At 36.4% G+C, this 144,179-nt stretch overlaps 12 protein-coding genes across 13 annotated transcripts in view; 5 read left to right on the top strand and 7 right to left on the bottom strand.

Moving 5' to 3' along the window:
* LOC114357493 (nuclear RNA export factor 1) overlaps positions 1-3,116 on the bottom strand; it is a 4,194-nt gene extending 1,078 nt beyond the window's left edge. The window contains exons 1-7 of the mRNA XM_028311109.1: positions 2,773-3,116; positions 2,237-2,567; positions 2,009-2,126; positions 1,809-1,881; positions 1,565-1,705; positions 887-1,085; positions 351-541 (exon numbers count right to left, since the gene is read on the bottom strand). Of these exons, the coding sequence (XP_028166910.1) occupies positions 351-541; positions 887-1,085; positions 1,565-1,705; positions 1,809-1,881; positions 2,009-2,126; positions 2,237-2,567; positions 2,773-2,916 (1,197 nt within the window). The 5' untranslated portion in view covers positions 2,917-3,116. The remainder of the gene's footprint in view (positions 1-350; positions 542-886; positions 1,086-1,564; positions 1,706-1,808; positions 1,882-2,008; positions 2,127-2,236; positions 2,568-2,772) is intronic.
* Positions 3,117-3,267: 151 nt separating this feature from the next.
* On the top strand, positions 3,268-4,084 carry LOC114357486 (peptidyl-prolyl cis-trans isomerase FKBP2). Its single transcript, XM_028311102.1, has 2 exons — positions 3,268-3,569; positions 3,809-4,084. Exons 1-2 carry the CDS (start codon positions 3,387-3,389, stop codon positions 4,064-4,066), a joined length of 441 nt encoding a protein of 146 aa, XP_028166903.1. The 5' UTR covers positions 3,268-3,386; the 3' UTR covers positions 4,067-4,084.
* A 510-nt stretch (positions 4,085-4,594) lies between these two features.
* Positions 4,595-7,933, top strand: Alg2 (alpha-1,3/1,6-mannosyltransferase Alg2). The gene is made up of 2 exons (XM_028311103.1): positions 4,595-6,451; positions 7,710-7,933. Exon 1 carries the CDS (start codon positions 4,782-4,784, stop codon positions 6,045-6,047), a length of 1,266 nt encoding a protein of 421 aa, XP_028166904.1. The 5' UTR covers positions 4,595-4,781; the 3' UTR covers positions 6,048-6,451; positions 7,710-7,933.
* obe (activating signal cointegrator 1 complex subunit obelus) lies at positions 5,163-52,521 on the bottom strand. The gene is made up of 39 exons (XM_028311105.1): positions 52,351-52,521; positions 52,028-52,189; positions 47,793-48,051; positions 46,760-47,032; positions 45,869-46,112; positions 45,046-45,226; positions 44,190-44,341; positions 43,630-43,775; positions 42,900-43,100; positions 41,811-42,003; positions 39,790-39,976; positions 35,119-35,245; positions 34,329-34,612; positions 33,997-34,102; positions 33,521-33,745; positions 33,126-33,215; positions 32,758-32,902; positions 31,131-31,267; positions 30,606-30,782; positions 29,124-29,349; positions 28,029-28,170; positions 27,579-27,690; positions 27,082-27,250; positions 26,101-26,321; positions 24,652-24,754; positions 24,046-24,235; positions 23,354-23,507; positions 22,268-22,404; positions 20,389-20,605; positions 19,567-19,725; positions 18,854-18,995; positions 18,124-18,314; positions 12,344-12,534; positions 11,663-11,831; positions 10,811-11,098; positions 10,214-10,348; positions 8,741-8,936; positions 7,710-8,194; positions 5,163-6,451 (listed from the first exon to the last, which is right to left on the bottom strand). The coding sequence occupies exons 2-38, from the start codon at positions 52,147-52,149 to the stop codon at positions 8,046-8,048; spliced, it is 6,540 nt and encodes a 2,179-aa protein (XP_028166906.1). The 5' UTR covers positions 52,150-52,189; positions 52,351-52,521; the 3' UTR covers positions 5,163-6,451; positions 7,710-8,045.
* A 2,347-nt stretch (positions 52,522-54,868) lies between these two features.
* LOC114357488 (vesicle-associated membrane protein 2) lies at positions 54,869-71,531 on the bottom strand. 2 transcript variants are annotated; one of them, XR_003656303.1, is made up of 8 exons: positions 71,168-71,531; positions 62,471-62,591; positions 60,380-60,458; positions 60,188-60,267; positions 59,881-59,932; positions 59,328-59,442; positions 58,038-58,073; positions 54,869-57,874 (listed from the first exon to the last, which is right to left on the bottom strand). XR_003656303.1 is itself a non-coding variant. In XM_028311104.1 (7 exons), coding segments are annotated over exons 1-6 (342 nt in total). In that variant the 5' UTR covers positions 71,170-71,531; the 3' UTR covers positions 54,869-57,874; positions 58,038-58,065. The 2 variants fall into 2 exon arrangements, 1 of the variants encoding a protein (XP_028166905.1); XM_028311104.1 differs by lacking the exon at positions 59,328-59,442.
* Positions 71,532-87,227: 15,696 nt separating this feature from the next.
* On the top strand, positions 87,228-88,247 carry LOC114357483 (salivary glue protein Sgs-3). Its single transcript, XM_028311099.1, has 2 exons — positions 87,228-87,607; positions 87,779-88,247. Exons 1-2 carry the CDS (start codon positions 87,228-87,230, stop codon positions 88,245-88,247), a joined length of 849 nt encoding a protein of 282 aa, XP_028166900.1.
* Positions 88,248-96,188: 7,941 nt separating this feature from the next.
* LOC114357491 (uncharacterized) lies at positions 96,189-99,348 on the top strand. Its single transcript, XM_028311106.1, has 2 exons — positions 96,189-96,233; positions 98,633-99,348. Exon 2 carries the CDS (start codon positions 98,641-98,643, stop codon positions 98,989-98,991), a length of 351 nt encoding a protein of 116 aa, XP_028166907.1. The 5' UTR covers positions 96,189-96,233; positions 98,633-98,640; the 3' UTR covers positions 98,992-99,348.
* Positions 99,349-100,185: 837 nt separating this feature from the next.
* Positions 100,186-102,847, bottom strand: LOC114357494 (uncharacterized). Its single transcript, XM_028311110.1, has 3 exons — positions 102,679-102,847; positions 102,106-102,241; positions 100,186-100,521 (listed from the first exon to the last, which is right to left on the bottom strand). The coding sequence occupies exons 1-3, from the start codon at positions 102,757-102,759 to the stop codon at positions 100,415-100,417; spliced, it is 324 nt and encodes a 107-aa protein (XP_028166911.1). The 5' UTR covers positions 102,760-102,847; the 3' UTR covers positions 100,186-100,414.
* Positions 102,848-103,483: 636 nt separating this feature from the next.
* Positions 103,484-104,838, bottom strand: LOC114357482 (uncharacterized). The gene is made up of 3 exons (XM_028311098.1): positions 104,755-104,838; positions 104,193-104,328; positions 103,484-103,602 (listed from the first exon to the last, which is right to left on the bottom strand). Exons 1-3 carry the CDS (start codon positions 104,836-104,838, stop codon positions 103,484-103,486), a joined length of 339 nt encoding a protein of 112 aa, XP_028166899.1.
* Positions 104,839-108,089: 3,251 nt separating this feature from the next.
* LOC114357481 (uncharacterized) lies at positions 108,090-109,920 on the top strand. Its single transcript, XM_028311096.1, has 5 exons — positions 108,090-108,108; positions 108,373-108,464; positions 108,552-108,917; positions 109,504-109,696; positions 109,837-109,920. Exons 1-5 carry the CDS (start codon positions 108,090-108,092, stop codon positions 109,872-109,874), a joined length of 708 nt encoding a protein of 235 aa, XP_028166897.1. The 3' UTR covers positions 109,875-109,920.
* Positions 109,921-114,507: 4,587 nt separating this feature from the next.
* LOC114357480 (uncharacterized) lies at positions 114,508-121,894 on the bottom strand. Its single transcript, XM_028311095.1, has 4 exons — positions 121,882-121,894; positions 116,377-116,468; positions 115,779-115,917; positions 114,508-114,660 (listed from the first exon to the last, which is right to left on the bottom strand). The coding sequence occupies exons 1-4, from the start codon at positions 121,892-121,894 to the stop codon at positions 114,578-114,580; spliced, it is 327 nt and encodes a 108-aa protein (XP_028166896.1). The 3' UTR covers positions 114,508-114,577.
* A 12,286-nt stretch (positions 121,895-134,180) lies between these two features.
* Positions 134,181-144,179, bottom strand: part of LOC114357492 (uncharacterized) — a 12,245-nt gene continuing 2,246 nt past the window's right edge. The window contains exons 2-7 of the mRNA XM_028311108.1: positions 143,506-143,612; positions 137,686-137,836; positions 137,032-137,213; positions 136,510-136,639; positions 135,098-135,243; positions 134,181-134,789 (exon numbers count right to left, since the gene is read on the bottom strand). Of these exons, the coding sequence (XP_028166909.1) occupies positions 134,605-134,789; positions 135,098-135,243; positions 136,510-136,639; positions 137,032-137,213; positions 137,686-137,836; positions 143,506-143,612 (901 nt within the window). The 3' untranslated portion in view covers positions 134,181-134,604. The remainder of the gene's footprint in view (positions 134,790-135,097; positions 135,244-136,509; positions 136,640-137,031; positions 137,214-137,685; positions 137,837-143,505; positions 143,613-144,179) is intronic.

Here is a 144,179-nt window from a genome sequence, read left to right as displayed (position 1 = left end):
AAAAAATCTGTGAGACTTAACAATTAAATGCACTCAAAAGGTAATTAAAATTTAAGATTTTATATTTTTTTAGTCATATTTTCGATCAATTTTGCACTATATTGATTATTGTTTCTTTTTGACTCAACTAAACATTGCACTATATTGAAATATGCACTATATTGCCAATATTTTGAAATATAGTGCATTTTTCTTATCGTAGGGATAGGGAGGCCTATGCTGACACTGCTGGAAGTAGAATTCTAGATAATAAACTTGTTGTCGTATCAACAATTATTTTTTATTCGAAAACATAACTTATTACAGCCACATAAGATGCTAGAGTCAACCTTGGCGTCCGTGTTACGTACATTATGTAAAGTGACGTCAATAGTGAAGCTAGTAGGGTCATGCTGACACGGCGGCAGGTTGGCGAGCTGGTTCACGACCGCTTGCCGACCGCGGTATATCTTTTGGTTGTATAATGTAAACCGTCGCTTCTGCGGGTTTAGTATATTGCGCGTGCATTGACCATATTGCGGGATTTCTTGCTCTTCGTCCTCTGGAATGAAGAAAAAATGAATTCATTTTTTTTCTTATCTCTGAAATTAAATTCTTCATCAGTTGATATTTTTTTATTCAAGGAGTATCTCGCAGTTTAACCAAGTGATGATATTTTATTATTTTTACTGTTCACAGGCAGGCTTTTTGAGACAACTGATAGTTTTTAAAATAACTTGAAAAAATTGAACTGCCTAAGGTGGAAATCGAACGCATGACCTTTCGCTTGCAAGGGGACTGGTCTTCTGTTGAATTGCTTTTGGATTTTTGGGATTTTGAAACCTTTTTCACTTCTTCTTTAACTTGTTTAAATAAAAATTATGTTTGAGATGTGGATAATAAATACCTGTGAAATTTGACATCATAGTCAGAGCAGCTGCAATATCATAGAAGGAATCAATTTTCCTGTTGGATTTGTCATCGTAATAAGTGAAGTAAAGGGCCAGAAACTTTTCCACCACCATTTTGGTTTTCTTGTCTGGTGTAGACAAGTAGTTCCTGAAGAAAGGAAAACTCCATCCGTGTTGATTCACTTTAATGCCATCCTGAAAAATGTTTTTTTTTTACGAAGAAATCAAATATTGTTCATACCATTTTACTTTGAGACTTAAACTCATAGCAGACTTATCAACTCGAAAAGGGATCAACACCGTATCGCCTTTCGCGCACCGCACCGACCGTGCTATCGACCAATGAAATTCATCATTCAGATTTCTGACGCGCCATGCCTGTTTCAATTTTTTGTAAACTTCGCACCCAGATTGCGGGCTCTGTGGCACGCGTTCCAGAAATCTCTCGCACTCCGCATGCGGATCCTATCGACGAATGAAAACGGTTCCCTGAATGCGGGCTCTGTGGCATTGCGTTCCAGAAATCTCCCGCACGCCGCATGCGGACCCTATCGACTAGTGAAATTGCGCCATAATTTTTAGTGATGAAATATGAAATGAGAAGTAAAATACTTGAAATCTTGAAATTATTTTCTAGGAAATAGTTTCAGTCACTGTAGTATACAGATACTTACTAATTCTGACAATCTTGGGAATTTTATTGCAATATTTTTGATATATTCAATTGAATCTATGTCTTCACAGAGCGGATTCCCTTCCAGCCATAACTTTTCGATTTTGCTACTTATCCTGAACAACTCTTGCAGTGACGGTATCTAGAACAAAAATAAAGTTTTTTTTAAGTTTTATTTTTAATTTACATAATTATTACATTTTTTTTTTTACAGAAAAGTACTGTCTAAAAATGTTTCTACTCACATTATTATTACTTAAATTGATGGAAGTGAGGTCACCTTTGATGAAGAAGTTTAAAATATCCAATGGTACTTGACTGTAAAAATAAAAAAATAGATTACAATACACTTATGGGACATGGCAGCCTCTACTGGGAAGGTAAATGATTTATTATTTCTTGTTTCTGAGTTAATTGGTCCAAGCCAGTAGTCTAAACTTCATACCTTAAATTATTCTCACTCAAAATCAGTGACTTTGTGTCCCTTCCCATTCTTAACATTAATATTTTGAAATGTGACAGCAGTGTTATTTTGTAGAAACTTATTTTCTTTTCCACAAATTCTGAAAGAAATAAAATGAGTAGTCAGTGCATAATTCATTCAGGTTTTGATTAAGTACCTAATTAATAAAAAAAATATTGAAACAACAAATCACCTATGTTTTTGACTTACCAGGGTCATTACAGAAGTTAGAAAGATCTAACTCGCATTTTTCACTAAATCTACGACTGACCACACCACAGACAATATCCTCTATAGTCACAGTGTTCTGAAAGCAGTCTACAGAGTTTTTATCGTTAAACAATATATCTACGTTAAACATGTTCCGTTGGAACGGAAACATAAAATCAACTTTAATCAGCCTCAGTATAAGACCAAGACTGCTTGTATAAAAGGAGGTGATTTCACTCTGTGATGAGAACATGACTGGTATTATAGCGGTGTTACAATACTCGCTGAGCGTGTCAAATAGCTGTGCTTCTGTGCCACTCCAATTGTGTACCTGGAATTGGATATTTCGTATTTAATTACAATTATTGAAACTACTGTAAAATTTGTATAACATTTGAAGAAGTGATCAGTAGTAACAGTTCATTGTAGTTGAAAACGACATGAGCGATATTGGGGTATAGGGAAAGCAAGGGAACGTTTTAGGTGCTCTTTCTTATCATCAGTCAGTTCATGCAAAGGAAGGAAATAGTAATTACCATAACTTTATGAAAGGAATACTTTGCAGCTTCATCTTCTCTTGATAGACAGTTCTCGATATATTCGACGAATGATGCATTTGCTGTCACTCTATTTAACAAAGATCTTCTGTAATGTTCTAGTTGAGTTCTTTTTGTAGCCATTTTATGCGGATCTAACTTCTATATAGGTTTTTAGGTTATAATATCCCCATAAAACTAAAGTTTTATTTCAATGAATATGTGTACCAATAAATTCAGTCAGAGTAGCTTAAATGAAGTTAGGGACTTTATTTAAATTATTGAAAATTGTTTTGAAGGTGTAAATTACACAACAAACACCAAACAAATCAGACAAAACAAATCATTTTTTTTTATCTCGATTTGACATTTTTTTTTAATCACAGATTAGAAAAAAAAATTAAAGCATAGTTGACATAGGTGGAAAAGATATAAACCGGTAAGAACTAATCAAATCACAACACTAATTTTGACAGCAACCTAATCAAACGTTCAAATAATAAAATTTTACACTACGAATTGTGACGAATTGGAAGAGAATTTCAAGCAATTTTATAAAATTACTGCTAAGAAATAATTAACTTCGTAGTTTAATTAACTCTTTGATACCAAAAATGAAAACTGTTGTAGGAAAAATTTGTAAAATTTTACTATTTGTGTTAGTTTTTATGAGCGTCATATCACATGTTGTTCTTGGTCAATCTTCACCAAAGAAATTGCAAATTGGAGTGAAGAAACGTCCTACCGAATGCCCTATTAAGAGTAGAAAGGGAGATCTACTACATATGCATTACACGGTAAATAAATTAAATACATTATTTGCCATTTTCCATGAATATTTGCATTCAATAATTCTTAACTATTCAATACTTTATGAGTGACGTGTTCTGAACATTAAACTTATTTTACCTTCGGAAGTTGCTTCTGTAAAGCTTTCTTCTTTCTAATTTGTTTTTACTTTTGGAAACATCATCAACATTATAACTTATACCTACTATCAGAACTGTTCTAAATATCATTTATGTGCAAATTCCAGGGCACATTAGAGGATGGCACTGAGTTCGACAGTTCAATTCCTAGAGGAAACCCTCTTACATTCACATTAGGCTCCGGTCAAGTCATCAGAGGCTGGGACCAAGGCCTCATGGGAATGTGCGAAGGAGAGCAAAGAAAGCTGGTGATCCCTCCAGAACTGGCGTACGGAGAAGCTGGAGCGCCACCGAAAATACCAAAGTCTGCAACTCTCACTTTCCATGTAGACCTTGTGAAGATTGAAAGAAAAGATGAACTGTAAATAAAAAAAAAACCATTACACAATGGTAGCCATTGAATGAACAAATATAGGTATTAGGTACATCCATAAGTTATTGAATTTGTTCAATTTACATTGTTAAAGTATTTTAACTTATGAAAGATGCAGTCATCATGAGATTTCATGTAATAAGTTTTTTATTTGAATACATTCCAATGTGTGAAAGCATGATGTTTTATTGTATTACCTTACTAATCTTACTATGCACCGATACTGCACATACAAAGACCTATCATTAATGCTATAATAAAACTTGGTGAATCTCTGCTAGGTACTAGTAGATGCAAAATGGAATAAAAAACTGAGTGCCATAATTTAAAAAAACAGCACCTTCGTGGGGACAACGGGACCTTTCTAGCGATGAATAAAATTAAATCTTTATACAGGAGGTGGAGGAGGCTATACATTTTTGTTTTACAAATTCCCAGTTGCCCCCAAACCTGTGAGGGGGCGATGACCAAGGGGACAACTGGGAATAACAGGTTTTTAGTAATTTTAACAAAATTTATAATTTTTTGTCGCACTGGAACACGTTACAAAACCGGAAATATCTGTCAATGTCACCGCAATGTCAAAAAAAAATTTGATGTACAGCAGTGCGGAATAAAAACAATCCACGTAATTTTGAATTAACTCTTGAAACCGGACGTGAATGACTAATTTCGAAGATTTCTAAATATTCCAAAGTGGCACCATTATGGTGAAGATCATATTCCTCCACCCCGATTTGGGGATCGGCGGTGCAGAGCGCCTCGTGCTGGATGCTGCATTGGCTTTCAAGAAAAAGGGCCATGAAGTGGCTTTTTACACGAATCACCACGATCCTACGCATTGTTTTGCCGAAACTAGAGATGGGACGTTCCCAGTGAGCGTTATCGGCGACTGGATTCCGCGATCTATATTCGGGAGGTTCAAAGCGGCATGTGCTTACGCTCGTATGGTCTACGCGGCAATTTACATGGCGTGGTACGTGATACCGGTTGAAGAGCCGACTCTAATATTCTGTGATCTGATATCTCTGTGCATTCCATTTCTGAAGATGGCCCATGGACCTTTTCGAGTTGTATTCTATTGCCACCACCCTGATAAACTACTTACTTCTGATGGTGGAATTCTCAAGAAGATTTATAGAGCTCCTCTGAACTGGTTGGAAGAGTTCACAACGGCCCGAGCTGACAAAGTCCTGGTCAACAGCAAATATACAGCCAGGGTTTACCAAGATGCGTTTCAGAAGATCAAGGACATTCCTGACATTTGCTATCCATCTATAAACACTGAGTTTTTCAAAATGACTCAACCAATGCCTTTGAAAGAAGTGGTACCTGTAGGTACAGATAAGTTTATATTTTTGTCAATAAATAGGTATGAGAGGAAGAAGAATTTACAGCTTGCATTGAGAGCCTTGGAGTACTTGAAACATAACCTAAGTGAGGCTGACTGGAATCGTGTGCATTTGATAATGGCAGGAGGTTTTGACCCAATCAACCTGGAGAACATGGAACATTTCATTGAACTGACCGACCTTGCTGCTGAACTTGACATTGAAGATAAAGTGACGTTCATGAAGTCTCCAAAAGACGTAGAAAAGGTTTCTCTGCTTTACAACTGCAAAGCATTGGTCTACACACCGTCTAATGAACATTTTGGTATCGTACCGTTGGAAGCTATGTACTACAGTAAACCAGTCATTGCAGTCAACAGTGGAGGCCCAACTGAAACTATTGTGAATGACGTCACCGGTTTCTTATGTTCACCGAACAGCGAGTCATTTGCAAGTGCAATGAAGAGGTTAATACTGAATCCAGATCTGGTTGAGAGATTGGGTGAAGCTGGCCGTAAAAGATTCGAGACAAAGTTTTCCTTTGATGCATTCACTGAACAACTTGATGGTATTTTGACAAGGGAAAGGCAAATCATTTCTGAAGTGCGTGCGATTGAGTATGAGCAGAGAAAGCGTAAATAGCATAACGCCGACGCTCCAACAATATGTGATATTGTTTGAGTGTTTTACCAAAGAATGTTAATGTAACGGAAAATGTACAGGACGATAAGAGTGAAGTCACTAGAAATAATTTGACTGATTGGTTGGATAACTGTAATTCATTTCTCTTTGATCATTTATGCCTTATGCATTTGTATAGAATCTATTAGCATTTCAGTCTACTAAGCAATTTGTCAATGTAATTAATAGAGCTTAAGATTTCATAAATATTGCATTAATTACTAACAGAATAATTTAGAAACTTAGCTATAATAATATGTTTATGTATCTGGTTTTCTCTGTTCTCTTGCATTTGTGATAGCATTTTCTCTGAACTTGTAGTTTATAACTTATCTGTTTGGTGTAAATATTCTCAAATGTTGTAAGTACGAGGGCTGCACTAAAAGTATCGGGAATGGAATATTTCCACTGTTCCTGTCATATTAAAATCTATTTAATTGCAAACTCCAGGGTTTTTAAAATCGTATACCATTTATTTATTTAAAAAAAGATTCACGGTCGTATCACAAGGTCTTGTCAAACTTATTTAGTCGTTGAGAAAATGGAATTGACTCGAGAAAATTCAAGAGCGATGATTTATTATGACTTTTGAAGTGGTTTAACACAAAAACAGTGTGTTGACCGGATGATTTCTGCATTTGGTAATGAAGCCCCATCCAAAACCACAATTTATCGTTGGTTTCCTGAATTTCAACGTGGACGTGTCAAGTTCAGTGATGATCCCCGTCAAGGTCGTCCAAAAACTGCAGTCAACTAAGAAAACGTTGATGCTGTGCGTAAGCTGATTGAAGAAGATCGACATGTGATGTACCGCGAAATTCAGGCAACTTTAGACATTGGCATGAGTCAAATACAAATAATCTTGCATGAACAATTAGGTGTAAAAAAGTTGTTTTCCCGATGGATACCGCATTCGCTCTGTGAAGAGCAAAAAGCGGCTCGCGTTACTTGGTGCGTCAGAACTCTCGGGAGATTACATGCAGGATCCTCAAATGCTGTATACAACATCGTATCAGGTGACGAATCCTGGATATACGCGTACGAACCCGAAACAAAAAACCAGTCACGAGTTTGGGTGTTCGAAAATGAATTAAAGCCAACAAAAATTGTTCGTTCACGGAGTGTTGCAAAAAAAATGGTGGCCACGTTTGTCTCCAAAACCGGCCATGTTGCGACTATTCCTCTTGGGGGACAAAGAACGGTTAATGCAGATTAGTATGCTAGCATTTGTTTGCCACAGGTCGTTTCTGAACTCCGTAAAGAGAACTGCAACCGCCGCATCATCCTCCATCACGACAATGCGAGTTCTCACACCGCGCACTGAACAAAAGAGTTTTTAGAGCAAGAAAACATAGAATTATTAGTCCATCCGCCGTACAGCCCCGACCTAAGCCCTAATGATTTCTATACTTTCCCTAAAATAAAGAATAAATTGCGTGGTCAGAGATTTTCATCACCTGAAGAAGCTGTGGACGCCTACAAAACGGTCATTTAATGATTGGTTTCGTGTATGGAAAAAATGTGTCAAATTTCGCGGAGAATACTTTAAAAAGCAATAAATACATTTTTAAATAGTAATGTTGTTTCACTTCCTTGATTCCCGAAATTTTCAGTGCCGCCCTCGTAGTAGTGAATTGAAGTTTATTACACCAAAATGAATGTATCACTTTCATTTTGGTGAAACTTTAAGCAGAATACTTGTTAGACTAAAGGGTATAAGTACTTGTATGTTGTTAGTGTTTAAAGTAAGAAAATAAAAAAGCCCCATTGACTATTTTTGTTAAAAATGCTTTGAAAAATTGTTGTATTGTATTGACTACAAAAGTGTAGCTGTCTATGTATTTTTAATACATAAATAAAGATTTATTCGGAATAATGACTATTATTAAATAAATAGGATTACATATTTAATATAAAAGATTTTTTAATAACAATAATTTATTGCATAAAAATATGATATTACTCAAGTAAGGTCTTATCTATATTGTCATATACTTTCTCTATATTTTCCTGTGGTAAAGGATCCATGATTTCAAACTGCAGGTCATATTGTTGGTCAAGCCCCATGTAACTGTCGCTCAATATGTAGATTGTATAAATTATACGACCTGAAAAAAAAAGTGTGATTGATTAGTGAATTTATTTCGACATGGCTAATATTTTTTGTTAAATAGATCAAAAATCTGCAATTAAAAAAAGTCGGCTGGGCATTTTACTTTTATTTATTTTCTTTTATTGTTGTGTATCGCGAGTCGCCCAAGTACGATTTACGATTGAACAATGTTGTGTTGTCGAGGAATCGAATATGCTTTCCCCCCTCCTCCTCATCAGTAATGGATTTATAGATGTCACCGTAAAATTGTGAATTCCGTCAGATTATAATCTGACGTAGTTAAATTACAATCTAACCTAACCTAACCCACTGTTACTTTACAATCTAACGCGTTATATTATAAACTCACAGAGTTCACTATTTCACGTTGACATAGAGATATCAATATCGATTTAAATCGGCAATATTTTACATTTCTCTCAATAACTAATTAATCCACTGTGTAGACTATCCATAAATTGCATTGCCCCAAGAACACTATTGTTTAAAATCACTACACTACAGATTTTGTGTTAACACTACAACTAAAACTGATCCTTACCTCTCTGCGAAGGAGTGCAGAACGTGATCTGAGCGGTGCCCCTAGCCGGTAGTCGCTTCAAGGCGTGCAATTCACCATACTCCACGGTGCCGAGGGTAGCGAACCATCCTTCGTTCTTCCCGCGCGGGAACCGCGGGCAAATCACGTTGTTCGGGTTGCCGCCGCGGCGTTGCATTTCGAGGAGTAAGGTGTATTCCTGTAGGAGAAATAGTAAAATTTTAGAAAATAATACGTTGTACTTCTTTATAGCCGTTTTAGACAGTGAATGTCTTGTCTTTGTCGCTTACTGCTTCTGTCCAAATGTTGATTATAATATGATGAAAAGGAAGTGTTTTAATTGTTTTTTTTTTATGAATGAGTGGATTAAACTTATCTGAATTATTTTTGTTTTCAAATTCCTTTAGGACATAGGTAGTAAAGAAAGAATAACACAAATGGAAACATGGGCAAAAGGTAATGAAATCATACAGAGTTTATATTGCAAATAATGAAATAACACGGATGGGTAAAGGTTAATAATTTTAATTAGCATCCGGACATAGTTATGACTAATTAATGTTATGATAATAATAATGACTTCATGACTTCGAGAATAATAATCTAATCAATAAATATGATAATATCTCTCTATCTGGGGGCACGGCAGTGCCCCCACCAAGTCGAGCAAAAAAGCGGCACGGCCGTACCATCCTTTTCTCGAAGCAATTCAGGCCATTTTCGACCGCCTGTAACTTCGTTGTGGATAAAACTAGAAGGCTGAATTTTCATTAGCTATGCAGGCATTGTAAAGACACGGTATATTTAAAATTTCATTCAATTTGAACCAGTAGTTTAAGAATTATAACGGGTCAAAGTTACTTAATTTTGTCACTCACTGACTGACTCACCGATCATCAAAACTCTAAGGCACTTCTAGCAGACCTAGAAGCTTCAAATTTGGAATATAAGTAGTGTTTGGTGTATGAATCAAGGAAAAACTAAAATATTTGGGGGCACGGTAGTGCAACCGCCAAGTCGAGTAAAATTTTTCAATTTCGGTCCAGTTTTCTAGATACATAACTGCTGTCTACAAAATACAAAAAGAAATGAGATCCCATCAAAAACAATACTTGTCAAAAAAACCAAGTCTCGCAACTCAGTTGTTCTACGGTAAAAAGTTGTGAGATCCATGTAATACCAAGTCCAGGCCAGGAAATCTTTAACGTTTTACATAAATATATTGACTTGGCCATCGCATGAAAACACGTGTAAATTAAATTATTTAGTGCGATGGCCAAGTCAATATATTTATGTAAAACGTTAAAGATTTCCTGGCCTGGACTTGGTATTACCATGGATCTCACAACTTTTTACCGTAGAACAACTGAGTTGCGAGACTTGGTTTTTTTGACAAGTATTGTTTTTGATGGGATCACTTTATTTCCAAGATATTTTACATATTATTAGTAGTTTCATAATAATTAATGTATTTACCTGGTCAGCGTGTAAAGGGAGCCACATGTCTCTTGATGGGGGCTGCGCTATCCTCTTGTCTTGTTCTTGATCGCAGTCGAACCAAAGGCCGCGAACATACAGCATTATATCAAGCGTCGGTAGGTCGCATATTGCCTGGCAAACAAATTTTAATATGACTATGCAATAATTTTAGTTTCAAGCTGAACAAAGATCATCATAAATTCATAACTGTGACTGTTGAAATGTTATAATTCTGGTCTTAAAAACACAATTTCCTTACTCCACCTTATTTAAAAAAATCATCAACCATACAAATAGAGACCCAATATACTGAACTGTCCTACCCGTGACATTGACAGCGGGGCGCCAAAGTCAATACCGGATCGCTGGTTCCGATTTTTGCCATGTTGGAAACTATACAGTTGAACGATGGTAGCGCCCCCCTGTCAATGAGGTTGGTGGGACAGTTCAGTATATAATAGGACTAGGTCATCTTTAGTATTTAAAGATGACCAAATGGCATTAATTAATGCTTCTAAAAATGTCTACAAATAGTCAACTTCATTTAACAGTTCTGAGTTTGTCAAGCAATCCTGCGCAACAAATAACACTTACCCTATGTATCTGCTCAATCTGATTCTCCTCAAACTCCTTCCTCATATACCTCGCCAACAATTCATAGTTCTTCCCACAAGCCACCTTTAACCCATTCAGCATAGTGCACGGTTTGTTACTGTCTCTGGTCATTTGCGAGAACATGTATAAGTGTTGTGGTTCCACGTATGGGAGGGTAGTTAGAGGAGAGTCGTGAGGCCAGCGCGCTTGCACTATACTCTGCATGATCATCTGACAGGATAGACAGACGGACAGCCAGCCGTTTTCTGCTGAGGTGTCTATCATGGCCTGAAAGAAATATTGAATTTAGTGACATTTAAGTGTGGTCGTGTGTACCTAAACCAGTACATACATACATGATACACGCCCGTAAAAAGATTTCCCTACTACCATTTTGTGACAAAATAATATCAGCTGAGAAGTGGCGGAAGAAAACCAATTACCTTTGTGAACTGCTTGTGATTATTACAGAAGCCACGATTTTTAGTTATAAATATAAGGTGAAAACGGACCATTTACTGTCGGTAATGTTTTTTGTTCGATCCTATAATCAAGAGCTTATCCTGAGCCTAATGTTTGTAAGATCGGTCACTTTCCGATGTCAGATTCGGACTAATGCAAAGCTAATTTGTCATTTCACTGCCATTTTCTCTGTCTACTAGCTTGAGCCAAGCGCTTGCAGGCACAACTTTACAAGAACGGCCAACCACGTGAAGTGTTGTTGAACTCTAACAAATACAAATATCCAGAAACCTCTAGCAGTGATAGGGTTAATACTGGGACGTGTAAAAGTTCTTTTTAATTGCGATTTGCAAAAATATATGACTTTAATAGTTTTTTATGAGTTCTCACCTGTAATATCCTTATAGTCTGGTCCAGCACCGACTTGGTATCAGTCAAGTAGTCGGTGTTAGGCAGCGGCAGGCGCGTCATATGCGCTTGCAGTAATAAGAATGCCTTCACGTTGGACGAGTCTAGCGATAACGCGTCCACTGGCAGGCGGCATTGCTGAGATAGCTCGCTGGAGAAGAAATAGAGGTCAAATTATACTGGTTATTAAGGTTTTATAATCTTATCTTGCCATTAATAGATTCTTGGTAAACGCGGGACGTATCGTCATCATCAGATCGTCTAGTCTTTAATGCAGGAGTCTACCAGATTTACCAGAGGCAAATGGATTCTGGTCCTTCTGCGTCAGACAGTACCTTCGAAGTGAATCATCGTTAAAATGTCCTAACAGATTGTTTTTTTCGGGTGGTTTTAGCAGAGTAAAATAGGAACAACGTCATTTTTCCAGTGGATGGTCTACAATACTACTAAGGAACAAGCATCACGCGTCTCCAACTCTTCAGAACAGCGTATGGCGCGAGCGAATGCTAAATGTCCAGTTGCTTCTGGTAAATTTGAGGATCGTGCTCCTTTTGTATGATTTTATGCTTTTGAGAGATGGTCGTACTCCTATTATAGTGGTGACTAAATAACCTAATGATGACGATATAGTTTCATTAGACAAGCATTAACAAAAAATCATACCCATTAAGCAAATCCTCATTATGCCTCACAGGCAGCGTGGCGTATTCTTCCGCATCAGCTAAGACCCTCAACAAAGAGTCTCCATTGAGGTGGCCTTGCAAGTTCGCTGCGAAGTGCGCCATTGTTTTATGGGATAAGTAGTAGTAGGACGCTATGCGACCCATCCAAGTGCTATGGACTGTTCTTTGGTCCTGGAAGTTAAAAGAAGTATTAAAAGAGATCTTTGGGAAAAGATTTGTTGACGGTTTCTTTTTTATTGATGTAGTTCCCACCACTTAAATCTTACATTACTTGCAGTTTGATCTTTCATCATCATCCTTTCAGCCAGAGGACGTCCACTGCTGAACATAGGCAAAACAATGATTTCCATAATGACCTTTAATGAAATCTAATGAAGGTCATGATGGTCGAAGGTATAGCTATAGCTTATCAAGTCGCGAAATCACGATTTTAAAATACTTAATTCTTTTGGCTACATAATATCATTTCGCCAGATAAATCCCAAGAATAGACGTTTTCATAAATTGCCTCTAACCTGGGTAAGTTTCTCCACAAGGCTTTAGAGCATTGTCTCCCTAAAAGATACTTGAAAGTCTCTCACCTAACTCAGCAGGGCTATTCTGTAACGCTGTTTAAGGTAGTTTTGGGTTATCTGTCACTATCGCTCATGTTGGTGTCGCGCTTTGTATGAGAGGGATGAATGAAATAAATAAATAAATAAATCTTTGGACAATTTCACACAGCGCCAGCTAGCCCCAAAGTAAGCAACTTAATGCTTGTGTTATGGGTGCTAGCTTGACGGATACACCACTTATATACTTTTTTTTTTTAAATAGGTACATACATATTATACATAGTAACACCCAGACCCGTCACAGAAATTAAAATTCATCATTTCAATTTATGCCCGGCCGGGAATCGAACCCGGGACCTCTCGGAATAGTAGTCCGTTCTGAACCACTACACCAAACGGCCGACAAAATGTTCCGGAACTTCTAATTATGCTTTTGGGAGTTGGCGCAGTTGGCATTGCTCAGAGCGTCCAAGGAAGTCTGGACAAGTCCAGACAGGTAGTAGTTGACGTCACGCGGGTCCAGGACGGGTTCTTGAGCTGACTTGTCTCTGTCGCTCATGCTGTCATCTCGCTTTGCATGAGAGGGACAGAAACATCAGCGCCTTACCTCCTCAATATCCACGCAGTTGACATTACTAAGCGCGTCCAGAGACTTCTCGACCAGTACGGACAGGTAGTAGCTTACATGATCTGTCTCTGTCGCTCACGCTGCCGTCTCCCTATGCATGAGAGTGACAGAAACATCAGCGTCTTACCTCCTAAATCTCTACGCAGTTGGCATTACTAAGCGCGTCCAGAAACGTCTAGACCGTTCCGGACAGGCAGTAGCTTACATGATCTGTCTCTGTCGCTCACGCTGCCGTCTTTCTATGCATGAGAGGGACAGAAACATCAGCGTCTTACCACCTCAATCTCCACGCAGTTGGCATTACTAAGCGCGTCCAGAAACGTCTAGACCATTCAAAATCAAAATCAAAATCAAAATCAAAAATATTTATTCAGTTTAGACCACAAGTGGCACTTATGAACGTCAATAGAAAATAATAAAAAAAAGAAAAAGGTAGCCCTTATGGGGCACTTTACATGTCTCCTTATCTTTTGGGCCCTACCAGCGCTTCGAGACAAACATATGGCAAGTGCTGAGAAGAAACGCCGGAACAAACTCAGTCACCACTTATTGCCAGGAATTATCTAACGGTAAGAATAGTCAAATTTAAGTACATCAAATATGTGCAGACTGAACTGACCACGCATCCTTGTCATCAATATAGTCTCGAACCTTGTAGTACCCTTTGGACATAAGGGTATTTTTTATATGTATCTTAAATTTGTTTATTGGCAATTCGACAAGGTTGTGTGGTATTTTGTTAAATATGGTAATACATTTCCCCAAGAATGAATTACCTATCTTATGCAACCTAANGATTAATATTAGTGACCCTCCACGAATAGCTAACTCTCTAGTGAATGAACTAATAAGCTTATAATTATTAATGCTCAGCATTAGTTCATATTGCCTGAGCCAATGTTCCGTTAAACATAAGACATGAATATTCAATTCTTGGATAAATAACTCAATTTCCAAGTCTTTGCCGGAGAAGCCTTGTACATTCTGATGCACTAAATTAAAACCGTTAAATTTCTTTGTACCCGAATTTTGTATGCCAGAGTTATCCTCTATTGTCTTACGATGTAATTTAAATTATGATTTGGAACAGATTCCAAGGGTCGAACATCCATGGTCTGCTCAATAAAAGCAGTTTGGCTAGCCAAATTAATGGCTAAATATTTAATAAAATATGATAGCGAATTCGCTATTCGTCTTTTACAATATTTATTTAGATAATTATATTTATCTATTGTCAATAAACATTTATTTTTTAAATAATTGTTAATGTCAATTACATGGAATTTGCATTGATTATATGTCAGTGTATTCAATGTCAAATTCAATTTATATCTTAAATTATTTTCCTCCTGTGGCAAGCTTCTACTGTAGGGGAATGTGAACAAAATTATTTTATCTACATTAAGTAAACATAAACTATCAAAAATATTTAGTAGGTCTTTTTTGCCTACATTGCCCCTATTTCCTATTAAAATTACTAATGTGGTATTTATTGAGAACGAATAATTTGTTATTTTTCTCATAATTTGTAATTCCGGACAGGCAGTAGCTTACATGATCTGTCTCTGTCGCTCACGCTGCCGTCTCTCTATGCATGAGAGGGACAGAAACATCAGCGTCTTACCACCTCAATCTCCACGCAGTTGGCATTACTAAGCGCGTCCAGAAACGTCTAGACCATTCCGGACAGGCAGTAGCTTACATAATCTGTCTCTGTCGCTCACGCTGCCGTCTCTCTATGCATGAGAGGGACAGAAACATCAGCGTCTTACCACCTCAATCTCCACGCAGTTGGCATTACTAAGCGCGTCCAGAAACGTCTAGACCATTCCGGACAGGCAGTAGCTTACATGATCTGTCTCTGTCGCTCACGCTGCCGTCTCTCTATGCATGAGAGGGACAGAAACATCAGCGTCTTACCACCTCAATCTCCACGCAGTTGGCGTTACTAAAAGTGTCCAGGTACTTCTGCATGCTCGTCTGTTACCTAAGTAAGTCATATTGAAGACCATTATCTTATGACTAGGACAGTGGTTACCTAAATTATTTTCTAGTCCTTACCTCCTCAATCTCCACGCAGTTGGCATTACTAAGCACGTCCAGTGACGTCTGGACAAGTCCGGACAGGTAGTAGTTGACGACATCTGTCTCTGTCACTCATGTTGGTGTTCCTTTGTATGCAGTGTTGCCAGAAGGTTACTTTTGTAACTTTTTAGGTTACTTTTGAACTGCATTGGTTACTTTTAGGTTACACTAATGAAAAGGTTACTTTTAGGTGATTTTTCAGAAATTGTAGAATTGACTTTTACAGGTTATTCAGTAAAAAATATTAATAGTGACAATTTAAAAATTAGGGCAAGTGACCCGGTTGTGGCCACCGACCCCTTTGTGGCCATTTAGAACTTCAAATCGTTATAACTAAGGCAAAGACTAATATATTACTCTATGGTTTACGGGAATAAAAATATCTAATATTAGCCACACTGATAGCGTTAACAGCTTTGATGTGTCAAGCTTCACTTCAATCCAACAAGTCATTATTTTTTGAGCAGCGTTAATTGTTTTAAGTCTTAGCAAAAAGGCTAAGGCGAGCGGGTGAGTAAACAATCATTTATTTTCTAAATCCTTCTTATTTTTTTAAATGTTTATGTTAATCCTTAATAAAGAATACACTGTCTAAGTGGTACTAATGATATTTTATCGCTATTTGTTTATTAAGGGGTTTATGAGAGGTGGCCACTAATGGAGCCAGAATTAATGAATTTTCCCATCTTTGGCCACATGAATGGCCAAAAGTGGTGCACGAAGAACCCCACTTTTGGCCATTTAGTTTTTATCGTGATTTTCCAATTTAATTACTTAGCTATTTTGATATAAGTAATCGATTCATTTTCAGAGTTACGATTATAATGCCTCCATCGAAACCAAATACTAAAAAAATTGGTTTTGTGAAAAGAAAATTGTTCCAGTACTAACCGCATAAACTTATACTATAGGTTAATGTTGATTTCAATTCAAGCTGAGATATTATATTTCATACTAGCGGCCGCCCACGACTTCGTACGCGTGGATCCCGTTTTACCCCCTTCATCTATCTTACGCGGTTTAGATTTTTTCGTACAAATGTTTTTTCCCGCTAACTCCCGTTCCCGTGGGAATTTTGCAATATCCTGTTGTAACTAAGCTTTAAGTTTCCTAAGGTACCTGCATGCAAAATTTCAAGCGTCTAACTTAAGCGGTTTAGATTTTTCATACAAAAGGATTTTCCCGCTAATTCCCGTTCCCGTGGGAATTTCGGGAATTCTTTGTAACTAAGCTCTTAGTTTACTAAGGTACCTACATACCAAATTTCAAGCGTCTAACTTAAGCAGTTTAGATTTTTCATACAAAAGGATTTTCCCGCGAATTCCCGTTCCAGTGGGAATTTCGGGAATTCCCGTTCCCGTGGGAATTTCGGGAATTCCCGTTCCCGTGTGAATTTCGGGAATTCCTTGTTGTAACTAAGCTTTAAGTTTACTAAGGTACCTACATACCAAATTTCAAGCGTCTGACTTAAGCAGTTTAGATTTTTCATACAAAAGGATTTTCCCGCTAATTCCCGTTCCCGTGGGAATTCCTAAGTATACTATAACCTGCCCAGGAGTATGAAAAATAATTGTACCAAGTTTCGTTAAAATCCGTCGAGTAGTTTTTGTTTTTTTTTTATGAATTTTGATGGCCAGAACTGGCACATGACTGTGGCCAGAAACGGGGTAAAGCTGGCCAAAAATGGCACAAATTCCCATTTCTTTTTCTTTTCTACAGGATTATTTTTCCATTGAATCATTATGAAAAAAAATGTATCCTTAGGCTAGATCTAAATATATTTAATCACTTTTTACAAGAAATAAGTCCGTGATAACAAAAACTGTAAAATGATATAGCCTCAAAGTCTAAAAAATTCTTAAAATGGCCAAAACCGGGTCACCTGCCCTATGTCATAAACTGCATTTAAACATGAATTTGATTTATTATTTGTTAAAGAAAATGAGTTTTAGCGAATGTTATCCCAACTTAATATTATAAATGCGAAAGTAACTCTGTCTGTCTGTTACGCTTTCCCGCTTAAACCTCGCAACCGATTTTGATGAAATTTGGCATAGAGATAGTTTGAGTCCCGGGAAAGAACATAGGATAGTTTTTATCCCGGTTTTTGAAACAGGGACGCGCGCGATAAAGTTTTTCTGTGACAGACAAAATTCGGAAAGCTAGTTCGATAATAAAACGCAAATCCATGAAACGGTTTTATACGGCCGGTCACTTTTCGGTCTTCATGGAATGGGCAAAATTTCGAATTTAGGTTAATGATTGATGATCAATTTATTGTATTCATTTTCCATTCATGAACAACCTTACACAATCGCTCCGCACCCCCCCCCCCCCGTATGAAGGTTACTTTTTATTCAAAAAGGTTACATTTTTTTTATATTTGTGGTAATTTCTGACAAGACCCGACTGGCAACACTGTTTGTATGAGAGGGATGGAATCTTTCGGATATTCAAAACGTTTTTTTGAAAGTATCTCCCCAGGTGTCTTACCTCCTCAATTTCCACGCAGTTGGCGTTACTTAGCGCGTCCAATGACGTCTGGACAAGTCCGGACAGGTAGTAGTTGACGTCACGCGGGTCTAAGCTCTCCAGGTTGTAGTACGACGGGTTTTTGAGCAGTCGCCGGAAGAAGTATGTCCAGGTCAGGTAGTCTAGGATGTCTTGTTTGGTCTGGACGGTGCCTTGAAAGAAACAGTTGTTGTGGTCACTTGGCTGAATAGTTTAGGGTTATTACTAGAGCAGCTTTAAAATTTAGTTTGTTAAGCTACGGCGCTGTTTTCATGCAAAAATTAAGATAACAATAAATTTACTGTGATCAGAATTATAGTGGATCGTGCTAGGGATGCAATAAATACTACAGAAAAGAAAAATTCAATATTAAATCTACAAAAGGATAGATTCAAGCCTAGTGTTACTAATTTTAGTTGAGTTCTAATCGAGTCTTCATTCATTTCAGGATACAACCCTGAGTAGCAGCCGAATATATTTTTAGTGTAGAAGTTCGGTTTGAAGGAGTCAAAAATCTGACATCCTTTTGACACTGTATCACGTGACCTCATCCCTTCAGTAACGTGAACATAGATAAGTGTTTACAAATGGCATTAAAAGCAATCCATTTTTAATGCGACACTGAGTTTCGAATGTAGCGCATTACTTGTCATCTCTCTATATTTCTATGATTCCAACAGAAATCTTTAGGCATGTAAGATAGAATATCTACCTGCGACAATTTCAGCGTTCAGATGGTCAGCTAACACCTCAAGCAGACTGGACTCGACCGGGAAGGGCTCGTACAAGAACTTTTTGTAGAAGTTCTTCTTCTGATCGTGGACCAATACTACAGCCACACCTTCGTTGTCATACTGGAAGTACAATCAAATTGATTAAATACGTTGAATCATATTAAACCTCACCAAGATCTCATGAAGTTCAGGATAGTTTAGATAGACTAGATTTCTGTCTTTTAAAAAAGTCCCAAAAAAGCTAAAAAAAATGATTAAGGGTACTCCCTTAATAATTTTTAATGTACAAACTTTCATCGCCTATTACTGTAGGCGATGAAAGTTTGTACATTGGAAAATCAATAATAATTTCACAAGAAAAACAGTAAAATGTTCTGGTTGGGGTATGCACACACGACTTTCTGTGATTTAAAAAAGATGTGTTTTTTTCTACTGATCCGTTTAAATTACAATATTTTAGACCAAGCTTCCCAAATTCTGCGTTCAAAATTAAGTGTGTGGTTCAAAATTAATCTCAAGGGCATCGTATCGAGACGGTCGAAAAAAATCATTGCAAAAATGGCAATTTTCCAAGAGCGTGATCGAAAGAAAACGTTGCAAAAATGTCAACTTCCCAAGAGCGTCACAGTAGAAAACACTTTAGGAAGCCCTAAATTAGACCTTAACACACAGACATAGAGTACACATTTACCTGCGGTCGGCCAGCTCTGCCCATCATTTGCAGTACATCTGTGATGGGCATATCCACGTATCTTTTTTGTTTTCCATCGTAATACTCCGTGCCTTTGATCACCACTAAATGGGCGGGGAAGTTCACGCCCCAAGCGAGTGTTGCTGTGCAGATTAGAACCTTGAGACAGGGGGATAAGATTCAAGTTGTTAACTGAGAGATCGGATTTGAGAAAGTAGTTGACCCTTGACTTTATTATACTGTATTTTCAATTGAAATTAGATTTGAGTTGCTTTGACATTAAGTTGGCAAATAAGGCCCAGAACAGACGGTGAAACGCAACTGTAACGAAACTGCAACTTTCTGATGATTCTTATGAATGAAACTAAAAGTTTCAAACTGGTCGCGTCATGTGTGGTCTCTCAACGGACGCTATGGCAGAAACTTAGATGCAACTCAAAAGTAACTAGCAGTTGCAGTTTCGTTTCACCGTCTGTTCTGGGCCTAAGAGACGTCACAAGTTCTTTTTATTACAAGCTTTCATTTATCATGCAATACTTAATGAATGTATGTTTGGGTTAAATCTTGCAAGCGAAATAGACTAACTTCCTAACGATCGATTGGCTTAAATTTTGAACACGTATGTAATTCAGATGGCAATGCAATATAATGATGTGCTGGTCTGGTGATGGAACATAAAAGTTTGTATAAAAAAAAACTTTTTTAATAATCTTATTTCTCTACAAAAGCCATGGTGATATTGCCCTGCTCTTCAAAAATATATCAATTGATGGTTAGTTTCAACTACCCTCTATCATAAGTAACCACCAAATAAAATCTCACCTGTATCTTCTGATTAATAAACAGCTCCTCCACAGTATTCCTGTCTCTCTCATGCAGACCGGCATGGTGGATGCCTATTCCAAAAGCCAGCGTTAGTTTCAGGTTGGATTCCCTGATGTTGGCTAAGATCTGCTCCATTTCCGACTCGTGCATGTGAAGCCATTGTTTTGGATTGTCTTCGGCGGCTAGGTACGCTATCAGATCTAGGGCTGTCAGTCTGGAATACAATTTATTAGGGTACATTCACATTGTTAACGACTTATTGGAGTTGTAGCCACAGATAAACTGGCTATCTTACCTTCAGCAGGTGAAATAGCCAGTTTCCCTGTGGTTGAGGACTAAGGCCGGGTTGTACCATCTCACTTTAACCTTTAACCAGTGACACGTAGTCTCACAGGCGTCTCATGTTTTTCAAATTCTTAGAATTGACCACTTCCCCTCGCTTGCAGCGACCCAGCGTCTTAGTAGCTTTTGTTTTAGTGCTAAAACGACCACAGAAGAAGGCAGACGTGTTATCGGTTGTTTTGCACGTAAGTTATACGAATTAGAAAATCGATCGTAGCCTGTGAGGCTACATGTCCCTAGTTGTCATACAAAAACTTTTACACTCTAATTTTTATTTTAAGTGCAAAATGGCAGAAAAGACTAGGAAATGATAACTCCAGCCCACGAATTCATCAAAGAATAAAATATTACGAACGGTCAGTCAATCGTTTGAACCTTTTGAACCTCGTCAAGGTTCAAACGATGGACCGTCTGTTCCATCCTGAAACAAGTCAAGCCAAGCAAAGGGCATGCAGTATTTGTCTGCCTAAACTACACAAAATGACAGTGTACACAGCGGACAGTGGGGGGGGGAAGGGGTCGCCCCGGGTGCCAAGCCATGCTTCGCTGCCACAGTACACTTGTGTTGGGGTGTTGCAATCCCATATGTTTGCAATGTTCTCGCCTTTTCTGCAAAAATTGCCATTGATTTTATGCCAAATTGAGCGGGTGTCAGAATTTTTATTTTTATTTTTCAGAAGTGGCTTTTATGTTTTTTCGGTTTCTGTATTATTAGATTTTTAGTAAAAAGTATTAAATTTGACATAGAATTTATATAAAGTCTATTAAAATGCTAAAATAGGAGCTCATATCAATTGAGGCTGAAAATTACCACTAATTGGTAATTATAGTTTTTTTCTATGTAATTATAAAAAAAATGATTGAATTCATTTACATTTGTTTTATTGACATACCAATAGTTATATACAAATACAATTTTAAAGTAATCCACATGCAATTTTGTCAATTTTTTGATTTCGAAGTGGTAGCCTGTGAGACGTCATGTCCCTTATAGTGTTATAAAATAGTCATGTCACTGGTTAAAGGTTAACTTTGACAAACGTCAAAAATGTCAAACTCCATACAAAGAGCACGGGTTATCGTTATAGTGACGGTCAAAGTAAGATGGTGCAACTCGGCCTTAGAGTAAGGTTGTCGATAAAATAAAAAAATGACGATGGATTCAAAAATGTGTTTGAAGATGGAAATATGTAGTTTCGGCTTTAGACATTTACACAGTAGCCCTGTCAAGTGTCGCAATTGGAGTGTCAAAGTTTGTCAAGGTATGTCGTTTTAAATGTTTAGATCCTTAAAACAATGTTGGGTGATAGTTTTTTTTGGTTCTTAGATTTGCTAAATCAAATGCCATGTTTAGTTTTTCATGTATAATTTGGGATGTTATTATGATCAATTAAGCATACTTAAATCTATTTAATAATCTTCTCTCTGGACTACATAATGACTCTAAAAAAGAACAGCCTGTATTGTATTCAACTTTGCGTGTTCCATAATAGGTTTATCTGTTGATAGAGCACAATTTACCCTGCGCACTTACCTAGTCTGCCGTCTACTGGACACGAAGACGAGTGCGGGCGCGCAAGGCGAATGCGTCCTTATCGCTTGGAAGGTGGGCTTGTTCATCGTCATCATGCGGGGACAGTAGTGCCTGCCCGGATGCCCCGATATGTGCACCTGGTTAGTAATATACAGGGTGTAAAAAAGGTTTGTAAAAAATAGTTTTCTTTTTCTATGGTGTGGGTGGTACCACAGAATAATAATAAATACTACGTACAGAAGTTTTACTTCGCGAAGGTATTTAAAAAAATGTATGCTCAATGTCATTAACAATATGGTGTGATTTAGCCTGTCTCAAGAGTCAAGCACCATTTTGTTGACAAACGTCAGTGATCGGCACTGCGCCGAAGCTATAGGGCTGACTTCGGTAAAATGATATGACGTGAGGTGCCAAGCTGCGGAAAATGGCGGAGGAAATACATGATTTAGCATGAATTATCATTAATAATATTAACGCCTCTCAGTGTTTTGAGGTAACTTAAAAAAGTACATTCTGTTTTTATTATTATTTAGGCAGTTAAATACTGCACAGTATTTAGTACACCATTTTCTTAATTTTCTTCCATCATACACAAGAATACGCGTGCGTGAGTCAATGTTCGCTCGTATGTGAGGCCTTGTCGAATAGTATCCTGTAGGTGGGCCATCGTGCGTGTTTTGTTTTCGATGTAAACTCGCGGAGATGAACAGGCCTGGTGGTAGGTAACAACAGATATGTTCAGCTTCCCGGAGTGGATGCAAGCTATATTTGGGACGTATAAGGTTAACCCATTCGTGGATGATCAAACTTAAGTATTGATTCTAATGCTCAAATGCAACAACTTACCCCAAGAGAAGAAAGTACAAATCTTAAAAAAAAAAACTTTTTCGTACAAATGGGAACGTAATAAATCATTCATTAACGAATGGGTCATCCTGTATAAGTTCTGAAAAGGGCCACACATTGAATAATTCCTCCTTAATTTATAGCCGACTGAACAGTTTTTAACCGATGTGAATGCACTAGTCCCAGTGTTTAGTTTATTCCTCTTATATTTATCAATAATTAACCATAGAGTAAACTAACCTCCAAAGGCACAGGCCGCACCGAAGGCCGGAAGTTGTACAGCCCCATCTCGCCGATGTTGAGCCAATTGGCCAAGTCCTTGGCGTTGGCGAGCGCGGTCGACAGGCCTATGATGCGCAGGCGACGCGACGTATGCGATTCGATGAAGTTTGTCCTAAGTAATAGCATAATCTCACATTGAATTTACAAGGCAAAGATATCAAGTTAGGGAAAATAAATTAATAACAACCCTAAAATTTCCATTAACGCATAGAGGAAGAGCCAAGGGTTTCCTAGACTATTATCTTACTGCGTACAGTGGGGTAGAACTTTTGCGTCCAGCTAATGACTAATGCCACCGGGTAGGTTGCTTAACATTTTAGGGCTGCGTAGTTTTTAAATACTAATATGTATATACCATTTGCTTATTTATGATTATTATGTTATGAGGATATTTATGTGATAATCAAGCCTCCACTAAGTAAAACGACGATCTGAAAATCGCGAGAAGAACCTGGATGCAGGCAACACACGACCGGTCGATGTGGAAATCTAGATGAGAGCTTTATCCAGCAGTGGATGTCGTTTGGCTGAAATGAACGATGCCGTGCCAATGCAGCTCTTAAGAACATTGGTTTATTCTCAATATCGGCCACCAAGCCACCATACATCTGAAAATGCGGACATAGAACCTACTTTCAATTACAACTCACCTGGACACTATGACTTCGAGCACCGGCCCCCTATCTTCTCCCAGCAGGTGTATCTCGTCAATGACGATGAGTGCGACGTCCCGGACGTAATTCCGGGTCTGCCAGGATCGACTGATGCCGTCCCATTTCTCAGGAGTTGTGACGATGACGTGCGAGTTTCGTATCGCTCGGATGTCCGGGGATACGTCACCTGAAACGGGCAAATCATAAAGTCATTGATTTCTTGCTATTAGGCGATCATCACACTGCTCCGCGCTCCGCGGGACGACAGATTTAATCATTGTATGCAAGTACCTCAGTTTGTATAGAAAACACGCGCGGCAACACACTGACAACGCGTCCGCGCGCGGGATTTTTTATATGAAATCACGCGGACCGCGGCGCAGTGTGATAACCGCATTAGGCTTTAAAAATCACTTTTACACTTCTACTGCTTTACGACGATAATTTGGCCAGTACTGAGAAGAAGCAGCGCAAGAAACTTAATCACTATTGTCGGTCTCTTTTTCTAAGATTTACATAAGTATTTTGAAAATGTTAAGGCATGTTGTATTTAAAGAAAACGCCGATAAAAATGGGAATTGTTTAGTATTCTGTATTAATTACCTGTGAGTTCCACGACCTTCTTTCCGAGTCGCTCTTCAAGTCTTACTTTCCAGTCTTTTATTCGCTCCTTGACTAGAGCTTTTAGTGGAGCAATATAGACCACCTGAAAGAAGGTATTTCATTAATCCCAACTAATCCCAACTAATATTATAAATGCGAAAGTAACTCTGTCTGTCTGTCTGTCTGTCTGTCTGTTACGCTTTCCCGCTTAAACCTCGCAACCGATTTTGATGAAATTTGGCATAGAGATAGTTTGAGTCCCGGAAAAGAACATAGGATAGTTTTTATCCCGGTTTTTGAAACAGGGACGCGCGCGATAAAGTTTTTCTGTGACAGACAAAATTCCACGCGGGCGAAGCCGCGGGCGGAAAGCTAGTGAAAACTATAAAACTGTGAAGTAGTATTTTTTTTATTTAACAAGTAATAAATGGTTTACCTATTTGTAATTTAATCAGAAATCATGTTTTAAATTCTTAAGGCCTCTGCCTCGAATTTCATAGCGGGGTGGCAGTTTTCGAGGGTCTGTCTATTTGATTTTACGCAAAAAATCCTGCCGCCCAGTATCGTTAAACGTGTTGTCATACTGGATCCTTAACAAATTGGGAGTTTAAACGTCAGAGTAGCACATTGCCTACAAAATTGCGGTAAAAGGCTACAGGACTATTCCTACTTCTCGTTATCACCGCTGCAACCCGTGTCAGTGCCAGGATCTACAGCTGACCGCCAATAAAATACAACCAGTGAAGGTCAAGTTTGTCCCGAGCGAAAATTAAACTGTCATTGGACCCGCAACGAAATTAATCAGAAGAACCTAGGTTCGACTTCCGGAGCAAGGCTAGTCTTAGGCCTCAGCCTCGACTTTAGCGGGCAGCGGGGCGGGAGCGGCAGGATCTTATGCGTAAAAATCAAATAGACCGGTTCTCGAAAACAGCAGCGCGGCACCGGGCAACGAGCGGGCAGCGCACTCCTTCTTTTGCCCACAATAAATCGAATCGGTCCATAATCACTTCCTCAAAATGATCTCATCTTCATGAATTGTAATTTCAGTTTAACTCAATCATCTATTTTATGTATGTATTTATTTATTATATATTTTATATATTATTTATGTATGTAGCATAATTTGTTTTTGTTTTTCTTTCCTGCACTAGAAGTACCGCCAACAAATTTCTTTTCTGCTCAACCCAAAGGTAAACTGGTCGAGAATGCTTTAGTGCATTAAGTTCGCCTTATGTTCAAATTTATTTTGGCATAAAAGTTTAAATAAATAAATAAATAAATCGAAATAAAATTGTCGCCGTTGTTCAAACATTTCGTTAGCGAATAAAAACAAATATCTCGACAACACAACCCCGAACACAACACTTCCCCGCTCCCGCGCCGCCGCCGCTCCCGCCCCGCTGCCCGCTAAACTCGAGGCTGAGGCCTTACACCCATTTGCTCACTCACCTTACACCCCGGATACTGGTTGAACACCCTGAACATGGCAACCTCAGCGACTATAGTCTTGCCGGAGCCGGTGGGCGCGCCCAACAGCACGTTATTGTCAGTGTGGTACAGACAGTGGAATATCTGCGTCTGTATCGGGTTGAAGTGCGTGAAGCTGTACAGCATCTCGAATTGAGGGTTGTTCAGCGCTGTTATTGGCAGCGGCTGGAGTTCTAGGAGGTCTGAAAAAGTGATTGAAGTATTATTGTAACATTTATCAGTGGGAAAATTAGCCTTCTGTGGCCGTAAGGGTCTCCGCTAAAACTAGCACCCGGGCGAGTTAATGTAGTAGAAAAGCACGGCGCCGCGGGAATCTGCGTGTGTTGCTCATCATACTAATTTTCGATGCTGAACCGCCAGTGGACGCCCGCGCAAGTTTAAGAGTCAGTTAGGGTAAACTCAACGAAAACTTAAAAACTAACTTTTTTTTTAAATTACACAATATAGTCTGAAAAGGTTTAGATCTAATAAATACTATAACCATTTTGATGCCTCAGAATTGTAATTGCATGCTTGCTTATACGTATGAGTACACGTATCTCACTGTCTGCCAAAATCTTTTTAAAAAGAACATAGCATTGTTTAATTGCCTAATTGGCACTTGAATTCACTATTTACGAAAATACCTGTATGCGGCGGATGAGTCTCAGGCAAGATCAAGTGCTGGAACGTCAGAGGCAGGACACTCTCGGATCCAAGCCACCTCTCTGACGTCGCTCTGATGTAGTACTGAGGCGTGAGAGGTTCTGAGATTGGTAATTATCTAGTAATTTCCCAACATACCTGTATGCGGCGGATGAGTCTCAGGCAAGATCAAGTGCTGGAACGTCAGAGGCAGGACGCTCTCAGACCCGAGCCACCTCTCTGACGTCGCTCTGATGTAGTACTGAGGCGGGAGAGGCTCTGAGATTGGTAATTATCTAATTCAGTTTCCCAACATACCTGTATGCGGCGGATGAGTCTCAGGCAAGATCAAGTGCTGGAACGTCAGAGGCAGAACGCTTTCCGACCCAAGCCACCTCTCTGACGTCGCTCTGATGTAGTACTGAGGCGGGAGAGGCTCTGAGATTGGTATCGTGATGATTAATTCTTGGGGCTCTCTTGTGATGACCTGGAATAAGGGATAGGGAGTTAAATAATAATGAGTGAATAATTATGATCACAAAATTACTGGCGAGTGACGTCATAACTCGATAGTGGTAGGCCCAGTTTCCACCAAGGCGGAGCGGAGCGGAGAAGTGTCGGGCCGTCAAATTTTTCTATAGAATTTGACGGAGCTGTGCGGAGCGGAGACGAGAAGTGGAAATAATTAAATTTGATTGGTTATTCAACACACTTCTCTGCTCTATTCCGCTTTGGTGGAACAAATAACAAATGAAGGCTACAACTAATCAGTTGTAGCCTTCATTTGTTATTTGTTTTGTTGACATTACACATACCTGCTTTTTAGTGATGAGGAAGTACTCGTGATAGTACATGATGTCCGTATCTGGATCTTCTACCCAAATCCAGAAGGCTTCCGGTGCTTTTCCATGATATTTGTCGTTCCATCTGTAGATAAATCATTCATTAATAAAGTACTATTTCTTCATCAATCGACATTCGACTATCTGCGTTGACTTTACGGTTACTTTTGCAAATAGACATCAAAAGGAATATTATAACAGTGGTTTATCAAAAAGAGGGCGTTGCTAAACATCTTGCTATTTCACTTAGTACAATGTAAGAAAGAGCATTAAACATTTTAGGCATCAATAAAATTGACGAAACAAAAAGCATTTTCAACATACAGTCGCCAACAGAACTACTACATAAAATGACAAGTTTATCTAAAGGATTTTAAGCTTTATGCCAGTGGCATACGAATGACAGATTTAAGAACTACTTACTTGAAATTGGGAGTGATGGTGAGTCGTATCCTCAATACAGTCCTGGTGATAGGATGTAAGCTTGCCTCCATTTCGAGTAGCGGAAACTCATCTGCACATTTCTTCAAATGCCTTGCGTTTTTCGGATTTCTTATTAGGTCACCTGTGTAGAAAGATAGAGCTTATATTATTTGCAACTGTGCGAGCTTCATATCTATACTAATATTTTGATTGTTTGTTTGTTTGTTTACTTGAACGCGCTGATCTCAGAAACTACTGGTCCGATTTGAAAAATTATTTCAGTGTTAGAAAGCCCATTTATCGAGGAAAGCTATAGGCTATATACCATCACGCTACGAGTAATAGCACAGAATAATAATAAAATAAGTACTACGTACAGAAGTTTTACTTCGCGAAGGTATTTAGAAAAATGTATGCTCAATGTCATTAAAAATATGGTGTAATTTAGCCTGTCTCAAGAGTCAAGCACCATTTTGTTGACAAACGTCAGATCGGCACTACGCCGAAGCTATAGGGCTGACTTCGGTAAAATGATGTGACGTGAGGTGCCAAACTGCGGAAAATGGCGGAGGAAATACATGATTTAGCATGAATTATCATGAATAATATTAACTACATATTTACCTCTCAGTGTCTTGAGGCAACTTAAAAAGGTACAGGTAAGGTTCTGTGTTTTTATTATTATTTGGGCAGTTAAATACTGCACAGTATTTAGTACACCATTTTCTTTATTTTCTTCCATCATACACAAGAATACGCGTGCGTGAGTCAATGTTCGCTCGTATGTGAGGCCTTGTCGAATAGTATCCTGTAGGTGGGCCATCGTGCGTGTTTTGTTTTCGATGTAGGTAAACTCGCGGAAATGAACAGGCCTGGTAAAAGTTGCAGAGCAAAATTGAAAAATGTTGCGAAAACGGGTTTTCACGCGTACGGAGTCGCGGGCACAGCTAGTTTAAATTGCATATAATTGTATATTGTTCTCATTTAGGGCACTTAACTGCAAGACCGGTCGTTGTGGAAATCAATCTTTAGGCGCAGATTTTGTCTAGCAATGGACGTTCCTTGGCTGAAACAACAATAAAGTAATATACAAACCAATTTCTTTCCAGTCCATATCCCTGATCTGGTCTGGTTTCAGCATGGGATACTCAATGTGCTTCAACGTCTCAATGGTAAAGCAGTTGAACTGCCGCATATCGCTGTAGAAGTCCCACTGCTGGAGTTCCAACATCTTGGCCATCTTCAGATATAAGCCGGCCATGTACGCGTTGTTCTTGCGGAGTGTGATCTCGAATAGAGCCCGGACTATGCGCACGGCGTTCTGAAATTGGTTGGGTTATAGTTTTAGGATTTATTTCGTCTAAGATGTATTATTGAGTATTGGAGACTTTTAAGATGATAATTGCCATATTGACTTTTATGATGATAGGTGATGAACACTTGCTGATAAAGTTCCTAGTAGTCTATGAAGAAGTTATAAATAAACTTATGATGTTATGATTACAAAGGGATAGGATACGATAGAGTCAGACAAAGCAATGTTTATTTGTGAGATAGGTTTATGAGTAAGGGCTGATTTTTCAATCGAGTTTTATCTTTTAACTGAAGAAAAAACTTGCCATTTTGAAATATTTCTCATACTGAAACTGTCAATGTGCCAAACTTATTCTTCAGTTATAGCCTGACCAGGAACATAAAACCCTCGCCATGTTGCGGAAAACTATTGGTACTAATTTCTTTTAATGGCAACAGTAACTGAAAACTTCATTGACATGTCACCTTGCATGTCAGTCTATTGCTGTCAAAGTGTAAACAAACTTTATTTTAAATGTGCGCAATTGATTTTGTGAATTAAATTGCTAAAATCTTTTTATAGTCGTGAAAGAAAAGTGGTTCACAATGTGTTAAAGTATTTGTCGAAGAGAAATACTAAGGGTTCGGACAATATTTTCATTGAATAATGTTTCCGACAAAGGTTGTCAAATTGACTGACATGTTTATCGTATAGTACAGTCCACTATGAAAATTAGCTGCAGTTTGTTTCAACTACCTATTTTAAAGTTTTTTGTCACTTTCTAAGTGTTGAATTTTATGGAATTGGGAAAGAAGTACCGAGTTTGAAGCGTTCATGAGCAGACATTGCAGTTGAATATTCAAGTTCTGAATTTGATTATTGATGAATAATAAAATAAATCCAACTAGCTGATTGATGGTTTCATTTAATTTATTTAAACCAGTTTACTTATAATAATATTTTTTCGTTAATTTATGAAAATATTAAATTAGCCCGTAATCCTGAATCCTGATACATAAAGTTAGTCTATTAATTTAACACAGATACGACTGTACTCAGTGTTGCACTATCAAATGCAATTGACGCGCCTCTATGCCTGGGTTTTTATGTTCCTGGTCAGGCTATAAAAGTTATCCGACGATTAGTCACTGAAAATTATATTTATTGATTTTAAAAGCAGCTATTGTAATTTTTTTGTAAATAAAAACTGATTGGGTTCCGACTTATAATAAAGTGATAAGAGAATAAAAAAATAAGAAGCATTCTAATTTAGACCAGCTTACCTGGCTAATATAGTTCAAATCGGACTGCAATGACGATCCATTGACGCGTCCCCTAGACAAATACGTTTGCAGCAGTATATTGATCTTCCAGTGGATATCTTCAGGAGCGTCTTCTATCCTCAACTCACAATACTGATCTTTGAGGCTCCAAAGTTCTGTCAGCTCTTCTTTTCTGACCTATGGGAAAATGTGAGATGGAGATACTAATTGCAGCTCTGTCAGCAGTTCTTTTCTAATCTATCAGAAAACATGACACAGAGATATTTTTAATGAAAGCTGTTTATTTTACAAAACGGTTTTGTTTCTCTTTAATCAGATCAGCCTCAGACTTGAAGGAAAGTGACAAGGATACAAGCAATGGCTCTAAAAAATATTTAAGAAGTTTGCTATAAACTATTTCTAATTCTTGTTTTATTATGAAAGTCTTTAAGACATGGCGCACAGGTAAGAATTAAAATCTTATTTGGAAATGCAGATATTATGTTCGATATAATAATACCAAAAGTTCTTAAAACGTTTACATACCTTCAATTGCTGAAAATCTGAGCATCGCGTGAGCATTTCAAGTATATATCCTTGTGTCATAGACTTGCGGACCATAGAGTTGAACACTTCCATGGTTTCGCAAGTTATGTAGTAGTGACTCGCGGTGCGGCCCAGATCTGAAGGCAGATGAGGTTTTATTAGAATGAGGATCATTTCGATTTTTAGCTGTGAATGCAGATTTATAGGGCTAAGAAATCCTTAATACACAGTGCAAAAATTTTTGTTCTACGACAAAAATTGACGAAGTTATGGCCAAATTACTAAAAAAGTTCACTGACCGCCCGGCGCGGGGACGATGACGTCATTATATCCGATCCGAACGCTGCCGGCGTACTGCGTGGATAGAAAATATTTTTTTCTAGCCAAATTATCAGTTTTAGAGAAAAACTTGTAATGACATTTATTCATCAGAATAAAGTAAGCTATCGATAGGTAATTTTTAAAAATGGAAATTGTGAAAAATAACGCAAAAAATCCATACGCTCATACGATTCAATGGCACGCAGAGACGCGATTGGGGTCTCCGCGGTGGTATATTTGGCGATTTATTCAAATAAAGTGTACATAAGTGTTGTTAGAGTCATATCTTCTTCCAAGTAAAATATAAAAATGTATAAGTATTAATTTATTTACTTCTAACAATAAGGTATCCCCCCCCCCAGGCCAGAAACTGGGTATTAGCATCATATTATGTATTATTATGTTCAATACAAACAATCATTAAGTTACACTCACCCCAACCGCGTCTCCGCATTGCATCGAATCCTATGAAAATGTGGTTTTTGGACATAGCAATACTTATTTTTCACAATTTTTATTTTTAAAAATTACTGGTCGATAGGTTACTTTATTTTGAAGAATAAATGTTATTAAAAGTTTTTTTCTAAAACTGATAGTTTAGCCGGAAAAAAATATTTTCCATCCCATTAGTACGCCGGCTGCGCTCGATTCGGATATAATGACGTCATGCGGCCTTGCGTACGTTGACTTTTAGCGGCAAAAACGGCCTATGTTTATTACTTAATATCTTCGTAAGTAATGGTCCGATTTGGATAATTCAAAAAGATATATCTTTCATATGTCTTAAAGATTAACGTAGATATTAGTTTTATTGAATTTTCTACAACAGTACTGATCCTCATTGTGACAAATTTCAAAATAATAATAGAGAAATTCATCATTCAGATTAACCAATAAACAATTTTAAAACTACATTTTATATGCGCCTAAAATGAGGTTTCCCGAAGCGGTTTTGTTTATAAACAAAAGCTGCGTTACATACTTTCCTTTCTCATAATATTGTTTATGCTAGCACAAGGCCTGAAGTTTGTTTTTTTAACAATGTGTTAGCTACTTTAGCAGATTTTTTAGAGTTCCGTAGCCAAATGGCAAAAAACGGAACCCTTATAGATTCGTCATGTCTGTCTGTCTGTCCGTCCGTATGTCACAGCCATTTTTTAACTTAGTGTTTGGTCAGCATGGGGAGCGTAAAGTAAAAAATCCGTTTCTCTCTGGTAGTTACGACTGGGTCGCTGCTTTGAGAGTTTTGCTCCCACAATCTAAATGACCACCAGCTCAGTGATAAAGATGAAGATACTGAACTTACCAGTGACATTCAGGTCCCCAGTCCTCTCGTTATACCGTATCATGTGCGTTTTATCCAACTGCATAGCCGCTGCCGTGATGAACTCGCGGCGTTTAGTTTCCAACATCGGCTCCTCTTGCACGTCGTTGTAGGTCAGGCCGTATACCTAGAATAAAAGGTGTGGTTGAAGGGTAGTGGTCTGAGAGTTGTGCCTTGAGGTATGCCGGAGTAAAGAGAAAGTTTGTCAAAACTTATGTCTTTAACGTATTGATACATAAGTAGGACATATTTATTCAGAGTGTAACGGCTGATTCAGATTAACTAAGCTAATCTAAGTATAGTAAACTCCAAAATTTTATAAGTCGGTCAAAACCATTGTCAAAACATACTTGTGGGTTGATTCTCATCCGGACGAACAGATAAGTGTAGCTGAGCCATTCCACTGCCTCGTCGATGTTAGTGACCGTGCCAAGAGCAACCTGAAATAATAAAAAACATTTGATCAGTTAAGACTATCAGTTTGGTACATTAAACGTTCAATTTTTTTTATAATTTTTGCACAAAATAATTATCAGATAAAAAAAAACAAGCCAGCCTAGATGGCTCTTTTTATGATGACGTTACAAATCACAATCAAGTTACATGACGTTTGTTTACGTCACGCTTTGCGTCACATCCCGTATCTATCATGTAATATTAATTTGAAAATTAATAGCTTTGTGGGCTAAATGAACACCCCTGAATAAATCTAGCATAGTCGTCTATAATATTATGTACTACTAACCTCAGCGTTCAAATTATCAGCCAACAAATTGATGAAGTTACTCTCGATCGGGAACTGGTTTGTCATCGACTTGAGGTAGTGCGTGAGTTTGTCGTGAGTTGTGATGATGATGCCGGTTCCGGAGGTATCGAACTGCGGACGGCCGGCTCGACCGAAGATTTGGAGCACATCCAAGATGCTGAGGTCGACGAACGTCCCGTGGCTTTGGTCGTAGATTTCTGTACCCTGTGGTGATAGACATAAGGTTGATATTACGTTGCATATTTGGATGCTAAGATCGAAGAACGTCCTGTGGCTTTGGTCGTAGATTTCTGTACCCTGTGGTGATAGACATAATTTAAGTTTGAAATAACTTTGCATATTTGCAAAGAAAAATCTGTACTGGTGTTACTTCATTTTGTACCCTGTGGTGGCAGACATAAGTTTGATATTGCGTTGTATATTTGCAAGTAAATCTCTATAGAAGTATTACGTACCCTTATAATGACGGCGTGAGCTGGTAAATTGACACCCCAAGCTAAAGTTGAAGTACAAACTAGTACTTTTATGTAGCCTTCTGAAAAATACTTTTCAACCATGTTCCTGAAAAAATATAGAGAAGTTTTAGAAGTGAATAGGCTAAAATTAACTACAGAAACTTTAAATTATAATTAAAAGACGCAAGCAAATTCATAGTTTTGTAGGTTCGTTGTATCGTAATATCAATACTAACAATGTTATTTATCCGTTTCCTAATGTCATATCCTAATTCTCTATGGTCAACATGACGTCAACTTTCATTGACAACGATTTCAAATGAAATACATACCTGTCACTCCTAAGCATTCCAGCGTGATGGCAAGCAAACCCAGCCGCGAACAATTCACCTAGCACCTTATTAGGGCTGCTTCCAATCGCTTTCTTGGCCTTCAAGAACCCTCCAGAATCTTCTGGCTCGAAATGCTTTAGATGACCTTTCTTTTGGGCCAGTTCTTTGAGGATCATGGCGGTTTGATGTGTGGCGTTGCGAGCGTGGACGAAAACCATGACTTGGTGGCCTTTTTGGACCATGTCGACCGCTTTGTCGTAACACACGTCGTTCATTATTTGCATCTGTAGTAAATGTTTATTGAGTTAGTAATTAATAAGAAAGAAGTAAAGCCGTAAGCTTCTTACGGCACATTAAAAATAAAATAAAATTAAGATAAATACGTAGGGAATATTTTACAACTGATGTGCTAACTTCAGACTATTTTTTTGTTGCATACTATTGATACTAAAGCCCCGTATTCCTGTAAAAATTTGTTGCTAGCTGATCGGCTATTCTTCAACAGAGTGTGATCAACTCTACAACACAAATGTTGACGACAATTCAGCAACATGTTTATGCAACACGAGTGTCTAATGCGACTATTAGTAATGTGCAATACAAATTACTAATTAATCTTTAAAAAAATGTTTATAATGAATACGGGGCATATTCATCAGGTGGTGTTGACGGTCATTATTATCGGTATTTTAGTTAAAAAACATTGCACTGATGAACAGTTACAGTATGAACATGATTAGAGAGAAAAAAAATATACTTTTCATTAGCTACAAGTATCAAGACTGTTTACCTGTCTAAGATGGCCGCCGCCTCCGCTGCCGCTCTCCTTGACTCCAATGAACTGTTGTTCCAATGGTACTGGACGGAACCGCGAGTCGAAGAAGAATAGGCCGATGTTTGGATTGACACGCAGGAATCTGCAAAAAGGATAGAGAGTTAAACATACCTAATAGGTACTTCCAACATAAGAGTATCTAAAGAAATAGGTCTCAATGCTACGCAATAAAGTGCAATTCAGTGAGTTCAGTATTAAGAACGTGCCGTCTCTTTCTCGCGCAGTTTCTTTAGAATTAGCAGGGTTCGAAAATATCCGATATTTATTATAAATATCAAAATATCGGATATTTATGTTATATATCCGATATATATCAACTTTGATATATATCAATTTTGTATGAAAGCAATAGTATTATTTTATTGTATTATTCATGAATACTATTGCATATGTGTTACATAAACATGTTTTTAATGTTTTTAAAACTTAAAATCAGACAAATAAAGCAAAAACATAAAATATCTTTGAAATACGGCAAAATCACCAAAAAAAATAAAAATCTTATGTCAAAAAGTACAAATACAGTAAGAAATTTTAAAAGTTGATATATATCATCAAAACCGGCTTGATATATATCGGATATATATCCGATATATATCTTGATATATATCCTTTGATATATATCCTCGAACCCTGAGAATTAGGTGGCCAATTAATTGTGATTCCTGATTCGCTCGGAAATTAGATTATAATATACAATGTGTCAATATTATCGGCTGATTACATACATCGGAGGTAAAGAATATGACTCAAGATTTCCCGTTTGTATTTAGCATGGAATTTTGTGGTATTTAAGGTTTTTACGGTACAAAGGACAATGTTCATTTCTGGCCTGGCGTGGACAAGCTGCTAATGAAAATATGAATTTGCCAAAAATATTTAATTAATTTTTAATGTATTCACTTAGTGTAACTTTGTATCAATTTGCCTTTATAAAAATCCAATTTAAATAGTACTTTATGTGATAATTACAACTTCCTGTCTTTAATACTCAATTCAGTGTTGCCAAAATGAATCTCATCAGTAAGAATCGATTCATATCGATTGTTTTTCGACTATGACAAAAAGTATTTTTTTAAATACGTATTCATTAAAATGTCATTTATAAAACCTTTTTAATATTCCAATAACACTACCAAAAATATTTAAATAACTAAATGAAACCTTATTTCACACACACCTTATTATAGCCTGACCTGGAACATAAAAACCCTCGCCATGTTGCGGAAAACTAATGGTACTAATTTCTTTTAATGGCAACAGTAACTGAAAACTTCATTGACATGTCACCTTGCATGTCAGTCTATTGTTGTCAAAGTGTAAACAAACTTTATTTTAAATGTTTGCAATTGATTTTGTGAATTAAATTGCTAAAATATTTTTATAGTCGTGAAAGAAAAGTGGTTCACGATGTGTTAATGTATTTGTCGAAGAGAAATACTAAGGGTTCGGACAATATTTTCACTGAATAATGTTTCCGACAAAGGTTGTCAAATTGACTGACATGTTTATCGTATAGTACAGTCCACTATGAAAATTAGCTGTAGTCTGTTTCAACTACTTATTTTAATGTTTTTTGTCACTTTCTAAGTTTTGAATTTTATGGAATTGGGAAAGAAGTACCGAGTTTGAAGCGTTCATGAGCAGACATTGCAGTTGAATATTCAAGTTCTGAATTTGATTATTGATGAATAATAAAATAAATCCTACTAGCTCGATTGATGGTTTCATTTAATTTATTTAAACCAGGTTACCTTTAATAATATTTTTCGTTAATTTATGAAAATATCAAATTAGCCCGTAATCCTGAATCCTGATACATAAATTTAGCCTATTAATTTAACACATGTAGGACTGTACTCAGTGTTGCACTATCAAATGCAATTGAAGCGCCTCTATGCCAGGGTTTTTATGTTCCTGGTCAGGCTATACACACCTTATTTCGAGTCATCAAAAAATACAATCGATTTTTATATCGATTATTTTTATTTATCAACACATTATTAGCATGGCAACACTGGAAATATTGTCACAGCTGTTTATCTGTCATTCGCTTTGTTTTGTATTTTTCATCGTGAGTGTTGTTTAGTTCTTAAAACCAAGTCTTTGCCAAAATAAAAGCAGAAGAGTGTTGTATTAAGTTTCCCTTTTGACGACTTTATTTTTTTGACCATGGTCCTCGATGCTTCCCTTCCCGATGACCCTGGCATACTCTCGAACTACGAATCTCGCTCAACCAATGACCAATGGCTCACTTTCGGACATCGAACCTTGCCCAAACGCCGACCACGGCTTACGTATACAGGGTGGAAACGTTAAGTGATCTCACTCGATTATTTCTAAACTATACAAGATATTGAAAAACTGGTTACTGATCCTGAAAGTTACACTTCTAATATTGTGTGTCTGGCATACATTTAGTATGGAAGCTAGAAACATTGAATTTTCGGATAGATTAAGTTTATTCTGTAACCTATTATTAGTACCGTTTGATAGAGCTCATAAAGCACTTTCAGGATCAGTAACTAGTTTATTGATATCTTGTATAGTTTAGAAATAATCGAGTGAGATCACTTATCGTTTCCACCCTGTAGACTCCGACCCGAGCCCCAATGCTGACCCCAGCCCGATTTTGGATAATGCAACCAGCAATTCCTCAATCTCATGAGGAACCTATGATATGTATCAATTGTGTAGCTGACATGATGCAGAGGAGGCGATTATAGCCTAGAGCTTATTCAAGTTCAGTTGGTTATAATGTCAGTGGATGACTCTTCAGCTGGTAAGTTATTGAATGAGCGTGTGGATTTGTTGAATACCTTTTACAATGTATTTGATCAACTACATTTAACGTAGATTACCATAATCCTAATAAAACTTTTTTTTTAGATTGATAACAGCAGTGTATATTGTCACTCAAGTTGGACCGTGGCCACGGTGTGGCTCTGCACCAATCAAGGACAAATAATATTTCAAATGAAGAAGCAACCACTAGCACTGGTCACAGTTAACGTGGATTATCTTTGTTACAAATACGTTCCATAGACTGCATATTAACACGGAAAGAATCACATATTCGATAATAATGTAATAATGGAACAGATTTCACCTCGTCAAGTAAGTTTTTTCATAATTATTTTCATTATATTTTATTAAAGACATTGGCTTGATATATTTTAACAAAGTGTATNTCCTCGAACCCTGAGAATTAGGTGGCCAATTAATTGTGATTCCTGATTCGCTCGGAAATTAGATTATAATATACAATGTGTCAATATTATCGGCTGATTACATACATCGGAGGTAAAGAATATGACTCAAGATTTCCCGTTTGTATTTAGCATGGAATTTTGTGGTATTTAAGGTTTTTACGGTACAAAGGACAATGTTCATTTCTGGCCTGGCGTGGACAAGCTGCTAATGAAAATATGAATTTGCCAAAAATATTTAATTAATTTTTAATGTATTCACTTAGTGTAACTTTGTATCAATTTGCCTTTATAAAAATCCAATTTAAATAGTACTTTATGTGATAATTACAACTTCCTGTCTTTAATACTCAATTCAGTGTTGCCAAAATGAATCTTATCAGTAAGAATCGATTCATATCGATTGTTTTTCGACTATGACAAAAAGTATTTTTTTAAATACGTATTCATTAAAATGTCATTTATAAAACCTTTTTAATATTCCAATAACACTACCAAAAATATTTAAATAACTAAATGAAACCTTATTTCACACACACCTTATTATAGCCTGACCTGGAACATAAAAACCCTCGCCATGTTGCGGAAAACTAATGGTACTAATTTCTTTTAATGGCAACAGTAACTGAAAACTTCATTGACATGTCACCTTGCATGTCAGTCTATTGTTGTCAAAGTGTAAACAAACTTTATTTTAAATGTTTGCAATTGATTTTGTGAATTAAATTGCTAAAATATTTTTATAGTCGTGAAAGAAAAGTGGTTCACGATGTGTTAATGTATTTGTCGAAGAGAAATACTAAGGGTTCGGACAATATTTTCACTGAATAATGTTTCCGACAAAGGTTGTCAAATTGACTGACATGTTTATCGTATAGTACAGTCCACTATGAAAATTAGCTGTAGTCTGTTTCAACTACATGGCAGTGAGCTGATCGAGCTGCTACACATGCTGTGGAGCCCCAACAAACACATGATGGGACGAGGATTCATTTGCCCTTATATTGGCCGAATAAAAGTAGGTTGCTGTGCTCATGTTATGACAATTTTGTGGTTTTTGAGCTGGGCAAGGTATCAGGAACATGTATTTCCACCTGCCTAGTTCCTAGACAATATTTTATTGACCCATGAGTCAGATAAAAAAAAAATAATAAAAAAAATGGTGTTTTATTTTGCTTGTAACCTTTCTAGTCTTAAGCAAAAAAAAAGTTTTTTTAAGGACTTGGATACAAAATGATATTTATATTCTGTTTCTTACTGGTATAGACTATTTAATAAATAACAAATTACATGCTGTAATGTCTGTCCACCTCAGGCCAAAGGTCCCATACTAAGTGGGCATAACCCTTTTCTGCTTTTTGTTTTTAATTTAGCCAAAAGTTATGGATAAAGTAAATACTAAAGACACTTTTCTCACCTGGCAACATCAAGGTAGTTAGGCAGTGTGGCAGACAGGCCAACTATCCGTATCATGTTCTGCGTAGACTCCACTTGTCGTAGCGTTCTAGCCACGATCGCTTCCACAATCGGCCCCCTGTCCCCGTGTAAAAGGTGGACTTCGTCTATGATTATCAGCTTCACTATCGCTGCTAGTTCGGTGTCGGCTGGAATGGACAAGTTATATTAAAGTAATTGTCAGAAGTATCCCACCAAAAACATTCTGTAAAAAACTAGCCAAGTCTCGATGGAGCTGCTTGTTTATCTCTAAAAAGTAATGAAATCTAGATAAAGTCGTGCCAAGTCTATGGTTCCTTACTGCGATTTCTTTATTATTATAGTTAATGTTGTGTGACTTGGCCGTTGAAGGGTGACAAAACCAGGTGCTCCATAACACCATTGCACCAATCTGTCGCCAGAACCGCTACCCATTGACGATGGAAAATTGCCACTTGGAAAACGTTGATTCAACAATAACCAGTCAATTGTAGGTTTAATAAAGCTGCGTATTTCAATAATACTTATGTATGATTATCATAATAAAGATTGTTCAACGGCCAAGTCACACAACATTAACTATAATAATAAAGAAATCGCAGTAAGGAACCATAGACTTGGCACGACTTTATCTAGATTTCATTACTTTTTAGAGATAAACAAGCAGCTCCATCGAGACTTGGCTAGTTTTTTACAGAATGTTTTTGGTGGGATACTTCTGACAATTACTTTAATATAACTTGTCCATTCCAGCCGACACCGAACTAGCTTTTACAATATTAAACACAAATAAACTCAACGACCTTTAAAATGGACAACGAATCAGAATTGTTTTAATAACATAACCTTAGCGAACCTTACAATATAATAAACGAAATCAACGAAATGCAAATTACACAACATTCAACTTAATCGACGGGGGGCTCTAGAAAGGAAAAAAATCTGGACACCGCTTGCTAGTGCTAGCGCCATCTAGCGGTGAGCGATACAGGCGAATACCACGGTGCCGGAGTAGTATTGATTATGAATGTGGTGTTACTCCAGATCTTCGATTTTTCTAGTTTTTATAGTTTTCCCTTTATGTGGCTATTAAACCCTAACTCTGTACCAAATTTCAGCTCTCTGAGTTTATGGGAAGTACTAGTTCTATTTTGATGATCATCAGTGAGTGAGTGAGTGTCGTAAATGCGAAACTTTGCTTTCGCTTAACTTCGGAACTAAATGACCTACAGACTTGAAATTTTGGATTTTAAGTATGTGATTATAGCTTACTAGATGACGAAAATTTCTGCGTTCTGGTCTTATCCAGAAGTTCTCAAATAGGGGCCTGAAAATGCGGCGAAATGGTTCCAGTAAAGGATGGTACGGCAGTGTTTGCTTCGCGCTCGACTTGGCGGGGGCACTGCCGTGCCCCCAGATAAAGGAAAATACCCTGTGACCCCTAATGGTGACACATAACAGGAATTTTGTTTTCATAGGGGTCACTTAAAAATTAGGGACTGATGGTGTTAGGCACGTTTTGCATAACACCCGTATTTACAAACATTACTATGAGGTCTCACGGTACGCGTGGACGCACAGTCCCAAAAACCTATTCATAGACAATACTAATAATGTCGAAAGGCATTAAGTCCGCCTTATGTACACCGTTCTATGTGCATGTAATCTATATATATAAAAATGAAACCCGTTTTCCGTTGTCACGGCATCACGTGTGAACGGCTGAACCGATTTCGATAATTCTTTTTTTTAAATGTTTGTGGAAGTCCAAGGATGGTTCTTACGGAAAAAAATATTAAGAAAATCTCTACGCTAAGGCGGTACGAAGTTCGCCGGGTCAGCTAGTTTGAAATAAATAAATACTTGAGTGGCGGAGTGACACACACTAACCAATCACAGAGCTCTATTTAACGCTGTGCGTTCGACTTTGCATAGCGTTGCTGCTTCACTTGAGCAAGCATCGTTTGTGAATACGGGTGGAAATATCCTGAAGATGATACTTACTGGCACCCTTCCTCGTAACCACATCCCACTTCTCCGGCGTGGTGACAATCATTTGCGTCTGCTGCACCTCAGTTTTGGTCAGCTTCATGTCGCCCGTCAGTTCTCGCACCGCTATGCCGAGCCCGCGGAGTCGCTTGCTGAAGCTGGCAGTCATTTCGGAGGCGAGGGCTTTCATTGGGGCTATGTAGATTATCTGAGGATTAATATATTTTATAATATATAAGTAAGTGTGCGTCAGACTATCATCATCATCATCAACAGCCATTTACACCACTGCTGGTTCCCACTGCTGGACTAAGAGCCTCCTCCACTTAAGTGGAGCGTCAGACTATAGTTCCTGCAAATGAAGTTGATATCAATTTCGACAAATAGACAAAGCTACTCGATTATAAAATCTTTATTTGTCACAAATGTCACATTGTATAGAAGCTCAGAAATAAAGACTGTTACTTTTAAATACCCCGAGCTGAGGACATAATTTTGTACATAATCGCATCAAATACAGCAATTTCCGTTACACGCTCTTATCAATATTTTCGATAATAACTCCTCCAGCCGGGCTAAGACTCGCGCCATGATAAAATCTTATCCATGATTTTAGATGACAAACGTGTGGGCTTATCGCGTAAAATCGATAAAATCTTATCGAGGCGCGCATGCACCAGCTAAACTAAATAATTATGTATTTATGCTTGTGTTAGAATGGGGCCAGAATAGACCAGATACCTCAAATAGGCCTTCCGATACCTACACTGTTCGGCATGATTGAAAATGTAGCCGTGTGACCGGGATTTCGTAGGATGCGTTGTGTCCTTCTGTTATTTACATCGATAAAAATATTCCAACTATTTCTCTGCCTAAACTATTCCTTACCTTAAACTTGTTCTTCATAATCACATTATTCTCTATGTATTGTGCTGTTTGATCTGATGCACAACAGTTAACAGCGCTATATGCGTTTTACCAGCGCCAGTCGGCGCGCATATGAGAAGGTTCTCATTAGTGTTGTATGCGGTGTTGAATATTACTGTTATTTTTATCGATAACGATATTCCAACTAACTATTTCTTTGCCTAAGCTATTCCTTACCTTAAACTTGTTCTTCATAATGACATTATTCTCTATGTGCTGTTTAATCTGATGCACAACAGTTAACAGTGCTATATTGGTTTTACCAGCGCCAGTCGGCGCGCAGATCAGTAGGTTCTCATTAGTGTTGTAGGCGGTGTTGAAGACTACCGATTGTATTCGGTTCAGCTCTTTGATGTTTTCGAAGGCCATTTGACCGATCTGAAATACATAAAGCTTATTATTACAAAACTGCAAAATGGCTTCAGCATTGACCTTTATTATCAATCAACCAGCATCAGCTGACTGAGATGGACAGTATCGTGTTTATAAACACACTGGCCGTGCTCGCGATTTCGTATGGGTGAATAATATTTCCCGTTTAAGCAACATTTTTCTTAACTGCTTCGCCCCTATTGTCTTATGTAACCAAAGCCTTCCTCAATAAAGGGGCTATTCAACACAAAAATAATTTTCAAATTGGATCAGAGGTGGAATTGTGTAAAGCAATCGTAATCATTTGACAGTTCATAACGTACGATTATTCTGTCAAACGCTTTGTTTAACTGACTTTATCGTACGTTATGAACTGTCAAATGATTACGATTGCTTTACACAATTCCACTTCAGTAGTTCCTGAGATTAGCGCGCCAAAGTACAGACGACGGCACATAATGCCAAAAACTACAGCATCTTATGTAACTGGAATAAGTTCGACTTTGCAACAAAAATAAATACATATTTTGATTACCGCATCCAGATCAGATATTGGCACGCGTTTGTTACCAACTTCGAGTGGCGCGGGTTCGTTCTTCGGTATGATGACTTCCTCATATTCCTTGTTATCCTTTCTGACGGCGTTGTCTGGCAGTATTAGTTTCATGCCTGATACAAACCCTATAAAAACATACATAGTTAGTTTTACAGGCCGTAGAAACACCACGACATTTTGAACTTAATTGCGTAGACTTATGGTCCAAATCAATGGAGAATTTCGACATCGGCGCCTATTCAAATCCACTTGTATCGACATAGATAAAAAAATGCTAAAGCCTGGTCCGTGAGCACGTAGAATCCCGTCCAATGACCCCAAGCTACCCATCCCTATCGCTCGCGCGTAATTATGTTGCTGTCGCGCTCGCACACTTACTGCGGGCACCCGTCGCACAGTCGCGAAGTTTAGCTAAGTTCAACTAAACGACATCTAGTGGGAAAAAATGCAATTCATTTTCGGTTTGGATTTACGCTGTTTGTTATGCAGGCCTGTGTTTCATACCAATAAATATGGTGCAGATAATTCATGATACATACCAGCCGAATTCTTGGCATTGATAGAAGAGTCATAGACATTTGGATATTGCACTTTCGTCTGAAAGTACGATATCTTCTGCAATATTGGATCTATGTTGCTGGCAGATTTTGATGTAGAAAATGGTACGACGGGTTTTGAGAGTTCGGCTATCCTGTGGAAATAAAAGAAAATCAAGTAAATGATTCATCTTAGGCGTTTATAAATAGCGATTGCTGTTACTTTATAGAGCTTGTAAAAAAGTCAATTTTATAAAAGATTATTTTTGTAAAAAATATATCGAACTAGCTTTTGCCCGCGGCTTTGCTCGCGTTAAGAAGTATTCCGATCGGTCTAAAATTAAAAAAGTTCCATACAAACTTTTATCCCCTATTTTATCCCCTTGGGGGTAGAATAGTCCCATTAGTCGTGGTAAGGTAAATATACAAGTGGCAGTGGGCGGGGCACATAGCTCGAAGAGCTGATGGCCGCTGGGGCAGGAAAGTTCTTGGGTGGCGACCACGAGCTGGAAGACGTAGCGTGGGCAGGCCTCCCACTAGGTGGACCGACGATCTGGTGAAGGTCGCGGGAAGTACCTGGATGCAAGCGGCGCAGGACCGGTCTTTGTGGAAATCCTTGGGGGAGGCCTTTGTCCAGCAGTGGACGTCTTTCGGCTGAAACGAACGAACGAACGTACAAGTGAATTCACCACAATATTTCAGCGAACCCCGTTGGGATTCTCGGATCTCGATTCAGCCAGTCTGACACTGACACCGTTGGGCTATTGCTACCTTAATGTTTTGAATAGTGTCCTTTATTATTTGAATAATCCAGTATCTGTTTGAACAGATACTGGTTTCTTACACATCTTTTCCTTACCTCTTAGCCCTCATCTGTGCGATATTAAACTCCTGTTCATCTTCCCCATCGTCATTCTTTTTGTTTTTGGCTTTTTTCTCTTCTTTCCTTACTAACTTCGCCAGTATCTTCTCCTGTTCGGAGAGGACGGAGACTTGGCAAAGGTACTGGGGCATTTTGTTCTCGGGTAGCATGGCAGCAACTGTATCATATAAAGAACATAGTAAGACAATTGAGTTCGCGAAAAAAATACGTCATAACTTTAGAGCTTGCCTTAGGACAAGCTGTTGCCAGTGCAATACAAAATCTCTGAGAGAAAAGTGTTTTGACAGCTTTAAAAAGTATGTCAATGAGGGCTATCGTTTTTATACTTAACAGTTGGCACCCCTTGCGATTGACAGGACCTTACTCTACAGTGGCGCCATCTTGATGAGTGCAAATACGATAGTCCTCCTACCACTTTCGCGCTCACCAGTTGGTGCCACTGTCTTCGCTACTAGCAAGTGACAGGACCTTACTCTACAGTGGCGCTAACTGGTGAGCGCTAAAACGATAGCCCTCATTGACTAATGTATGCATAACTATCGATATGTTCCATTCTTTACTACTATTACATAGGTCTAACGCGAGCCAGTGCTTGAGGTATGCGAGCGCTCCCGTGCCGTGTTTTTGTGATTTCAAACGTCAGCGAATGTGCTTCATATTTGTATGCTCTGACGCTCTGTCACGTCATAGTATGTCAATGTCACCCCTCCCCTCCCATACCTCAGGCATTGACTCAGTTAAGTGCAAGAACCTATAATTAGAATTACACTTTCAAAACCTTTATTATTAAAGCACTCACTTTCAGAAATGGTAGGCTGTATCGGTGCCATCAGACTATCAATGATATCCTGTCTATGACTCAGTATCTCCTGTATGAATTCGAACTTGTCGAAGCCTAGAAGTTCAAACATGTCGTTTTGCATGTCATCATTACTTCTAGGCGAGTTCAGGAAGGTTATTATGGACTGTAGGATATCAGCGCTTGAGATATTACTGTCCACGTAAAGTTCATTTACTTTTGTTTCCAGCCAGGTCTTGTTGTACTGAAAGAAAAAAAAATAGGTAAATGATGAACAATCTACATTCAATTTAGACCAATATTTGGCACTTACGAACGAAGGGGCGTCAGTAGCTCACGGTACAACAAACAATGCAACTTATGTCATTGGAATAAGTGTGATTTTGCAAAATACATGCAAGTCAAACCATGTTCATCATGAAATCAGAAATGAGAAGATCCGCAGGAGAACCAAAGTAACCGACATAGCTCGCAGAATTGCTAAAATCAAGTGGCAGTGGGCGGGGCACATAGCTCGTAGAGACGATGGCCGTTGTTGGGGCAGGAAAGTTCTTGAGTGGCGACCACGGGCTGGAAGACGTAGCGTGGGCAGGCCTCCTACTAGGTGGACCGTTGATCTGGTAAAGGTCGCGGGAAGAGCCTGGATGCGGGCAGCGCAGGACCGTTCATTGTGGAAAACCTTAGGGGAGGCCTTTGTCCAGCAGTGGACGTCATTTGGCTGAAAAGACAAACCATGTACAACTCGAGTTAACTGCCTCCTAGGCTGCTGTGACGTCACATCGACGCGCTGGTACGGACTCGGGAGGTGTGCGGGTAAGTGGGTTCGCATTCCAGTGAAGTGCGCAATTAGATCAATATAATTTGCAGAATAAACAGAAAATATGTTTTTACCTTGGATGCTACAGCAGGTTTTGACGTTTTTTCTGTAGGACCAGTATCCTTTTTCTGCGTATATTTCATGGAAAAATCGGTGACGAACGCACTATCTATCGCTGGCTTAGACGTCAGCTTAGCTAGGGGCTTCATCGTCCTCTGGTATGGTATGTAGTTGCATTGAATGTTCTCCCCCCATAGTGTTACATTTTCTTTTTCTGAATCATCTATTTCTTTCTTTATGTATTCCTTTGTTTCTTCTGATAGGTCATTGGACAGGCTTGTCACAATCTGTATAAAATAACATTTTATGAGTTGTAAAAATTATTAGAGTATTTTTTACAAAAATACAATGCAAAATTATTAGTTTTTTTTTTTTTTGTGATAGGAGGCAAACGAGCAGACGGATCACCTGATGGTAAGTGATTACCGTCGCCCATAGACACCCGCAGACCCAGGGGCGTTACAGGTGCGTTGCCGGCCTTTAAGGTAAAGATACGCTCTCCTCTTGAAAGCTTGCAGGTCGTATCCGTCCGGAAACACCGCAGACGACAGTCCATTCCACAGTTTGGTTGTACGGGGCAGAAAGTTTCTAGAGAAACGTACTGTTGTGGACTGCCAACCATCTAAGTGATGGGGGTGGAAGTGCTGTCGGGTAGATCGGTGGCGAAAAGTGGCGGCAGGAATAAGTCCGGATAATTTTTCGGAGCACTCCCCGTGATACATGCGATAGAATATGCACAGTGAGGATACATCTCTACGCAGCACCAAGGGGTCAAGCCGATCCGAAATGTCCTGGCAGTCAACGATTCGAGCTGTTCTCCGTTCAATGCGGTCCAGAGGGAGAAGCTGGTACTGGGGCGCACCTGCCCAAAGATGAGAACAGTATTCCATATGAGGCCGAACCTGCGCCTTGTAAAGTTGCAGACGATGGGTACCTACCTAACCTAACTAAGAGTCTATTTGAGTTGCAATAGAAGGAAACCAATAAGTATAATATGTACGACCATTATCGCTTAATTTCTCAAGCATAATAAATCTGTATAATTACCTGACAAATCTTATTGGCAACAATGGATGTAACAGTTCCAAATGTTTGCCGTAGCTGATTGAGGTGTTTCAACATAACAATGTCTTGTTCAAGGAACATTCGTAATGCCATGACCGTCGCATCTTCGATGATCTCATCTGGCTGGTCACCGGTCAGCTGCTTGCATGCATCTTTCAGGAGGCCTAAGGTTTTTAACTTCTCATTCGGATCTGGTTCGTTTTGCTTTATGTAATTGTGTATGTCGGTAAAGGATTTGAATCTGAAAAAATATTTTTGCACAAGTCTTAGAACATGTTTATTTTAACACCTCCAGAAACAGTAACAGAAAAAAACTGACAAACTCTATACAAAAAACATCAGTTATTGTCATACTTAAGGTCAAAGTTAGGTGGTGCAACTCAGCCTTAAACCTAAAAATTTGGTAACACAAAGGACAATGACCAAAAATGTATGGAGTGTGGTCCAAATGTCCACCACTAACGAGACCTATGTAGTAAAATAGTCTACTAAATACTGATTCATTATAACCAAACCGCAATCAAAAATATGCTGTCAGTAAAAAGTTATGACTGAATGAAAAGTCTGTTTTTTACCTTTTCATCCGAAAAATGTTCATGATATCATTCTATCCATTGCACATTTTGGACTAATCTACGCATGTTATGTCATGTCGCATGTGGCGCGGGCTTATAGATGAACTTTATTAAATATTATACTAGCTGTGCCTACGACTTTGTACGCGTGAGAATTGTTAGAATAATGTTTCCCATTTTTACGACATTTGTCTTTACTGCTCCGCCCCTATTGGTTGTTGGGTGATGTTATTTATCTTAAAACCATCCTTGATAAATGGGCTATCTATAACAAAAATAATTTTTCAAATCAGACCAGTAGTTCCAGAGATTAGCGCGTAAACTACTACATTTTTCAAACAGTCATAACTTTTTACTGACAGCTTATTTTTTTTCGTCCCATACTGAAAGTTAATCTCTATTTAATGGACTATAAGCAATGATATTATATAAAAACAAAAGCAGATATGTTATAAGCGCTCGCGCTGTGAATACTCAAATACGTCCCAATTGGGACGTCTTGTGTTTAGTCTTCGTGTGGCCTGCGTCGTGCGCAATCGCGTGCGTACCACACCGTAAGCACAGAATAAGTAATAGTACAGGTACAGAAGGATTACTCCGCAAGACGATTTAAATAAATGCGAGTCTTGCTACGACGCGATACAGTGGAATTCAGCTCGCACAGCACTACGTACCTACAATTTTATTCACCTACAAGTTTTGTCTCTTTCTATCGCGTGCCTCTGAACTCTTCTTACGCTGTTAGGGTTGCTGTCTAGTGAAAAAATAATTAATCTACTTATTTGTAATGAGGTACGTATGTAGGTAAGTATGCATTCATTATGGAAAACCTTCATAGTAGGTTAGGTTCCTATACTATCCTAAGAATTATTGATTACCTACATGGCCAACATACCTTTCAGCATCTTTGGGAAGCGAAAAAAAAAGATAAATCCGGTAGATTACTTTTCGAATTTAAACACCCGAACGCCGCACAATATTTCTTTCTCTTTATGTCCATTTTTAAATAATACTTCGATCATAGAATTATAATCATACTACTACAACGCACGCCACGCGCCAGCGTCCTGACGAGCGCGCGCGTGACACTCGACTGATATAATACCCGCCGGCGGGGCGCTTCGCTGTAGGTAATTATCGGATGTACCGCGCGGAGTGAGCCAGGCCTGCCGTAAGTTCCTGTGTTCTTACCAAAATGAATAAAAAATGCCATCGTGTGTGTTTCGAAAGTGTACCAATTATGACTCTAAAGTAAACAAAATACAAGGGATCTCTTACCACATGTGATTATGCAAAATTATTTAGTATTTATATTTTCAATTATTTATGCAAACAATCAAGACGCCATGCGCCATGTTCAAGTTATGAAAGAGAAAGCGATCTTGTTTTGACGTTAGAGCGATAAGGATGCGTGCGCTGCGGACATAGATTAGTTAGTGCAAAATCGTTAAAACTATAGCTATCTCTTTCATTTGCGTGCTATTTCGTATCTTTTGTTTCACTTATCAGTTACATTTGTCAATGTGTGCAATTTGGAATAGCTCGGCACGGATTCAAATCGTAATTTCTATGAACGTAACATATCTATAGTTCTTTAATATCATTGACTATAAGCCAATATAGGTCTCATTGGTGGTGGACATTTGGACCACTTTTGGTCATTATCCTTTAGATTAACTTATTTAGATATCAGACAAAGTGATTGTTATATTGTTATATTACTAAGTGCACTGCTACCTTTATAGTATGCATTATTGTCTGTAACAGTTTGTTGTCGATGACAGCCTCCCAGTGTCTATGCATGGAAAAAGATTGTGATACGTAATTAAACGTGCTTTTCAATTAATGTGGTGTATTAATTAATTACTACTACACAAATAAAATATAACAGTGATCCTAAAGAAAAAAAATATCTTTACTATATTATCTATGGATTTGAATGGGGATTCCCCTTGGATTCCCCTCAATTTGATAATCAAAAACTATCTGTAAAGGTTTTTAATTACATATTCCATTAAAACTTATTTCAGTACTTATGTATATTTGCTTTAGCTTTCCATGTAAATAGATTAAAATAATCAAACTTCAAAAATCAAAGGGACAATATTATTCGATCCTCTAAAAACTAATTGATCTTTTTTGTATGTGCACTTTTAAAAATAAATGATGTTTTTTATTATATTTTATCTTTATATTAATTATTGGGTCTATATTAGTTGATCTACGGATAAATTATGAATGATCTTCATTAAAGGTAACATAATATTCATGTTTAATATACTCTTTTAATATTCGGTAAACAAAAATAATATTTGATCCTCTTTTTTAGTTATTGATCTTTAATTTTGTTACTCTTTTAATATTTGGTAAACAAAAATAATATTTGATCCTCTTTTTTAGTTATTGATCTTTAATTTTGTTAATTTGATGATTTTTATATCAAGTTTGCCTTTTAATATTGATCACCTAATAAATACATTTCGATCTATGTATAACTTAACTTTAAAATATATTTGATCTAACAAAAAATATTATTGGTTAATATTTTTAATTAAAAAATATCTTTTAATTTACGCGGTACTTTGTGGTTGAGTGACAATCGTCCGTCATTGGTTACTGAGTTGGCCAAGGGCTTAGCGGCCAATAAGCAAGCAGAATGGTACATTGCCATGTTTGTTTAAATTACAAGCTTTGCTTAGTTTGGGACTAGAGGCGCTATGTAAAATAATTTCTTACTTCTGACATCCCTGAACCCGACATCATAATTTTTACCTCTTTATGTTTTTCAAATCGCAAGGTTGATTTTCTCTTAGTATACCGATCTCGACCGTGATCAGTGACCATAAAGTCATCTGTCAACGGGTCGATTAGACACGATAAAAGCACTAAACGATATTATTTTGTTTACTTTTAGTGCGACATCGGGTCGTAAGGACCTGATAAGTTTTTTTTTCCAAATATTTACTGTGTTTGACGAAACAATTGCAAAACAATATTTATATTTCGTACTACTGAAAAGACCGAATATATCATCCCGCACCAACGCATCCAGCACCTAAGGTCAATTTGACCCGATAACGCAGTGTGAACGTGTTAAGTATGCTTTTTTAATAATAAAAAAATCTTTAAACATCAAGTGCCTTTAAATAGTTTCCATCCTTTGACTACAACTTAATAAAAATAAGTACCATAACATAATTATTTTGAAGATTATTTGATATAGACAAAAAATAATTTATACAAATCGAATTATTTAAAAAAGTATCACAATATTGAATATTTGGTGCTCATTTCTTTTATTTTTGAGGACTAACAAGTAACGATCAGATATAATTTTTACATCTCAATTTTTTTTTGCGTAGTTCAAAAGAGGTTAAAATATCGATCGATTTCATTTATTTTATGTCTCAAAGAAAGAGGATCAATCATTAAAATAGATGACCATTTAGATTTTTTTATTTGCCGTTTTTGCTAATTTAAAAAGATCATTTAAATACATGCCAAAATCAAACTTCTTTACACGGCATCAAAAAATTATGAATGCCACCACTTATAGCTAAACAACAATGCATCTTATACAGTTATATTAAGGTGCGTTTTTGCAACAAAACTACAGTTTGATGTGCTTTTAAAGTACATTACCTTGGTAAATTCTTGGGCTTCACCAAAACAGGCTTGGTGCCGGCGACGGGCTTCAAACACCGGGGCTTGTCTAATTGAGTGTGTGCCCTTAGGGCTCTTGTAATGCGAGGTAGCTCAATCATTCTTATATGATTGGTACCAAGCTAGCTTCTAAATATAAAGCTGGAAAAGGAATGATTTAAGTTTCACACACTGCAAATCAGTCGAACGAGAGAATTAGGTAGGTACTTTTAGTACAATATGTTTACAAATAAAATGAAACAATGTTGTGATATATAAATGTAACAAGTCTTACTTACAATGTTATTGAACAAGCAACGTACCTACCACTCCTTTTTACCACAGGAAGTAGATTTACCTATTGTTAAAAAATATAAAACGTTTATACACTTAAAAGCCGTATGTTTTACATTTTTAATTAATTATTTCGGTATTACAGCGACACGTTGAACAGTGCAAAATTTTCGACTTTTTGACTTTGACACTTTTGACAGTTCTATCTAATCAGCTGGCCGCTGGCACTAATGACAGTTCGAAAGTTCTGATAGTGTTGTGCCGCATTTGTGTCACTCGATACCACTGAAATGCAATGAAATGAAATGAAATTACCTATGAAAATGTACCACAGTATTATGATTTTTTGTAGAAACGTTAAAATTACTTAAAAATTAGTTCTTAGTTTACTACTTCTATAAAACTTTATTAATAAATGAAGTATCGGTCTACGCGTGGACATCGAACCACATGCAGATGATGGAAGGGTTTAAGTTAAGTGGGACGACGAAACGTTACCACTTATCAATACCTGCTTTTACTCCCTTCTTCTACCGTTGTTACTGTATTCTTATCAGTGTGAATTATAATTAATTTTTTATGCAGTTCATTATTTATATTGTAATAAATCTCATCATCATCATCATTTTAATCATCATCATTTCAGCCACAAGACGTCCACTTCAGTTTCCGTTCTATGCCTGCTTCATCTTCTGCTGCTAATCCGTCGGGCTATGTCAGTGACTTTAGCATAGCCCTTTCTATCGAACGCTGTGCAACTTTGAGCTTCTTTGTGAGGCCTGTAGTGAGAGGCCACGTTTAAGAGCTGTATGTCATTAGTGGTAACACACACTACACATTAGGGTGGAGCACGGTTGTATGGGAAAAAAATTTTTTTTAGTTTCAAAGTTCTAATAGGGGGGGATTTGTGCCTTATATGAAAGTAAAAATAAGTGTCATTTTTTATCTCATTTAATGAATATCTTCTGCCTCCGCAGTGACTTCAAAATTTTAAAATTTTATTTAAAGTTAAAAGTCGTATAAGGTGAAATATTGCGCTCTATTTATTGGTAAGAAGGCATTAAATGACAGATATTTTATAGTTTAGACATTTACTTAGGTAATATAACATGAAAATATATATAAGAATTAGATAAATTACTTTAATTATTAAGCTTGAAAATCCTTTTTTAATCAAAATTTAGGCATCACGTTCCGCGATTCCAACTTGACTTTTTTGGCACCTTATAGTGACTTTTTGGATGCAGTGAGATATAGAATCTTTGATCGTAATCTTTACAGGTCTCTCAACAGCTTGAGTGAGGTAGAGAAGCCTTAAAAACAAAGGTTTGCTCTCACCACCAGATTTGACAATGTGCTGACTTTCTTAGTCAGATAAGTTTCTCAAAACAGGCGGTTTGGTTAAGTAAACTATATTTATATATAAAATAGCATTAAAACGTATCAATGGTACTTAAAAAAGTCTAGGTATTGAAGGGTGACTCCCACTGTGTGACTTTAGTATGCGACAAGCGGCCAGCTCTCTGACATCGTAAGAAGACTGCTTTCAGGATACGCGTAGTAGTTGTTTCTTTCGGTAACTAGTTCTATAATCTTTCATATAATTTCTGGCAGGCCTCTCGAGGCCATAATAATTTTAAACAGATGACGTGTGCCATCTTTGCATGATAGTTTAGTCTTAATTAAATACCAGGAAGGAGCATAGACTTTAACCACAAAAGTAGCCAGAGTTATCAAAATTTCTATTGGATCTTAAGTTCCTACAATACAAACGTAGTATTCGCTACGCCTCGTGTGATTTAACAGGCATGTTACAGTTCACCAGGAGAGATTATTGCGAGATTTTGTGAGAATAAGCCTAATTACCGCCGAAGCAATTTTATGCAAGTTCCGCTGATCAGTACTCAGATCATTGGCCATTTCCGATCACATTTGTCCTTCAATATGTTAAAATTTATTGATAGGCAGTTTCTCACATGTTTCCAGAGCTTTTCCAGTAGACTAACTGACAAAGACGCGAGTCGCGAAAAGGGCCAGAAAAAGTCTCTTCTCGCGCTCCCTCACTGCCCTTATTAAAATTATAAACCCAAAGCCTGGCTTTTTTGTGTATTTTACATTGAAAATATAGCATAGCAGTAAACGATTTGTGATAAAAAAATAGTATTTTTATTTAAATATCGCACAGATATGTGGCGCCAAAGTGAGGTCTAAAACCAACTTTTTTTATAAATTCAGTGTCGATGCGGAGGCAGTTACTCTAAACCGAATTGATTAATATTTTGCATGACTTAATTTAAGCCCTAAAGGCACAAAATTTTGACTATTACATTACAGTTATATGAAAAAAAAATTTTCGCTCCACCCTACTACACATAAATCTCATACTAATAATTCATTGGTATACCAATTTAAGAATTTTAGTTCAAAGTCTTATTCTGGTAATGAAAATAAAACAAACGGCTATTTATTAAGTTGCTTTATTGTTAGTGAAGCAATAATTACATTTTGGTACATATAATTATGCTGTTATATTTTATGCCTACAGGCAGGTGAAACCTACCACATTAATTCATTATGCGATTATATTGTTACTGATTCAAATCTATCAACCATAGTTATACCACAATAACCATTTGAAATAGATTACACTTTTACTCGTAAGATATACATTTGGATATGAATTTTACAAAATCAAACATCACCTATTCGTAACGGTAACGATAAAATTTATTGTTTAACATTTATAGACAATTTTTTACTAACTTTGCACACATTAATCGAACAATAGCATTAAACTAGATGATTAGAATATTATAATATCAAAGTACGATCATGCTCGTTAGATGTTTCTAAACAAAGTCTTATCATAGGATGTCCGACGTCATTTGTATTGTATATTCACATTCGTGCACATACGACATTGTAAGTATCTTTTTGTTACGGTGTTTTAGAGAAGTTGAATCGCATTTTATGCCGATTGTGAATATTCCACCACGAGAGTATAATGACATCGGTAGATAAGATTTTTAACACTATGAGCTCAATATAATGTTAAAAATAATATCTAGGTCGACTTTGATTTTTTCTGTTGAGATGAAATATTACTTCATTACGACACGTACGTATGTAATCATTACAATACCTATTAAATAAATTCAATTTCGATTTGTATAAGCACTTAAATCAATTTATGTATTGTAATCAACAATTAATTTGACTTGAACTAAAATATAGTGCTATTCTATTTTAGGTGACTAATTTCTAATCATATATTCATTCAGCATTTTAGACGTTGTATTTTATTAAATTCTCTTGAATATGTAAGTATCCTAAACTGTCCTATAATGTTTTCTCTTCTAATTTTAACTAATTTTTAGACTTTAAATTGAATGAATTTATGATTACATAATTTTGTTCGGTTATTTACTACGATTACCAAAACATGTTTGTATTTTAATTTGTAATATTTTTGGCGCCAATGGGTACCACTGATGTAATAGCATCGTAATAACTACCTGACTTATCACTACATCTGTTGTAAAGATAAACAATGTTTTTATTACCAATGGCAATAGTTGTATATCTGCAACTTATTTATCTTTACAACAGTTTTCTTAAAAGTACTGTTATTTTAAGATTGTGGTGTGTTTTCATTTTACCTTACAGTGAATGTTGTTTAGTCCCCATTTTATGAAAGACAAAATATGAAAATTTTAAAAATAAATCCGATTTTAAGTCTAGTGACAAAGTCACTTTATAGTATGACACAGTACAGCACTAACTTTATTAGGCGGGAATCATAAAAAACTTTCTGCGTGTATGGATGTAGGATTTTTTTATCGGTGTAATTTATAAGTTGTTTCGAAATAAAGCTGCTGTAATAGCAGCATAAAATATTTGGTATGTGTTAATTACGTAGGTAACTCTCACACAAGATGATTATCGTAAGTGGATTTTCGTTAAACTTACTTAAATTTTGCCTTTCAGAAAATGGGGCTAATTTACTTATCTTATTATAATCATACTAACTCGCATATATTAATAAACAAGTCGTAATGTGGCTATGTAGGTTTCTCTACATAATTGTTTTGAATTGGTTTTCATTAAGATGTAGGTAAAATTTATGATCTTGTTATTTTTAAGTATTTTCTGTAGTACCTATGTCTATTTAGATAGGATGTATCAGGTAATGTTTATAAACCTCTTTATCATAGTAATATTACCAATTCAACATTTTACGTTTGTTTATTTATTTATATCTGCGAGAAAGAGACAAATACAATGAAAAGATTACGTTTATGAACAAATAATATAATATTTAAATGCAGTATTTGCCAATAATCCTGAATGTGTAATTTATTTATGACTTTGTAACACCTAAGTAATACAATTAATGAGAACACCTAATCGCTAATTATTTTACAATTTCTAACTACAAAGCAGTTTTTACATATAATAACACATAAAACGGTTTTAATGTATTATAGTCACACTAGTAATACATAAAACAGTCAGCCAGTTAAATTAAATCTTAAGACAGCGTAAAATTCTATATAATAATATTTTTTTCTAATTATTAATAATTATTTTTTATTCATTACAAACAACAACTCGATTAAGTACAAATTTCGTTTCAAATAGAAATCACGGTTATAATAAACAGCTAAGTGATTATAAGTTAAAATGAAATACGCCTATCAATGTAATTTTATGATATTTTACATCGGTGATAAGTTTAAGTTACATCAATTCAGTTGAATTACAAAGCGAATTGAATGTTTTGTTATAAATCTCGGAAGACTGACTATGTGATAAAATATTTTTGTAGTAATATTTGCCATTGTCGAAATCGATGAAGTAATATAACCTATTTAAATACTATTTCGCTCTAGTGTAGTGAGAGTAGGTATTTTGGCTTTAATAAGTATGTCATGGAAACATACACTTTATTTACTTTCAATGTAATGGACCAAATGAATCGATTGGCTCTAAACCTATTTATATCTATTCCGTATCAACATATTCAACACCTAATAAACTTGATTCACAAATGTTAAGCATAGACAAACATACTTAAGTAGGTATAGCGAGTAGATAGGTACATCAAAGATCAACGACCAGAAAGGAAGTTAGGCATAAAATATATTTAAGAAAGTAAAATACAAGTTGTTTCAGAAACTTGGTCCAAATTGAACTTAACTTTGTTTGTTATTACAACGATATTAAAATCGGAAATTCAACTTCGAAGTTAGATATGGTTTTGAATAAGCCTTTTGGTAGCAGTTTTGCTTTATCGTATTAATTTGAAGAAAGATTATCTAAAAATATTCTATTTCATCTTTTCCGAGGAGTATATTTTGTAAGTGTTATAAAAGAACGGCGTGATTTAAAATTACATTACTTTAGGATTCAGATTATGTGAGATAGTCTGGAGGCGTAAGTGTTACATAGTCGTAGGTATATTTTTAACAACACTAAAATCTACTAACTTCAATGTTCTGTACGGTGAATATTCTGTGGTACTTAGGCTGGTGTCCTGTTCAAGAAAGGAACCTGAAATTAGAATTTAATATTAAAATTACACATTATACTTATTACACAATCGCAAAAAAACATCTTAACTCAAATATAATCAAAGTAACCCCTTTGGATCAAGCTAAAAAATAATTAGAGGTAATTTGTATGTATTTTCTAGTAGCCAAATATTTTACATTACCTCTCCTGGAATCCTTTGATGTGGGTGTTTACAGACCTAGAAAATACAAAAAAATATTATAACGTGCTTCAGAATCATTTGCAGAAATTAATAACAAAGAAATGTGCTTTGCAGTTTCACTGGACAACACAATATTGATATATGAAAAATATAATAATATTCAACAAATATTCGCTATGTTTAATATTTTTAAAATAATAATATTAGGTTCATAATTTATACATGCAAATAATACTTAAACACAACTTAAGAATTAATTTAAAAGACCATGTTAAGTGTGAGATTGGATAAGTATATTATGTTTTGGTTTTTAATTTTAGTTTAATAGTTTTTTGAACGCAAATTAGATTCGTTTCATGAATCAGTAGACTTTGTGTAGTTATTGAAATATTTGGGGCTGCTTTAATAGTTAAGTATATTAAAATATAATATTATGTAGGTAGGTAAGTACGTAAATTATTTCAATATTTTTATATCTTTAATAATAGATTTTTAAGACAAGTTGGTTCTATGACAGTCATAATATAATAAATAATAATTATTAAATAAATAGTTTATTTGTATTAAGTAGTTCAGTTACGTACTTCGAAAGCATTAAAGCATTTTATTAGCTAGATTATTATTGTCAAAAGCTGTTATATTTTATAGTAAAGCAGTCATTTATGCGGTACAGTTAAACATTTATTTTAATTTTGTTTATATTGTTTTTTTATTTAATCGAAACTTAATTTAAAGCAACCAATTCGGGGTTAAACTTGAGACAAGCAACGCATTCTTGGATAAAGTAAAACATTAAATTAATTAAAACAGTATAAAGCGTTAATCTAGTTAGATATAGAACTAGAGTTGTCTCGTTGTTTTTTAACAGATTTTAGAGCATCCCAGACAATATATGACACATTTATAAAAGCTAACTTCTTCCATAAGTGCAAAATTCATATTAGAGACTTGGGTTTTCTGTCGACAATTTGATCTTTGACTTTTCATTCTGGCATTGTAATTTTGAATTTAGTAGCCTTCCTAGTTAATCATTGTACCTACATACGGATTTATTATTTCCGTATAGTAGTTTTAAATCTAAAGAAATGTCAAAGAAGGACAGTAACCACTAAAAATTGTAATGGTGTTACAATGTAAAAGTCACTAAATATGATTGGCAACTTATGGTAGATTGTACAGAAGACTTGAATAACTGCATGAAACATTATTCGATAGTGACAGATATAGTGACAATAGACAGAGAAAGCCAACATTTATTATTAACAACCACAAAAACCATTGCCCACTTACCAAAATAGGCTTAGAACCAACGAAATAAAAAATAACAATATACGTTATTCTATTCGTTAACATTATAACAAGTTCTAAATTAAACTGCGGTTACCGAAAGTTCACACAAAGTTGGCTGAAAATGTGGAAAAAATAATGGTGTGTTAGTCTAAACGTAAAGAAATTAAAAACTGAAATGCAATCTAATTTCCGACCAACACAAACAACATTTTGGGTAACATAAAAAAAGAAGTGGGTATTTGACATAGTATAGGTGATACTATAAATAAATCAGATTTGTCTGTTTGGTGGTACATATGTGGACGTTAATTAAATTGAAGGGAATTGCATTTTAGAGGAATCTTAATGTGTCTGCCTACCTCTCCTAGTAGTATATTTATATTTTTAACGTCTTTTGGTCCTTCTAGAGTTTGAATATATGATGCGATCATCCAAGAGATTTAACATTAGATATTTTATGTAGGTAGGTGCAAGTAATAACCCAAAATCTTGTTTGTTAGTTGACTGGAGCATCTAATACACGGAAACGATGACTGTCAAATGTCAAACTTACCGATGATGAGGGCTAAAATGATGATACCAATGACGGCAGCGATTATCATCATCTGGAAGAAAGCGGATTGACATTTTAGAATACATTTTGTTAATACTCGTAATATGATGATTTAATTTGTACGTAAGATTTGTTTCTTGACACAATTTAGATCTTTACATGTGAATTTTTAAATTGTAGGTATGTAGAGTTGGAGGAAGTTTGTTATTCATAAAACTTCTAAAATTATGTAAAGATAATAAATGTTCTTTTATTCCTTATTATCCAATTTATTTGGCATTAAAGTATAAAATAAATTAATAAATACCTTTAAATTCTGCAACCAAAATTTGCTCTTCAGTTTTCCAGCCTGCTGTTCAAATTGCGAGGCACCCTGCTGCAGAGCGTCTGAAAAGATATCACCAATGGTTTTACTTACGATTTACAGTACCCAACACAAAACAGTAGTTTTTTCAAGGCAATACAGAGGAATAATTTTTATAAAATTAAATGTTTTTACCTGCTCTATCATCAAGTTCCGAGAGCTTTTGATCTCGCTCAAGCACCTTTTCTACGTTCGTTTTCATGATGTCCACCACCTGAAACAAACAGCGAAACAATATAGCATTTGTTACCTTAAATGTGTAGAACACAATTTTGCTAATAATTTTAGAGAAAAACGACCCTTTATTTAGTGAGGAAGTATCAAACTTAGAATGGTGTTTCAGAAGTGAATTGTGATAATTTGCACCAAAAAGACTTCAAGCCAACAATAGTAAACGCTTGAGTAAAATCACAAAAGTTTTAATTATTCGGAATCAATGGATTTCCGAATCATAGAGCTTCAACAAGTTACTCACACCAGTACAACGAGTGAGAAGAGAAGTCATAGAATAAAATGAGCCTGAATCCTATCCAAGTAAGTGGATAGATGCATATTTCACACTTTGTGACGTAAGAGTGCATCATTATCCCCATTGCAGCGTTGATTTGATGCAAAGTAAAGAGAAAACTCAAGTAAGTAAAATAGAGTTAGCAGAAAAACAAGCTATATTTATGAAAACGGACGGAGGCTTCAATAGGAAATTCCCAGGGTGACGTCAACCGTGATGGCGGATGGGCGGTATCACCCAATCTTCCAGTGGTTCTCAATTATTATACCAGCTAAATAAAATTACGACAAGCTCTTATAAAGCGAAAGGCTTTGAGCAAGAATATTGAATCGTGTCCTGTAACTAGAGATGCACCCGTAATTTGTTTCACAATCGATCCGCAAGTTCAGCAGCTTTTACCGAATTTCATAACCGTCTGAATTTCGGTAAGATCTGCCGAACTTCAGCATTCGCAAGGACGGTGTTCTATCGTAATCAACTTAAGTCATCAACAGTTTGTAACCGTCTTGTCATTTTCCTTCTATTTTCCTTGAATATACGAGATCACTACGACGAAACCACTAGGACTTTGTGTTAAATACACCAAATTGTATTGGTGTAATGTTAGTCTAAAGTACGGCCAACTAGCAGCGATTCAAAAGATCGATTCGACTGACAATCTATTCTGTCTCTTCCCATCTTGTGTATTTGTCGTAATGTCTCGTTCACCCGCCAAAATTATGTCAAAGTCAAACCCCTGCTATTCCAAATGACCGTGACATTGGGTTTATTTAGATTTGATATCGCTTCTCGTTGGCCGTACTTTAGGGCCACAATGTCTGGCGCTACAAGGCTTAACCCCATTTAGATAGAAAGGGCTGATAATATTTGAGAATCTTTGCCCTACGCTCGCTCTATTGGGATTGGCAATGGATTGAACGGGAAGCATTTGCGTCACAGATATCAACAAGTACCTATGCTCAGGCACGTTTTACTTACTTTGAGAAGGCTCTTATTGAGATAACAGCGTATCTGAATCGGAGTGCTTTTAAAACCCGTATGTTTATTTAAAAATAAGGGAAATATATCTAGTCTCGAAAAGCAATAAACTCGTAAACCATTTGAAGTGGGAAGGGGCTAATAAAAATGAGGATTTTAGGGAGTTTTTCTAAAAATGTATTTGAGAGCTTATTCGTAGCCTCCAAGTAGGTGCTTGAGGTAGCAAAATGTCAAATGAAATTGCAATTTCCTTCTAGCTCTTACTGTACATATTTGATGAACGTAAGATTAGCTTAGCTTCGCAAGAAATGCTTTTTGGAAGTAAAAGATATACCTTAGCAACAGATTGCAACTTCGTTAAAAAGTCGAATAAAAATAATAAAGCAGAATACTCGTAGTTAAAAGAAAAATAACGATTACCTATACATTGAAATCTGGGAGGTTTTAATTAAATTATTCCCAGAAAAGTAATTTAGTAGGATAAATAATTATAAATTATTCAGTTTTTCGGCGAAAGCTCACAATTAAATGAAAAATTCAAAATGTTACAGTCTTTAAAAAAATCATTTTTGCAAACGCTGACTGATTTATAACAATATTTTACTCGTATCAACTGGCCATAAAGAAAAAATACACTACAATGGAGAAAAAACAAGAACGAAAAGTCCTTATTTGAATTCAAAACACACATACAAAAACAATTCTTTATTCGAAATTCAAATATTTAAAATAGAACTGACCTCGTCGACTTGAGCCTGTGTCTGCTGCAGACGACGCTGGGCGGCGATCTGCTGGGGCGTCTTCGGCCCGCCCACGGGCATGTCGCCGTCGCCGCCTGGCGCCAGACCGCCTTCCGTCGCCCTGGTAATACGATATTAGGGATCAGTTGGTGGAATATACGGTTCTGTATTACCTAATTAGTTTAACTTTCCCCCGGGACAAACTTGACCTTCACTGGTTGGGTTTTTGTTGGCGGTCAAGCTGTAGATCCTGGCTACACAGGAGTTGCAACGGTGTGAACGAGAGGTGGAAATAATCCCGTTCTGCATTACCTAAGTTAAAGCCAGCCTGCGTGGAATTGGAATGTTCAATGTCCACAGAACTATTAAGACGTACCTACGTAACGCGTCATCCATAAAACAATTGACGCGTAACACGTGATCCAAAAAATATTCGGTGTTGTTCACAATGGACAAAGAGACGATGCATGTCTATTGTTTGAGAATACATTGCTTTATAAATAAACACCCAGCACATCAGCACCGATTGTATAAGATAATTTTGGAATGAAGACTGGGAAGAAAGCATGTGTTTCAGCAATTTTTGAAAAATCTTATATTTGAAAAACTCTATTTCAAACTGCCAAGTTTTCAAAAGTCACCAGTATCATATTTCAAACTACCGGGATATAAGCTACGAATCAATACACGCTTCCCAATCTCATATGTCGCGAAACGTGATTCCATATCGAGGCCACTATATTTCATCCGAGGACGCCGAACAAAACGCCAACGGTTCACACTAAATTAATCCTGCTTGATTAGAAACTCAATTATAGGGGTGAATTTGCTGAAAATTAAGCTAGTGACGTTGCTATTATTGTGTTGGCAGTATTGTAGAGTCAACTTGGTTCTCATTGTTCTTGTAGTTAAAAGCTTAAATATACCTCCTACTGAAACATAATAAAGTTATGCATTATGCCAAGTAAACTCAAAAAAATATCAATTGAGAGCCATTTGATGGATTGATTATGTTATGGATAGGTGGCTTATGTTTATACACAGATATTCAATCGACAAAGGTATTACCTCAAACGACTATACTAAATAAACAACAGAAAGTTTTTCCATCTGTTTTCACACATTAAAGAAAAATTCCGTTAAATAGAATTCATAAAATAAAAATTCATAAAATTAAAATTCATAAAATTCATTTATTTTTGCAAATAGGCTTTAAAAAAGCGCTTTTACACGTCCCAATATTAACCCTACCACTGCTTCGGGACAATAAATGGGCCAGTGCTGAGAAGAGAGAATTATTAATTATTCGTTCCTTTTCCCAGCAACACACGAAAATTGTGATCTTAATATAAATCTCACGGAGATTTCGCTCAAACTTTCATCATACGGATTTGCGATGTTAGAACATCCTGTGTAAAGTTTGACGAATTTAATAAAGCAAGTCTTATGAGGTATCATGAAACATTGTTGTATTATTTAGGTGTATTATAACCTAACGTTTGAGTAGAGTCCTGATTGTAATTTCTCCGTCAATTTCCAAACCCCCTAAACATTATGGGATATAAAAAATACTTAGCGAAATTAAAAATGACATTTACTTTTAATCTTGCTACAGTCAGTTAAAATATTTGTTTCATAACGTTATATTGTCATGGGGAAGTATTCAACAATAATCATCGAAATAAAAATAAAACTAAGGTTATAAGGTTCAAATTCAAATGATTTTTAATAATTTGTGACTGGTTGAAGTGCTGACGATTGTACCTTTACATAAAAGATTATTTCTAGTATATTTAGATGAAAGTAAAGATATGATTCACGAATAACAAAGTTACACTCAGTTGACGCACGAATGCGACGTCATTTGAGCCCAGTAAATAATAGGCGTGTGTCAGCTGCCTAGTTACATTAATCACTGGCTAGTGTTAGTAATGACATGCAAAAGCATTATCTAATTAAAGGTCACGCTAACAAAATGATAGCCTCTATCTAGTATAGTTCATTGTGATTTACATGTAATTGATTCCACCACGTTGGGCGCCATTGGCACCCAACTTGTTGTTGTATAGATTCCATTTGTTTTTATTGCAAGCTGAATTGCTCCATCTTACATTAACTTTAACAAACGTCAAAAATATGTCAAATTCCATACAAAAAGCGGTTATTGTTATAGTTACGAAAAGTAAATTGGTGCAACTCAGCCTAAGTCAGCAAAATGTAAAGCTCAAATAATGATGATTCGAGCATTATAATATCATGGCACACTTTTGTTTCTTCTACAAAATTAAATACTTGATATTTATTTATTCCATTTCCAATTTGGGATGGGCTGACTAACAATCACTCGTTCGTAACCTTTGACATTCGTGTCATCCAAGCAAAAGCAGCTGACGTAATATTTTGTTGCTTCTATTAAAAGCCAAGTAAACAGTCACACCCACGCCAACTAATTACAAAGCGTTCTCGTTTCAGCCAAGCTTAATATTATTTTGCATAAATAATATGTTATACTTATTATGAATGGAACGTTTTGAATTTGCTCGCTATTTGTCTGAACTTTGTGAAAGCAAATACACGGTTTCATAACCTAATTCGTATTATGATATTGCGTGTTTATGTAAAAGGTTTTTGCAAATCGATTCTCTCAGAATCACAGTATTATCGTGAATAAAGCTGGGGATCAAGTGAAATCGAATTTCACGAGAAAAGGTCTCGTTCGTAAAAGTATCAAAGAAGACTTTGACCCTGTAGACTTGTCATGACATAGATTAAAAGTGTGATACGTATTCTTAGGCTAAATGAGTATGTTTTTTTTCAAACCCCATCTTTTAAGTGCGACTTGCAAACTTGTACCATCTCAGTATTGTTAATAGGTAAAGTTTGTACTGTTACAATCAGTCGATCAGGTAGGTATATCTTACATACACTATTTTATAAAGAGGGACGATTTGATTGTTTGTATTGAATAGACTCCGAAATTACTGCACCGATTTAAAAAATTCTTGATGAATATAGAATGGAATAGAATACAACAGTTATTTTATATTTTATATTTAGAATGTAAAGTTTTTTATTGGCGGTACGAAGTTCGCCGGGTCTAACTAGATTTTATAATCAAAGGTCCTAACAGCATTCAAATCGGATTTAATATGAGAAATTGCCTTCTCATTCTAAACTATAACATACACAACCATTTACTATACGGTCGCGTGGTGGTACGACCCGTAGGTTACTACAGTTATTGAGGTGATGCCTATCCCATGTGGTAGGGCGTAACTTCAGTCCATTAATTATCCAAGTCTAGACTGTTTTACAAAAATAACACGTGAAATAGTTTCTTGGAAACTGGTAGGTATTAAGGTTTTAGTTCGAGTAATATAGAACCTATAATAGGTACTACTTAGAGAAAGAGAATGTATAGGAAAATATTACAACGTTTTATCAGAATGAAGACTTGAGGGTAGGACGGGATGAAAATCCACTTATACGGCGGATATTGGAAAAATAAGAGTTCACGCTACGAGAAATGTAGAGATTTCAGAGGTTATTATATTTTTATTAGAAACTATCTACTGCCCGCAGCTGTGCCCGAATTATTTAAGTTTCAATGGTTTTCAGGGTCTTTTCATATGAATGTGAAGTCCAAGCTGTTCTCAAGTTTTGGGCTTTGCGCTGAGCAACCCCATTCAGTGATTCATTTTATTTATAAGATGATTACCTAGTAATCAAAACAAACAAGTTTCAGTCCAATATTTTTTTATTTGACTATAATTTATTGACGACCCTACGTGATTTTTATTACAATTTTCAGTGGGATTGATGATTGATTTGTGTTTGAATTTAATTAGTAAGAAAGAATACGCGAAAACCATATTTTATGCAAAAACGCATACCTTTCTACCAATTTGTAACACCTAAACATTTTTCATCCCAACTAATATTATAAATGCGAAAGTAACTCTGTCTGTCTGTTACGCTTTCCCGCTTAAACCTCGCAACCGATTTTGATGAAATTTGGCATAGAGATAGTTTGAGTCCCGGGAAAGAACATAGGATAGTTTTTATCCCGGTTTTTGAAACAGGGACGCGCGCGATAAAGTTTTTCTGTGACAGACAAAATTCCACGCGGGCGAAGCCGCGGGCGGAAAGCTAGTATTTATTTATTTATTTATTTATTTATTAGGTCTACCAACATTGTTACATTACAACATGTACACTTAAAAATTACAATTATGAACAAAGTTACAATGCAACAACAATTATAGGCCGACACAACATGCAATATAGATTCAATGCAGTTTGTTCCGAACCGTTCCATGCACACAAAAAAAACACTTAATCGTATCAATAGATAATAGTAGAATTTTGATTTAGACATGACTTATCTTATAAGTAGGTACCTACTTACTTACTACAAATGCAAAATAAGTTTCATTTACTAAAAAAAAAAAAGAAACAAAAAACGGTTACCATAGCTCAATCTGACACAAACAGTTGAGACGCCACAAAGGAGTATAGTTTCCTTTTATACTGTGTTTGGGAGTAGTGCAGGAGATCACTTTCAGTGGCACCAGTGGCCCCGTAGAACCTGTTATATTCAACGCAGAGTCTATTAACAGTATAAAAATAAACCTTAAAAATGCAAATCTAAATCCCAAACATTACCTTTCTGAGTTCGACGTCAATGTTTTTCCGTGAAATAACAACAGACGACAGCAAGGGTTATGGAAACAGAAATGTTTATTTCCCATTTTTTTTGCATGTTTGGTACATGTGAAAACGCCAGTGTTATGAAAACTTTTTTTTTAGCTTAAACAGCAAATAAATGCAGCTAAGTAGGGATTCCCTTCATTGTTTTTTTGGTCTAAAAAGTATTTTTTTTTGTATGTTGAAAACAGGTTTCATTTTTAACGGAACTATTTGTTGCCAGTTTGATAGATGGTAATTTTTAAAAAATATTAAATAAGTTATTATTATAATTTCAATAAGAAGAAACAAACGCGGTTTTGTGGGAAGAGCCTGGATGCGGGCAGCGCAGGACCGTGCATTGTGGAAAACCTTGGAGGAGGCCTTTGTCCAGCAGTGGACGTCATTTGGCTGAAACGAACGAACGAAGAAGAAACAAAATGTTTTGTTGTTGAAATCAGCAGTAGTTAGTCGCTATTGTTATCATCGTGCAACAAAAGGCGGCCACACGCTATTGACTTCTTAGTCAACACCATTGTTCGAAGAGTTCAGAGTAAATTGTAATTCATTAAATTGTTCTCTTAGTGAACTTGTGCGAAATAAACTTTTCCGTTTGTCAGCGTCTTTAATTTATTTACATCAGGCTTTAATTGAACGCTGTCTAACAAAGTGATAATGAATTTTGGTAAACAAGGTTTGTTACTTGAATGCCCTTTAGGAGAGCAGCGTAGATAATTAATCTAATAGTTTTTAATCTGCCTAAGTCCTTTTGTCAAATGATGATACCTAGGTACCTACTACGGAATAACATTATTTTCAATGAGGGTTTTCGCGATTAAAAAATCTGCCAGATTGGTTATTTTTGACATGACATTGACAGTTATGTCAAAATCCACCAATCACGCAGCATTAATTGGACCTCTCGTCTACGTATTGCCATCTGGCGGATTTTTCAATCGTGAAAACCCTCATTGATGTTATTACTATTCGATCAAAATTAATACTTAATGTATGTATCTAATATTTATCGGTCAATTTGTTTAGTTGGTTGTGTAACTTTATATAAACTCATTTTCCTTTACGAATCTGGAAAAATCTCGATAATCTATCGCTATTTCATCGAATAGATAAAATCTAAATGTACCTACCCATATGAGCAGCAGTGAATAGGGGGCTCGTGATTGTAATTTTAATGAGAAAGTGCCACTTTTCAGGCGCCATAGAGACCTACCTAATGAACAATAGAAATCTGTTGTTGTCAAGACACTTTTCCCTATATTTCATTTGGGTCCATTTCTATAACCTAAAACATTAATTTAGAGGCAGAGGTTTTTTGATCTGTTTCAAATTTTGAAAAGAAAATCAAAGAAGTTCAAAGATAAACTTTAGACTGCAGTAGGCGCTAAGTATTTTGTTTTATTTTGTTTCATTTCATATCTGTTAAGATTTAAGGTGTTAACCTTTCAACTCACAATAGAAAACTGATATTTACTATTTTGCTAACAAAAACATTGTAATAAGAACGAAAATCTGTCTAATGTTATTTACCGCCATTGTATCGCCTTTAAGCGGGTTTTAATTTGTTTGCATTACGTGATAGAGTCCAAATTACTCTAATTTAGTCGTGACTCTACCCTGAATTTGCCTCGGCACCTCTACTTTGGAAAATTATTTCAACGCGTAGACGAAGTTGCGCGCTTGCTATTACTACTCTTTCTTTGCATACTTATAATTCATCATTTCAGTAAGTACAGCATCAGCATTTGAAAAGGACATTTTTTTCAGCATTTGTATTGTTTTCATGTATGCATTCGCAAACGATGTTATTATAACTTCCATTTAGTTCTACTGAAGTAGAAAAACCAGCTTTACCAAAAGTAATTTGGAGTAATATGCTTTATTAGGCTGAATCTCATTTCATCAGTCTAAAAGAATATTTACAGGTGAAGTAAGTCTCAAAAACCTTTTTCTATGGTTATGGAGTTCCGCTGAAGGCAATGTTACTAGGTAACTCCCACGCGCTTTTGTTTCCAGCGGTTATTTGCCAAATCGTGTGTAAAAAGCCGGGAAACGTTTAAAAATATTCATTCTTTTTAATAAAAGGCTTTACGTAATTTTCAGAAAAAGGAACGTGGAATAAAATATTTAATTACTTCGAAGAATACTGTATCAAACGCATAATAAAATTAAGTTCATAATATCGATGTAACTAATTCAAATTATGTTGTAATAACTTGAAGTCTCTCCTGTAATGTTCATTGAACATTTTATATGAGCATCTTTATGATCATTTTCCTTTCTTGAAAAGACAAATTACACTTGATTAAGTATAATTATAGATCATTTCTCGCGAATCCAATTATTTGAATCTATTTTTATGTAGGTACAGTCGACAATACATTATACTAACCATTTTCGTTGCTAAACAGCATCGTTGCTTCACAAAATTGTTTTCATATTCAAAATTCATATTTGTTTAAATTCTAAATTTTAAATTCGTTTGCCTCCTGTCACATAAAAAAGATATTTTTAGCTTCATGAGCTTTCGTCTCTACATAGAAACACGAAAAATGCTTTGCTTTGTTTTCATTCCAGCCATATGACGTCTAGCCATCAATGGTTCATGACCTTCATCCCTTTGTTACCCTGGCTGACAATGCGTCGGGTCACGTGGCCAAAGCTCGGTTTCTTGACTCACTACTTGACAACTTTTATGCTGGAATGATGTTGCTATAAGTATTCTGGCATCAAATGGCTTTTATAGATCGAATCGCAATTTGTATTAGGTATAATATGTCTCTAAATTCGCACAAGATACATTTTGCACTGTTGTGCATGTCCTACTTATGCTGGTTTTATTGAATCGAAATCTATAATTTCTCTACAGACAAAGACTCGTCAAAGACATAAAAAGAGCTTAGGTACCTAAATATGCTGCAATGAGAGCAGCCTTAATAAGTCTAGTTCTTAAAATTCACAAAAAAGTCTTAAGTCCAACCCTTACACACATTAGTGATATAAGATTGTATATTTTTTGGATTTTTTGAAGGAAGCTCTTGGCCTGTATGTATCACACCGGATTCTTAAAAAAACCCTTCTTTTAATTATGGTTTACGTTGCCAGTACAAGAAAGAATTTTCACTAACTTTTTCTAACAAAAGTCATTGTGACATGCGTAGAAAGGCAAAAATTGTCCACCCTTTTGACGTTCAGCCATCAATGGTTCATGACCTTCATCCCTTTGTCACCGCGAGCTGACAATGAGTCACGTGACCGAAGGCTCGACTTTTTGAGACTTGACTCACGTCACGGCGAAGATGACGTCATGATATTAATATTCCAGTGACAATTAGATAAAAACGTTCACAAAATCAATAGAATGTATATTGGGAATAACAAGCATAATATTTTTATCTATACAATTACCTTATTATAACGATTATTCTAAAATTAAAGTAAGTTATCTAACGATAGTGCTCTATAATATTAAATTAAAGGAAAAGTCACAGAAAAATAATGTAACCGTAACATATTATGCAAATAGACATAATTTTATCCTCCATGATAAATATAAACTGATATGATACCTAATAGACATAATGACATTGGAAAACTAAAATACTAAAGTGAATTCAAATCATTCATTATAATGGCCAGCGAGCTTAACTGATCTTTGTCTATTCAACAGTCTAATGTAATCAAAATACCAATCTCTAGGTAGAGGAATGTATACTAAATTGTTTAATTGTATTAATTCTCTCCAACTTTTTGACTATACATCATAGAAAACTGCTGTATAAATCAATATATTTCAAGCCAAGGGCCTCTACTCAACGTCAAAGACGGGTAGCCCGAAAATATTAACAGTATCGTCGACGAACGATGAGAGATTAAGATCGCCATGCAGCTGTTCTGGTTTACAACCCACAAATAAATCAAGTCTAAACGAAAAAGAAACATAAATGTCTTTGCACTTTTTCTTAATTAGAAAACAGAAAAATGAAAACTTACATTTTGTCCTTTCGCTCCGGTTAGTCCGCGAGGTGGAAACTCGTTTCGGTCACCCGAAGTATTGATTCGCCACACTAGTCCAGAACGCAGCGATGCTACACAACTTTAGAACGGAGTACCTTCACTGTCCGACACCAAATGAATGTATTTTATGAATGGAAACCTCCAACTAGGTTTCCCTACAAGTATATCGGGTAATGTTCTATTTTTAGGCGACGATTGCTGTTGATAATGCCTTGTAGAATCCACAAAACTGATAGGAACACACGCGTCAACCGTCGAACTAGATTTTTCGAAAAGAGAAGCGTAGAGAACAGCTCAAAACGACGTTTTTCGGAAAATAAATCGACGAGAAAACCTTCCGCGAGCAGGTTTCCCGATTTGTATGGGAGAGGGCGCGCTTGTGCACTCCATAATAGGCACGTATTGTCTAAAAATATCAGACTGAAATTTCTCAAACAATTTCGAGCTTTACCATCTGCGTTATAAGGTCGAAAGTGCGTTCAAGGAAAAACTCGGAGGGTATAAATGTGTGACTTAATTTTATGAGGGTGTGTGCGTAGAAATGTTCACGCATGCGCCATGAACTCTTCGGTCTCCAACAAAAATCAATCCGCTTCGGTATGTGGGTGTTACGTAATGAGAGGACATGGTTTTAGTTTTACTTAATTGGGATAAGCAACAAATGAATGTCGTAGAACACCTGATTGATTAACTTTATATCTTCAGTAAACAGCGTCCTGCCAGAGGGCATAAAATTATGTTTAGCTCTACTTATCATTATCATTAAGTTGTTAGCGTCGTGTCTTATCGCTGTTGTTATAAGGTTGAAATTTAATAACCCACAAAGACGGATGTTTGACTTTAGGGTCTTTAACGAATTAAGTATGCTTTTTTGGACTTATCTTCATTTCACAACTTTAGGCGTTGCCTGTTTAGATAGGCGCTTGCGGTATGAATCAACTGCGCCCATTGATAAAGCTATCTGTCTGTAGTTTATGGCTCAACTCCAAACTAGCATTGAAATTACGAACAGCAACAAAAATCAAATAACCGTTTAACCATTCATACAAAGAAAAGACGTTTTCAAGAACACGTGTAGAGTATGAAGATTCAGGTCTCCTGAATTACGTACAGGTAAGTCGGGATTTCGTCAAAGGCTGTCTCAATCGTAAAACAATATATACCATAGCTCTATACATAACTATTTTTGAGTTAAAAGAGTGGAAAAATAGAGTAAGGTAAATGGTGGGCCATCTTACTTTATATTTTAACTTCACTGATTGATTAATTATTGTAATTATTCATTTTACTCACAATATTCGGCCAATAAAGTGGAACCAATTCAGGTACAAAAATTTGTAGTTACTTTGTAAATAGATCGGTTTAGTTCAGTCAGTAATTTAAGTTTTGCAAGCATCCATTTTGTTAGTTTAGACCCAGATACAGTCTACAGCCCATCAACCTATCATTTTTTATTGCAAAACAGCTTATATTCCAACCCCATAAGATGCCCCAGTTTACCTTGATGCGCTGTCGTCTATCCCCATCAGAATTGCATGTAGCTGATATGCAGCGAGGGATTAAGTTTGACTGTACAACAAAGCAACAATGGTGACGTAATTAATCCCCTACCTCGTGTATGTAACGACAATATTCGTATCAGCATATATCTATGTATGGGTTGTTAGTGTTGACTTTGATCAGCTCATTATTTTTGGACTAGCGAACGTTATTATAATCCCCAATTTTTTCTTCACAGTACTAGGATATCTACGTCTTTCTGTAATAGGTACGAGTGTGTGGAAATTTTTAAGCTTCATTTTCTCCTTCATTGCTGTTGGAGTGAGTTAAATGAGCAGAGAAATAAGAGACGATAATTAAATACAATAACGATGACCGGTCCGATCTCTATGAGATTGTGGAATATGGTGCTCGCGAGCCAAATTCTGCTCGCGTTCGTTCGCAGACCCTCGCCGCTCCTTCGACCATCCATTTGACGTTTCCATCCGTCTTGCGGGGTTCAATTTCCGTGGCAATACAGAGGCCTCTCGCAAAACAGTTTGCGCTGTCGCTCTTATTGATGTCTAAATTCAAAATTTATTTTCAACTTTATTAGCCAAGTGGTTTTAGAGTTCGCGTGTTTGGCGAGGGATTGAATGAGTGAATGACCTTTCACTTTTGTGACTCTGACTTTATGTGAAAACTTTAAAACATTGTTTTTTTACAAATGAAAGCGCTCTCTCGTATTTTCATAAGCGTTTACTGAAAAAATTTCATTACAAAAATTCAATCAAGACAAAGGTTTTGGAAGGGCCATAACCACATAATTGAAGCTTTTATGTTGTGGTTAACTGGAATTAAAACCACTTAAGGTACCTAACTTGATTCTAAACATAATCGTAACCTTTATAAAAAGTGATATTGCTAAGGATTTCCATTCGATACAAAGTCATCTACTGTGTTATAAGTAAGCGACTTTGTCGAAGCGATTGCGACGGAATTTTCTACAGGCTTTTCTTCCGTCGTTAGCGATAGAATTTCTACATCAGACGTCTAGCTAGCTATAAGCTTCGTTCGTTGATCTCTATCGAGATCGATCGGCGGCTACCAACTAATAGCACTTAGCAACCTTTTAAATCAGGTCGTCCGTCAATTAAGTAGAACCTACGTGTTGCCTATTGCCACTTAGACCACTTATTTATCTTCTTTTCTCCTTAATAGTGCCTTTTAGTGCCTCTACTAAATAAAGTTCAGTGAGTTTCGTATAACATTCATGAAATGTGACGTCATGTTTAGATCATCTCTTTTGGCCGACACACGAAACCACTTTTTTATTTTCTTTATTTTATGGCTTGGTTCGGCTATATAAAAAAAAAACTTTATAACTGGCCTTCTCTGTTACTATTCTGCGTTGATAAAAAAGTCTTATGCCCGTTTTCACCATCAATCCCTAATTTTTAAGTGACCCCTATGAAAACAAAATTCCTGTTATGTGTTACCATAAAATTTATGTCACTTAAAAATTAGGGATTGATAAATCAATCATTTTAGGTCCGGCCATCGATATACATAGTAACATTTTCTTTGGAATATCGATGTATCGTTTGCAGCTCTACTTATGAGCTTAAAGCTTGTGTTTAATTTTCAATTTTTAAATATTTCACCCGCCTGTAATGAGCTTTTCCGCTGCGGCCTCACCTGAGTGATTAATGTTGAAATATTAAGCACTTTTTACCCTCGTATGGGAATTTTTACGAGAAATGTTAAAGCCAACATTGCTTCCTGTCGACTTTTTGTAACTGTAGTTTCAAATTATGGTGTAGGTTTATTTAGAAAATGTGATAAATGAATGAGTCATCTATCATCATGGTTAATGGTGACCTATCACATACAGTCCGTCCGGGAAAGTAGTGATCAAACTAAGAGCGTGATCAATGGATAATTATTTCGATAAAATACTTTAAACCAAGGATTTGGCCAATTTTATTTTTTTATCATAATTTTATTTTATAAAGTATGAAAACGGAACAAACGGGTCCCAATAACACTGTCTTCCGAGACATAATGTGTTTTAGGTTGTCACTTCCTATAAACAAACTCTCAATATTGCTGTGGTTTCTATAGAAAGATATTATTCAAAATGAAGTCACGTTTCTCATCAATTCCTCAATTATTTCTCAAATATCAATCGAGTGACTTCAGATGAAATGACAAGACATTACTTTATCCCTATTTTGCGGCGAAAGCTTTCACTTCCTGTAGACAATTTGACTTGTCTTTAGACTCGGGGCGAAATTGAATTGTTTCCGAATGTAATTAAGGCGTTAATGAAGACGTAGGCCGCATGATATCGGTAAAGTTAAGGACAATGTTATTAAACGTCAAAATATTTAAACACTAGCGGCCGCCCGCGACTTCGTACGCGTGGATCCCGTTTTACCCCCTTAGGAGTTGAATTTTGCAAAATCCCGTCTTAGTGAGCACCTGCGTTCTAAAAGGAACTTCCATGCAAAATTTGAGACTCCTAGCACTTGTAGTTTCCGAGTTTCATGATGAGTGAGTCAGTTAATCAGTGACCTTTCGCTACCTTTTATCATACTTATCAACAACTGACTGACCAATATCTCCGTTCAGCACAGCATGTCTCAGTACTACATAAAAGTATTTACTTTAAAAGTATGTACCTACTATTAATTTGTATAGATACCGCTCACAGACATGTCTACTAAGCACTAGTAATAAGTGCTCGTAAGCTCTACTTATCCTGCTTTACAAATGCTTTATTTGCAGCTCTTAGGTCCTCACAATCTTCTTACACCTAAGTGCTTCCATTTAAAAAATAAGGTCTTTATTTATCGTACTTTTCTGTGTCGGTGTTGTTATGAAAATGTAATGTGTTTGCGGCGACCGCGAGGCTTCGCATTTTCGGCGTAAGTGAATGTGGGCAGACTACGTAAACACGTTAGTATACGTTATAGGGTTTTGAGATAGCTTAGGTACACACGTAGGTATAAGTATATGGGTATTATCGAAGGCAGATCAGGACAAGGATTTAGCAAAACGTTTGTTATCCCGAACCTATAGTTATGGCTTTCTATAAGTCGTATGTTGCAGTAGTCGCACGTTGAGTATTTAGAAATGAAATAAAATATTAAATTATTGAACCAGCGAATAAAATGTAGACAAGCCTTGTACTTGGTAAACCGAAGACCTGATGAAAGCTCGCATCCAGTCGTTTCCATAAGGGAAGATTCCTGAATGCGGGCAGCGAGGGCTGGTCATTGCGGGAATCTTTGGCCTTTGTCCAGCAGTGTCTATCTATCTAGTCTATCTAAATATATATGTTACGGCTAAAGATAGTTGTGAACATAAACTTAAGATTAGCCGGCTAAACTTAAGTTTATCTTCGTGAAGCAGCTAAAGTTCGATAACATGTTAGTTTGCGTCGTGATATTCCATCTTTAGCCGGCTAATGTGCACATTAGCCAAAACGAAACGGCTAAAACTGTATTCGATGGGCGCGCCAGGCCGGCGGAGGGCTTGAGGGGACAGTGCGCAGTTTTATTTTGTTTTATTTTGTAATTTTAAATACCTACAGAAGATTCTGTAATGACCAAATGGTTTACCTTATTATTTTATTTTAATGATTAGGTCCTGCGCTGCCCGCATTGTGGAAAACCTTGGGGGAGGCCTTTGTCCAGCAGTGGACGTCATTTGGCTGAAAAGAAAGAAAGAAAAAAAGAAAAGAAAATGATTAGGTTGATATTGTTTTAAGTAATTAATATTTTGTTATTGTAATAATTGTAATTTTGAATACCTACATAGGTACATAAAAGTATGTGTAATGAAAGTGATTATTTTTTAATAAAGTTTTCGTGTCAAAATAGTTAACATTATTACATTGTTTCCTTTTCCATTTCCTTCTACATTTTTAGCCAAGGGCCTGCGGTTAAGCTTAAGTTTAGCCGGCTAAAGATAGAAGAAACTAACATTAACACCTCGTCGAAGATAAACTTAAGTTTAGCCGGCTAATCTTAAGTTTATGTTCACACCTATCATTAGCCGTAACATATATAACTCAAAGGTGACTGACTGACTGACATAGTGATCTATCAACGCACAGCCCAAACCACTGGACGGATCGGGCTGAAATTTGGCATGCAGGTAGATGTAGGCATCCGCTAAGAAAGTATTTTACGAAACTCCATCCCTAAGAGGGTGAAACTGGATCCACGCGTACGAAGTTGCGGGCGGCTGCTAGTATTTCAATAAGAATCTACTTATTTATTACGAGTTAATATACTCTACTTTTATTCACAATATTATATTACATTGGCAGATATTTCTTAAAATTTTCCATCCCCAAATACAAAGATATGATTTCGCAGACGGCACGTGGGCGTTTTCAAGAAACTACTAAGATAAATTTTATTATGAAAACCGTGTTTCAATGTATTTTTCAAAAAACGATCCCTATTTTTCTGTTACTTTAGTAACGCGCGTGGGCTGATCATAGACTAATAGAGAAGGTCAGAGTTCAGATTTTATCGATATGGCGTGTCTTTTAATGCTTAGTATTTACATAGAGGTACTAAGGGCTCTTCAGAAGCTGTTCAATTCCGTCATCCTCGAAGGGAAAACGCCTACGACATGGCACAGAAGTGTGGTGGTACTCTTCTTCAAAAAAGGTGACAAAACCTTATTGAAGAATTATAGACCCATCTCACTTCTGAGCCATGTCTACAAGCTGTTTTCAAGAGTCATTACGAATCGTCTCGCTCGCAGGCTCGACGACTTCCAGCCTCCCGAACAAGCCGGTTTCCGAAAAGGCTTTAGTACCATAGACCACATACATACGCTAAGGCAGATTATACAGAAGACCGAGGAGTATAATCAACCACTTTGCCTGGCGTTTGTGGATTATGAGAAAGCCTTCGATTCGGTCGAGACCTGGGCAGTGCTACAGTCTCTCCAAAGGTGCCAAATTGACTATCGATATATCGAAGTGTTGAGGGATTTGTACAAAAACGCCACAATGTCGGTCCGCCTCCAGGATCGGGATTCGAAACCTATCCAGTTGCAGCGAGGGGTAAGACAGGGAGACGTCATATCTCCAAAACTGTTTACCACCGCCCTGGAAGATGTCTTCAAGCTTCTGGACTGGAACGGATTTGGCATAAATATCAACGGCGAGTACATCACCCACCTTCGATTCGCGGACGATATCGTAGTCATGGCTGAGACCTTGGAGGATCTAGGCACAATGCTCGATGGCCTCAGTAGAGCCTCTCAACAAGTGGGCCTCAGAATGAACATGGACAAGACAAAAATCATGTCTAATGTCCGTGTTGCACCCACTCCTCTGAAGGTTGGAGACTCTACACTCGAAGTTGTTGACAATTATGTATACCTGGGACAAACAGTCCAGTTAGGTAGGTCCAACTTCGAGAAAGAGGTCAATCGTCGAATCCAACTCGGATGGGCAGCGTTCGGGAAGCTTCGCCATATACTCACGTCCGAAATACCGCAGTGTCTTAAGTCGAAAGTATTTGACCAATGCGTGTTGCCAGTGATGGTATACGGATCTGAGACGTGGTCGCTTACTATGGGCCTCATAAGAAGGCTCAAGGTCACCCAAAGGGCGATGGAGCGGGCTATGCTCGGAGTTTCCCTGCGTGATCGAATCAGAAATGAGGAGATCCGCAGGAGAACCAAAGTAACCGACATAGCTCGCAGAATTGCTAAAATCAAGTGGCAGTGGGCGGGGCACATAGCTCGTAGAGACGATGGCCGTTGGGGCAGGAAAGTTCTCGAGTGGCGACCACGGGCTGGAAGACGTAGCGTGGGCAGGCCTCCTACTAGGTGGACCGACGATCTGGTAAAGGTCGCGGGAAGAGCCTGGATGCGGGCAGCGCAGGACCGTTCATTGTGGAAAACCTTGGGGGAGGCCTTTGTCCAGCAGTGGACGTCATTTGGCTGAATAAGATAAGATAAGATAAGATTTACATAGATATTATAATAACATTAAAAAGGCTTTCGTTGAACTGAAAAAACGAAAACGTCTACATCAATGTAGTCATACTTAAGATAAGATATAGGACATAGATAACTATGTAGTATCAAAGAACTAAAACAGGGTACAAAAAATTATTCGTAAACACATTGTATCGACTTCACAAAAACCTATTGTTGGGAATGAGATTTTGAATGATGAGGTAGTTAATTAAGGCTAGCCTGAAAGTTTTGGCATTGTTTATTATTGAATAGTTCGTGCTAAGGCATTGTAGCCAATATTGGTAGTGAGTATTACAGAACGAAGCTTTTCATTGGTTTTTCAATATTTAGATTTACCTAGACCAAATCACAGGACAATCTATGACTGAGATTAAATAGAACTTTAAACTTTAAACTTTTTTAGCTATTTGTACACAAACAAACATAATGTATACAAATTAACATAATCGCTTGAGCTATACCTACTTAGCATCGATAAACTCAAATCGATATCGGCTCATCACTAGTTGCATCTGTAGGTTAAAACCAGGTACACGTGTACTAAACTGGGTTCAATTTGACGTGGGTGTCGACATTGAAAATAACTGGTGGAAAACTAACGCCTTTGGCATTTATCTTCGTTTTAGCTTTGACATAAGGGTAAAGGGCGTCTGTGTTACGTTTTAATTAATCCATTCGATGACCCGTATTCTCTTGATATTCAATTTTGTGTCCGTCAGTAAGCTGACATATGAACGACAGACGACCCAATAATATGTAATGGTTATGCTGCTCACATGTAATTGGCAAACGTGGAACACATATTGCCATAAGGGTAAAGAAGATGAAGAACTAATATAATAGCTGTCATGAGTTTACATTTTGACCAATACAAATCGTAGTCCAAATGTTGATATTGGTCGGGATTCGAATTTAAACTGGAACTTACTTCTACTTTATGAACAGTATGCATCTGATACGCATAGATTAATGTTTCAGAGCTTTAAAAAATATTCATTGTGCCTTTCATTTATAAATTCATAAAAAAAAATCATAATTTTTTTACGAGTAGTCTGACTTTCAGGCTATGTTTATTCTGTCAAAATCCCTACAAAAAGCACCGGTTATCGTTATAGTTAGGTAGGTACGGTTGAAGTTAGGTGGTGCAGCTTAGCCTCAATGTTGGTGATTACCTAGTACGAGTTATTTAATAATCAACCTGGGATCATACACACTACCGGATCTGAAGTCCACAATTTATCTCACTAGCGACCCTGCCAGTTTTATAAGACGCCATATTCGCAATAAATTCTCATTCATAATTGCTATTGCAAGGTTTGCTGTATCTATAACACTTAAATCAGCTGATCCATTAGATCATTGGTTCCCAAACTAAGTATTTGAGACGCGCCCCCTTTCGACCATACAAAAAAATTCGCGCCCCCCCTCCTCCAGTCAAGATTAATTATTGGTCGTATCGAGCAGTCTGGAATGCATTCTCTCAGCGGTCGCAGGTTTTTAATACTTAAGTACACAGATGGCCCGCGCCCCCCTATGAAGGTCTTCACGCTCCCCCCACTTTGGGAACCAATGTATTAGATCATTAGAAGTGTAACTACCAGAGACAGTGCGGTTCACCTTGTGTCAGCATTGAGCGCAAGCGCATGCTCTCGTTTTCGTTCCTACTCGTACTTCCGGCGATCACTTCCTAGAGTTGGACAGTTGGTATGCGCGAACGATTTGTAAGTGTCGAGTGATGACATAATTAGGTTATATTGTGAGTACTTCGAAAGGTTGAGAGTGGGATTGTACTATAGTTATTGTGATTATCATTTGATTGAATTCGTACGGCTGCTAGGCTCGGTAATTTGTATACCAGACTATAAGTTTAAGTTTTAGTGGGGGGAGTGTTGATGTGATGATTTCAAGTATTAATTTAATGTATCTCTCTGTATCTTGTGTTTATTTATATTGTGTGTTAATAGATTTAAGTTTGTATATCTTGTTACCCTTGACTAGTTAGAAATTATGTATAGAGTCAATGAGGGTTTTCGCGAATGAAAAATCCGCCAGAAGGCAATACGTAGACTCGAGGTCCAAATGCTGCATGATTGGTTATTTTTGACATGACATTGACAGATATGTCAAAATCCACCAATCACGCAGCAGTCAGACCACACATCCACGTCCCGCCATCTAGCGGATCTTTCTTTCGCGAAAACCTTCATTGATTTAATTGTAACAGTTTAAATAAAGGTTTTAAGACCCTTGTATTTTGATGATATGATATGCGATGGTAGGTAGATGTATCGTTCAACCATTAATAAAATTGTGCTAGTAGTTACTCAAATGTCAAAAAGCTTAATAATGTCAAGAACTTAAAGAACATGACGATCGTTTCTGTACCTACATTCAATTTGTCTATGTCTATAACTTCAGTAATCAATTACCTACTTACATTCATTGTTTGAACACAATTTAGCTATGGAATGATACTATGGAATGATAATACTTAGTGGAACTTATCTTTGGCTCCGTGACAGAAGGACACACCTAATAAACGTACCTAGTAATTTATGTCCTTCAAAGCTTCTACACCTTAATTTTCACGTCTAAATTACTGGTGCAATTTCATAACATTTTCGTAATTTCATAAAAAGTAATTCCTTACAAAGAGGAGAAATATGCAATGAAATGTGTACCCACTACCATTAAGGCTACACTTTTTTGACATCTAAACCACAGTAGGTACCAATTTCGCAGAATTTTCGTAGTTATCTTAGAAAAGTTATATTTTACAGACAGGAGAAAAATATAAAAAAAAATGCAGTAAAAGACCTAACACGAATAGAAGTGATTGTTTATCTCATCTCTCACAGTGTCTGTGCGGCTATAAAGTACCAAACCTATCTAGGAGGTAATATCTTAGACCCTCACGGGAGTCTGGGCCGTCTGAGTGGTTGAGAGGGCTCGGGAGGGTTCCGGATGATAGCACATCATCACTAGTGGAGTCTTCCAGTGGGCCAATGTAGTTGATACCATGATCCAATGAAATAATACAACACAATACACTAATAGGATAGGTACTATGACGTCATTTTTCTACAGATAAATTGACTATTGATTTAAAATAATTAAAATCTATTTTAGGACAACAAAACAAGGTGGACAGACCAAGCATTTTTGGAAATCGCTGGAGAGGAGACCTATGTTCAGCAGTAGATGTCCTGAAGCTAAAATTATGATATTATCATAAAATTATTAATGGTTCCGGATTTCCATAATTTTGAACAAAAATATAACATTGTGTTTTGTAATTTGTTCCACATATTTTAGTACATTTACGATAGCAGAACTGAATTTATCGTGAACATATAAATTGCAACGAATCGATTTCGCAGTCGTCCGCAAAATGGCGTAAAATACAATTACAGACACGTGACGTTACGATTTATTTATATATGTATAACAACAGTGGACTAATTAACATGTGTGTGAATTATGAAATGCTATCAAATTATTTTAATTATAAGTAAGTATTTATTACAATCAACAGTGGTAATGTTCTGACGCATTTTTGTGAAGGCATTTTTGATTTTTTTTGGTCTTGTAGCAGAAAGTACTTTAAAAAAACTTAATCGATCAACCGATTGCTCGACTAAAGCTTGTCAAAGGCGTGGATTTTTCACAAAAAAGCTAGGCAGATTGTCTGACTAATGACATCAAATCAAAAGAGACAAAGAACTTCAGCATACTTATTTATGAATTATTTAATTTTGCACTTTATTGCCTTGAAAAACCATCCAAGAGGCGGACTGAATGTCATAGAGCTTACTCTCTCAGTCAACGAGTGAATAATTTATTATTACCTTTGTTTCAGTAACCCTTTGCATACCACTGCCTTCAAATCAACATTTTATTTTCGTAAGAGTTTGACGATAGATTTTTAATGGACTCTTTCCTTTGCCACTTAATACTTTATTAGAAAAACACTTTTGTGGACTACTTTTGCTCTAGAGGAAAGACATCTTTTTAGCTTTTGCCATCACCTATTTGTAATCCGTATTCTATAGGTACAGCGCTATAAGTCAGTGCCTGAGGTAAAGGACTGACATGCCGCAACGATACATTATAGAGCATATAAATCTGAAGGAGATCTATGTACCTACTATGAGTTTACGTTAGGTGTGCTCGCTAGCGAAAACGTCAAAAACCTCTATGGAGATTTTGTTTCTTGAAAGTAGCCGCTAAGGGCGCTGCACAATATGTCATACAATTAATGACATTTTTTTACGCAGTCGCTAGCGAGCACACGTAACGTAAACTCATGGTAAGCACACTGAAGTCTCGCTGACGTTTGGCAATCACAAAAAACGCTCCCATATTTCAGACACTGACTCAGTTGACTTATCTATACTAATATTATTAATGCGAAAGTAACTCTGTCTGTCTTGCTTTCACGCCTAAACCACTGAACCGATTTTGATGAAATTTGGCATAGAGATAGTTTGTGTCCTGGGAAAAGACATAGGATAGTTTTTATCCCGGTTTTTGACACAAGAACGCGCGCGATAACGTTTTTCTGTGACAGACAAAATTCCACGCGGGGGAAGCCGCGGGCGGAAAGCTAGTAGATAATAAGTCGACTGTCCAATGAGCTGACATGCGGTAACTATTATTACTTTGAATCATTCATATACTACGTATCTTTGTGGATCCCTAAAGTCTGAAAAGACCGCAGTTTGTCTCATTAGTGAGAGCAAACAATGAAGCACTAGGCTTTTGTGACCGTGAATAAGCGGCGAAATTGAAACTCAGGTGCAATCTAAACTGAGGTGTTCTGTACGGAATTTTGACACAATATCGTATATCTTGAAACTTGTTTGTGTTTTAATGTCATGTTTTTATTAAAATTGTAGTAAATCAGGACTACATACTCGGCACGAAAACCAAGAAATCTATATCTATTCTATACTTATAATAAATCTGTAGAGAGGTCAATTCTGTACATGAAATATATTTTCAAAATAACTATCAGGGGGTGATTAGTGATCGATACTGATGCCAAAAATGCAATCAGTAAAATTTTTGTCTGTCTGTCTGTCTGTCTGTCTGTCTGTCTGTCTGTCTGTCTGTCTGTCTGTCTGTATGTTCCTTATAGAAACAAAAACTACTCGACGGATTTTAACTAAACTAGGTACAATTATTCTTCATACTCCTGGGCAGGTTATAGGATACTTAGGAATTCCCACGGGAACGGGAATTAGCGGGAAAATCCTTTTGTATGAAAAATCTAAACCGCTTAAGTTAGACGCTTGAAATTTGGCATGTAGGTACCTTAGTAAACTTAAAGCTTAGTTATAACAGGATATTGCAAAATTCTAACGGGAACGGGAGTTAGCGGGAAAAAACATTTGTATGAAAAAATCTAATCCACGTAAGATAGACGCTTGAAATTTGGCATGCAGGTACCTTAGTAAACTTAAAGCTTAGTTGCAACAGGATATTGCGAAATTCCCACGGGAACGGGAGTTAGCGGGAAAAAACATTTGTATGAAAAAATCTAAACCGCGTAAGATAGATGAAGGGGGTAAAACGGGATCCACGCGTACGAAGTCGCGGGCGGAGGCTATTATATAAATATAAAAGTAGGATAGAGCTTCTTTATGTTTTGGGTTGTAACAATTTTCTGCCTTCCACTTTTTCTTAAACTGTCCTCTTCCTGGTTTATCTTGAAAATAAAATCGTAAAACCTTAAATTTTCAGTATCATGTGGAGTGCAATAAAAATTATTCTTCTCCTCTCGTAGAATGCTATGCCCGACAGGGTCCATAATTGTATCTTTTAAAACCATACATACCACCTCTGTAACATTATGGATGCATTAAAGATTTGAGTATTGAGTATCATCTAAATGTATTATTATGTGTGTCTGAATAGGGGATTTGATCGTAAACTTCTGAAGTTCTGTTGATACTGAACCAGTCTATCTTTCTAGCCTGTCAGCATGTGTCTCCTGGCAGACCTGTGCAACCACACCTGGATCCCGGAGTGCGGGCTGGAGCCGACTGACGACCACCTGCGCCTCTTCATCGACGAGTGCGACATGTTTGAGTTCAACTGCGATAAGGAGAAAAGTACTTTTTGTCTCTTTCTCTACATCTTTCATTTTATGGTAGTTCACTTCTTTTGGTAGTTCAATTCCGATGTAAGGTCGAGCAAACATAGTGTAGGAGAGGAGCTCCTCCTCATTCTGCTGTAGCATTTCTTGGGGAGGCTTACATCCAGCAGTCGATTGCCATAGGCTATATCTTAAACCCAAATAAGTATTTAATGGTTATTTTATGTTACATATCTCTCTGAAGATACTACGAGTATCTAATTAAATATCCACTGGATACCGATTTTCATAGAAAAAGGTTTGATTGATTGAGAAAAATTAAGTTGGTCTTATAAATACGAAACTAACGATGAAAAGTTCTTTAAAGCTGTTCATAGTGGCGCATTCGAACCTGTAAATTCTTTTATCGGAATACCAAACCCGAGTCAGTATTTCCCGAGTATTTATTTATATCGATTCTATCACTTGTTTCAGTGTACGAAATTCAAAATTATTCCGAATGCTTCAAACCGCAGATGTGTCCCACTGTCGCACCATGTCCCTCTCATCCCACTTGCCCAAACCACCGCTTCCATAGAATGGGACAGCGTTTTATGGTGGTAACTAGAAACGGTAGAAGACATATTCCACACACTCATAGGACCACATTAAAGATGAGTCTACCCTACCGTATGTTACACGGCAAAAGGCGATATACCCCTATCCCAAAAATCCGCAGAGAGAAAATGAAAAAGGAGGCTAGAAGAAAAAACGCGCAAAAATCTAAGATAACAAGTAAAACTCTGAGCAAAAAAGTCAAGGATATTTTGCTGGAAACAATAATTTTGAGAAAGGAGTCGGTCCTAATGAATGGCACGATGTTCATGAAGATCTTCAAGGCGTTTGTTACGAAGACCATGAGATCAAATACAGTGAAACCAAAGACAACAAAGTCTATGAAAACGGGATGTTCAAATTTCAAAACAGGATGCAAGAAAGATTCAGATTTCTTAGAATAGTAATTTTTCTAAAGCACAAATAAAAAGTAAAAGGGAAAACTGCGCTTACATCGTATAAATTGTTTCCCGAGTCCGAATTAATGTCGATTCTATCACTTGTTTCAGTGTACGAAATTCAAAATTATTCCGAATGCTTCAACAAACCGCAGATGTGTCCCACTGCAGCGCCGTGTCCGTCCCATCCCACTTGCCCCAACCACCGCTTCCATAGAATGGGACAACGATTCATGATCGTTACTAGAAACGGTAGAAGACATATTCCACATACTCATAGGACCACATTAAAGATGAGTCTACCCTACCGTATGTTACATGGAAAGAGGCGATATACCCCTATCCCAAAAATCCGCAGAGAGAAAATGAAAAAGGAGGCTAGAAGAAAAAACGCGCAAAAATCTAAGATAACAAGTAAAACTCTGAGCAAGAAAGTCAAGGATATTTTGCTGGAAACAATAATTTTGAGAAAAGAGTCGGTCCTAATGAATGGCACGATGTTCATGAAGATCTTCAAGGCGTTTGTTACGAAGACCATGAGATCAAATACAGTGAAACCAAAGGCAACAAAGTCCATGAAAACGGGATGTTCAGGTTTCAAAACAGGATGCACAAAAGATTCAGATTTCTTAGAAAAGTAATTTTACTAAAAAAAAAGCATTAAAAAAAGTAAAAGGGAAAACAGCGCTTACATCTTATAAATTGTTTCGTGTGACAATAAGTAAAGTATTTACAAGTATAAATTCACATAATGTTCTAAGATGCATGAGTTTTATTTATTTATCTTCCAAATTATTATCTAGCACATAAGTGTATAAAATTACTATACTACTTAATAGGTTTTGTTTACTGTCATAACATAGTAGTAAAATGTTACTAAATACATAAATAAAGACGATAAACTTAACCGAATAATAACACTATATCGTTTTAATAAAATAAATGTATTATGTCTACATATATTGCAGGTATGTTTTTCAGTTTCAAAATGGGCATAATTCTCGTGGCTGGTATTTTATAAATATTTTTTTAAAGTGTTCAGCTATTTTTATGGATTATTTTAACTCTTTGCATTTATTGTTTTAGTTACTGTAACTGCGTATTTTATTGCCCCGTCAATTCAACATTTTATTTCGGCAAGTACTTACCTTCTAGTAATTTAAGTAATGGTTTTTAGAAAGTAACTTCAAATACTAAAGATAACGTAAGTTTTAGGTGCAAGACCCGTGTTATTTGGCAAATACCTGCAACCATACATGGGTTGCTGAATGTGGTTCGGACATATCCCATTCAAGCATACGAATGTTTTTGGACGAATGTGACAGGTTCGAATACAATTGTGACAATAAAAAAGGTTCGTAGCTCGAGAAACGAATACCATTTTATGTCAGTTCGTTGGTTGTATTGAAAGATGTTGTTCATTTCCATTTTAGACTACATTAGAGTAGATATGTCTAAATGTCAGCAGTCTTCTGAATCAACTAAAGAACCAACTGAAACACCGATGACTGATTCTACTACAACTGAGTCACCATCAACTGAAGCAACACCAACCGAGTTGACTACAACTACGCCCAGTACAACTGAATCAACTACAAAAGAGTCAACTACTACAGAGTCGACTACAACAACAACTACAACTGAGTCGACTACAACGCAGCCAACTACTATAGAATCAACTACAACCGAGCCAACGACAACTGAGTCAACCACAACTGAGTCAACCACTACAGAATCAACTACAACCGAGTTAACGACAACTGAGTCAACGACAACTGAGTCAAGCACAACTGAGTCAACTACAACCAAGTCAACTACAACCCAGCCACCCACTACAGAGTTAACTACAACTGAGTCAACTACACCTGAATCTACAACAATTGAATCAACGACTGAAACAACTGTAGTAACTACTTCACCATCAACTGAGCCTTTAACTAAAGCATCATTCACTGACTGCACAAGACCACCAGAAATAGTACAGACTGGATGCAACAATGAAACTACTACAACGAAAACTACTACTTCCACTACAGAACCTACTACTCCTACCACTACTACAGAACCTACAACTACTACTACAGAAAGTACCACTACAACAACAACAACAACTACTACTAGAGAAAGTCCAACTACTACTACTACTACAGAAAGTCCAACTACTACTGATACTACGGTAACAACTAGCCCTAACATCACAGAAACAACTACTCCAAATGCAACAACAGCTACAATGAGCATTTGTAATGACTACCCTAAGGATTGTGATCGACCAGTAACTTGGGAAACGACAGTGGAAGGAGAGACACGGGACTTCTTCCAAATATTAAAAGAACGCTTCGGAAGACGGGCTAGGATGATGAAGTATACCACCCATTGGCCGAAAAACCTGGGACTGTATGTCAGGAACAGAGAAAATGCAGCATTTCTATTCGGTAACCATATTGAGAGACGAAGCGAAAGTCAGTAAATAAATGTGTTATTGAAAAATGATGATTTTTAATTGCCTTATTAAACAGAATGGATTGAAAGCATGAAAGCTTCTTTCTTTTCACTGCTGCAACTTTTATGTAATCAGAACTAAGGATCCACAGCTCGACAATTAATAAAACCAACTAGTGAAGGCCAAGATATCTCTATGTCCGATTTGACCAGCATACTGATCTTTTGGACTTTATCTTCTATCTATGACACTAATTGTTATCTAACGAATAGCTTCATCTCATTTTAAATGTAAATTACGAGTATAATGAGTACTTGTAATATGCAATTTTAATAGAGCAATTCATCACCATTTTAGAGGTTTAAAACGTGAGATCTCAGACAATGATCTTGTAACTTTAGTGCTTAAGATGTCAAGGTACTTAATATTTAATTTTGATAGGAGATAACACCAAGTGAATATTTACTTAAAGAATTGTTTAAATGACAAGGTTAAGAACCTCGAGATTTGTAATTGTGCATTTAAACTCGGATTACTGAATTGAGTTGTAAGGAATGCAGGTATAATAGAGGTGAAACAATAGGTCACAAGGCTTGTTAGTATGAAATCAGGGGTGAGGCATAACTTGTAACAAGTCTTGGGCTATTCTCATGACATTAAAGATTAATAACATAATAAGCTAAATGTGCTTTGTGATCCATTTGAGGTAGTGTTCAAGTAAAATACCATGTCGGAGTACGTAATTTTGAACTGATTTCGTTAAATGTAGAGCATCACAATTTTCCTTGTACACATTGCGTCGACGCAGGTTGTGACATGTTTTCTTAACAATGCATGACTGCAATTACGCTTGGTTTGTGTCAATGTCTTTGCCTTAAATACATGGAGATGTTACCTTAGGGCTTTTTCCTAAACTAATTTATTTTCTGTGAGTAGGCTAGAAAGAAATATTATAAGTACCAAACATATGATTGCATAAACTTTACCATTATTTCGGGACAATAATGTGTCCCAGTACCAGTACATACTGAGTAAAATCAAGGCAAGAAACTCAGTCAACATTATCAAAATATCTTCAACACTTTACAATATTTACATCTATCTATACCGTTATTATTACTTTAACCTTTAGAAACCAAATAATATTTGAGCAGCTAATAAACTTAACACCAGAGATTTAAGATCTTGATTAGATAGAAAAGTTAATAAGCTTTGTTCAATAAAAGCGTCCTAGGCTAAAAGCTTTTCTTTAGTAAAGAAGACTCGGAAAACTAATTTAAAGGAAAGCAGCTATCTTTAGTAATTTTAGAGCTTTATGCAATAAGCTCTCCACGATGAAAGTAGGTCATAATAATAATAATATTATTGAAGTATCTTGTAGCCCTTACATCTAGAACTTTCCACGATTTGTATGTTTAGTTGTGTAAATATTTTTTGTTGGTTTTTCTTCATTTCCAATTTTATCCAGTGTGTACCTACTTAGGTTACTTGATTCACAGTTTGACGCCCGTATTCACAAACATTACTATGAGGTCTCACAGTGCGCGTGGACGCACAGGGTGACACACGAACTCTATTCAAGAGTACTATTCAACGCTGTGCGTTCGAGTTGCTGCTTCACTTAAGCAAGCATCGTTTGTAAATACGGGCGTTAGTCCCTAACCGGTAGGCAGAAGTAATACCTTAGTGGAAGTTGGAGATTATGTTTGATTTACTTATTTGTTTTAAAATAGGCTAGGAAGATAGAACTTTCAATGTGTAGTTTTTCAACAGCCTAGCTACTAAATTATTAAGAGCCAAGAAATTTCACCTACCCGTCTAAAACAGCTTTATAAATTACACGTGGTTGCGGGATAAAATCCCAATGGGAGCACATAGTAGGTATAATTAGGTCCTATATACCTAACGATTAGAACATTTACAGTAAGTATACCTAAACATATACAACTGTTTAAGTAAGTGTGTTTATCGGTTACGGTTAACCTTTCGTAGTAAAGCCCTACGTCGAGAGCGTATAATAAGAGTGGTTGTGACAAAAATACGTTTATTAAAAAGTCTGTAATTTATACAGGGTGTTAGGTAAATGGGTATATGAGCCGACACTAGCCCATGTTAACATGGGCATATAAATGGTATGGTGAAGTCAGAAATTTGATATCATCATTTTAAATTTTTAAATTTTCATACAAAATATTTTTATAAAATCCGATTTGTATGAAAAATAAAATAATTAAAATGAAGATATCAATTTTCTGACTTTACCATACCATTTATATGACCATGTTAACATGGGCTAGTGTCGGCTCATATACCCATTTACCTAACACCCTGTATAGTCATTTTGGGAAAATTGATTTTTCCTTACGATTTCCATGCGAGTATATCCGCATTGAAAAACTAGTCCATAAATTTATTGCTAAGTAATGCGTAAATAAACTGGTCAGGGGAAAGTGAACCTTACCGAGTTGTATTAACAATCACGAGTGCGTTGTTTGTTCGAGTAGAAAATAATCCTCTTCTTAGGGTCAGTTGAGCAACCTTGTTTATACTGAACTTGACCATGAGAAGGTAGTTCTAAATCAATTTGTATACGTCAAGCAATATAGGACCTTGAGTTCTGGGCGGTAGAGCTTATTGAGATTAGTAGAGCCTTATGGGGTATGGAGTCTCGTAGTTATTAGCAAGTACATAGCTTTATTAGGAGCTAAACTGTTATTGTATAGATTGTAAGTACTTCTACTATGTAAAACAGGTCTTTACCTATGAAATTGGCATTTCATCTTCATTATGTTAATATTCATTACCAGTAAGTTTTATATTAAACGAATAGTAGTAAAGGGAATCCTGGATGCGGGCAGCGCAGGACCGTTCATTGTGGAAAACCTTGGGGGAGGCCTTTGTCCAACAGTGGACGTCATTTGGCTGAGACGAACGAAAGGGAATCCTTTACTATTCGTTTCTAAATGTGTAACTTAGAATACATGCTCGTACATTAAATTTTATTGGTGGAGATAGTTAACTCAAGTCTCCCTTTTAAATGAAACATTAAAAAAGTAAAATATTTATTTCTAAAACATTTGAAGACCTCAGTAGGGAGAAGTAAAATTTTTACGTAATAAAATGGACATTTTCGTAAGAATTAATATTTATTTTCCTAAAATAGTTGTCAACCATTGAGGCAAGAGTTCGCCCTCGGCCTTCTTCGTAAACTTTGATGAATGATAAGCATATTTACTATGAGTTCGTGTGTGAGATCACGTTCGCAGTTCATACATTTATTTGTTTACTTAACCTTATTTTAAGCACTAATGAGACTTTGAAATCCTATTTAATCGATATTAAATAATACTTTAAGGCTGATTTGCACCACCTAACTTTGACCGTAACAATAACGATAACCGGTGATTTTTGTATGGAGTTTGACAGATTTTTGACGTTTGTCAAAGTTAAAGTAAGATGGTCAACCCAGCATAAGTTCGAAACCTTTTGGTAAATTCCTTATTTTCCAGCAAGTTGATGTGCTGTTGGCTCTACTTACGGTACTTACCATTCTTCTGAGAACAAAGGTTTTAATAAAGGTACCTAATGGATTAATGTATCGGATAATGGCTCGTAAACTATGCCCGATACGACTGTAGGCATCGTAAAGAAAATATGATTGTGTGAACTCTCTATGATTTTATTATACCAATTTATGTTACTTAATACTTCCTTCCTAGGTATGTTTTACTTATAAAATCGTTCGTTCTGTTGATCAATGGCTGTTCTATGAATGCATACTTAAGTCGTGTAATATCAAAAAGTTTTTTTTTTCACGTTAATCCGAAAAGCCCAGTAAAGAGACAGGCAGAATATTTTGTCTTATCAAAAGCTCAATTGGGGGAAAAATTTAATAAAGGTGGACAGACGACATCATAAAGGTAGCAGGAAAGCCCTGGACGCAGGCCGCTACCAACCGGGAAACATGGAAAGCATTGGGGAGGCCTATGTTCAGCAGTGGACGTCCTATGGCTGAGATGATGATGATGATGAATGCATTTGCAAGACTTTGAACAATGTAATATTCTAACCAGATAGGAAATTCAAAGTAGTTTTACCCTTTTTATGTTCCTTCAAGGAATCGAACCGCCAAGTCGTGATAGTCCAATTCTCTAATGACTGATATAATCTTAAGGAGAGTAAATGTCATACATCTGGATCAAGTAGAACAGGATCCTTACAAATGAAGGTAATACAAAAACAGTATTCATAGCATGTCTTGCGCATCCCATGAATACAAATATCGGTCGATTTTTTGTTGATTATGTCGCAATTACGTACATCTTTTGTTTTGTATGTCACGTTTTACATTCGCAAGAGTAGATTACTTAGGCTGGGTTACACCATCTTACTTAAACTTTAACAAATCAAAATCTATCAAACTCCATACAAAAAACACCGGTTATCGTTAAAGTTAGGTGGGGCAACTCAGTCTTAATTTTTTCTTATTGTGTAAGTAGGAAAAAACTCAATCGAATTATCAAGTTAAGATTATATGAAAAGGCACGTAGAGCAATTCTCTACGAAGTTTTCTGAATGTTACCTAAAGGGAAAACCTTTACAGATAAACTTTATTAATCCATTTAAGTATTTCTTGGAAATAGTTGAGCTTATTTTACTTGATCTAATCCATAAGTACCTAATAAATCTAAAAGCCAAAGGTCACGCTCTTACTCTTACTGACTAGAAATGTCTGAACATTTGAGTTATGAAGCTGAGATGGGCAGGTGCCTATTTTATTATAGTAGATCTCAAAACTCGATTCTATCTCAAGCAAAGATTGATGCTTCTGATTGTTTTTTTATTGACAAAACTGACATACTTTATGGGCTGATTTTTCAATCGTTGGATAACTATTATCCGAAGAATAAGTTTGGCATATTCATACTGACAGTTTCAGTATGGGAAATAAGTCAAAATGACAAGTTTATTCTTCAGTTTAACTCATGATTGAAAAATCAGCCCTAAAACAGATATTTTTAGGAAATCGAGTACTAAATAATAAAACTTAACTAATAATTGTCTTTCTTATCTTACGATGAGATAACTGATACTTAAAATTATAAGAAAATAAAGGCGAATTTCAATATTTGTAATATCAATCACAAGACAGAGTCCATGACTAAGGCTGAGTTGCACCATCTAACTTTGACGTAGCTATAACGATAACCGGTGTTTTTTGTATGGAGTTTGACAGATTTTTGACGTTTGTCAAAGTTAAATGCAATCTAAGTTAGAGCGTTGTTTGATAATACGCACCTTAGCGAGCAGCGACATGATTTGTCATTTTCTTATTTACTTGGCAATTATTCGTTGCATCAATGCCTCGTGTACGTGAAGAAGCCATAGATCTTGCAACAGCCGAGCAATTACTAACATTCCTGAGACGATCGGTTTGCATATCACGTGAGATGACGTTCGACGGTACATCAAGGTAAACATATTATGGCACCTTATGACGGAGGTATTGGTGCGGTTTTGCAACAAAAATTGACTGAATTGCTGAACTTTTTATTATTGAGAGGGTTAAACTGCCCTAAATAGAGTTTTGACTTATAAATAGAAAAGTCACGTGTTTTTGTATTTCTGCAATTTCTCTTTGAAGAGGAAAATGAGTCATTTAACTTTTGAAATTCACAAGAACTCTCTCTCGAAGTGAATTCCCCTGAATAAACATTATGCCTATGACTATTATGTAGGTACGAGTACCTACATTCATATATTTAAGGATTCTCTACACTGCTGGCTTGGTGTCGGCGGCTTTATTTCAAAAGAAACATGTCGACGACTTATACTTTCTATGACTTTTGACAACATGTTAAAAGTCGACGACTCACGTCGGTGAGTCGTCGGATTTGGTGTGTAGACTTACACTCACATTTATTAACTTGCACCTTTAACGTGGAAACAGACGTCACGTAGCGGAAGTACGAGTGTCTGGGCAAGCAAGGCGATCGACTGGTGTAACATTAAGCCTGATTGATGTGTTCAATCTATTCTGCACCACGTACGAGTATTGTAGTGGGTGCAAAGCGATAGCTTAATTGACCTAATTGACAGATAGATGGACAATTGGTAGTAAAGGTTACAGAAGCTATATTTTAAATAATACAATTTTTATGTTATTGTTATTAGTTTTTCTAAACCATTAATATTTGTTTAGAACAGTTTTATATATAAACTATATTTTAACACTTTATAAATGTTAAGCCTAACTAGTTAACTAGTTTAAACATGTCCGTCCTATTAAGACCGATGTCATTATTTTTAAGGTAATTGTTCGTATTGGCCGCTGCGATGCAAGCTTTCCTGCTTAGTGCAGAGACCGCCAGAATAATTTGTACAATGTGACATCTTTTAGTAATAACTACTTTTTTACTTTTTTTTTTTACTTATGTCTGCTTATGTCTATGGGTGTATCACGTACCGACAGATAAAGGTGGTTGCGTGGTGCAGGATACAGGCCACTTCCAATCAGCCAATCTGGAAATCTTTTGGGAATATCTTGGTTCAGCAGTGGACGATAATGATGATTTATCATTACAAGTGCTATACCATCCAAATGGTATGGATGCGAGCGGCGCAGGATCGGTCTTCGTGGAAATCCTTGGGGGAGGCCTTTGTCCAGCAGTGGACGTCTTTCGGCTGAAACGAATGAACGAACGAACCATCCAAATGCCTCTCTATAGACTTCTCACTGTGGAGATCGATGTACATTATTGCGTGTGCCTTTAATTTTATTATAAGTAGCTTATCTATATTATACCAACGCTTCTATAACAGAAAGATAAGTTTACGCGCATTATTAATAGTGATGTCCGTAGGGACATAGATTTTCGTAGAGCATCCTATTAGTTTGCAATACTTACCAACTTTGGGCTTTTTGAAGTTACCTAAACGATATTGCTCAGAATTGATAAAGTCATTACATTTATTTTGGTCATGGTAATTAAGAAACTTCGACTAGGTACTTAAATATTTTTTATACATTATCATTAATATATTTTTATACATATACAGATTTTGGTCTTGTCGAAAAGGTAATTTCGGACACAAAAATATAAACACCGGCAAACCGGAAGCACTAGTATCGTATCCGAGTTAGCAAGGCAAACCACTATTTGAACTTTTGAACGACTGTGATTGATCTTTCAATTAATCATTGAGTAGGTAAGCATCAAATTGGTATTTAGTTATATTATACCTACAATCTACATAGTCTAGGGTAGTCTACGAATCTTTGTGAAATGGAAGATTGTATTTTAGACAAGCAACTTATACTGTGGCTTCATACTTCATGTGCATAGATTTTGGTGACATTGGAAAGATTCCAGCGTTTCCAGCTAAGAAAAGGAAAGAAGGTTTCCCGTTCAAATAGATAATTTAAAAGGTTACATCAAGGTACCAAAAATCAAAGTTCAGCAGTTAATGTATGAAATCGTAACACACATTATATGAACACAGTGAGTATGAATTCATTATTACATAGGTATTTGGTATGAACATGGAAAGCATTGGGGGAGGCCTATGTTCAGCAGTGGACGTTCTATGGCTGAAATGATGATGAAGATTTGGTATGAATAATAGGAGGCGTTGGTATCATGTCCAGCAGTGGACCATTTTATGGCTGAAATGTTGATGATGATCATAATTAATGGATCAGAGATCCTAATAAGGCAAGTATAGGCAAATCATAGGTTTCACAAAAATTAATTGAAATACGATGATATTATCGAATTTTGACCATGAACTCGTTATAAATCGTCGTAATGTCGTCGCTCCAATTTGCGCGACTACATCCGCGATTTTACGACTCAGTCCCGCCCTTTTTCGTTGCAAAAAATCAAGAGAATTCCCAGCTCAGTCCCGGAAGCTGTAGAAGGTTACTAGAGGCTATATATTAGCTTGGAACTGTGCGCGCGCGCATTGCCCCTTCGCGTCTGCGCGGTTGACACATTGACCGTGACTTTAAAAGTAAGTGCAAATGCGTGTAATGGAACGTTCGGTTTTTGAATTTGGAATTGTGTTTTGTTTTTAGATCGCGCGTGTTTTTTTATTATGCCAGTGTATGAGTTATAAAAAGTGTTGTGAATCTGTGGGCATATTAGTGGAAACGGGACGTTAAAATTAGTTATCGATCGAAACCCTCTGTTTTTATAATTTGTGGATTTTAGTTTTTATTTGTTGAGTACTACTGTTTATGGCGTTTGAATAGAAAAAGTGTTTAGATAAACTATTGTGGGACTTTTTAGTAATTACAATGTATTTATGTAGTTTCATTAATATCTAGGTATTTACAATTTTTGGGTGAGATAGCTAAAATATTCTTTGAAGATTTCCTAAAGCTCTACCTATTTGTGAAACATCGGAGAATAAGTTGAAATCTATTGTTAATTCTTCATATAAAACAAAAATACAACACAACGAAATAGTTATATAACTGCTTGTAGAAATAAATAGAGTTCTCATGTCTTAAAATCTCCCAAGATATTGTCTAAGCATTGTTTAAATTTAATGTTCATTGAGAAAATAAACTTAATGGATCATTAAAGAACGGCCTTTTGGTCTCAATAGTCTTTGAACTGCGTAGTTAAGATTTTGTGATGTTTCGTAAGGCAGTGTCAATAAAGTATTGAAGGTTTGCGTTGGAATACTTGCAATTATTTGTCTCTTGACAAATTTTATTACTCAAACAACCACAAATTGTTGGATTTTCGCTACAAATGGTGAACTCTATGTCTGAAGTGTAAGATTGAATGTTCATCAAAGTTTGGCAGATTTAAATAGGTTAAATGGCTCTTGTCTGTAAATATTATCTTGACCTAGTATTATGGGTATGTTTATATTGTTATATTATTTTTTACCCCGGGAAACTTAAAATGTAGAGAATTTTGAAAATTTTCCTACGAAAAGTGACAAGAAAATAGCTTTATTTTTCAAATATATGTTAGAATCGAATCTAGGACCTCTCGGTTGAGACTCGAGAGAGTGCTGGTATATTGCATTAGTCAAAAGACTCATAAGATAGTTTATTTGGGTCAACTGGGAAAACAAACTTTTCTGGGCTTGACTACGAAAAATAATTTAGTGTCTATTTCCAACTCTGTGTCATTAAAGTTTAACTTAAAAATTCAACACATTTTGTGCTGTGTAATTAAAATATAACAAAACACTTGCCAACTTTAGCTGTGCACACACAATTGTATTCTTTTGTTCTGAGCAAATCATTAGTTTGTACAAACAAGTCTTTACTGTATTGTAATGTAATTATGTTGACAGAGACTCTATTTATCCTTTAAGCAAAAATGTGTCAATATGTTTTCGAAAGATCTGAAATCTAGTAGGTACATAAAATATAGCGAAATCTCAATTGGAATTAAAAAAAATGTTTAATTTTTTTTCTTTTACACACTACATACATTAAATTTTGATTTTTGATTTTGAATTTGTTATAGAGATACGTCTCTAAAACCAGTTACTTCTTTACATTAGAAACTGTCCAATAAGATAGAGAAGTAAAAATATTGTATAGAGTTGGTAAAGCACAGATAAACTTAAAATACTCGTATGTCCTTAGTATGTGCAATTTTCAAACTTTGTATCGTTGATTGTACTACCGTACTACTTTACACTAAGGTAGTATACAATCAAATTAAAGGCGACTAAGATACTACTTTTGCGTCTTGAAAAAGATGTTCTTTGTTGTGTATACTTTTGAAAGCATTTACGATGCGGTATAAAAATCAAAATAAACAACTTGAAAACAGGTTTGACTGGCATCAGGAACTAACTAAAGGTCAGCCTAGACTCAAACTGCCTCTTTAACTTGTACTGAGGATATTAAATATCACTATGATATTTAAAACGTTTGACATATCAATTCATATTGCTCATACTCGTATTTCGTTTACTTCTAAGTTAATAAAGTAAACAGAAACAAAAAATCTAAATACTTACCATAATATTTTTCCTGTACAGGTTTCGAATTCTCAACCGCAGAACGCAATTTTCCGTCACACAAACCGCCCAAGCAGTCAATTATATTTTTTTCAATTGATAAATAAATTAATAAAGCAGATTGATAAATTGGTAAAATCTATTCCCCAATATGAAACTTTGGGAAACACAAATTTCTTAATAAGAATGTAGAGTCGGGAACAACTTTAATTATTATCTCGGTTGCAGAACTGAAAGAGATTTTAAAATACATCGTTGATGCTAAAAATACCCCATTCAGTCTAGACGACTATCTTTAAGGCTCATAACAAAAACAATTTTGTCCGGTCGTTTGCAGAGGTTATATTTAGATACCACCCTTATCTTTTCATCGCGTTTAAAAGTTGAAGATAATAGCAGAACTATTTCTATTTCAGAACTCAAAATGTTGCGTCTGCTCGTCGCCACCGCTATTTTCGCGATAGCCCACGCGAGGCCAGGTCTTCTCTTCGCCCAACCCCTACATCCCATAGGGGTTGAGTATGCCCACCCATCAGCACCAGTAGTCCACCCACACCCTGCTGTGGAACTCAACGCGGCAAGCGAAGCCTTACTACCAAGGGAACTGCTGAAGTCCCATGACTTCTATGACAACCCTGCGATAGCTGCAGGTCTGGCCAAAGAGTCCTGGTTCACGAATAAGGAAATGCAGGTGGTGGAGAGAGAGGCTGAAAAGATCCCGCGGGAGAAGATTTACAATATTGTGAAGAATGCTGGGTTCTTGGACCAGCATTAGAAGGTTGGAACATGATCACAATTTAGCTTTGTCGGGTGGAATGATAGAAGAATTACGTCTGTGCTCACTGAAGTACATTCAAAGTCAAACTTATTTTTTAGAGAGACACCATGACATGAAGAAAAAGGACTCGACAAAATAGTTGAAGTGTGTGAAAGTTTTAGTTTAAGAGTGATATCGAACAATTCCTAGGAATAATGTTTTTTTTGGTAAAATCGACGCATTTTTTCTGATGATTTTAATTTATTAACAATCCTGCTGACTTCGAAGGGAAGATGATTTCTACTTTAAAGCGCCGTTACCGCATTTCTAGTATTAACTGTCTCTCTTACTCATGGTAAGATGCCGGTACAAGCAACAATGACAGACGTATCTGAAAATAAGGAAATGGCCTTAGATAGTAGCCCAATATACTATATATTTTAAAGTTTGTTATAAAGACTTATACACGATTCTTGATTGAAGGTCGTTGAGTAAGTCATCCTATTTTTTTTATTTTGATGTTTGTGTGTATGTGTGTTATTGTATTATATTGTTTTCTCATCATAGCATTACCTGTGTTCACTCAAGTAGAAAAATAAATGTTTTGTCTAATAGCAAACCTTAGAATAAGTTTATTATAGAAATTATTTAAGCTTTCCTTTTTGTCAATAGAACTTGCTTCATTAAAGAAAGCTCTATCCTAATTACTACTTAATTGTTTTAATTATATCTTGTCTAGACTAGAACTTAATACATATAATAATTTTAATTGGTGTACATGCTTCAATAATAGTATATTACAATAATATCTCAAGAACGATTATTTTAATTAGATTTTTTGTAAATAACTTCAATAATGTACATTACGTCACCTGGTTTACCTTGTAAGTTGTATTTACCTGTAGTCATAAGGTATTCATAGTAATTTAATTATTATACGTATTTTTGAATACGATTGTCGGTCAATTAAGTTATAAATATGCATGCATCTATGTAAATAAGAAATAAATTAATAAATTATAAATATGCTTAGGCATTTTGAGGTTATAGTTAAACCGGTTTAAACTATTAAGGAATTTATTTAATGTTTTAGAATTAAGATGATACTGTGATCTCGAGCAATAAGTGCGAATCTGTAAGTTATTGCTCAATTGTTGTAAATAATAAAACAAAATGTTTTGATAATTTTGGTTTAATTCACATTCCCTCTGATTGTTCATTGTTTTTGAAAAATGCTACCGAATGTTTTTGTTTTGGAAAGCTTTTCTTTTTACGTTCGTTTTAACGTAAAAATAACGTTATACAATATAATCATTCAAACAGTCATAATAAAATGAAGTTAAAAATAGTAAAGTTACACTTCCATCAGGTGACAGGATTCTTATACCTTATTCTTAGTCTAGAATCTAGACTCTAGATGACGATCACTACAAAACATAATTTACACTAAGTTTTGTTTGTCACAGTCAGCACCAAACTCTGGCTTTTTGAAGCTTCTGCCTCTCTTGCATGTCACCCAACATTCGTGCGATGGTTTCTGGACGAAATCTGAAATATAGAAACAAAGCTGTTGTATTCTGTATCGTTTTAACTGAGGAGTTATCCTTGATCCATAATTTTAAGTTAGGTGTGCTCGCTAGTGGCTGCGTTTAAAAACATGACATTAAATGTATGACAAATTACACAGCGTCCCTAGCGGCTACTTACAAGAACTAAAATCCAGGCCTTTGTCCAGCAGTGGACGTCATTCGGCTAAAACGAACGAATGATAATAAAGGTTCAACGAAAAGAAAAAAAAAACATATTTTTCGTAACAAATTGGATGAAATCTTCCGATAAAAAATCTTTATCCACGAAACAATTACAATTTTGTTTCGCGGGAATAAATCTTCAATCAAACGTCAACATTTTTCATTGTGTCTTATTATTTTTGCTCAATCCCGAATTCCAGTAAACAATACACGTTTAACATCAAAAGGGGATAGTGAAAACATTCCAAGAATTCTAGGATTTCCAATAACATTCAGTAATAGAGCTTATTCACTCTGAATACAGGATGTAAGCGGCAGGTTGGCTTATATGCTGAAATATTAATTTTCAATGACGTCAATATACGTCCAGATGTGTTGCAAGCGTTCATACTTTAAGGGGTTTAATTTAGTACCTACCAAGCACTCATTTATTATTATGATGTAAAATGCAATGCAGCGTTAATTGTTTTTTTTTTTATTGAAAGTACTAAGATCCAAATCTCAGCTGTGATTTATAAAATTATTTGACTTACTGATGTTAGATTTTTCAAATTACTTATTTTACTTATTGATAATTTAATCGTATACACGTACCTACCCTGTAGATTGATGTAAAGCGAGACGTTTTAAATGAATTTTCATCAATTTAAAATTACTGTAAAAATCCCTCAAAATTGATTTTCATCAAAAAAGAATAGCCTGAAAGTACATTTTCACTTTCTATCCATTTGTATCCACCCCGTGTATCGTCTACTCGTGTGGCGCCGGTGTAGGCGGGACCAGCCTACCGAGAGCTCTGACTCAGCTAGGGCCTGTATGTTATTGTATTGTAACTAGATCCTGTGGGGGGTCTAGGTAGACTGGCAGCATGAGGAGCTTTGAAGAGGGCTCGGTAAGCGATACGTCTGAGTCAACAGCTAGCAAAGGGGTTACGCGTCAGTACGAGATTACATAGTCATGAAGAAAATCGGTGTGTTTTATATTTATCCAATTGAAGTTAATAAAAATATATTCAAAATTAATCTTGTTAAATAATATGAAAATGAAATTGAATCCCACGAAAATGAAAATGTTTACGAGTAGCCAAAAAGTTCGCAACACGTCTTTGTTACAATTGGAATAAGGTTGTTGTCAACTTTTTGACCACTTTGACATGAACTATTTGACACTGACTGTAACCACGTAGAGATACAGAAAAAGATATGAGTACTCTTTATAGTATCTAGACCACACAAAACTGACAAATAAAAGAACTCAAAATTAACGTCTTTAGATGGAGGGTCCACTTTCAGCTCGGTTCTAAGTTCTTTCAGATATCTCAGGCCATATCCTCAATGCTCCACGAAAACAATTCAAGATTTTGAAGAAATTCTGTTATTACCTTTTTTACTGTCGCAGTTGAACTCGTGCATGTCGCAGGTGTCGATGAAGGTGCGCATCTCGCCGCAGGAGTCGATGCCGCACACCGGGACCTGGTCGTGGCGGCAGATGTCGGCTATCTTGCACTCTTCAGTCAACTGAAGTCCAGAAAATCATTAATTTATTATTATTTTGCAAGGATAACGGGTGTTTCAGCTCAGGCACGAAAACCTCCCCACAGGATTTCCACAAACAATCGAACCTGATCGCTCGTCCCTTCCGATATCTTCACCAGATAAATAGTCAACCGAATGGGAGAAAGCTAAGAAGGTGAGTTAATGGTCAACAGAGATGGAACTAGAGTCCTTTAAAATTCCAAGACCGATGCCTATGCCAATTGCAGCCCCCTGTCATATCATTAAATTTATTGTCTAAAATCACTGGAATGCTCTCCAGGTACCTACGTAAGGCTTGTACTGAGGCTACAGGACTTAATCAAACCGGCTTAAAAAGCTCCCCAAAGTTATAAATTATAATTTCTAGAATTTTTCTGAAAAATTCAAATGAAGGTCCATTCCTGTACTTATCTGTTTACCTTTGCACTATCCACGTGTGCGTATACGCCTTTTACGGTCCATAAAAACACAAGAGTATATAAAAATATTTGTCCAAACATTGTTGAAAGCTATCTACCAGTATTTAACAGTACATGCACAAAACTGTGTTGATATTGAATATTCGAGCACCGGGCGCACATTCGACTGGGCTTCCATTTGTGTAAATAATAAAATTTCGAGTGACGTCGAAATAAATCCGATAGGTATTTCGATAGAGTTGGAATACCATTTTAGTCCTTATTGTCTTGAGTTATAGGTTGAATTTGTATCATATCTGTTAACAATTGCTCTAAATTGATATGTTACTCTATTTTGTTGCCGTTATTCAAATTGATTTACGTCTCTTTTATTAAGATCTTTATAGAAAATATTTCTTATTTGGTTTATAAATTACAATGAGACTAATTTTAGAAACAATTTGATTTTTCCTTTGTGCTATTTTCAGGTACAATAGCATTTATGTGCCTTTAACCAGACGGTCTTTTCTACACTGTTTGAAACTTTATTTTCGTCGACATTGTTGAAACGAACTTAGCGGACATTTCTATTTTAGGAAAAATATTTAAAGATTGTATTTATTCTTTAAGGGATTCTAATCAATACTATCAAGGTATTACTTGTCCTAAACGCCACAAAGAGAATTTCAGTAAGCCGACTTATTTCATCCTTAAAACGCAGTTCCTCTAGTTCCAAACTAAACACTATTAACGATTGGTCTACTGGGTAATGTCTACGTTCGTAGAGGAAGATTTTTACAGGAATAAAATAAAAACATAATGCAGGCTACAATCTATTGCTAGTTTTCAGGTTGATGTTGCAGTCAGTTCTATACTCCGGCTTCTTGAACGATCGGCCTCTTTTGCAGGTGACCCAGCATTCGTGGATCGGGCGTTGCTTGAAGTCTGTAATAAAAGCAATCAAGATTTATAGGAGATATTAAACTATTTTTTGTCTATGTTATGTGGTCTGAACATCTCTGAAGGACAAGTTCATGAAGCTCATTAGGTTATTGCCTTGAAAGCATCTCTTTAAAGCCTTTACTTACGAGTATTACTGACTGTTTTTGCCTCTCGTTAGAAGCTACAACTCCTATTCAGCTTGACCTTCGATTGAATCCAAACCAGTCAAGTCCAGGAGTTGCAGCGGTGGGAACGAGAGGTGGGAATAGTCCCACTAAAAGCTAAGGTTCAACTTATCCCCAGTAGGATGCACTAAGCGCTTATGTGATCAGTGATCAATATTTAGTTTTCATGTTGTTTTATTTTGTCTTTGTCTAGAAATTGAAATCAAGCTCCAAATAACTCATTTCGAGCCCCTATCCCGCGGTTAATGGGTTCACAATTTCATTCATTAGCTGACGTAAAAAGAGCTAAGGTCACGTTTATCATCATCATCATCATTTCAGCCACAGGACGTCCACTGCTGAACATAGACCTCCCCCAATGATTTCCACATTGGTTGGTAGCGTCATGTATAAAACCTTATGGTTAACCTTTTTTGCTATCACAATTGAACTCGTGCATGTCGCACGTGTCGATGAAGGTGCGCATCTCGCCGCAGGAGTCGATCCCGCACATGGGGACCTTGTCGTGCACGCACAGGTCGGCGATCTTGCACTCTTCTTCGTTCTAAGATGAATTATAAAAGACATACATTTATATTTGTTTCACCGAGATTATTTTGGTAAATTTCTTGCACTCTTTCGTTCGTGAGGTTCTGAGATTCTTCTAAAACCAAGAATTCTGGTAATTTTACTTGCAAATATGAGGAAGGAAGGTATAAGTATTAATGGGTATAATAGGGAAGAGAATGTCAAACGGGAACCACACGCAAAATACGATCTTCGTCTAAAAAGCAATCTAATTGTTATGGATATGTTATTGGTTACCGTTCACCTCTTTAAAAATGTAAAGAATATCAGATGTGGCATTTATAAGTATGTATAAAACTTCGAAGTAGGAATCTTTTACAATTTTTCTCTACTATAAAATGTGGTTTAAGATCTTTATTCTCATTAAAATTATCAACGAATGCGACGACGGTGAAGTACTTACTCGAATAGATTCACTATGACCATTCGCTGACGCCAAGAACGCGTAGATAACTGAAAAAGTCAAATAAACAAATTGTTCCTCCATTCTACATAATTTGACTCTAATTGTAGAAGATACTGAACAGGGACATTTGCATTTTACGTAACTTGGTCTCAGTTCTCTGGAAATTGTAATGGATGGAATGCGAATGCGACAAGTTAGTAAATTCCGTCTATTTCAAACAAAATTTCAAGGAGTAATGTAGCTTCCCTTATAATAGAAACATCTACTTACTCCTACAACCTTTTTAGATGATAATGATGATCATAACTAACATCTGACATCTTGACTGACGCCCGTATTCACAAACATTACTATGAGGTCTCACAGTGCGCGTGGACACGAACCAATCACAGAGCTCTATTCACCGCTGTGAGAACTCAGCAGCAAATCTTTTGCTGCTGAGTTCACTTAAGCAAGCATCGTTTGTTTGTGAATACGGTAAAATACGGTACTTGAATTCAAGCATAGTGTTTGAATACAGTATTTTCAATGGAATAATAAAAAAAAAAAAAAATATCATAAGGTGGGACATGAATCGAAAATCGACGAAATGTTAAGACGAAATGTCTTAACATTTCGTCTGGCAGTTTACTCTGCTACGATGACTATTTTGGTTACTTGTTTGAAATGTTCAAGTGTAAGTTTTGCAACTTCCACTGCATTTTAAAACAGATCACATTCTTAATCCACAATGAGCGAGACCATGGGATTTCACAAGTTTCCCTACAATTCACAAATCTAAGTACAAACGGCAGCACATCAGACCATTTTTATTGCAAAATCGCTCTTGTTACCACTACATTAAGATGCCACAGTGTTTATCTTGATGTGCCGCTGACTGTACAAACTGATTAAAATTCGAAAATCCTTTACCCAGTAAAGTTAACATAATGTTGCGTCATAGTACATTTGCGTCCAATCAAAGTTTGTTCGTTCGATGCTAAACTTTCACGGCAAATATTTGACTACGAGGAAAACATGTTGGAAACGAACCGATATTTTATGGTTATGGAAATTGTATTGCTTCCGAACGGAGTGATTGAAATGTGATTCCTTGCGACAGCGAAATAAAGTTATACATATTTAACGAGCATACTGTACCTAAGCAGTGTGTATTTTAAAGAAGAGATACGGAAGGTTTCTTTGAAATATAATAAATACTTCTGCGTAAGATATACTCGTACATACTTAACTTACTTATCACCGTTTTTCATATTCTTCGTTGGTGGTCAAACACCGCGCTGTTCACACCCAGGCGCTTACCTCGACCTTCGCCAAGTCATTCGTCAGTCATACAATTTACTCTATTACCTATTTTCCATAACAGCTTCGTTCCATCTTTCAGTGCTTTGCAATAAAGTGTACATTTATTATTACAATAAATAAATATCATCTTAATATTATAATATCGTCTACTTAAAGCTTTCCTGTCAGGTGCGTTAGTGTTAAAACGGTTGGCCTATCTTGGTTATTTTTTTTAACATAAAACAACATAAAAACCATATCAAACACTCAGTGTACATAAAAGAAAAGAAATACCAAAATGAGACGGCATTATTTAGCATCGATAGGACTCTTTAGAGATTGTATTTTTTTCAATTGCATTTTATGTATCTTTTCCTATTTGAAAATGCTATGACTGATTTTATACCGGATTATTTCTGCCTGAGTGACTTAGACTGCCTTTGAGCCTTTATGCTGGCTATTTCCGGAATAAAATCCTTTTCTCCAGGAATATGGCGAGCTCTCAAGGGAATAGTGACTGAGTTTCTTGCGCTGCTTCTTCTCAGCACTGGCCCATTTATTGTCCTGAAGCAGTGGTAGGGTTAATACTGGGACGTGTAAAAGTGCTTTTTTAAGCCTATTTACAGAAATAAATGAGTTTTAATGAGTTTTTAGAGTTTTTTAATCTATGTCTCTTTGTGAACAAGTAAAAGTACATTTGCGTCGCGTCTGTATGAATCTAACACTGTTAGATACTACTATGGTATTTGGAGGAGGCCTTTGTCCAGCAGTGGACGTCATTTGGCTGAAACGAACGAACGAACGAACTACTATGGTCAAATTACCGAATGGTCAAAGTCAATTTAATTTTTTTGACAATTCCTAAATATTTAAAAAAATTAAAGGTGCACAAGGTTTAAAACAATATAAAGGTGCATTCAAATTTTTACCTAGCATGAGGCCTACATGTCATAATTTAAAGAATAGAGGCACGGTAGCAATTTGAATATTGTAAACAGCCTAGTTAAGTTTTTCATTAAAAATGCATTCATAAAATTATTGAAAGAATGCTGTAGCCACCGTGTGATTAATAAAGGAAACAATAAATTTTTGAGTCTTAAATATTATTGATTTTTGATTCCATGTAAACACCGTAAAAATATGCGATACGGATTGTCAATCTAGTTCAGAAGTATTAAGCCATGTCCCATAATTCAATTAAAGTGTGTTCACTAACTATAAATCATATTTTCAAGTTCTACGCCGACTGGTGTGTTTGATACTTCTGCAAATAAAAAATAAGTTGTATGTTTTTAGAATATTTAACCACTACACACTTTCTAAATTGTGTACTTTAAATAGGACATAAAAGACTCTACCACAACCCCTTAAAATACGATTTTAAAATAATGATACCATTGAGTAAACAAACAAAAACATTACAATGTCAATTATACATTTTGCTACCAAATTGATTAGCGGTGTAATTTTCGTCTAAAGATTTCAATTTACGAGGAACGTTCGACACAATGTCTTCAGTCAACATGGTCGCCGAGCCCTTCAATAAATGGCTTTAATATTGTTGCCTTTGTCAAAGAAGAAGTGATTTTAAGATTTAATTGGGATCCTTTTGAGTTTGCCAGTAGTGGTTTGCTGGGGTGGTAGGTACTTGTAAAGCTGTACTTGTGTTGATAGATAAAATGATTCAATATTAACATCGATTTTATCTAACTAGAGGAGATAGCTAGAGCAAAGGTTCTTGCGAAATATTCGATTCCAAGGACCGTCCAATTTCAAGATGTGTTAGGTATGTGGTGGTTATACATTAAAAGTAGATATGCATTTAAATAGTTTCTATGTCATTGATTTACGGCAGTGGTTGCCACCGTTATTACTAAATCAAGTTAGACATTGTAACACAACTATCTTTACATTTTTAATATCCAAAAACGAAATGTTTTTTTTTGCAATGATCAAGACTACTAACATGCGCCTGTCAATTACCGACGTTATAAGTGGCTCAAGCATCCATCCCGCACACTCACGTCCCGGATCACGAGCGGAACACCATGGGTCTCCTAGCCATATGTGAGCATTCCAATCCAGACCTTAACATTAACACCATAAAAGCTACGGAAAACAAGTCACAATATTAGTTTCAACCTTATGACAACTTTAGAGTGAATATTTTTCTTGTATTTGCATGACTTAATTTGTGAGAGGGATAAAATCTCTTGTTATTTTTTCTGAAAAATGTTTTTTGATATACAGCCACTATCAGACTGCATTTTTTTTGCATAATTACCCTAAGACGTACCTACTTATGATATAAAATATTTTGTATAATTTTAGTGGGCTTGCTGCTGGTAATCACAAAGTCATCTATGGAAATATCTTCAGAATATTTAGAAAATGATAATGATAATCGTTTAATAAATAACGTGGTAAGGATAAGAGTATAACTTTTAAAAAATAGTTGGAAATGAAGATACCTTAGTATTTTAAAATTAATCTCATCCATTTATTTACAGAGAATACACAAGCGTGAAGCTAAACCGTCTAGACGTAAAAACAATGAGTCAGATAATAAAGACTTTATAGAAGAAAAACTCGTCGCCCATGGTCAAGCTTTGGAGCACCTAGTAACAATGGTTCAGAAGAATGAGGAGCTAACGAGAAAATTGGTTGAAAAACTTAGCGCCCTAAAAACCGTTGAAGAACCAGAAATGCCAGAGAAAGTGGAGGTACATAACACTAGACGTAGTTATGTTGTTGATGATGACGAACAAAAACAAAATGTAGCAGAAAATCCTTTTACCCGACTTGCCAGAAATTTGCCTAAGTACGGATTGCTGCTAAAAGATCTAGTGCTAGCCAGAGATGCATCGGCCGATCCGGTGCCTTTAGTGGACAGAAGCAATATTAAAAGTAAATCTAGAAAATAAAAAGTACATTTGAGTAGGTTAATGACAACTATTGCCCTTAATAACTGCGTGTATTCCCCCTTTGCTGCCCTCCTATTTGCGTGTTCCCGCCGACGGACAGGCACTTTACGGAGTGCTTCTCCTTCGACGGTTGGGCGCAGCAACGTCAAGGGACCTGCTGAAAATCGGTGTCGAGGCATTCCCACGGCGTGCCCCTATTAATGCTGAGCGGGCCCCTATTTGACAGCAGGGTACAATGTTTTTCTTTTTGTAATTTGTGTAAATTTTAATGTGATGTCGCCCTTTTTGTCAAATAAAACATTTTTATTATTATTATTATAAAAATACTCTAGCTACACTTGGCCACGAGCTTTTAACTGGAGATTGTAAGATAAATTGTTTGGGCGTAGTTGGGCAGAATTATATTTTGTAATGATTTTTCTTTTCATTATTTTTAGGAGATAAGATAGTACTTAAATAACTTTTTAAGATTCTGTAGAGCAATAAACATTTTTTTCCAAATTTGTGTTTCCTTTCTCAATTCTTATTACTTTTTCAGCTTTCCGGTCGTCGCTCGTTCGGGAAAGTGGATACGCCCGTTATCAGAGGTGAAACTGGCAATCAGTGGTGTATAGCTGCCTTTCTTTGCCGCAGTGACAATGACAAAGTCTGTGGTTTCGATAGTAGCTACGGCTATGGAAGGTTTAAGGACATTTGCCACATGTTTGATGTTAACTGCTACTGGAAATACAGTAAGTACTACTTCTTGTACGTTTTGCTAGTTTGTAATCAAGGCTTTAAATATACCTGTTTTCTTTTGAAGCTAGATTTAATCGCTTTATAATTGTGTATCTATTTGCGTCATGTAATGATTATTGTTTTATTCTTTCAGATTTCCTTCTTTCACATGCATGCGATCAATTTTTTTAATGATTGAACCGATAACATTAAATTTACTAACCATATCTAAATAACGGCTAGTAGAAACATTTATAGTGAAGGAACTCTAGGAAATTATTTTAACACAATGAGACAAAAAGTGACTGTACAATTTTAGTTAATAAGTTTATTTCATAATTAAATTAAATACTCTTAATTCATCTTAATGATTATTTATCTTCCAACTCCAACGCCCAGTTCCTTTGGATTGGGGCAGACGTCGTCATCTTTCACATGTCTGAAAACTGAAAAATACTCAGGTTAACTCTCACTGATTTGTTATTCGTAATCATCATCATCATTGCAGCCACATGACGTTCACTTCTGAATACAGGCCTAGCCAATGATTTACAGATTGGCCGGTCGGTTGGTAGTGGCTGATTGCTAATTTTATGACCTCTCTCAAATACAAAGTGTGATTCTGTATTATTTATCTAAAGCTTTTTTTGCCTGTCCTACTCCTAGGTCAAATTTTCAGCGGCATATAAACCAAACAGTCAACAATATACATATAGCACAAAGTATTATTATCTATTCTATACTATAGTTTCGAAAGAAGTTTTAGACAGCCATTAGTAGGTATAATGAGCTAACTTGTTACAAGAAAGAAGAAATGTCGTAGGACTTTCTTAATTATTGTTGGACATTGAGGAGAGATGAGTCGTCATTTTTACAATACGAGGAAAATACATTTCTGTGTCAGACAGAAAATATCGTTTATTAGTGACCATCTTGGAATGTGGAAGTTTTGCTATTTTCACAGAAATAACGTAATAACAGTATTATGGGCCTTTTGTAAAGTTTGTTACACTTTTTTCAGATTTTTATAATACTGATTTACATTTATTTCTGAAAATTTATGCAATGACTGATGCTACGCATTGAGCTTTTTCATATTTTATTACGGTCCAGTGTAGAACCTTAGGTACTAAATGCATTATATGACCACAATTTTAGTGTTATTTTTCCATCTTTTATATTGTTGGCAATAAAAGACTCGACTCTCTTTGTAAACAAGTGTTTATTTTCCTCAACTGGCTTTCTGAGGGATTTATTTTTCTCTTTTGTCGGTGAAAATTTTTGTTTCGCAAGATTATCCTCAAAGCCAGTTCTAGTGGCTGTTTATTTTATTTTTATTTTTAAATAAGCTAAGAGAACACATTAACAGCGAAATCAAGATTTTTCAGGGCATAAATATTGTTTTGTTTATTGAGCCTGTTCTTTTACTTCTCTTCTCTTAGATTATGTGTTTTCTTTCGGCTTTAATTGATAAAGTAGTAGCAAAAAAACCAAATTGACCACATAGTCCGCAGAATTGCTAAAATCAAGTGGTAGTCGGCGGGATACTTCCCTCGTAGAGCTGTTGGCCGTTAAGTCAGAAAAGTTCTGGAGGCGAACACGAGCCAGAAGACGTGTGGGGTGGACGTGTGGTCCTACACTAGGTGGACCGACGATCTAGTGAATGGACGCGGACAGCCATGTCGTTATTTATGGAAATCCTTGGGGAGGGCTCTGTCCACAGTGGACGTCATGTTTGAATATTGAGAAACTAGATCAATCTTTATATTTACGTTAAGGCTTACCCATAGTATATTCGCAGGCATATTCGTACATATCACAGAGGTCCAGGAACGTTCGCGCCTCGTTGACGGACTTGCCGCATACTATGATGGTGTCGTGGAAGCATTTGTAGGCGTGCTCACACAGCCTTTTTAACTCCGTCTGAAATAAGAAGTGCTATGTCAAATGCCTATGTGGCTCTAGAAGTATCCGACTCCAAGGTTGTGGTGACCATAACCAATATGTTGCAACGACCTGGTAGAAGAAGGTATGGTAGGAAAGTATTTCTTCACCAGTCCATTGCTGGGCGTAATCATTTCCTATTAAGCCATTCTAGCCACTGCCAGCTCCATGTTCTTAAAATCGTCTGTCAATATAAATAGTTAGACCTAAACATGGAAAGACTACGTTTGCCGAAAAATGATCATCCATTTATTTCACCTGATGTCAGTAATACGACAGAATTTTGTATTTTTACGCTTGTGGATTTTCCTCGTCCTGGATTTTAACCCTTAACGAGATATCCTTTTCACCTTTATTAATTTAATGAACACATATTTATTTTCCAAGCATCGCCTTAATGGTAACATGATATTTTAAAACCTTTCGAGTTTTCATTACATACTTTACACGGGCTTGGAAACTCCGCACGGTAAAGTTTGATCCGTTGTAATTTTCCACGCTAAATTGTTTGATAGACGAGTTCGATAACAGAGCCTGTTTTGACATGTTTGTAATAGAAAGAAGTTTAGTACAGTGGGGAAAAATGTGTGTATTTTTTCAGACTTGGATCCTCATCGGTCTAGGCAAGAAAAGAGAGGTACGAGGTAAAGAAAATGTTTATTGAAAGGGAGTAGGTAAATGTATGTAAACGCTGTGGAAAATAATTATTCACAACCGATTCTAGTATTAGTTTAAGATACGGGAGCGGCACGGGAGGGGTGGCATTGTCATAATATTACGACGTGCCATAGCATACAAATGGCAATGCCAGATTTTGTATGGAAGGTGGCGTCTTTTTTTTTTCGCGCGGCCATCGACCAAACTTTGTTTTTTGATTACAAAATAGTATACTACCCCAAACTTACTATGACATGTATACCTCTAAACTCAGTCTGAACTGAGTTACGAGCGTTAGAAGTTTGATGATTTACATACTAGATTTGCTTTTTGCGCGCAAGTTTTGTAAGAAATTGTAACTGTTATATTAAAAAAACTTACCAAATGTGTCTTATCCCCAATTAAATGTGAGCTGACGAATGTATTAATTATGGCGAAAATAAATACTTTTGGTAACAAATTTCTTTCTGTTGCCATGACATTAAACGCACCCACGCCTTCCATGTATTGTTGGGTAATAATTAGGAACATAATGCGTAGGAGCTTCGTTACTGGAGAGTAAAGGTAAATTCACACTAGGCATGAGCTGAAAATGTAAGAATTACAACAATAGAATATCAGCCTCTACATTTTTTGGAAAAATAGCTCTTATGGTGATAATATCCCGACTTAGTTTATTTTTAGAAATGGGCAAGGATATCAATAGTAATAATACAAAATTACTTATGGATGCCGCGACACAAGGACAGCTTAGTGCAGCAGCCGCTGGAAGAACAGACTGTAAGGCCGCTTGTAGACGTCCGTTTTTTTCACCGGATAACGGACCTTTTTTGCCGGATTCGCGGTGGTGTATGAATTATAATGAATGTGTGTACATGCACCGGACAAATTGTTCGCCGGACCTATGTCCGATGCATGTGCACACGTTCATTATAAACCATACACCACCGCTAAATCCGGTGAAAAACACGGTCCGTTATCCGGTGAAAAAAAAGGACGTCTACAAGCGGCCTAAACCTTTTGTAAATAAAATACTTTTTACTAAACTATTATTCTCGTATTTATGTAAAAAGTAACAGATATCAAAATGGCCTAAGGTGACTGTGTTTTTTCCGCTACTTCTCAGCACCAGCCAATATAATAATATTGTTCCGAAGTGGTTGTAAGCTCAGCTACTAATAAAAAATTGAATTTAATTGAATTAGCCATATTTTCTAATTCTATGTTATCAATAAACTTTAAACATATTATAAAGTATACTTTGACCACATTTAGAAGCCTAATTTATGCTCCCCAGTCCAAAACCACCTTTACTTCTCGTTACTACAAGCGGATGGTACAGACAAGAGCTTATAAAGCTAAATATTGCTACATCTTGTGTAGTTAGAATAAGAGCTATTTTCCAATAAAAAGGTACACTCTACATGCTGTCGACTGTATTACAATATTCCTGGAAACGCTTCCTCCTCAAACAATGTCCTAGGATGAGCAGAACGAGTTTCCAAACAGATATTGAATTACTTGAACCCAAGTACAAAAGCACATCAGACTATACATTTATGTTGTAAAATGAGCTCTATTGCAAGTACATAAGATGCCACAGTATTGAGGTTTATGAGCTTTTGTTTGTGTACTTTAGAACTAGATGCAATGAGGTGAATTACTGAAGAGTAAGTGCCTCTTGGTTGAAGTGAATACTTATAAGGCTGATGGTTACCTAGCGCCTTAAGTTTTTATTTATATCTTTATTTTTTTTTAAATGTAGTGAACCTGGAATAAGGACATCGTACCAAAAACATTTTCATGTAAAATTTTGCTAGGACCTTGCATTGTCTAAAACTTATCAGATCTCATATAGAATCTCAGATAGATATCATATAGATCTTTTAACTCTACAAGCCTTAACTTTATGAACTCTACAGACTATTCAAAACAATTTGTTGCAGCTTTGCCTTTAACCTGGCATTCGGAAAAATAACATAATTTTTCTTTTTACCGCGTAATTTAATTTTTAAATTATGTTATTTTTATAAGGGTTTAATAAAACATAAAGGTAAATTCAAAACTGTTTTAATAAAACACAAAATATTACGAGTAAACCTCGTGCAACTTTTGATGGACACAAGCTATATTTATTCACAAACATGTAAATAATTAGGTCAAAATGCGAATACATTAAACATAATTACTAATTCATTAGGAACAAGATGAAAAGTGCGTCATATACTAATCCTTGCATATTTAATATACTTTAAAATACATAGCAATTTACATTAGCATCATTTACATAATGTTTAATCATCGTAGTAGCTATTAGTCGGTCTGCGGGACACAGTCAGGATGGATTTGTCTTCTGGACACGCAGTCTGCTTATAATCTGAAAGAAAGAAAGAAATAAATTACATATTGAGACTGATTGCAGATAAAGCACAGAAGAAAAAAATTATACAGCGTTTGCAGTCTAGTGGTTCGCTTGTGTCAGACCCAGATTAGATTCCAAGTGGGGAAAAGTTTTCTCCTCGTTTTGGTTACCTACTGGTAGGATAGCCTGCTTACCTACCATAATATTAACTAACTCTGAGTTGCACCACCTTTAATTAACCGTAACTATAACCATTACCGACGACGTAACTATAACCTGAATTATTGTATCCGAACCTGATTAGCAAGCTGAAGTGGCCATGGGCAGGGCACATAGTACGCAGAACTGACGGCCGATGGGGCAGCAAGGTTGTGGTATGGCCACGTATCGGTAAATGCAGCGTGGGACGTCCACCCACAAGGTGAACCAACGACCTCATAAAGGAAGCAGGAAGGCGCTGGATGACAGATTGTTGACGTTTGTTATAGTTAAAGTGAGACGGAGCAACCCAGCCTAACCGTCTGTCACCACCAATGTTTCCTGAAGTTACCTTCAGCTGCCTTCATCATTCTAATTTATTAGAGAAACAGCGCAATGTTGGTTGAATTCTGATTCTAACTTTACTAAATCTGTTGTCATAGGACAGAGTAGAATTTGCAAAGCTATCCATTATTGTAATTAACATGGCCTAAAAGGTGTGTTTCGTTACATAAAATGAAAGATATACCTATTTGTTACGATAGGGATGAAAATTACGACAGATCCTAGAGATCTGCTATCCTGTCTTTAATCAATCAATAAAACTTCTGGTTAAATCCAACCACCAATCTACCACCAATCCAACCACCAATCCATCTCTAAAGGCTTCCTCCACGATCTCCTAGTAAAGTTCTAATAACTAGTTACTTGATGATTATGTGACTGTATTTATCTAGTAAAAATGGTAAAAGTAAGAAGGATTCTGGGGTCAAGTCTTACAGTGTCATGGTTCTTTACCACTCGTGACTTTAAGCAACGATAGCCTACTTGACACTTTATTCAGAGATGGTCAACGAGGTTTTTAGAATATTTAAAGTTCAAATTATGTCTATTTTACAAAATTGATAGTTTCTATTGGCGCGATCTATACTGACTTCGTCTCCTTATGCAGTTGAAGTCAAACATGTCGCAGAGGTCCCGAAATCCCATGACGTCACCGGCATGGCTGATCCCACAGATGGGCACGCGGTCGTGGTTGCACACTTTCGCCATGCTGCACCACTTCGCTCCCATCTGGAAGAAATGGTAATTGACACCTCAAACCAAGGCAAAATGCCTAAAAGAAAACATAATAACTAGCCCAGAAAACTCAATTACTTTTTATATTTAGTTCATTGGAAAACAATTAGAGAATACGTACCTAAATTGAGCTGCCGAAAAAGTTGTGACATACCTCATCGTAGCAGGGTAAATATCTGTTCTGCTAAATCCCATGAGAGTTACAATAAAATTTTATACCTAGCAAGCTATATGATATTACGCGCCTTCTTAAATTATGCTACTCTCAATACCGAAGACGGTACATCAAGTTTAATAATGTAGATTTTTATATTGTAGCTAGTAGAGGTCGTACTACTAGTGGGACTGAGAGATGTGAATCTCTTTATAATTCATGGCAAGCTAGAAAACTGACTGTTTGTGTAGATTGTTAGTTGCAAACTTTTTAATAGTGATAGTATGTTTAAACGTTACCTTTCGGCCCATAGCAATATCTTCGTTGTCTCGGTCCGATGGAGGCCCATGGGCTACTGTTAATGCTGTGATGAATAAAATAAGCAGGAGCACTGAAAATTAAAGACAAATACATATTATACAACAACACTACAAGGGAGCCATCGTTTATTATGAACCCGATGTAAGATTGTTAACCACGATATCAATATTTGTATAGGATGGACAAAATTTTTTTTTCCAAATGGTGCTCGATTTCTCGAAAATTGTTCAAGGAAGAGGTGGGTAGCGGGAAACTGCATTGATTTATGCAATTTTTGGTCCACCTTATAAGAATATTCAGGACACGTTGAAATCAGCACTTTTGTATCATAAGCAAATAAATCAAATGAGTATTATTAGTCCCACCTGAAACGCTGTTTGTCGACACCATGTCTATTATCCGTGGTTAGCCAACTAAAAGTGACGTTGATTGACTGTCCTAGCCATGTTTACACATTCTATTGTCTGATGGAGCTTCCTGTTACATTACCTCGAATCCTGAAGCCTGTGACAGTTTGTAAATATCCTACAATGGTGGAACGTGTTTACATTTGGACCTTGGAGCTACTTCAAAGCCTGAAATAGAAACATTTACTTGAAATAGTTAATAATAAGGGAAAATTTTATAAAGGTTGCAGGGAACTACTAGATGCAAGCGGCTTCAAAACCGGCCTTTCTAGGCTTTCTAGGCCTTTATCTAGGTCTTTCCTGGTTCAGTTGTTAGGGAAAATAGCTATGATGGAACCCATTATGTTTTACCGCGGCTTTGCTTGCGTGGCTTTTGGTCATTCACAAAAAGTTTTTATCGCGCATAGAATAATATTATTGTAATGTAGACTTGTGAGAACTCTACTTTCATTCTTTTCAAGATAATTATTGTGTTGATATGGGATGGGTTGTTTAGCTCAAGGAAAGGTATTTCAGTGTAGGTAAACTGTTATACGTCAAAGATTAATATAATTCAGGCATTTAATAAAATAACGGTTACCATCAGTATGTGAACTTACTTGTTTTATATTCGCAGTTAAACTCCAATATGTCGCACTTGTTTAAGAACCACCGGACTTCCCTGGTCGTTGGGTCCAAGCCACATCTCCTTTTACCGGTGTGGAGGCAAAGAAACGCATCGACGCAAGTTGGCTAGAAGTTAAATACTTTAGTGAGATCATTCGTCGCCTACGTATTCGGTAGGTATAGACAAATAACACTATTGCACACGACACAAAATAAGAAAATAAAATATAAAAATGCAGGCACTTACTTTTTTGTTTTTTTTCTTACAGTCAACGTTACAAACGAGTATTGTTATTGTAATTATTAATTTCCATACCAACAGTCTTGGCATTTGTATAAATGATAATATCGTGGATTGCTAAGGATGATGAAGAAGTTTTTCACGAATTATTTGACCCTAGATAACTTGTAAGTTAGTCATGTTTGGAATGTTTAACCCCTTGAAAAAGAAGCTGACAATAGTGACTGAGTTTCTTGCGCTGCTTCTTTTCAGCACTGGCCCATTTATTGCCGCGAAGCAGTGGTAGGGTTAAGACTGGGTCGTGTAAAAGTGCTTTTAAAAGCCTACTTGGAAAAATAAAATGAGTTTTTTAAAATATTCCTAATATTTTACAGTCAAAACTTAATACTTATATTGATACTGCTGCTCGTCAATTTAACAAAATTAAAAACTGAGACTCAATCTAGCTCTATACAAAATTGGTTCAGTAGTAGAGATTCAACTAGTAATCCATCTCAAGATCCAGTTTAGATTTTCTTTCAGTAAACTAGTTAAAGTACTTGTTTGAGCTAAGTACTTAGCTATAGTTTGTTTTATAGTCGTTAGGTATACGCAATAAAGTGCTTATCGCGTTCACATTGCTAGTTCACGGTGTGTTAAGTGCAATGCAGTTTTCCACTATGTTTATTGTCGTATTTGTAGGTAAGATTTAATTGTTTTTAAGTACTTCTTCTTCTTTTCAGCCATTACTTACATTAACATTTAAATGTAAAATACTACTGAAACAACAATGCTTACAATTACCAACCGGTCAATCTAGAAATCATTAGGAGAAGCCTATGTTCAGTGAACATCCTGTGGCTGAAATGATGATGATGAATTTTAATATTTGTTATAACCATTATACCTATAACATGGTGGAAACTAGCTAAGCGGACCAAGAGTAAGCCCTACCATACCGAGCAAAAGTTTTTGCCCACTTTTGGACATCGGAGTCTGAAAAAAGTGGTCTTAGCTGACTGAAAAATCTCGTTTTATTTTCAGGCATGATTAGTTTGACTACCGTTGTTTATTCGTCTGAAGTGAATCAAGCTGTAAGTATTGATTTTATAAAATTCGTCCTTACTACCTAAATTATTTCGCTATTTTAAATCCGGAAGGCTAATCATTCAAACAGATAAAAGAAGATTCGCTTTCAGAATTAATCCGAGAAAAATACCTAACTTAGGGACACCCCGCTGTTGAATCTCATAAGAATGTTACATTTTCTAGAATGCTTGATGAAAGCTGGAATTATTATTTCTTCTAATCAGTGTTCATACAGAAAATTAAGACTAAAATAAATAGGATGAGTCATTAGTCATTACTTTTGTATAACAAGTTATCAGACTCATTTTTTGCTTTTTTAAATGACTATTAATTTATATTTCAGGCATGTTACAACGCTAGGACCTGTATCCATAATAACAAGCAGAAGTGCGGCATTTACCAAGGGGAACCCCGGAGATTCTTCGATATTTGCGATATGTTAGAGTACAACTGCTTGAAATTCAAAGGTACAAATTCTTTTGCTTACAAATTCACGAGTTACAAATACGCTAACTACAGCTAGGGACTGAAATTCACTGCCTGCTGCTGTCTTTCCCGGACACTATTATCTGGGCCTCTTCAAGGCGAGAGTGAATAGGCACCTACAGGGCAGGTATGTACCATCCTAGACTGCATCTCACAAGAACATCAGGTGTGATTGCAGTTTTACTGCTTTGTTCTGCATAAAAAAGCTTTTTTAACCCTTTTAGAATTATTTTTCTCAAACAAAGGTAGCTCTGTATATCAAATGAAAATCCTGGTTAAATTGGTGCAGCCGTTTTGTGGATAAGCCAAACCAAACATACAGTCAAGTTTTTCTATCAAAAGTACCTATACGACTTAGTGCTGCAAAATGTTTTTTAATGAGTAAAATGTATTTATTTACAGAATACGTAAAAACCTCAATGGATCAGTGTGAATCATTGCCTCCGTTGGACCCAGAGCGAAGAAAATATGAATGATAAGATAATAAAGTAGTCAGGAAGACAATATTAGACTGTTTTTATTTTATAATCTAAATCTCACCTGACCAGGAAATCCAGAAATTGATATTAAACTGCTATCCTAAAATAAATGTCAAAAATACACTCCATAAAAAGTCCTGAATCTAGTTCCTAATTCAGTAACGAGATAAAATAACCTTTTATAAATTCTAAAGGAGTAGTATCTAAGAATAACTCATAATGACATCACACTACTGTAGTACTTAACTACTGTTTAATTATTATAATAAATAATAATATTTGTTGTAAATTAACGTTTATTATTTTAACTTCAACAGCCCCCTCGCTTGTCAGCAGTGATTAAAGAATACTGGTGCTGGCGGGCCAAGTATTGCCACACTAAAGGTAGGAACAATTTATAAATCAACCATTTAAACCCTAATTCAGTTGACTGAAACGAACTATAGTTATTCATACGCTTTGTACCAAGTAATTCCAATTCAAGTTTACCAATCATGGCATTAAACAGTAAGTACTTTTTGATCACTAGAAACTTCGGACGAAGAACTTCAAGAATCTTGTTTTTGTGTTATAAATTAATAATTCTATTTTTATGTATTTCTTGCTTCAAGGTGAGCCGGTTTGCGCAAGAGACCGCCGCCTGAAGAAGACCCACATCTTCCAATGCGTGTGCACCATGTACAAGCACAACTGCGAAGAAGGACATGGTAAATAAAAGTGAAAACAATAATATACGTATATAAATACCAGCTATCCGCCCGCGGCTCCGCCCGCGTGGAATTCCCGGGACTCAAACTATCTCCATGCCAAATTTCAACAAAATCGGTTCAGTGGTTTAGAGGCGTGAAAGCAAGCAAGACAGACAGACAGACAGACAGACAGACAGAGTTACTTTCGCATTTATAATATTAAGTATAGAAGTATAGATGGGTATGGGTATGCTACATAAGCTCAAGAATTTTTTTAAATCCCATCAAAAACAATACTTGTCAAAAAAACCAAGTCTCGCAACTCAGTTGTTCTACGGTAAAAAGTTGTGAGATCCATGTAATACCAAGTCCAGGCCAGGAAATCTTTAACGTTTTACATAAATTATTGACTTGGCCATCGCACTAAATAATTTAATTTACACGTGTTTTCATGCGATGGCCAAGTCAATATATTTATGTAAAACGTTAAAGATTTCCTGGCCTGGACTTGGTATTACATGGATCTCACAACTTTTTACCGTAGAACAACTGAGTTGCGAGACTTGGTTTTTTTGACAAGTATTGTTTTTGATGGGATCTCATTTCTTTTTGTATTTTGTAGACAGCAGTTATGTATCTAGAAAACTGGACCGAAATTGAAAAATTTTACTCGACTTGGCGGTTGCACTACCGTGCCCCCAAATATTTTAGTTTTTCCTTGATTCATACACCAAACACTACTTATATTCCAAATTTGAAGCTTCTAGGTCTGCTAGAAGTGCCTTAGAATTTTGATGATCAGTGAGTCAGTGAGTCAGTCAGTGAGTGACAAAATTAAGTAACTTTGACCCGTTATAATTCTTAAACTACTGGTTCAAATTGAATGAAATTTTAAATATACCGTGTCTTTACAATGCCTGCATAGCTAATGAAAATTCAGCCTTCTAGTTTTATCCACAACGAAGTTACAGGCGGTCGAAAATGGCCTGAATTGCTTCGAGAAAAGGATGGTACGGCCGTGCCGCTTTTTGCTCGACTTGGTGGGGGCACTGCCGTGCCCCCAGATAACTCTCACCGTGTCGACGTGTGCAAAAATTTTAGTCCATGCTTCTATGCACTACTAGACATGTTGTGATGAAATGAGATGCACAGCACCTTTCTATCATGAGATACAATACAGATCAAACAGACCAAGAGCTTCTCGATTGCAAAAGGAAAGTATAGTAAAAGAAGATATTTTGGATATAACCGGTGCACGCCCGCGCTGCCACGCAATTTGTATGTATAGTTAGTTAGAAATCAGGCAAAACTGCAAACTTTGTATTACTATATTAGGTTTGCAATAGTTAACAATAACTTATTCACATATTAACAAAGTTTTATTTGTTTCACAGATTTCACAGCGAACGGCGTTAGCGTCGAGAATTGCTTGAAACCGCGTCGTTATATTCGTTGGCATTAACTAATGTTGGTCAGCTACCATGTGATTATTCCATTATAATTATACATTTAAGATTCATAAAGATAAGAAGCGTGTTTTATTTTCAATTGATATTTCAAAATGTCTCTACATTTTCATTGTGCTTTTACAGGTAAGATTTACAAGAACTCCGATAATTACAAAATTAGTTGTGATTCGTTGAAATAATTTAATGGTAACTCGATTTTTAAGAGATAAGTCTAAAATAAATAAAATTTTATTTCTCTTATTATTGTTTTTTTCAGTAACACTGCTGTACTTTTCTTTGTTAAATGCTACACCGTTTTTCCAAGACGTAAGTACTACTTGAGATTGTAATAAATAAGGATGTAAAGGAAAGTTGGCATCATCATTGTCACTATCCCCCGCGCGGCTTCTCAGTTGAGATGTTTAGCTTGTGCGTGCTCATCATCATCATCAACATTTCAGCCGCAGGACGTCCACTGCTGAACATAGGCCTCCCGCAATGAATTCCACATCGCACGGTTGGTAGCGGCCTGCATCCAGCGCCTTCCTGCTACCATTATCAGGTCGTCGGTCCATCTTGTGAGTGGATGTCCCACGCTGAGTTTTCTGGTACGTGGCCTACACTCCAGAACCCCATCAGCCGTAAGTTCTACGTGCTATGTGCCCTGCGTCCTCATTTTCTACTTAAGTGAGAACAAGAAAAACCGCTTGTAAAAATTATAGGTATCACTATTCAAAAATCTACTAATATTACTTATTTATTTACGTTTGCATAAGAAAGCAGTATATCTATGTATTTTTCAGTATGAAGACCCGGTCACAGCAAAGAGGTTCGCGGAGTTCAACTGCTACAAGCACCGGACGTGCACTCCCGGGCCTCCAAAGCAATGCGGGTACGACATCAAGACGATGGAGCTGGCCGAGTTCGAGGACATGTGCACGATGTTTGACGTCAACTGCAAAGGAGGATGTAAGTATAAGAAGCCACACGTTCCGTACAAAAGGGCCCTACATTAATATGTAGGGCCCTTTTCCACGGAAATTCAGTTTTGCGGATCTCGCAAGTTTGCTGTCACGTGAACACAAAATTGTGTATTTGAAATTCGAATTCCAAATAGGTACGTATGAATCGGTTTTTTGCGGGATACTGCAAACGGAATATTTGTAAACGGGATCCTTTTAAAAGAGTCCCTACAAAAAAGAGGGTATCTCCGTGTGAAAGAGCCCTTACCTGTTGTCCTAGGTGAACGACAAACGCGGCACGATAACTATCGAATAGTCGTTGTAGTTAGTAGTCCACGTAGTCGTGTGTCATGACATCTATCAAACGTCATGTGAAGTATTGGTCACATTAGGTACGTCGCGTCGCGTCGCATCGCATCGCATCGCTTCATGTCACGTTGTGTCGCTCATTTAGGACAACTGGTTAATTAATTAAAACCGTTTTATAAAATGTTTTCTAATACTTCATCAAACTATAACAAATTGAGATAAAAATTCACATTGTACGAAACATGATAGAAAAAGATTTCTAAATACGGCTCCTCCATAAAAGAGTAAATGCAATTTATCTACAGTTTATTTTTATCGCCTGCAGCTTTATTGCAATCATTTTCTCTCCGCCCGAGCTTTAGCGAGATATTTCTATCAGGTGCAACGTATCCAATCCACTGAAGCCTTTGAGACCACTTCTATTTGCAAACTTATTCAGTTTTTAACCACAAGGGTTTCAATTAATAAAGTCTCACTTCAGAAATTGCTTTACTATTCCTCTCACACCTTATAAATAGCTTTGAAGGTTTTTTAAACTAAATATATCAATAGAATGCATATTTGTTTTTACAGAACATTTTTATCGTAGTATGCAGAGTGCCTACCTACCTTAAAGTGAGGTTTTTATCGAGAAGAACATATTACTAATATAATAAACTATTTTACATTCTCCTTTCCAGTTTTCAAAGTAGTCGACATGTTGGCGTGTGAATCGAAGAAGGCTTTCATGTCTCTCCAGAACTCTACAATGTTTCAATGGCAGCATATTAATAGAACCTTCATTGATAAGTTGAAGAAAAGAATGAACGTGCTACCTTCAACCACCACCGAGTCGACAACTTTGTGGCAAAAAGTTATGCCGGGACTCGTTCAATTGGTTTTGAGTAATTTGTTTTAAATAATTTGCTATTTCTATCATGCCTATTCTGACGTAAGTTTTGTATTTTCTACAAATAGGCTATTTAAACTGCTTTTATACGTCTCAGTATAAGTTTAACCTTATCACTTCTATGAACGCTCTTCGTGGTTTAAATAAATAATAAATAAATAAATAATAATAAATAAATATCATTGGACATTTTACACTGCGCTTCTAGTCCCAAACTAAGCAAAGCTGTGTACTATGGGTACTAGACAACGGATATAAACATACTTAAATACGTTTTTTTTTGTAAATACATACTTATTATACATAGAAAACACCCAGTCCAATACAAACAAATATGTTCATGCACACAAATATTTGTACTGTGCGGGAATCGAACCCGCAACCTCCGGAATAGAAGTCCGTTTCGAACCACTACACCAAACGGCCGACAAATAAATCATGTAAGATAGAAAATCTGTATAAAAGCAGAATAAAAGTGCGTCGATGCAGCTGTTAAGCTTTATTTAAGAAGTACATAAATAGAATTTGAATTTACATACACTAATCTTAAACATAATATGATACCTACATAATTATAGGTAGGTGGACCTCAAGGAGCTGATATGGAATCAAAAGCACACATTACATACTAGCGCCATCTACCCATGTTTTTGAGCAAAAAGCTTGGAAGCCCGCCCCGGAAGCTTTTACCAAAGCTTGATCCGTGGTTTAGAAACCACTTGTTGTAGCAAATCATCGCTAGGTAGAGCTACTTGTATCATTTGTGAAGTTTCGAAAGACAGGTTTTGTCTTTATTAATTTGTTTGGCATCAAATTGCATGCACTCATTATACAACCAAGTAAGCAATTAAACACACAATAATTTTAGTTACAAATTTTGTATATAAAACTTAACAATAAAAATAAAATGACACCAAATTGGGCTCCGCTCAGCTTAGAAATGAAATAAATATTTTTCCTAGATCACGAAAGATAATTTTAAACTACAAATTGCTAAGTGTTTTGCAAAAAGGAAAAATATTTTCGCTAAGACATTGTAGAGTATTAAGATTTTTATCAAATTGTGACATTCTGTATCTCACGATTATTACGGTAATGTACCTAATGTTATTGTCGCAATAGATTAAGGAGAAAAAGAAAGTGAGGGTCACGAAACATCTCTTAATTATTTACGTTCTCTGTATTTTAATTCCTTTTATCCGTAGATTTTTTTATTCACATGGGAATCAAAATGAGAGGATTGCAGTAAGGTGCTGGATGCAGGCCGCTTCCAGCCTGACGATCTGAAAATCATGATGATAAAAATAAAAGTAGGAAATCGCCAGACAAATCTCTAAGGTTATAATGAAAATATCGTTGGTAAGAGGGTGGGTACTCGATTTGGATATAAACCGTTATGAATATCGAGCTTATCGATCAACAATCAAAAGCCCTTCCGTGGGAGCCTTATTAAACAATACCCAAATATATCGGTACTCTTTTACCATTTCTCACTTCCTTCAAACACCTGAACATCCGAAATATTATCTTCAAAGGATCGATCCACCGTTACGGATTCGAATAACGGTAGCATCGATATGATTTGAATATTTAGTTTAATTTTGTTATTTGTATTTGAAGTACAAACACTATCTAATTCTAAAACAGAGAAAAATGTCACGTTGTGACCCGTGTTTCTCTATTTTAGTTGAAATGGAATGCGAAAGTTTAAAATCTTATAAAACACATCTATACAAACGTAGTAGGTAGATACATACTTAGGTATAATATTATAACAATGTAACTTAGCACCGTTCCTTTGAACTTTTAACTCGGAGCTTTCATCTAGTTGTGGTTCCGGACTTAAGTGAAAGCTCTACTTACAAAGGGTTGAAGTTTTTCCTGTTCCTCTTTTTCTTTGCAAGCAAGTTCTACAGTTACGTGCATGACTTGTGGAAAACAGAAAACATGAGTGGTTACCACCTAACACTGTTAGTTACTTTATGGCGTTTTATTTATGTATTGGATTATTTTTTTATATTATTTGTAAGATAGGTATAATTTACCAAGGGTTGAACTGGTTTCTACATTTTTTATCACATTAGGCTGTGAATCTTTTATCTTTCTAATACACTTACGAGCAAAAGTATGGAATCACTCCGTCGTATTTTGTTCCGAGTAATTTTAAGAACTGAATGACTATGCAGGTATCTCTTAAGGATTGTCTCTTTTTATCTTCTACTAGCTTTCCGCCCGCGGCTTCGCCCGCTAGGAATTTTGTCTGTCACAGAATTTTTTTATCGCGCGCGTTCCTGTTTCAAAAACCGGGATAAACACTATCCTAAGTCCTTTCCCGGGACTCAAACTATCTCTATGCCAAATTTCATCAAAATCGGTTCAGTGGTTTAGGCGTGAAAGCGAGACAGACAGACAGAGTTACTTTCGCATTTATAATATTATTAGCATAGATAGATAGTATAGATTAGTCACTTAGTTCTTATTATCGCTCGGAACCAATATGGTGATTCCATAATTTTGCTCATAATTTTGATAATTTCGCTACTTATTTGCATAAGAACTTAACCCTCCACATGCTGACGTTACTCCACTTCAGATTCTCCAAACCGTTACCACTTAAATCTATACCGAATTTCGTCATTTAAATTCAGGTGCTGTCTTCGGCACGTGTACACCGAGCGTGCTCATGGCGATTAGTATTAAAGGGTGGACAATGAATAATCAACACATTGTTTACTAATTCCCCATGCAGGGTGTATGGCCGCGTCGTGTATACGCAGTCCACACGTGGCAAATGACATGAAAATCGTGCGGCTGTATGAGGTGAGTAGAGGTGTTAAGTTGTTTGTCGACGAGGAAAATCGATAGTTTTGTGATGTGATAATAAATAAATGTCATAGGGAATTTTACACTGCGCCACGTAGTGCTTGGGCAGTTGGCTAAGCAAAGTTTTTCAAATAAACACATTGTAGGTAAAATACATTCAGGTAAATGCCTATGAAGGATGAATGAAGAAGAACATCTCATAACATCACTGCGATGACAATGAGTTAAGAAAATTGGGGCGATTTTTCACTGGTCACGTAATAAGCTTTTTAGCTCTTACACATAAACACGATACGACGTCGCGATGTGCCACGATGCGGCATCGGTTTAGGAAGCAACGTGACGTTTTCATGTTAACAGAATATCATACACTCGTATGTAAGTTGTAGATACTGAAAGCTTTTCTAGCGACAAAATTTTATCGACATTTCTCCCCATCTCTACCGCTCTTAGTCGTGCGCACCCCGACGATTGTTTTCAATATATCGGTTCATTTCGATTACAAGTAACCTGAGCAGTGTTCTTTGACGGGTCGCTTTGTATGCGCCAGGGGTCCTATGGTGCCGACTTTTGAGTTTTCGCCGCGTGATCATAATATTTATGGTGCTTTAGCTTAATTCGCTGCGTATTAGTGGCCTTTTACAATCGGCGGGCCGACTGTCTGTCGGCGAGGACCCTCTTGTGCGATCTTCAACAACATCGAGTCATAGGGTACTAATTTGCAAAATTTGTGTAAGGCCTTCCGCTACTGCCAGGTTTTCAAACAGTTTCTCAATTGTTTTCCAGTATTCTAAGTTAATAGCTCGCAGAATTGCTAAAATCAAGTGGCAGTGGCAGTGGGCGGGGCACATAGCTTGTAGAGACGATGGTCGTTAGGGCAGAGAAGTTCTCGAGTGGCGACTACGGGCTGGAAGACGTAGCGTGGGCAGGCCTCCTACTAGGTGGACCGACGATCTGGTAAAGGTCGCAGGAAGAACCTGGATGCGGGCAGCTCAGGACCGTTCATTTTGGAAAGCCTTGGGGAAGGCCTTTGTCCAACAGTGGACGTCATTTGGCTTCAATTAATTACTGAAAAAGCATATCAAACAGAGATCATGTAGCCTGTTCGCGTCCATCGCTCTATTGGCGTCTAAACAACCTACTTCTCTTTAAAACGAATATTAATTAACAATACTGTAATCCTTCTATGAATTCCTCCTTTCAACAAAAGGAGACACATGAAGCCCTACATCACCACTTAGACGTGTCTCCATTCTATAAATGTGACTATTAATTTTAGAGCAGGCCCACACCATTGATTTTTCGTCGGCCGATAGTTTAGTCGGGCAGTTGATCAGTATGGGCATGTATGGGAGTGCGCACACTACGCCGATTCGATTTGGCCGATTCTTCATACAATTTAAAACCGGGCACAACTATCGGCCAACTAAAAATCAACGGTGTGCGCCTACTCTTAAAGTGAGTGCATGAACATAAAATTCAGTTGTAACAAAAAATACCCTCACGCCTAAACTACGTGCCTCTCCTAGATCAATACTGTCCTTTAAGCTGACTATAATATCTGCGTGCCAAGTTCCATCCAATCTTGATCATTGACGCGTGATCTAACTCTAGTTTCATATTAGTACGATTACCACAATCTCAGTTCCTACAGAAACACTGTCATTGAATGCAAAATAAACTATTATATCAGCGCTATGATATAATTTCTGCCCGCGTTTCCCTTTGTGAGGCTTGCAAAGGATGCCCAAGATACGTGAACTGCGAAGGAAGGGCATTAATATTAATATTTATTATCTATAATCACTTTTTTATTATAATTTCCTATTGAAGGCAGTTTTTAATAGGTATTTGTAAGAGGAACCGGGGGATTTGCAATTGTAATGGATTAATTCGCCGGTGCGATATTATAGGAAAGTTCAGGCAACTAGATATACATGGATACGGTTGACCTATGTGATTGTGATCATTAATTTTGTGAATGATCACAGAAAATATCTAAGTGGATTAATGCCCGTTTTACCATCAATCCCTAATTTTTAAGTGACCTCTATGGTTACAGATAACAGGAATTTTGTTTTTATAGAGGTCACTTATAAATTAAGGATTGATGGTGAAAACGGCCATAAGTTAAACATAGCTAAAAGCTAACTTTTAAGATGTGGCAGAGTCCAAAAAGTTTAGTCAGGGAAATTGACTAACTATAGGTTACAACATTGTCATAGGTTCACCTTAACCCAGCTCAATATTTTCAAGAGAAAAATTTAAATCAGTCACTGTAAAAGTAACACCAACATTGATTTCTTTAATCTTAATTTTATTTAATCTTCAATCAAATGGCGCTAAAATCCCTCGCCCAACAATCACGCGTGCAATAATAAATCACCAACACCTGTGTGAAATGCTCATTGAAATATATCTCTCATTGTCCATTGTTATTAATATTTCCCTTTTTAAATAGAATCCAGGATGTGTGGATAACATGAATATTAATGGTACACGCTGTCGGTGCGCCCGTAAACTGCATTTTAATGCATTTTTCTGCACTTGGAAGCGCATTTGACTTACAGCCGGCCTTTAAGTGTGGCATTTTTACGAGATTTCACATTATTGTTTTATCGCCTATTCTGTGACACTTTTAAGGGTTTATTCAAGCGAGCAATTTGTTTTGAAGTTTAGGAATTGTTAAAATTAGTTGCGACTTAAGTTTTAATGTTTGCAGAACAAACAGAAGTAGGTGTGTGCTTACTCGTACTACGCCATTCTTTCTTTAATGCGAGTGAGTTAGCTATGAGTAATATACATTTGTTACCAAAAAATACTTACAGATGATTTTGCAGTTAAAATATGTACCTATAATTTCGGATATTTCAGACTTGGAATTCGATTATTGAAATAATTAGTTTAGAGGAAGCTACAGATAACCTCTATTATGGGCATTATGTATCGATCGAAGCTTTATATCTTTTCAAGTACCTTGTGTGTGATGTGTATTAACTATGATGTTTGTAGGTACATATTGTATTATCTAGCCGTTATCGTTATCTACAAGATTAACTCGGTTTTGGCTTAATAGTTAATTGGTGTGTTATTCTAAATATTACTACACAAACGCACATTTAAAATCTCTGATACTACAGTAAAAAGTCTTTCACTTTTTCAAATCTAGGTAATGGGTAGTCGACAAACGACTAGATTTTGGTTGCAAATTAAAATAAATCAAAACTAAGTACATAAGATACTTTTGAAAGATGCAAAAATGATTTTCACTTTCAGTATGCAGCTCGCCTAAGTATGACGAAGACATTTTTACGAGATGTTTCATTTTCGCCTTATCGTTTTGCCATGATACATTATGTTCAAAGGTGCAATTAGTTATGTGTTACTCCATTAGCTTCATAATAACTTTAACTTTGTTGGTTTACAGCTTTGTTATAAGAAGGAGATTAGAAATATATGCATTCATAAATTGAAGGGATTTTACATTTTATGTGCTACATAATTAAGTGTTCTATCAGACACTGCTATTTTACAACAGAAATGTAAAATTAGTCATTTAATATTACTAAAATTTCAAACTCTACCTACCTATATTTAAATGAAACTGAAATTGCAAACTAAGCTCCAACTAGATTGATACACAGTTTAGTGGGTCCCATCGGTAAAGTGGATAACTAAGTTAAAGCTTAAAGTTTTCAGTGCAAACTTAAGTTACTTCTCAAGGGACCTAACATATTGGTGATATTTGATATCGATATTTATTGGTCTAATATCACTGACGAGATTGAATAGTTTTGGGTGGATTGGTTTGTCACTCATCATCATCATTTCAGCCACAGGACGTCCACTGCTGAACATAGGCCTCCCCCAATGACTTCCACATCGCACGGTTGGTAGCGGCCTGCATCCAGCGCCTTCCTGCTACCTTTTATCAGGTCGTCGGTCCACCTTGTGGGTGGACTTCACTATCCGTCACTCATCCGTGCTCTATTTTATCGAAAACCACGTGAACTGCCGAGTTACACAGGTAAAAGCTAAAATTTCCTACTCACTGTTGTTCACACATAGTGATCTAGAATCTAGTGATAGAGTTAGTTATATTAGGGACGCAAAAGTGCTCAGAAAAGGGCCTATACACTAATAAAGAGCTTTAATTTGAATTCTATACAATGCCCATAAGCAAATGAGCACTTCTCCTTATTGACGCCACAAATCAGCGTCGATTGATAAGTGGCAGATGCGCGATTACTGTCAATCGCAGAGGCATCGGTTCCCACGCATCGGGTGCGACGCGGCATAATTTAGCAATTAGTTTTCTGCTAACGAGCGCCACTAATGTAGCTGCTGCGATGCCTCCAAAGCGGGATGGGAATGAGCAGAAGAGAGCCTGGATTGTTTTGGTCGTCTTTAATGGTTTAGGAGATAATAATTAGTTTTTTTTTTATTAGGTAGACAGTGTTGATTGAGTTTACTGCGGCACGTGCTTCTTCTCTTGCTTGAAACACTTAAGCAAAGCAAATGAGCACATTTTTCCTGCCTTCACTTGAGCATGCTCAGGCGAATGTACGGCTCATTTGGGCGAATCGCTCAAGTGGAAACGCCTGAGCCGAGCTTGAGTCTGAGTGTTCAGGCGTCTTCAGTTGAGCGGCTCGCGCAAATGACCCGCTCATTTGCTTGAGCATGATCAGGCGAATGTACGGCTCATTTGGGCGAATCGCTCAAGTGGAAACGCCTGAGCCAAGCCTGAGTCTGAGTGCTCAGGCGTCTCCACTTGAGCGGCTCGCCCAAATGAGCCACTCATTTGCCTGAGCATGCTTAAGTGGATACAAGACTTATCAGCGTCGATTGATAAGAGGAAGATGTCAATCGCAGAGGCATCGGTTCCCACGCATCGAGTGCGACGCGGCATAATTTAGCAATTAGTTTTCTGCTAACGAGCGCCACTAATGTAGCTGCTGCGATGCCTCCAAAGCGGGATGGGTGTGAGCGGGAGAGAGCCTGGATTGTTTTGGTCGTCTTTAATGGTTTAGGAGAAAATAATCCTACTATCCTACTATAATATTTTAAATGAGAAAGTTTGGATGTCTGGATGTTTGTTACTCTTTCACGCAAAAACTACTTAACGGATTTTGTTGAAACTTTACAGTATTATTGTTTGTAGCCCAGATTAACATATAGGCTATAATTTATGCCGATCTGTGACACTGAATTTCACGCGGGTGAAGCCGCGGGCAATAATAAAATACTTGTAGTTTTTAAATTGGTAGACAGTGTTGACTGAACATCCTGCGACACGTGCTTCTTCTCCTGCTAGAAGCACTGGATAAGCAAAGTATCATGACACATTCAACAAAGCAAATGAGCACATTTCTCCTTATTGATGCCTCTGAAGCCTCCTGTTAAATTGAGCATGCTCGGGAGAATAAACGGCTCATTTGTGTGAGCCGCTCAAGTGGACATGCCTGAGCCCGACTCTTACTGCTATTGTCTGCTATCAACAGTTACCGATGATTCATCATCATAATCATCATCATCATCATCATTTCAGCCATAGGACGTCCACTGCTGAACATAGGCCTCCCCCAATGCTTTCCATGTTGATCGATTGGTAGCGGCCTGCGTCCGATGATGAAATTAAGTTATTTAAATATTTAATTTAATTAAACTTAAACTAGCTTTAGTCCTTCATCTTTCACCTCATTCACATCATTTTCTGTTTCCCTTTCCCAAATTACCAGAAAGTTGCACTTTCATTCTATCACCAATTGCATAAACGCATCCATATTTAGGTGCACAAACCATTATAGATTCTATAAATGAACATGTTACTGAGATCTCGACATACATTCGATATTGTAACTCGGAACCGGAAATGAGGAACATTTAAAAAAAAATATTACTTCATCAAGAAACATAATTGACAGCGCGTCAAAAATTTTTCAGTAGGAAATGGAATGTTGTTTTGGGAAGGTATTTGTTTGGACAAAATTTATGGTTCTTCAACTTATGTGCCTATTAGCAATCCAGGTAGGGTTCCGCAGTCACGTATGTGTGGTAGCATCAATAATTCATCGTAGTTGCGGGCGTCAGACAAGCTCGCAATAACAATGGATCAAAGCTTTGAGCTTTAAGCTCGCGCAACGAGAGGCCAGCGTAGAACGTACGCTTTTGATATATGACACTTGTAACTGAATATAGAACTGTTTGTAATGAGTAAGCCTGAAAAGGTGGAATTTGGAGTGTTAATGAAGCCATGATTTTTTTTAAAGACTATTCACAAATTACTAATAATCTACAAATTACTAATAGTCCCGCTAACCCCACGTGGTAAGATGATAATGCTTGTGTTATGAGTAGATTCACAATAGTCCAATGGATGAAGGGTTCGAACCCGTGTTCCGGCTAATATCGGCTATGGTAGTCCGACGACACTCCGTTCCTTTAAAAAAATGAGCTGAGTTGTGAGTTTCAGCCTTAGTATGTCTATCAAAACCCGTCTTAATATCTTTTCATTCATAACTTAAACCACTTCATATCCTTGCCTGATTGATAGGTATAGCGCCACCTTTTCTCGCTCGCCTACTTGTGTTATCACGTGTAAAATGTATAGGATTTTTCTTCTTTTCATCATCATCATTAACCTCAACGGGTAATTTAGTTTTGACTGCAGGAGGACGACCTTTTGTTAAAGGCAAATGGACGATTTACACCCGTATTCACAAACTTGCTTAAGTGAAGCAGGAAATCGAAAGCACAGCGTTAAATAGAGCTCTGTAATTGGTTCGTGTGTGACCCTGTGCGTCAACACGCACTGTGAGATCTCATAGTAATGTTTGTAAAAACGGGCGGGGAGACATCCTGGCGCTGGCCAGGTGGGTTATGGAGGCAAAAATAAATAAAGGGATGCAAATAAAGATAATTTTGTGTAATGAAATCATTTATTTCATTTTAATTTATTTTCACGAGCAATAATATTAAATACAATTACATTATTTACAAAAACACGCTTAATGTCAAACTGAAATTGTAAAATATTTACAAAATGATCAAACATAAATTACCTAATTCCTTTGGAATGCAATATAAAAATATTTGGACGGGACCATTTCTAATTTTATCTTAACTAAATCTTAAATCCTATTTCGTACTTACTTTTAAAAATACTGTCAAATTAATTTATGCATTTTTCATATTGAGCTTTAATTTTAAAATAGGAAACATCAAAATAGTATACTGAAATTAAATGCAATATTTTTATTAAAGATAAGTAAGTAATATGAAACAAATAAAGATTAAAATCGAAGATACCTTAGTATAGTTTGTATTGCACAAATTGAGATAAAAAACGAAAACAATATGAAAAAGAGGTAACTATTAAACATACAATTAAATACCTTCATACGATAATCATGCGTTAACATGATCATGAATGAAAACCTTCATTCTGTTGCATATCAAAATAATTTATTATAATAGAATAATTGAACAGCTACCCTGACTTGGATGATGAGAAATATCCCTTCTTATACTAAGATAATGTGATATTATTTTCATGGAATCAAATAGGTAATACCCATGAAAACGGCAAAGTACCTCAGTAATTGTAAAAGAACAATGTTTCTAAAAGTATTCATCATGGAATTTCCACAATGAACTTTACCCTGATCTCACTTCAAGAACACACAAGTATTTTTAACACATTTGCTGTCTAGACGAGACTCAATAGCATAACAATAGGGCATGTACTATATGTAGCACATGGGCTGTCAATGTGTTAAAATAACACATTTTAAGTGACGTTAGGTGACCATTGCTCTCTCAGCAGGCGGCATGGGCATCATGTAGGTGAATCGTTGGTTGTAGTCGGGAACCTTCAGGGTGGTGTCCGACCAGGGTGGGCTGGGGTTCCACCGGTCCATGCCATCGGTCTCCTCCAAAGTTGTGGGAGCTAATCGCATGCGTTTCGCGCTAGGGTAGTCCATACCTGTAACCATATTAAGTGTTTAGAATTAAATTCGATCCATTACAATTTAGGAAGGTTACCAAAAGATATAATTAGATTTTTTTATAATTTAAATGAATGGCTTTACTTCAAAAAAATATTTAGCATCTGACAGATAGCATCTGTTCGTATAATGCGCCAGAGAGCTATTTCTCTGCGTCTTAACGTCACGGTACAGTGAAGAGTTGTATTGTAGGTACGGTAATGGTGATATTGCAGCACGATACGACACGCATTCGACACGCTACAAACGCTTTATTTTAGGCCTAAGTTCTTCATAAAGCACATACCATCAGAAACAGCTGTGGAGCAGGGTTCAGTCATGTACGGCACTCGCGGGTACTGCTCGTAGTACTCCCTTTTGCCGTGGTGTGGGTACATGTACATGCTACTGTTCACTATGATCTCTGGTGGCGGGTCGTAGTGGTGGGGTGATCTGTTGAAGAACATTTTAAATTATCAGTAATAATACAATATAGAGCTTTACAAATATGGTGTTTATTCCTAAAAGTTTTAGGCTAAAATAATAACAAGTGAACTCCATAGACGCTGTTCAACAACAGCTCTCGTATTCAGTAACTTGCTGTCTAATTCCAACTTTTTTCAGATAACAAAGTTTTTTTCCATCATTCATATTCAAATTGCGCAAATCTAAAACCATTTACATTTAAAATCAAAGCTGTCATAAAAATCACAATCCTAATGCCTATTTTAGAACCTTTTTCATGTTTGGTTTATGAACAAAACATTGCATCCTACTAAAAAGCAAACGCTACGGAAATGTAAACCATACTGCTTTATAATAAGGCATAGTTATAACATTTTGACGTTACTAGTGATGTGGTAACAATAAATATGGTAATGAAAGGTGTCAAATTACGTGTGCGGACAGACAGACGGGACGGGGTGATGATTTTCTTATTTATATTCTGTGGATTGACCGTGTGACGTGTACAAATTGTGCTTGTGACCTTGTTATAAGTCTTGTTTGTTTTAAACGTTCGTCAGGTGATTTTTATGAACTCATGAATATTAAGCGATAGAAAGTGAAGTTAAGAGTACAATTTAAAATAATTGGCCGCCTGGGCAATGATGACTGACCAATTTTACAAGTGTGTTATCTTTCATGTTTGTTTATTTTACCTATGTTTTTAAACAACTCTAAAATCATTCTAAGAAAAAAGAAAAAAAAATGCGTTGATAGCCCAATGCTGTTGGTGTCGAATTGGCAGAATCGAGATCCGAGGAACACTGGTTCGAACCCCTTGTGGTTCAAACTTGTCTAGGCAGTGTCTGTGTACTTAGTCGTAACTTCCAATAGCATTAACTATTCCTTATTAAATTATGTTCTCACTACTTAGTTTTTCACCAAGAATCCGAAAAAGGCAAGGAAAAACAACGCTTGTGATTGGTCAAAGTCACACAAACAATGGCGCATTGTATTAGCGTATTAGCGTTTTCTCACGACATGAGCATTTGAAGTTACCTATTGGTTAAAATAAGACAATGCCGGTTAAAAAGTACCAATCACAGAGGTTTATTTTTACTTGTTTGTATTTTCGTGGAAAAGTAGTTATTAGACATTTTTGTTAGACGTTTTTAGTTTTGACGATGAGTCGAGTGGCCTCAAGTTCTATCCACGCACTCTACGTACTTATTTTAAGTCACTTTTAATTTTGTACTTTATAAAGTACCTACTCACCTCTCTTCACTAATGGTGGACTGCGGGGAGTGCGTGGAGTAGTCCACTGGCCCTCTATCGGAGTACACCCTTTCACAGCCGTTGTAGTCTTCTACTGGCTTCTGTTGTACATATGAAGAAACGTGGTAACCTGTAGGACGGACAACACATTTTTACTAGTTACATAGGTACATATTTTCTGAATAAATAAATTCCTTATAACGCAGCGTCGTCCGACACGTTATGCCCAGCGTGTAGAGGATATATTATCCAGCACACAAAGTTCAATTGGAATAAAGGTATAATAGTCCTTTATAAAGTACAAATTATTAAAATACCCTATTATCTAAAAGACTACGAGTAAATTAATGACAAGGATGCTTAGTCCATTTAGTTGGCTCTTATTTGATGTAGGAAGTTTTATGTACTATGTCTACCTTGTTGTATTATTTTTTCCTAAATATAACTGTCATTTAACGTCGATTTATTTTGCCCTCAGAGGCTTTGGTAAAATTTCATAATGATAATATTCAATTCAAATACCTGGATATTCCATCTCCTGATTCTCCGTATACTGGTAGGTCTCCGGATACTGTTCCTGGTAGCATTGGTCCCTCCTGAAGAACTTCTGGCAGCGGGGGTCCAGCATGCTGCAGGGCTGGTTCTGGTAGCCGTAGTACTGGTACAGCCAGGAGTTTGCCATCATTATTGACGCTTCTTCTTCACTGTGAGGGAGATATGGAATTAAACTTCGTAGTCATATTAAAAGTTTAGAAATATAATATAACACAATATATTTTCTCGCTAGCTTTCAAATTAGTAACCCCTAAAGTAACTAGATTACGAGCACATTTTTTTTTCAATAGAGACTCATGAATATTCTTCTTCTATCGTGTCGCCTGTCAGACATAATGAATCGCCATAGGCAGTCCTACATAGGTTTCTGACATCATGCCTGGTGAATAAGTTACAAACATAAATTACTTCTGGCGTAAATACTCTTCTCGCTAGCATTTGTCTCTCGTAGAATTTAAACCCATAACCCATAATAAAGGTAATTTAGTAAACCATCGACAATCTAAGTACATTTAGGTTAAGGTATGTCAAACTTAACATCGTACTGTGGCATTTTACACGTTTAGCAACTGAATTGTACGAGTATATCTATTAAGAGTACATTAGTACTATCTGTAGTACCTTAATATCTGATTAGTAGCTATGATGAACTGCCTAGGAGAATCCGCAGCGTCCTTGACTTGGAGTACCACGTGGACCCACAGGAACTGTCCCGACCGCTGTTGTAGCTTGATCAGCAGTATGCAGCATTTGTCCTGCTCGGATTGGGTTACTGTAACAAGGATGGCATGATAAATATTTTTTGTTTCGCTAAACTATGTATTAATCAAACCATGTAAATAAGATCTAGATTATTAGTTCCAGTAGTACAGTGGTTGGGTAGAGAGTCAAACTTTCCAAACTTAGGTTAAGGTTCTATTCCTAGGTGGAATAGAATGTCATTTTGTTTTAGGTTTAGACATTAATGATAGCAATAAAAACGATTTTTTATTTTTATTTATTTATTAATTTTTGGTAGATTTACCTAATTGTCAATGTTTTAGTCTATAACATTTAGGCTGAGTTGCACCACCCATCTTTAACAGTAACTGTGAGGAGAACCGATAGTCTAAAAATCTGTATTTTTGACGTTTGTTAAAGTTAAAGTAAAATGGTGCAACCCAGCCTATCAATCCGGTAACAAAAAACTTATGGATGAAAGCAGTTGGTAAAGTAACTATGTATTTTACTTTATTTTTAAACTTTCATAACAAATAGTCTAAAATTAGCATTATTTCAATTAATTAATATAAAAGAGCACCAACTAAATAAACAGCCGTATAGTACAGACTATTATATACGCAACACGATTTTAAATAACTGTTAATTGCTACTAAACGTTTAAATGTCTTTTAGAAGTCGTAAAACGGTTAGATATTGGAGAAAAACGAGTAGAGGACGTGTGGGGTACAAGGATGTATAGGACAAGCATTTATTGCGCGCCATAAAGTTGGTAATCAGGGCGGTCGGTGCTAGGAGCTAATTGCATTTTATTGTAAAGACTTAGGCTAATAGTGATACTAGCGGCCGCCCGCGACTTCGTATGAGTGGAGATAATCCCCGTTTTACCCCCTTAGGGTTGAAGTTTCGTAAAATCCGTTCTTAGCTACAGATCACAGAAACTAAAGGGAGATGTGAAAAGGGGGCGGGGCCAGTGTCGCAGCAATATGCCCAAAAACAGAACACATTGCTCGCGACAACAATGATGACAGCATCGACACTAAAATGGCATCTCTCTAGATCTCTATGGTTCTTAGCGGATGTCTATGTTACTGTAAAAGCTCGAATTGCAGTAAATCCTAAGATATTCCAGTAAAATCTAAGATCTACCAATTCCTAATGGTAAATGTCCCAAAAGGTTTGCGATTCGAACTCTTACCACCATTTCGTTGGTAAATTTTAGGATTTACATTAATGGCACGGTAAATGTTGAAAAACAAAAGAAGAATTTTTGACAGGTAACAATCGGTCTTATCTACGCATTACACGAGCGCAGCCTTTCACGTTTAAAATAATATTAGTAGGATGCATGCAGTACAAAATTTCAGTCTCCTACATAGGCTAGATATTATATTTACAGGTAAGTATGCGCTACTATCAATGCTGGGTTATTATAATTCAGATTTTTTCCACTTCTGTAAACTTTTACGAAAACAATATCGTTGGTAATGAGTCAGAAGGAATAAAAAAAGGAAACAGTAAAAATGAGAACACCAAAACACAAGAAAAAGAAATGATTGCAAATAATTTAAATAAGTTGGTATGGTATTAGTTTGTACTTATTACTATCATATGATACCTTTTTAACTACGAGGGGCGGCTGAAAAGTTTTGAGCCTAAGTATCTTCAAGTGCTATTATTGACTCGCGTTAAATTTATTTAATTTGCCATATACTAAGGATAGTATATGTACAAAGTTTCATTACATTAGCGTCATCACGCTTTTAGTAATTAATCAGTAAACATCATCATGTCTCAGTCATCCGCGCAATGTACGAAATTGAAGTACACAGTTGTCATAACACTCCTCAAAAAGAGGAACAAAACGCTGACGGTAACATTTGAAGAGATGTCTACAGGTTATGGGGAGTCTGGGCCTTCATTTGCCATCATAATATAATGGATCCGATAGTTCAAGCATGGCAGGGAGTCTCTAAAAGATGACCGCAAATCAGGGCGGCCAGATTTCGCCATTAACGAATAAAATAATGAAAACTTAAAAAATCTTGCTTTAGAGATCAGCGAATTAAGTTGTGACAGATAGCTGAAACCATAGGCATTAACAAAAAACGTAACGACGATATTTTTCATACTCATTTGCACATGAAATAGGGGTGCGCGCGATGGGTGCCAAAAATGCTCTCGCCGCTCGATAACCAGCGTCGAGTCACAACTTCGCAGGAGTTTTAGGAAATCTTTGACCATAATCCTAACAATTTTTTTTCTCACATTATCACTATTGATAAATAATAGATCCGGCAGTACGATCTAGAGTCAAAATAAGAGTCACTGCAATGGATTCAAAAGGGAAAACGCCGCCGCGGAAATTCAAAGTGGAGCGATCGACACCCAAGCTCATAGCCACTATTTTTGGGATTGTGGAGGAATTTTATTCATTGACTACCTACTTAAAAAAAATTAAAATAAACGGGGATTATTATGCTGTACTGTTGATAGGAGTGCGTCAAGTGGTTGTTGAAATATTAAGAGGCAAAATGGCGAAAGGAAATCTGTTACTGCAAGACAATTCAACCGCGCACACCGCGCATGTTGCATGGCTTACCCCGGGTAAAACTGGATTTTAAGAAATTAATCACCCACCACACAGTTTAGTCCGATTCCCTAGCTATTTTGTCTAATTCTCAAATTGGAAAAAAGACCTCCAGGAACGAAGATTTTTGAGTGACAAAGAAAGGAAGGCGGCGTTAAAGGCTCATTTCGAAGGCAAAGATTGCAAATTTTTTTTCAGTGGGTTAAAAGCTCTTTTACACAAATGTAAGAAGTCCGTTGTAGTAGAGGAAGATTAAATAGAAAAATATATTTTTTACACTTTTCTATCGGCATTTTTAATACCCTAGGCTCAAAACTTTTCAGCCTCCCCTCGTATGTACCTGTTTTGTCTGATAGTTGATGAAAGTAAGTAATTAAGAATTACTCATTGTTTTATTCCTAAAACCAACATCTACCAGCTGACAGAGGTAAAACCTAACATATACTGAATTCGAATGGTAAAAGCTCGAAAAAGTCGTCGTATTTTCAGAAATACTTACATTTACCAACTCATGTCGGTAAATCCTAAGACTTACACATAAATCTTAAGATTAACCGTAGTTCGAGCTTTTACAGTAACATCTACACCCTCAAGTTTGTACTCGTAGGTATTAAAGTTTCTGAGATTTCGTGATTAATCAGTGAGTGGTATTTCGCTTTTATACACGACGATTGAATTCTTTAATATGTAAAGTATATGGGTATTTCTCATCGCCACGGTTCTCATCGTCACCTTCGTGGCGAATTTTATTTCTAACTTATTTCAACTTTTTGTAAACAAAAATTGTAGCGCTTGATGTGAAGATTGTATTCTTAGTAAATCAGTCAAATAGTGAGTCTCGTTTGGAAGATTTAACGTTTTGAATTTTTTGATGCCACGAAAGTGATTCTGTACTTCACAGCAATAATTTTTTCAAACTTTACTACTGTAAATGACTCTTAAGTGTTTATAAAACATATATTTTGTCTTATTTTCATAGATAAATAGCAATAACATAATATAAATAGGTACCTACTTAAATACAAGATAAAATTTTACCGATTAGGTCACCTACTAAGTTACAAGATTCTACGCAATGGGTTTTAAGGATGACACTGGTGGCATTCTGAAATGCTAAAGAAGCAAAAAACGGATTATCAGTACCTCAATAAAAAAGAACACTAACTGATTATCAGTCCCTCAACAAAAATATATTTTTTATTTAGGCCAGAGGGCCTCGTATTTTTGTTGTACAACTTTTAACTCAAACTTCAGATTAAATTTATCTTACAAACAGATACACAGTCACATATACAGACATACATACAGTCATACAGACAGACAACAAAAATACGAGGCCCTTATTTATTTATTGATGTACTGATCTCTACTTTACCACGTATAATTTATTAGTTATTAAAATATTGTAAAAACATAAACACCAGTCACTATATTTTAAAATAAACCAAAGCAAGAAATCACTTTCGTGGCCTAAAATCACCTTCGTGTATAAAACACCACGAAGGTGATGCCACGAAGGTGACGAAAATTTTAGTTTTTTATGAATTATCCTTAAATTTGAATTTAACGGTTCAAGTCGAATACTACACAAATAAGTCTAACATGTTAAGTTTTCAATGGCAAAGTTTCAATTAAATTGTTTAAATTTTAGAGGTAGAAAATATTGTTCAAGCAAGCGACGGTATGTCTATGGATAATCACAAAAAGTTACGTATTTTTTTCGCGGAGCGACGATCGACCTATCTCACCTCCCCAATGGTCGAAGCGCGACTGACGTTAACCGAATAGAACGCTGTGATTGGTTGCTGGTGTTCGGTTTAACGGCAATCTTGTATTATTACTCAAAATTTTAGGTACCTAAAATCGTGTGACCAACGTATTTCGCTTTCTCAATTCAAAATAATTATAAGAAGATATTTTTTTGACTATTGTGTGGAAAGTATATTTAATTACGATGATTTTAGTACATGCTACACACAAATTGAATGAAAATTGTGAATGCAGTAACCAAATGTTTCATTGCAACCGAAGGTGTGACACGATGAGAACGCGAAAAATGACCCCGTTTTTTATCGTTTCATGTGATTTTTTCGTATTATTTTTGCTTCTATTACGATAAAATTTATTTTGTATGTAGCTAAATAGATATTTTATCATCTGATTTCAAAGGTATTGTTCTAACTTATACCGTTTATGAACTATTATTGTGTGACCATCAAATTTGAGTGTAAATGAGAAGTACCCATATGTGGTCTCTTCCATACATACAGGTATCTATCAAGTGATCTGTGCCACTTCCGGGTTACATATAAAATGGTGATGTAATAAAGTGGTACACAATTAATGGAAGGTTTTGAATACCTAGTCACTTTTAAGTTGCATGCCTAATTAATGATCGCATCAGAATGATTAAAAATATATGTTTTGTTTTAATAAGGAAATTCAGACAATAAGTCAACACAGCTGGGCAATTTAACACATCTCATTGACAATTTTCTGGGAAATTAAAATAATCAATTTACTTTATTTTTAGAGTTGCCTCGAAAATACAATTTTGTAGGTTGTTTCGAACCTCTATTTCTTAATTTTCATTCCAATATCGGTCTCAGTAGTTTGTGACCGCGGTTGGCCTAGCTCATCCTTGTTTCGAGTTGTTTACGAGGGTCATAGTTATATGCATTTAATTGATGCTAAATTGATTTGAATTATTTAACGACGTATAAGAATTAATGTTAAACAAGAAATTACCTAGAGGTTATTATATTACATTGATCCCGACGTAATTAGTTTAGTGTGTACTAAGCTTTTGCCCGCAGCTTCACCCGCGTGAAATTTAGTTTGTCACAGATCGTCATAAATTGTAGCCTATATGTTATTCTAGGTAATAAACAATAATACTGTAAAACTTCTTCAAAGTCCGTTCAGTAGTTTTTACGTGAAAGAGTAACAAACATGTTAACATCCAGACATCCCGACATCCAGACATCCATACAAACTTTCGCATTTATAATATTAGTAGCATGTGAGTTTATAAAATTTTTCTCATTCTTAATTATTTTGTAAAGGTGTATCTCGATCACGTTTGTAAATAATATGTTTTTAAGAGTATAATGATTAGGGCAGCTACTCACTTAGTCTATGTTTGCTCTGCGCCTCCCGAAGGCTGTCCCAATGGACCAGCTGGTACCACGACACGTCCGTTAGTTCTGACTTCTTCCAGCCTAAGTACCACTCGCCACTGAAACAAAAAAATATGATTAATATCTGAAAAGTATAAGAAAATCCTTGGGGAGGCCTTTGTCTAGCTGTTTTTTTTTATGTGACAAGAGGCAAACGAGCAGACGGATCACCTGATGGTAAGCAATTGCCGTCGCCCATGTAAACCCGCAACATCATTTGGTTAGCTGTGGACGTCATTTGGCTGAAACGAGCGAAGTATAGATGCATGATTGGTAAAGCCGACCCCGCGTAACGTTATTAAGGCAGATGAAGAAGGAAAGTATTAGGAAGTACATGTTTGACAAGTTTTTATATTTTAGTCTTTGGTAGCTTAATAGCTCATACGACAGGCCCCCTTAATTAACATTTGGATATTTATAGTCCGTACCTTTCTTAAAGGTTATTAAACCTTTGTTTGTCACTGTTATCCGCTTTGCAATGGAGGGAAGTCGAACCTTAATTTCGAACTCCTCCTATGTTCTTCTGATTAATTTCATTGCGGGTCCAATGACAGTTTAACTTTCCTCCGGGACAAACTTGGCCTTCATTGGTTGAGTTTTTATGGCGGTCAAGCTGTAGATCCTGG

Source organism: Ostrinia furnacalis, unplaced genomic scaffold (assembly GCF_004193835.3).
Source record: "Ostrinia furnacalis isolate ACB-3 unplaced genomic scaffold, ASM419383v2 OfSCF3175, whole genome shotgun sequence".
In the NCBI taxonomy this organism is placed as follows: Eukaryota; Metazoa; Arthropoda; class Insecta; order Lepidoptera; family Crambidae; genus Ostrinia; species Ostrinia furnacalis.
Note: the sequence above shows the minus strand (reverse complement) of the source record. Positions and strands in the feature narration are given on the sequence as shown.

What these genes read in the sequence shown, in the direction of transcription:
- LOC114357486 (XM_028311102.1), top strand. Translation starts at nt 3,387, where the DNA reads ATGAAAACTGTTGTAGGAAAAATTTGTAAAATTTTACTATTTGTGTTA. An exon ending in TACTACATATGCATTACACG is followed by an intron (nt 3,570 to 3,808) that starts GTAAATAAATTA and finishes TGCAAATTCCAG; the next exon opens with GGCACATTAGAGGATGGCAC.
- Alg2 (XM_028311103.1), top strand. Translation starts at nt 4,782, where the DNA reads ATGGTGAAGATCATATTCCTCCACCCCGATTTGGGGATCGGCGGTGCA.
- obe (XM_028311105.1), bottom strand. Translation starts at nt 52,149, where the DNA reads ATGATTGAGCTACCTCGCATTACAAGAGCCCTAAGGGCACACACTCAA. An exon ending in TTATGAAGAACAAGTTTAAG is followed by an intron (nt 42,004 to 42,899) that starts GTAAGGAATAGC and finishes ATTAATCCTCAG; the next exon opens with ATAATCTACATAGCCCCAAT. An exon ending in GGATGAGAATCAACCCACAA is followed by an intron (nt 32,903 to 33,125) that starts GTATGTTTTGAC and finishes CTTTTATTCTAG; the next exon opens with GTATACGGCCTGACCTACAA.
- LOC114357488 (XM_028311104.1), bottom strand. An exon ending in GGAACTTGATGATAGAGCAG is followed by an intron (nt 60,268 to 60,379) that starts GTAAAAACATTT and finishes ATATCTTTTCAG; the next exon opens with ACGCTCTGCAGCAGGGTGCC. An exon ending in TTTGGTTGCAGAATTTAAAG is followed by an intron (nt 59,933 to 60,187) that starts GTATTTATTAAT and finishes GCTTTCTTCCAG; the next exon opens with ATGATGATAATCGCTGCCGT.
- LOC114357483 (XM_028311099.1), top strand. Translation starts at nt 87,228, where the DNA reads ATGTCTAAATGTCAGCAGTCTTCTGAATCAACTAAAGAACCAACTGAA. An exon ending in TCAACTACAACCCAGCCACC is followed by an intron (nt 87,608 to 87,778) that starts CACTACAGAGTT and finishes ATGCAACAATGA; the next exon opens with AACTACTACAACGAAAACTA.
- LOC114357491 (XM_028311106.1), top strand. Translation starts at nt 98,641, where the DNA reads ATGTTGCGTCTGCTCGTCGCCACCGCTATTTTCGCGATAGCCCACGCG.
- LOC114357494 (XM_028311110.1), bottom strand. Translation starts at nt 102,759, where the DNA reads ATGTTTGGACAAATATTTTTATATACTCTTGTGTTTTTATGGACCGTA. An exon ending in CACACGTGGATAGTGCAAAG is followed by an intron (nt 102,242 to 102,678) that starts GTAAACAGATAA and finishes TCTGGACTTCAG; the next exon opens with TTGACTGAAGAGTGCAAGAT. An exon ending in CAACTGCGACAGTAAAAAAG is followed by an intron (nt 100,522 to 102,105) that starts GTAATAACAGAA and finishes TCTATATTTCAG; the next exon opens with ATTTCGTCCAGAAACCATCG.
- LOC114357482 (XM_028311098.1), bottom strand. Translation starts at nt 104,838, where the DNA reads ATGGAGGAACAATTTGTTTATTTGACTTTTTCAGTTATCTACGCGTTC. An exon ending in GTCATAGTGAATCTATTCGA is followed by an intron (nt 104,329 to 104,754) that starts GTAAGTACTTCA and finishes AATTCATCTTAG; the next exon opens with AACGAAGAAGAGTGCAAGAT. An exon ending in CAATTGTGATAGCAAAAAAG is followed by an intron (nt 103,603 to 104,192) that starts GTTAACCATAAG and finishes CTTTTATTACAG; the next exon opens with ACTTCAAGCAACGCCCGATC.
- LOC114357481 (XM_028311096.1), top strand. An exon ending in ATCGTTTAATAAATAACGTG is followed by an intron (nt 108,465 to 108,551) that starts GTAAGGATAAGA and finishes ATTTATTTACAG; the next exon opens with AGAATACACAAGCGTGAAGC. An exon ending in TAACTGCTACTGGAAATACA is followed by an intron (nt 109,697 to 109,836) that starts GTAAGTACTACT and finishes TTATTCTTTCAG; the next exon opens with ATTTCCTTCTTTCACATGCA.
- LOC114357480 (XM_028311095.1), bottom strand. An exon ending in ATATTGCTATGGGCCGAAAG is followed by an intron (nt 115,918 to 116,376) that starts GTAACGTTTAAA and finishes CATTTCTTCCAG; the next exon opens with ATGGGAGCGAAGTGGTGCAG. An exon ending in CAACTGCATAAGGAGACGAA is followed by an intron (nt 114,661 to 115,778) that starts GTCAGTATAGAT and finishes TCTTTCTTTCAG; the next exon opens with ATTATAAGCAGACTGCGTGT.